Source organism: Nomascus leucogenys, chromosome X (genome assembly GCF_006542625.1).
Source record: "Nomascus leucogenys isolate Asia chromosome X, Asia_NLE_v1, whole genome shotgun sequence".
NCBI lineage: Eukaryota > Metazoa > Chordata > Mammalia > Primates > Hylobatidae > Nomascus > Nomascus leucogenys.
Window position 1 is genome coordinate 45,744,011 of NC_044406.1, and position 144,179 is coordinate 45,888,189.

The following is a 144,179-nucleotide window of genomic DNA, read 5'->3' on the forward strand; positions in this document are numbered from 1 at the left end:
TGAGCATGGGATAGCTTTCCATTTATTTGTGTGCTTTTCAATTTCTTTCATCAGTATTTTAAAGTTTTCATTGTGGAAATATTTAACCTTCTTGGTTAAATTTACTCCTAGGTATTTCATTTTTTTTTGTAGCTATTGTATATGTGCTGCCGAAGCGAGCACTTTTGTAGCTATTGTAAATGGAATTGTTTTCTTGATTTCTTTTTCAGATAGGCTGCTCTCTCTATATATATATTCAGATATATGCTATCTACTAATCTAATATTATGAATGTTGATTTTGTATTCTGCAACTTTATTGAATTCATGTATTAGTTGTAACAGTTTTTTTTGGTGGAGTCTTTAGGGTTTTCTATTTATAAGATCTTGTCATCTGCAAACAGGAATAGTTTCACTTCCTCCTTTCCAACTTGGATGCATTTTATTTCTTTCTCTGGCCTAATTGTTCTGGTTAGGACTTTCAGGACTACGTTGAATAGAAGTGGTGAAAATGGGAGTCCTTATCTTGTTCCAGATCTTGGAGGAAAAGCTTTCAACTTTTTCCAGTTCAATATGATGTTCACTATGGGTTTGTCAAATAAGGTCATTATTATGTTGAGGTATATTTCTTCTTTACCTAATTGGTTGAGAGTTTTTATTATGAAAGGGTGTTGAATTTTGTCAAATGCTTTTTCTGCATCTCTCTAAATGATCATATGGCTTTTGTTGTATGGAACCACAAAACACCCCAAATAGCCAAAGCAGTCTTGAACAAAAGGAACAAAACTGGAGGTATCACACTACCTGACTTCAAAATATACTATAATGCTATAATAACCAAAACAGCTTGGTACTGGCATAAAAAATAGACACATTGACCAAAGGAACCAGAATAGAGAGCCCATGAAAAAATTTACACATTTACAGACAACTGATATTTGACAAAGGTGTCAAGAATACACATTGGGGAAAGGACAGTCTTTTCAATAAATGTGTTGGGAAAACTGGATATTCACATGCGAAACAATGTTATTAGGTCTTTATTTCTCATCATATGCAGAAATCAACTCAAAATGGCTGCATATTATTTCATGGTGTATATGTACCATATTTTCTTTATCTAGTCTACCATTGATGGGCACCTGGGTTGATTCCATGTCTTTGTTATAATGAATAGTACAATAATGAACACATGAGTGCATGTGTCTTTTTGGTAGAACGATTTTTTGGGTGGGCGGTATATACACAGTAATGGGATTGTGGGGTCTATGCAGTCATAAAAAAGAATAAAATCATGTTCATTACAGCAACATGCATAGAATTGCAGGCCATAATCCTAAGCAAATTAATGCAGGAACAGAACACCAAATATTGCATTTTGTCACTTATAAGTGGGAGCTAAACATTGAGTGCACATGGACATAAATGTGGGAACAATAAACACTGTGGACTATTAGAGGGTGGAGGGAGGAGGTGGGTTTAAAAACTATCTATTGGATACTATGCTTACTACCTGGGTGATGGGATCAGTACTCCACACCTCAGCATCACGCAATATTCCCATGTAACAAATCTGCACATGTACCCCCGTATCTAAAATAAAAGTTGAAATAAAAAAGAAAAAAAAGTAAAGAAATAAACACAAAATGGATTAGACTTAACTGCAAAACCTGAAACTATGGAACTACTAAAATAAACAGGGGAAATCCTTCATGACATGGATGTAGACAATGGTTTTTTGGACAAGACCTCAAAAGCACAGGCAACAAAAGCAAAATTGGACAAATGGAACTATATTAAACTAAAAAGCTTCTTCATAACAAAAGAAACAATCAGCAGAGTGAAGATATTACCTACAGAATGGGAAAGAATACTGGCAAACTATACAAACTACGGGGGTTAATGTCCAAAATATGTAAGGAACTCAACTCAAAAGCAAGACAACAAATAACACTATTAAAAATTGGCAAAATATCTGAATAGACACTCTGTAAAGAAGATATACAAGGGGCCAACAGGTATATAAAAAATGCTCAACATTACTAATCATCAGTGAAATGCAAATCAAAACCACAATGAGATATCGCTTTATACCTGTTAGAATGACTATTATCAAAAAGACTATTATCAAAAAGTGTTGGTGTGGATGTGGAGAAAAGGTAACTCTGACACACTGTTGGTGTGAATGTAAATTAGTACAGCCTTGATGAGAAACAGCACTGAGGCTCCTCAAAAAACTAAAAAGAGAACTACCATATGATCCAGCAATCCCACCACTGGGTATATATCTAAAGTAAATAATATCAGTATATCAAAAAGACATCTCCACTCCCATGTTTACCACTATTCACAATAGCCAAGACATGGAATCAACCTAAGTGCCTATCAACAGATAAGTGGATTAAAAAAGTGAAATATGTATATGTACATAGGTACACATACATGCATATATACATATATGTGTATATACATATACCTATATGTATACGTGTCTACATATACATATACCTATATGTATGCGTGTCTACATATACATATACCTATATGTATGCGTGTCTACATATACATATACCTATATGTATGCGTGTCTACATATACATATACCTATATGTATGCGTGTCTACATATACATATACCTATATGTATGCGTGTCTACATATACATATACCTATATGTATACGTGTCTATATATACATATATATACACACACACACAGGCACACATGCCATTTATGACAACATGAATGAAACTGGAAGACATAATGTAAGTAAACTAAGCCAAGCACAGGAAGATAAATGCTGCATGATCTCACTCATATGTGGCATCTAATAAAGCTGATCTCACAGAAGAGGAGAGTAGAATGGTGGTTACCAGGGGCTTGGGTGATTGCTGGGTAGGGGGAATTGTTGGTCAAAGGATATACAATCACAGACAGGAGGAGTAAACAAATTGTACATAATGGACAAATATATAGAAATGGAAACTAGACAAGTGACTGCCTGGGGTTAGGGGTTGGAAGGGAGAGGATAGAAGGGAGTGGAGAGAAATGGGGAATGACTACTAATAGTTATGGAGCTTCTTTATTAGATAATGAAAATGTTCTAAATTTGATTATGGTGATGGTTGCACAGCTCTGTGACCATACTAAAAACCATTGGATTGCACACTTTAAATGAGTGAGTTGTATAATATGTGAATTATATCTTAATAAAGCTGTTGAAAAAGAAAGTAAGAGTGTTTCATCAAGGTATAAATAGCTAAATAGCCTACATTTATTCATAAAATAAAGCAATATGATAAGTGTGACCAATCTATGACTGAATGTTGTCTTTTTTTTAAATTGCCACTTAGAATTTCTGTTTAAATAAAGTATCTTTTTTCCTCTTTGATAGAGATGATAAATCCAGACATTTTTGCCCCAGCAGAGCTTAGTGAGCCATAGCCATTGCGAAAGCAGCTACCAAAGGGGATTTCACCCATGAGCCAAGGAAAGCTGAGCTCTCACACCCTCAATTTTATTCCTTGCTCTGAAATTTCCTTTAGCAAGTTTATGTGTCTTACACATTTGGCAGTAGAGTCAAAGTTAAATGATCAACAGTATTATGAGGTCTTGAGGTATTTAGTCCTTTTTGCAAATTGGATTTTCCTCATTTGAACACTCAGCTCAGATTCAAGGAGTTCAGTCTAAGTCTGTGCTCTCACATTAAGGAATAAGCAAAGTTCATTCCCATGTTGTTCTTTTCTACAGGATGGCTGTTACTAAGTTAATATAATTCTTATTTTTTCTTTTTTTGAGACAGACTCTCACTCTGTCACCCAGGCTAGAGTACAGTGGTGTGATCTCAGCTCACTGCAACCTCCGCCTCCCGGGTTCAAGCAATTCTCCTGCCTCAGCCTCCCGAGGAGCTGGGATTACAGGCGCCTGCCACCACATCCGGCTAATTTATATATATATTTAGTACAGATGAGGTTTCACCTTGTTGGCCAGGCTGGTCTCGAACTCCTGGCCTCATGTGATCCACCCACCTTGGCCTCCCAAAGTGCTGGGATTACAGGTATGAGTCACCACGCCAGGCCAAGTTAATATAATTTTTTTTTTTTTTAACAACTAGTATTACATGTTTTAAGAGACTGAATCAGAAATGTAAGAAAACCCTCTCAAATCCATGTTTTTCAAAATTTTAAAGAGAACAAACCCAGACTCAAATTTCAAGATGACATTTTTTAAAAGACTACACAAACTACATTTTTCTGCTGCTCTATAAGAGGAATTTTGGAACTTCTTAATGCCTGTTATGTGGCTCACATGGCTCTTGGCCAAAGTTACCATTTGGGCTTATACTTCATATCTTGTAGAAATATTCTTACCCGCCTTTTCAGTGCCTGATCCACACATGGCCTATGATTAATCACTATTCACATTTTAATTAGTTCCAAGACTAAACATAGAATTGAAGAAAATGTTTAACCTGTAACATATATATCCCAGTTGATGGTGTGCATTTCCAAAGTTGTATATCATATTAAGAAAAGACCCGAATGAAAAGGCAAAAGTGAATGTTTTTCTCTTTTGAGATGGAGTCTCACTCTGTCGCCCAGGCTGGAATGCAGTGGCGTGATCTCAGCTCATGGCAGCCTCCACCTCCCGGGTTCAAGCGATCCTCCTGCCTCAACTTCCCGAGTAGCTGGGATTACAGGTACCCACCACCATGTCCGGCTAATTTTTAAATTTTTAGTAGAGAAGGGGTTTCACTATGTTGGCCAGGCTGGTCTTGAACTCCTGATCTCAGGTGATCCACCCGCCTCAGCCTCTCAAAGTGCTGAGATTACAGGTGTGAGCCACTGCTCCCGGCCAAAAATGGAATAAAAAAAAATTAAATCCCGATGGCATTTGCTGGAAGATTTATGGCTTTAAAAATTCCCTCTATAGTCATTTGACAAGCAATTTTCTGTCTGGTCTGCATTGCACATGCTTAAGATATGTTTAGAGTCAGGCGGGTGGATCACGAGGTCAGGAGATCGAGAACACGGTGAAACCCCATCTCTACTAAAAATACAAAAAATTAGCCGGGCGTGGTGGCGGGCGCCTGTAGTCCCAGCTACTCGGGAGGCTGAGGCAGGAGAATGGTGTGAACCCAGGAGGCGGAGCTTGCACTGAGCCGAGATTTTGCCACTGCACTCCAGCTTGGGCAACAGAGCGAGACTCCGTCTCAAAAAAAAAAAAAAGATATATTTAGAGTGTTCATGCTCCTTTCCAATATTACAAGGACTCAGTTGTGTTGGTTTGTCTCTTTAAGGTCCTGTTTTCCAAACAGCCTCATAGCTGGGAAGAAGCCAAAAAAATTGAAGTCTTAAACATATTTTATAAGTTTCTTTTAAAGCATACTGCCTTCTCAAACTCTTATAGGTCCAAAGATGCCAGCAATTTATAGTAATAGATAATCTCCCTCATTTTACAGATGAGGGCACTGAATCCCAGCTAGTAAGCCAAGATATGTATCTGCTTTTGGCAAAACAACTTTGAAGGATATAAGCTACAGCATTAATGTATCAAAACAATATGGCAGTGAAGCTCTAATTTTGAATTATTTTTTAGCACACAATAAATATGAAGAAAAAATTATACACTCACACATATATGTATATGCATATGTATATGTATATGTATATGTACATGTATATATATTTGAGTTTCAGAAGAGGCTTAACTAACTGGACTCTGAACATTCCTAGTCTACATTCTTAAGAGTAATACCAACCAATGAATATGAGGTTTGAATACTACCCAAATTTTATAAAGAACTTGCTTTGAGAATTCAATTCTGCAGACATTTATTAATGCCTGCCATGTGCAAGGCACAGTGTCAGATGCTAAGGAGGCGTTGCATTTCCTTTAACAAACAATCCCAAAATCTCAATAACCAAACACTTAGCTCACAGTCCAATGCAGTTAGCAAGTGTTGGCAGGATGACGGGGTGATCCAGGCTTTATCCAGTCTGATGGCTCCATGTGACAGACTAGTTAGATTCTCACCAAACCCAGCCAGTGTTGAAGATGGCAGAGTAAATTAGTTAAGGTAAGTTATACACAATGGTATGCTGAGGCAGGTTTGTACAGGTTCACAAGAGCCACTGATTAGCATCTCTTTCCAAGTTCAGTAAATGTTGAATAAATGATCACTTTGGTAGCTTGAAAACAGCCATGGTGGGAGTATTTACATCACAGAAATCAGCAAACACTACAAATAGGAGTTTTGTGTTTTGTTTTATTTTGTTTCATTTGAACATCCAGTTGGTAAACATTTACCAACACATGAATGGTTATATGATCTGCTGTTACAAACAATCCCCATATGTCAGTGACTTGATATAATAAATTTTTATTTCTCTGTCACATCACTATGTAATGCCAGCTGACAGTGGAGACTCTGCTCCAGGCAATAAGTCAGGCATCAAACTCCTTTCACTGGGGCTCCACTATCTTCACATGGATTCATAGTCATCTGGGGATATCTGCTTACAGAGAGGGCAGGTAGAGAGAACATAGAGAAGGCTCACCACCTCTTAACTGCCTCAAAGTGACACATCAGTTCCACACACTCTAGTAATGAGAACTAACCACAAGGCCTTATCTGGATGTGAGAGAGACAACAAATGTTTGACAATGAAGTGTAGCAAAAGAAGTAACACTGTAAAGGGATTGAAGGGCTGAGAAAATGTTTTTTTTCCTGGATTCAGAAAGACCTGGATTCAGAAAGTACTCATTATGTCGAACAAATCCTGCTCATGGGATGTAAAGTTGACCATTCCATTGATAAAAGAAAGTCATAAGATCAGCCCATATTCAAAGGGAGGGGAAAGAAATGCCACTGCTCGATGGGAGAAGCACATCAAGGAAGGAGCACATTGCAAAAGGGCATGGATACAGGAAGACATGACTCATGGGAAGACATTTTTAATAATCTACCACAACCTCCTATCGGCAGCGGGATCCCACCAACCCGGCCTGCTCTCTGTTCTTCTGCATACACCTCTTGAAGGCATTTTGTGACTTTGGCTATCTGTTACGGTGGCCCTAGTGTCCAATATAAAGTAATTTGCATGTGGCCTGCAGGACTTGAGGAAAACTCAGAATATGCTAACCCAATCTTAGGTCTCTGCTTTTACTGTTTTTTGTTCTAGCCATTTGTCTGCTGGTAATTTCTATTCTAACAGGCTGCTGAAAGCAAGGCCTGGGTCATTCTAACAGGTATAAGGTGATATCTCATTGTGGTTTTGATTTGCATTTCACTGATGTTTAGTAATGTTGAGCATTTTTTATATACCTGTTGGCCCCTTGTATATCTTCTTTACAGAGTGTCTATTCAGGTATTTTGCCCATTTTTAATAGGGTTATTTGTTTCCTTGCTTTTAAGTTGCATTCCTTACATATTTTGGACATTAACCCCTGTAGTTTGTATAGTTTGCCAGTATCCTTTCCCATTTTATAGGTTGTTTGTTCACTCTGCTGATTGTTTCCTTTGCTGTGAAGAAGCTGTTTGGTTTAATATAGTCCCGTTTGTCCAATTTTGCTTTTGTTGCCTGTGCTTTTGAGGTCTTGTCCAAAAAACCATTGTCTATATCCATGTCATTAAGCATTTCCCACTTTTTTTTTTTTGTAGTTCCATAGTTTCAGGCTTTGCAATTAAGGGCTAAGCACAGCTTTTTACATATCAGGCTTCAATAAATGTTGAATAAATTATTCAAATTGAGCATCTCCAGTTTTTACCTACCTTTTCTGTATGATCTTCCCCAATATATAATTATTTCTGATTATTATTTAAGAAAAGAAAGCAAATGAAGCAATATTGAAGTCTCCTAGAGAATTTCTAAAAATTATTCTTTATTTCTAGCCACACTGTTTCTCACAGGCAAATACCATCCTTCATCTGGTATCTATGCCTGTGGTTAGGCTTCTAAGGGCAGCCCAAGGAAGGCCAAATACTTAGTGGGTACTGAAAGAAGGAACAGGAAGAATCAGAATAAACTCTTTCCACAACTGTTTTTTCAAAAAACACAAAGGAATAGAGCCTTGGTATTGTAAAGGGCTGTGAGCCTGGTGTGGAAAAACATCATACGAGAACAATGAATGAAAACATACCCTGCTCTTAGAAGCCAACCACATACACACCTCTTTCTCCCTCCCCCAGCCAGAAGCGACTATAGAATCTGTTGATGCCATTAGGAAAATTGTACTAATTCCCGCTATGTTTCACTTGATTCCAAGTGCTGCCTCATGACCCTGTCAGCCAAAAAATGTTTGTCAATATACTCACCACTAATTCTGATGCAGTCTTTGTCTTTTAGATGTGTTTGTTGACCCTCCTCCACTCTGGTAAGCACCTGCTCATTCCAAGGCAAGGCAGTTTCAGATGAGTCCCAGTACTTCACCCACCCAATTAAATTGGATATTCATGCAGTTTTAATTTCTCCCATTCTCCAACCCCAGTTGTGATTTGGAGAATTAGCCAAGCTTCTCTATATGCTTGTCTGTAAAATTGGGCTAGCCATTTACATAAAAGAGAAAATCTGTGAAATAAGCTGAGATTTTCTTTTCAGAGATTACTTAGCTTGAGTCAGATTTTAGGCCTTGCCCATTCCCACAGGCCGAGAGGAGCTTGTAGAGGAGTAACTCCCCGTACCTTAAGGTTCTTTCTGGGACAGAAACAGCCCAACTTCCATTCTCTTTCCAGATAATTCTTGTCTCACCTCACCGCCTGCAATGGACTGAATGCTTATGTTCCCACAAATACCCCCCAAGGTGATAGCATTAAAAGGCGGGACATTTGGGTAGTAATTAGGTCATGATTTGGATTGATGCCCTTATGAAAGGGATCCCAAAGAGCTCACTTGCCTCTTCCCCATGTGAGGACACAGTGAGAAGGCTCCGTCTACGAGGAATGGGCCCTCACCAGATACTGAATTTGCCAGTGCCTTGGTCTTGCACTTCCCAGACTCCAGAACTGTGAGAAATCATTGTGTATTGTTTATAAGCCACCTAGTTTATGGCATTTAGTTATAGCAACCTTAATAAACTAAGATACTGCCCATGTTTAACTTAGCTATGTGATTTCTTTATTTTTCTTTTTTGTTAGCGCTTTGATATTTTTGTAAATTGTAGTTATTTGCATTTGGATCAAACACTTTTAAAATCAATGAATGGATATTTATCTATGTGAACTATTTATCATGAACCATTGATTCAAAGCAAAACAGAAAAGTATTATTTATAGAAACTCTGTACTATTGCTATATAATCACTGTATTTTTAATACCTTTATTGAGGTGTAATTGCTATAATATATGCCGTATAGATTGAGAATGTACAAGTTGGTAAGTATTCACATGTGTATATATATCTGTGAAGCCATCTTCACAATCAAGATAATGGACAGATCCATCACCTCTAAAAGTTTCTTCCTGCCCTTTTATAATTTCTTTCTCCCAACCCTCATCCCACCTATCCCCAGGCTGGGAGGTACAAGTACTATTAACTATTCCTGGTTCTGTGTGAGCACTGGATATTGTTCCCGCTAAAGCTTTCATGTGGTTCTTTCCCTATGCTTGTATAGTTTCCTCAGATGCGTGTGCTAATTAGTACTCTGCTGAATACTCAAGGGGGACCTCTGCAGCAATCCTGAATTTTTTCTCTTCTCTCTACACTGCCAAGTCTAGTTGCCTTGGTCTCCTTCAGGTTCTCAACCCTATTTCTGCAACTCAAGGAGTCTTCTGGGCCCCCTCTGAGTTCCCCGTCCCTGCACTATGGCCTGGACACTCCCTCCAGGCAGTAAACTGGTGCAATTGTAGGCCTTAACTACTTTGTTTCCTGTTTCTCAGGAATCATTGTCTCTATTGCTTAATGTCGAATATCTTGAAAACTTTTTTTTCATATATTTTGTCCAGTTTTTTAGTTGCTTAAGACGGGAGGATAAATCTTCTCCCTGGTATTCCATCTTGGCTAGAAGAGGAAGTTGCTCATAGTTCTATTGTTTGCTATAAAAATCTTAAGGGGCAATAAAATTTCCACTAAAAAACTGTAGGAAAATGTTTTTATATGTTCAATAAGCAGATTTGGAAGGTAAATTTAACTTCTCAACTTCTTAAATACAGGGCCATGGGAATATTTAGAAGATCAATATTTATTATAACTGTGTTTGAAGGAAAATGAATGAATTGAATAAAAAATTAGAAGTGAATAAATGAGGAGACATGATTTCTGATTTCTTTTCCCTTTTCTCCATGTTCTTACAGTGTCTTCTGTCCAATGTTGGCCCACTCTCCTACATTTAAACTTTACCACTCAACCCATCCATCTATCCATCTACTAGTCCATCTATCAAATGTTACCGAGTGCCAGGGATAAAACGAATTGTAAGACAGGGAACCTCCTACAATGTACTTACATATGGTGGGTGGGAGTTCTGTTATTGTAGATGTCTGAATAAAATGCTGAAGCATTGTGGAGGGCAGAGTCATTAACTTGGGGCAGGGCTGGGGAACAGATTAAGGAAGGCTTCTCTCAGGAGAAAACATTTGAAATGAGTATTGAACAGTGAGTAGCATTTGGCCAGGTTGAGATGGGAAGGAAGAGGTATTTGAGAGGGAGGTAAAGAGCTAGGCCAAGGTGAGTGTGGGGAAAAAGGTCAGTCCTATTTCTGCAGTGGTAAAAAGCTGCCTGTGGCTGGGGTCTAGGGGCTGGAAGGTGGCATGGCAGGAAATTAGGCTACAGAGGTGGTTGGAACCAGCCTAAGAACTCTGAGTGCTAAACCAGTGTCTCCCAAGAGCCTGAAGTTTCATAGCATGGAGATGACGTAATCAGATGTGGGTTTTTGAGCTCTCTAGAGGAGGCAGGTGGCAAGAAGTCTCCACAGGATGCTGCCGAAGTCATCCAAGAAAGGATACTAGTTCCTGAACTCAGACAGGGAGGATGCAGACTAATCCAAGAGACATTTCTGCAAGAGAATTGGAAATGTACAGTGACTGGTTGTATGTTGAGAATGAATGAGAGGGAGACGTAAGGATAAATGCCTCTAGGTTTTTCAATTTGAGAGAACTGGCAGATGTCACGTAATTAACTGAGATGGAAACAGAAGACAGAATAGGTTTGAATTAGCTTTTAGTTCCACAGAGTTTAGGGTTTTTATGGATCACTCATGTGGAGAGATAGAACAGGAAATTGGACCTCAAGAGAGAGGTCTGAGAGTCAATGGCACAATGCCATAGTTAGAATGATCACAATTAGTTTGATCACGGTGCATAGAATGAGCAGAAAATAATATGACATTCTTGTTCTCTGAAAAACTTTAATGAAGAATTTTGTACTTCAAATATCTATCAAGCAAAGATACTCATGCAGGCCAATTTCTGAGTATCCCAGTGCAGGAGATAAAAGTCCGCCGTAATATTCTCTCAGTAGGCAAAGGGATTTAAGGTATTCTCATCAGCTGTCATGAATTCTAGAATTTTACACAGTGTAATAATGTTCTTCAGTCAAAATGAAAAAATCAGAGACAGGCATATATTGTCTACAGACTTTCTAAGCAGTGACCACCGGAACAGATAAGTAAGAAGAGCATCCGAAAGAGAGTCTCAGGAGTCAATGCTGAGCCCTTTTCAAAGAGTTGCTATTTTAAGGCCAGCTCTGATTTAAATATTCCTGGTACTGAATAAGCAGGGGAACTTGGGAAAGCCTGAGTCACCCTCACACCCTTAGCTGGCTTCATAAAGCAAGACACATTCTGACTTGGCCATTTTATGAGCCTGTGAAAGTGAAATCTATTTGAGGAAGAAGTGATTTGCTGTGACCTTTAAGCAGTGGAAAAGAAAACAATTGCCACTTCCGGAGGACTTCCTCAGAGGAAGCGCTGCCTCAGGCAGTAGAACCCCGCTGGCATTTCCCAATCTCCTGAAATGTCAGAAATATTGGCTACAACATTTGTGTTCATAAGGACTACATGTTTGAGAATTATTGGTGGACAACTTTGTTAATGTCAATCTGTCCAAAGCTCTAATTAAGTTCTTTCCTTCCTTGACTAAGATGGTCCAAGGTGAGCAGACAGTGTTATATATTGTGAGGAAGCTCCCTTTCCCCAGGCTACAAGATGTAGGCAGAGAAAATGAAGAGCCCAGTTTTCCTGAATCCTAATTCAGGAAATCCCTCAGACATGGCATGGTTCCATTCCTGTATTCCAGTGTCAGACATTCAGTGGCATGGCCACTTAGTTTTCAGACTGAGACCAGATTTGGTGGTTTTTGTGTCTTTCATAGAAGTAGACAGCATCAAGAAACTTCTTGATCTAGTGCTACCTGGGATGAATGATTCTTAAATACAACACAGATTACAAAATGGTCAGGATTTGCCATCACATCCTTTAAAAGTTTCTTCTTTATATCACTGGAAGTTGTTGATGGCAATACAAATATGCAATAGTAACTCTTCAGTTACTATTCTTCAGAAACTTCTAGACTTGCAAACACAACCCTGAGAGGAGAGACTGTTGTCATCCATCTAAGAATATTTGGAAGGTACTTGATAAGGTAGAAGCTGATCTTCAAAGAGCTTAGCGATTCTTGGCAAGTGGAGCCTGTCCTGGAAGTTGGGGCTTTCTGTCTTCTGGGAAATGAGTGCCTGAAAACAATGGTGGATGGGCAACTACAGGCCACGTCTACAGATGTCCAATGAATCCTTTGACTGAAATGCACAGAATGCTCAATGGAGTAAAAGCCTTGAGTCTTTTGTATCCAAAATTCACTGTGTGGAACAACGAATCACCTTAAGGATGTGGTATGAAGAGTTAGAGAGAAGAAGCTCACACTCAAAAGACCACCACCCTTGTTCCAAACTTCTACTGATCCCTGAACTTCTACTACCAGTCATTCTCTACTTTCCCACTTTTTGGAATTTATGGAAGAAAAACAGGTGCTGCCACCAGGCTGTGAATTAATTGATCATATTGACTCCCTAGTTAATTTCTGGGCCATTGGTTGGGAAAAGAGAACACAAGGAGCCCAAAAAAACTACCTAATCTACAGTTTTGCTTACTTATTATATGGCCTGATGAAACATTACCTTAGAAGTGAGAATGCCTTACAATACACTAGTTTTTGGTGGCCATTTTATTGGATATTTACTATGTGCCAGGTTTTGTACTAAGCATTTCATAAGCACTATCCTTAGAAAAGAACCTGAGGGATGGGCAGTATGACTATTTTACAGATAAGGAAACTAAAAGTCCCTGCGGTTAAGTGACTTAACCAAGGTCACTGAGACCCAAACCTAGGTTTGTGTAACTCCACTGTCCGATTCTGCTTAGACTTTTGTTATATCTTTAACCAGCTGTCTTAGTCAACTTGAGCTGCTATAACAGAATACCACAGACTGGGTGGCTTAAACAACAAACACCTACTTTCTCACACTTCTCAAGGCTGAAAGTCCAATATCAAGGTGCCAGCATGGATGGGTTCTGGTTAGGGCTCTCTTCCTGGGTTGCAGAAGGCTACCTTCTTATTGTATCTTCAGATGGTTAAGAGAGGGATCATCAATCTCATATCTCGTCTTACACGGGCACTAATCCCATTCACAAGGGCTCCACCCCCCAATACCTAATCACCTCCCAAAGACCCCTCTTCCAAATACCATCCCATTGGGGAGTAGGGCTTCAACGTATGATTTTGGTGGGGCCACACTAAGTTCATAGCACCAGTCACAATAATATTTTTCTTCATACTTAAACATGTGGCTTCCCCTCAAATAGCTTTTAGATGATTTTCCACTAGTGTTTATGGGTTTGCATGCATCCATCCTCACTGTTTGACTCAGTCTCCATTGGGGCCAGCTTTTGCCCACATTCACTTGTATATACCTCTTGCTTCATCCAAACTAAAATATTTCATGTTCTCATACATGCCCCATGCTTTTCATTGTGTTTCCTTTTGCAAAAGCAGAAACATAGGGGTGGAGGGTAGAAAGAGCTGCATAGTGTTCATCTTTTGCTCAGTGTTGAGGCAGGCAGAAGCTGAAAACATTGTTTTAAGGAGGGCTGTATCAGACATGAGAAACACGACACAGCCTCAGGTCCATGTGTATGACCATGGAGGGCAAAAGGCCATTCTCCACAATTCTCTGTAGTATCAATAAGGCTTCAATCCCAGAGGTCAGAAGGGACCATGACACCATCATGGTCTCCATTGTAGCAGCTTTGTGGACACAGAGAAAAGCACCTAGGAAGGTACACTGTACTCACAGAGAGGGTGGTGGTCTGCAGAGTGGGTATGACTGAAGTGCTGTCCCTCTCAAGACATTGGATAAAGACCAGAATGGAAGAAAAAGAGAGTACAGTATGGAAACACAGATTAAACTCTCTGTAAGATCCTGGAAGTAACTAGAATGATTTGGGAGGGGGACACTTTTAGTGCTGAGGCCCAACATTATCCAGAGTTGTCAAAGAAATCTGAGTTATCCCCATTCTGTGACCTCACCCTCATTCATACAACCAGCTGGTGGGGATTGGGCAAGATTGAGTTCATTTATTTGGGAAACATGTGTCATATACCTAATACGTGCCAGACACTGCAAAGCTCTGAAGATCCAAAGATAAGACTCAGTCCCTGCCCTCTCAGGACTTACATCAGGGTAACAAGTCTACTTCTTATGTCCACAGAGGTTTTGCACTGTATATCTCTTAGACTTTTATCCCAGGGTTGCTGCCAGTGGCCACACAGATTGTTTTCTACACAGAGATTTTGATATGAATGGCAACCCCTAGAGTTGTATATTGCATAGCCTGCACAACCTGCACAACTGCACATGGTGGCCCTGTTTGCCCAAATAATTTCCCCCTAAAATACCTTCCCCTGCAACTCTGCCTTCCAAATTTTTCCAGATGCATCTCTGATCTGAACTCCTCTTTCCATCCTGGCCTTACCACAACCCCCAAGGCATTCCTTTTTCCTCAGACCTCCTTTGATGTTTTCTGCCTGTAGAGGTAAACTGAAAATTAAACAGGCCCTCCATGGACCTTTTCTTGTTCAGAGTTTTTTAACTATTAGTTCAGCCTTGTGTTTGTTTAGCTTTTTGCCAGCCTGACTCTTATCTCCCTGCATGGTTTTTGGTAGTAAGGGTAAGAACTGTGTCCTATCCATCTTTGTGTCTCCCCACAGGGCTTTGCACATAATTGAAATTCGATAGGACAAAAGAAGAAAGTGGTATTTAAAATGAGAGACCTTTCAAAGAGTGAAAGATGCCAGTTGAAATGGAGTGTTTGTGACAAAAATCTTCAGTCAATACGTTTTTCAAATTCTTTCAGTGTTGACTCTCAAATATTTATGCTAATGACAACCAGGAAAAGCACAGATACTGGAAATGTACCAAACCAAGACTAATTCTGGCCAACTAATTCTTTTCATCAAACCTTCTGTAAGAGTATCTAACAAGAAAAGCTTCAGGCACCACTGACCCCTCACAACTCTCCCTCAAGGGAGTCAAGCTCAATTCATGCCTCAGGTTCAAACCATTCATGGTAGGTCCAAAGCGTGGTGATCTGAGGGTACGAGAGAGGGAGGAAGATGGAGCGAGAAAGTGAAAAGGCAAAGGATCTGAAAATGAAAGAAAACATATAATCAATTGTTTACACAGAGCTTGGATTTAGAACCTTTAGATCAGCTGAGGTCATTTCCAATTAATTACTTAAGTGATTTTATTCTTATAAAGAACAGCTACTTTTTCCACAAAAGGAAAAGAAGGAAGAAAAGAAAGAATGGAAAGGAAGAAAGAAAGGAAGGAAGAAAGAAAGAAAGGAGGGAGAGAGAAAGAAGAAAGAAAGAAAGGAAAAGAAAAAAGAAAGGAAAGAGAGAGAGGGAGAGAGGGAGGGAGAAAGGAGAGAGGAGGTGGAGGGATGGGGGAGAGAGACAGAGAGAGCTTAATCAAAAGGTTAGGGCAAAAGGGAGCTCTCCAAAAAGACCATTATTTGCCTTTTTGGTATTTTATTGAAGTTCAGTATGGTTTAATTGACACAGGAGTCTGGAATGCTCTGAAACTGTGACTAAGGGGACAGCCTCCCTGGGTAATTTAAGCTTCCTTTTTCATTCATAACCTCAACCGCAAGGTTGAACTGGCACCCTGTTCTTTTTGAATTTCATGAGTAAAAAATGCACTGAAAACCATTACTCTAGCCAGAATGAGTGCTGCTTCCTCCTGATCTACTTACTGACAAATAGTACATCCTAAACCAGGTAGCTGACTAAGTCCTTAGTCACAGAAACAGAAGTTCTTCATCCGATCAGCCTTTTCCTCTCTCAGTTGGCCAGGCTGCCCCATCTGCTCTGAGACACTGGAGCCCCTTGAGTAAATTAGAAACCCAACTTCAGGGCAGTGAGTTACAAGGAGAAAAACCCCAGCATCCTGTACACTCTGACAGTAGCACCACACAAGGACATTTAGGAAAGAAAATGCAAATAGCTTGACATAGACTAAGAATTAGCAGCCTCTGTGGTCTGATACTAGGGAGTCTGGGAAGGCCCTAATGTCACCCCCACCATCACCACCACAGGGCTGTGGCCTTCTGGGGTAAAGCTCTTATCCTTCCTCAAAGGTCAAGTGATTAAGGCCTCTACCACTTTATTACTCACATCTTCATGTGAATGCCTAAACTGAAAAGCATGGACAGGGAGAGAGAGAGGAACATTGTGGGTTAGGGGGTACATTTCAAACCCCAAATCAGAAGCCTTGAAGTGCAGGGTACCTTTGGGAAAGTGATTTCATTTCTCTGGGCACCAGCTTCACGCGAAAGTTGATCTAGCTAGATAATTTTTACATCTGTCTCTCTTCCTTCCTGTCTTCCATTCTCTTTCTTTTCCTTTCTTCTTGTCTACAAGTATTTATTGAGCCCCTACTATGAGCTACACTTTGTTCTAGGCATTGTGAATATCACTGTAAACATGTAAGCTTACATTCTAGTAGGGGAAACATAATAAGGAAAGAAATACATAATGCAGATAATTCTCACTTTGCATTGCTTTGATATGCATGAATTTTGATTGCCATGGTTTATTTAACACCAGGTTCCCAACAAAACAGTTCAAATTTTAGTCACCACAGCATATTAATTGTGAGTAACTGCTGCAAATTTCACTGCTAGCTCTCCAGGCCACAAATGGCTATGTAAGTGACAAATGTTCATCATAATCAGTGACCAATCGCATTACTTCTTTCGAAATCATTCAGTGATTTGTCACTGTGCATCTGTTACTCAGTTCACACAAGGAAAGCAAAGCCTGTAGCTGTGTTGCCTCTTTGTCTCCCAGTGGTAGAGAGATACTGTAGGCAAAATAATTGAAATTCTAAAGCACTACTACTGTTGGATAACACGCCAGGTCAACCTGATTCTCTTAAATGGAAATGTGAAAATTTGCTTTTTACACCCAAACACAACTTCATTAATCCATCCAATGGACCATGCAGTTATTTCAAATTCGAAAGCCTATTAGATGTACTTTCAGACGGACTAGGAATGCTCTAACTAGAAATCATGCCATTTCTTTAGCTGAGTTTTGAAAGAAATATGACATAAGGGATGTACTTGAACACATTCAAGCATCATGGTAGGAAGTAACAGCAAGTAGTATGCCCACAGTGTGGAAGGAACTTTTCCTATGCCATGCAAGTAACTTTATGGGCTTCTAATAAAAGGTAAATGGAGTTGTAGAAGAAATAGTTGACCATGGCAATGTGGACACACTGCTGGTCTTTGAGAGGCTCTTGATATGCGGCCAGAGAAACTTAGTGAGGGCAAACTTACGAACACAAATGAAAAAGTGATTGTGATGAAAGAGATGAATATATGCCAGAGGAAGGAACACTTGTGAAAAACTTCACATTAAAAGAGGTCTCAGAGATATTTCATGACATTGAAAATGCAAGGGACAAATATTGGAAGCTGATCCAATAAGCTTAGAAAGGAGGATGGCTATTCACCAAGGAATATTAAAAAATGTTCTCTCTGCACTGTAGGTTTTATGAAGAGAAGAAAGAAGCAAGCACTGCTCAAACTACTCTTTTTGTAGTTTGTACAAATTTATGCCATACATGGAAAATTTTGTTATGTGTATATACTGTGTAATGATCAGTCAGGGTATTTAGGGTGTCCATCTCCTGGGTACAAAAAATTTTTGTTTAACTATAGTCACCTTTCTCTGCTAGCAAACACTGAATTTATTCCTTCTATCTAACTGTATATTTGTACTCATTAACCAACTTTTCTTCATTTCCCCCTCCCCTCCAGTTCCAGTCTCTATTCTCTAACTTTCCACCTTCTACCTCCATGTGATCAGATTTTTTAGCTCCCACATATAAGTGAGAACATGTGATATTTGTCTTTTTGTGCCTTGCTTATTTCACTTAATATAATGACCTCCAGTTCCATCCATGTTGCTGCAAATGATGGGATTTCATTTTTTTTATGGCCAAATAATATTCCATTGTGTATATATACCACATTTCCTTCATCCAGTTTACCACTGAAGGGCATTTAGTTGAATTTCATATTTTTGCTATTGTAAATACTGCTGCAATAAACATGTGAATGCAGGTATTTCTTTGAAAGGTTGATTTTTTTTGGGGGGGTAGGTAGTTATTCCAAGGGTAGGATTGCTGGATAGAATAGTAGTTTTATTTTTAGCTTTTGAGAAATCTCCATACTGTAAAACTACTCTTGATAAGTTTTTTAATTGTGGCAAAACATACATAACATACAATTTACCATTTTAACCATTTGTAAATGTATCATTCAGTGGCATTCACAATGTAAAAGTATATTCACATTGTTGTGCAGCCATCGCTACCATCTATCTCCACAACTTTTTCGTCATCCCAAACAGAAACCCTGTGCCCATTAAACATTAATTCCCTCTTCCCCACTCCTCCCAGCCTCTGGTATTCTCTATTTTACTTTGCCTCTATGAATTTGACTGTGCTCATATGAATATAATCATATGAGAAGTATTTGTCCTTTTGTATCTGGCTTATTTCACTTAGCATAATATCTTTAAACTTCATCCATGTATTAGAATTTCATTTCTTTTTAAGGCTAAACAATATTCCATTGTATGTATATACCACATTTTTGTTTATCCATTTGGGTTGTTCCCACCTTTTGTCTATCGTAAATAATGCTGCTATGAAGGCCATGCACGGTGGCTCAGGCCTGTAATCCCAGCACTTTGGGAGGCCGAGGTGGGCAGATCACTTGAGGTCAGGAGTTCAAGACCAACCTGGCCAACGTGTTGAAAGCCCGTCTCTACCAAAAACATTTAAAAAAAATTAGCTGGGTGTGGTGGTGTGTGCCTCTAGTCCCAGCTACTCAGAAGGCTGAGGCAGGAGAATCGCTTGAACCCAGGAGATGGAGGTTGCAGTGAGCCAAGATCGTACCACTGCACTCCAGCCTGGGCAACAGAGTGAGACTCCATCTCAAAACAAAAACAAAAACAGATAATGCTGCTATGAATATTGGTGTGGAAATATCTGTTCAAGTCCCTGTTTTTAACTTTTTTGGGTAGATACCTAGAAGTAGAATTGTTAGATCATATGATAATTCTGTTTAAATTTTTGGGAAACTGCAACACTGTTTTCCACAGTGGCTCCACCATTTTACATCCCATGGGCAATGTGCACGAGTTCCAATTTCTCCATATAGTCGCAAACATTTGCTATTCTTTTGTTTTTTTTCTGTAGTAGCCATCCTAATGGATTTGAAGTGGTATTTCATTGTGGTTTTGATTTGCATTTCCATAATGATTAGTGATGTTCAGTATCTTTTCACGTGCTTATTGGCCATTTGTATATCTTCTTTTGAGAAATGTCCATTCAGAATGTTGATGTTTTCCACAAAGAAATGAAACCATTTTAATTCCCAATATCTCTAGTGTTTTAAATTACAGTTTAGTAAATAAATATTCATCTTACTTTTTTTCATTTTCCTATACATTTATAGCCAATAGTAAGAGGGTTTTTATTGTTTTGACAAAAAATTTGTAATGGTCATTCATAGAGCAATTATTATTTTCCCCATCGATTATTAGGGATACTTTACATAGTTTCAGCTTGCATGGCCATTTTTACGGTCCCCTACCACCATACAAAGTAAGAACTTCCTATAGAGTGTTGAATTAATGCTAAAGGATATGAAAATAAAGCAAGGCAAAGGGGTAGAGAATGATGGACTCTGATGGGAGAATGGGCTATTTATATGGGCAGTCAGAGAATGCGCCTCTGGAAAGGTGAGATTCGAATAGAGGCCTAAGTGGGGTAAAGAAGCCGGCCATATCCCTGTCTATGGGAAGGAATTTCTAGGCTTGGAGAATAGCAAGAGCAAAGGCCCTCAGATGGGAGCCCGCTTGGTCTGTTTGGGAAATAGCAAGAGTGCCAGTGTGCCTAGAGCACAATGAGGGAGGGAGAGAATGGTAGCAGATGATTAATTTGGACAGGTAGGCAGGGACTGGATCATGTAGAGCCTTGTTGGTTACGGTATGGACTTTGGATTTTATTCTAATATGATGGGAAGCCATTGAAGAGCTGAGAGTGATGTTGTGTTAGTGAACAGAGCATTTGATTGGTTAGGGATGAATTCCTCCAAGGAGATAACAGGGGAGAGTGTGAACAGTAAAGATTAACTTCATCCACTTCATAATTTGTTTAATGGCAGTCTTAGCTTAAATATCAGCCCAGGATAAAACACTTGTGGAGACTAGGACCTGACCTACTCGTGGTTTCATTAAGCATTCCCTCTGTACCAACGAGGCCTCTCAGTTTTTTCAATTTCACTACGAGTTCCTAGAATTTTCCCAAGAGGGGTTTGAGCTGAGACACTTCTCACCCAGGACATGGAGGACCGAGAGTTCCTAGTTAGCAGAACCATCAGCAGACATGAATGTTCCAGAATTACCAGAGAAGCAACGGCCGGATTTCCCCACACACCAAGCTGGGCTTACCAACCCATGAGCCTGCATGTAGGTTGGGCAGGGAATACAAATCAGCGAGGCTGGGCCAGGGAGACTGATGGTCAGCTGTTACTACAAGGGAACGTGGCCCTGGGGACCAGATCCTCAAGAGAAGTGGCAAATCCAGATTTCAGTCCTGGTTTTCGAGTAGTGGCAAGTAATTTAAAATGTTTTTAACACATCATGCAGGTCATATAATTATATGTAGTATATATGTATGTAATATATATACACATATATATATGTATATATATGCACATTATATATACACATGTGCGTGCATGTGTGTGTGTGTGTGTGTGTCTGGTGTCTGTGGCCTGCATCAGCCTGCAGCCCTTAAGTTGTTATTTCTGGCCTTAAAGGGTCTTGTGCCCCCAAACACCCCTCCTCCATTCCCTAAAAATATTTGTGCAGAGATAATCAGCACTGATACCTTTCTCTCACCCATGTGTCTTCCAGAAGGGAATCACACTTCATTGAAAATCTGAGTGTCTTGGAACCTCTTAGTGACCTTTTAGTTCCAGGTTTAATGTACCTTGACCACTTAAAAAGCCTTTAAAAAAAAAGACTCCTAGATTTAGTGAAAACTTCTGGATTGAGCAGATGTTATTTAACATCTAAGTATCCACAATTTTCTCAACATGCTACAAACTCTTAAAGGATATGGGATCTTCATTAAGCAACTTGATACATAAAGGAACATCACCAATATCTTTGATTTACAAGGCAGGAATTCACTAAAAAATTATGCTTGCTGCATTCCAATCGTGGAGAATGAAGAAGAGAAAAGCAAATATGAGAATGTTTTGGTTAAAGGTTAAGTAGATTTCCTTTGTGTTCAGCTTTCTGAAAAAAATTAAAATACTTGTAATACTTAGAAATTGTGTACATGCAGACTTTTTTGCACTTCTAAAAACGCACCATATTTGCACCAACATTTTAGTTTATCTTTCCTGCTTCTGATTTGTTTCAAAGAAAAGAGAAGTTTAAATGGGATTTGTAATTTGAGGTTATAACAAAATACAAGAAGGGAATATATTGTTATAATAATAACAAGAAGGGAAAATTATATTGATCTTTCAAGGTCAGTCTTTTTTTTTTAAAGATTTTTTGATGTATGAAGGCAATTTAGTTAACTATTTAACTTGAAAACCAAAAAGGCTTTATGTCTTAAAAAAATCCCTGTGATTGTTACTGTTTTAAACTCAAAAAAGCTGAAGAAGAACTTTCTTACAGGACATTAAACTGCAGCGCTTGCTACCCAGTGTTAGGTTGGAAAGAAATCCACAGTGTGTAATTCACACAGAATCTTCATTTGATGTAGATAATTACTTTCAAATTATTTAATTATCTCATCTAAGAATATCAACATCTCCTTGGTTTCTTTCTTTCAATCTCTCTCTTTCTTTCTTCTTTCCCCTTCTTTCTTTTGACAGGATCTCATTCTGTCATCCTGGCTGGAGTGAGGTGGCACCATCTAAGAATATCAACCTCTCATTGGTTTCTCTCTCTCTTTCTTTCTTCCTTCCCTTTCTTTCCTTTTTTTTTTGTGTGTGCTCTTTCACCCAGGCCGGACTGCAGTGGCGCTATCTTGGCTCACTGCAAGCTCCGCCTCCTGGGTTCACACCATTCTCCTGCTTCAGCCTCCTGAGTAGCTGGGATTACAGGCACGTGCCACCATGCCCTGCTAATTTTTGCACTGTTTTGTAAAGACGGAGTTTCACTATGTTGCCCAAGCTTGGTTCGAACTCTTGGGTGCAAGCAATTCACCCAACTAGGCCCCCCAAAGTGCTGGGATTACAGGCATGAGCAACTGTACCTGGCTAACTTGGTTGATTTCTATAGCAACTGTAGCTTCAGAGCTTCATTAAATGTTGGCACAGCTCAAGCTGATGGGAAATGGAACTCATGTGTCCAGCCTCAGAAGTTGAGCAGCCCAGCTCTACTCACAGAGATAGACCAAGAAGTCAAGAAGTCTATTCTTCAGTTCTCCAAGGTGGTGTCAGGAGAAGACAGCCTTTCTATATTCATTTACAGACACGATGGAACTTACAGGGATTCAAAGAGGATCTGATTTAACTTAGCAAAGGACTGACCCCTACCATATCCTGTTTCTGAGATGTTTACTCTGATATAAGGTGGAGTAAAGTGATCCCTTTAAGATGCCCCTGCAACTGACCTAGGAGGCTACAGCTCTGCTTTAAAGCCCTCACAGCTCTCATTGTATTTAGCTAATGAACGAGCATTGTGCGATCTGTCAATATATACTGTACATGGCTCTGGAATCCAAAGAAAATTCTGTACTTTCATGGAATGCCATTCAAGAGACACAGAGAAAAGTCACCTTCTTGTGTCACGTCCTTCACAGAACAGATATGGGGCTGATACATGGCACATTTCTCTAAAACTGAACTCAAATAGTCTTGCATACGGATGGATTTTTCTTTTTGATTCAGCTATGTTTTCCCTCTGCAGAACAGTGTCTTATGAGGTAAGAAGTGACAGAAACCTGATGTTGCAGAAGAAATCAGGATAACAGGGGTGAAGGTGTGGGGGAGAATGACTCTTTACAATGTCCGAATGAATCAATGCAGAAATCAATGCACAAATTTAAGGAAACAAGTTGTGAGGCACAAATTTCAAACTTGCTTCCGAGTTTTTGTTATGAGACTTTATGAGAAAACGTTAATACTGGCATTGTCAAAGCTTAGGCCAACTGTGTGAGTTTCCTGTTGCTGCTGTAACAAATTATCACAAACTCAGTGGCCCAAAACAATACAAATTTATTATCCTATAATTTTGGAAGCCAGAATCCAAAATCAGTCTAAGTAGGCAGAAGTCAATGTGCCAGCAGGGATGGTTTTGAGAGGTGAAGCCAGCTGGACTTCCTGGGTCGAGTGGAGACTTAGAGAACTTTTCTGTCTAGCTAAAGGTTTGTAAATGCACCAATCAGCACTCTGTAAAACACCCCAATCAGCACTCTGTGTCTAGCTAAAGGTTTGTAAGTGCACCAATCAGCACTCTGTAAAAATGCACCAATCAGCGCTCTGTGTCTAGCTAAAGGTTTGTAAACGCACCAATCAGCACTCTGTAAAAACAGACCAATCAGCACTCTAAAATGGACCAATCAGTGCTCTGTAAAATGGACCAACCAGCGCTCTGTAAAATGGAGCAATGAGCAGGATGTGGGCAGGGCCAAATAAGGGAATAAAAGCTGGCCACCCAAGCCAGCAGCTGCAACCCTTCCACTCTGTGGAAGCTTTGTTCTCTTGCTCTTTGCAATACATCTTGCTGCTGCTCACTCTTCGGGTCCGCACTGCCTTTATGAGCTGTAACACTCACCACAAAAGTCTGCAGCTTCACTCCTGAAGCCAGCAAGACCATGAACCCACAGGGAGGAACAAACAACTCTGGATGCACTGCCGCCTTTAAGAGCTGTAACACTCACTGTGAAGGTCTGCGGCTTCACTCCTGAAGTCAGCAAGACCACGAACCCACCAGAAGCAAGAAACTCCAGACACGTCTGAACATCTGAAGGAACAAACTCAGGACACACCATCCTTAAGAACTTTAACACTCACCACGAGGGTCCGTGGCTTCATTCTTGAAGTCAGCGAGACCAAGAACCCACCAGAAGGAACCAATTCGAGACACAGTTTCTTCTGGAGGCTGTCAGGGAAGAATCCATTTCCTTGCCTTTCCCAGCTTTTAGAGGCTGCGTATCTTCTTTGGCCTGTGGCATCATTCTCTATCTTCAAAGCCATTAACAGTGGGTTAAGTCCTTCTCACATCATACCACTCTGACACTAACTCTCCTGCTTCCCTCTTGTAAGGACCCATGTGATTACACTGGACGCACATTGATAATCCATGCTAATTTCCCCATCTCAAGATCCCTAATTTAATCACATTTTCAAAGCCCCTTTTGCCATGTAAGATAACACTTTCATAAATAGGTTCCAGGGATTTGGACATGGACATCTTTGGGGACTATTATTCTGCTTACTACAGCAGTCACATCGCAAATTTCAGTGGGGTCTAAGGATGGCAGTTCAACCAGTTAACATGATGAGTTCCTTTAAAGTATCAAGTTTACAGCGTCTCCTGGGGGCTTCTGGGTTACCTCTGCCTACTGTTACATTATTCCAAATAGGAACAATCTTGTTTCATAGGTGTGAAAAAGGAAGCTGAAAAACAGAAATGATTATTTTCAACAACTCTTCAGTGTGATCGAGGCAGGAGTAAGTCCAACTCAAGGGCTCCTGTTGTTCTGTCCAGCATGTTTCTTGCCTTTCTTCAGTGCTTCCAGGGAATGCTTTTAAAGAGATGTCAGAGTCAGTTTGGCACCATATTGGGTGGTGTTGGGTGGTATGGGAGTTGAGTGTGAGCGAAGGAAGGGAAATTGACATTTTGCCCATAGGAAGTAGACGAAGCAGCCACACAGTGGCAGTACTCCCGGCCACCATTCTGCACTCTCACACAGACTTTTAAAGAGTGATATGGTTTGGACCTGTGTTCTCACAACATCTCATGTCAAATTGTAATCCTTAGTGTTGGAGAAGGTGCCTGGTGGGAGGTAATTTGATAATGGGAGTGGATTTCTCATGAATGGCTTAACACCATCCCTTTGGTGCTGTTCTTGTGATAGTGAGTTCTCACGCAATCTAGTTGTTTAAAAGTGTGTAGCACCTTCCCCTATTTCTCTTGCGTCTGCCCTGGCAATGTGAAGTGCTGGCCTCCCCTTCACCTTCCACCATGATTGTAAGTTTCCTGAGGCCTCCCAAGAAGCTGAGCAGATGCCAGCATCATGCTTTCTGTACAGCCTGCAGAGCCATGAGCCAATCAAACCTCTTCTCTTTACAAATTACTCAGTCTCAGGTATTTATAGCAATGTGAGAATGGACTAATACAAAGAGGATCCTTTTCATAGTGCCTTCTAGACCTTATGATGGATGATGATTCTGAGTATGCTTCATTCATGTGTCCCCAAAACGGTTTTTAAGGCCACTTATATTTTTTGATGCAGCAGTAAATTGAGAACGAAAACCAGTTTGGGGTCAGACCACTGTGGGGTCACGTCTCAGCTCTAGCACCTACCATTGATTGTGTGACCACTGGAAATAGCAATAATCTCATGAGGTAGGTGTGAGGAGAAAAGAAGCAAATCCCTAGAAAGTAGTTAGCACTGTCCAAGGATGCCATAAATGTTAGCTGCTCTTATTATTACATCAGCTGGTCCTGCATGAGCTAGCCCCTGCCTACTTCTTCAGCCTTATATTCTACCACCCTCTTTCCTTATCCACTGTGCTCCAGTCATACTGGCTTTCTTTCTGACCCTTAAACAGGCCATTAAGGCCTTTGCATTTGCTGTTCTTTCAAGTCAGAACTCTTCCTTCCAGAATCTACAAGGCTAACCTCTATGTCATTATTCAGGCCCTAGCTCCTACAAAATATTCCTGTGACCATCCTGACTAGAGTACCTCCTTCTATACTCCCCACTCACAACCTGTACTATCTTTCTCTTTTATTTTCTTAGTGGTTGGTCATTATTAAGCTCTGAAAATTCTCTCTCTCCTTCTTTCCTCCCTCCGTTCCCCACTTTCTCTCTCTATACTTAAAGCTCCTTTAGTCCAACAGAGTTATCATGTTCATTGCTATATCTCCAGCATCTGAAACAGAGCCTGGAAAATAATAACAGCTCCATGTTTGCTGGCCAGTTGAGCAACTGATACAGACTACCATCAGAATACAGATCTTAGTTTAATGTATCATTTGAAATTTTTGTTTTCTATAAGCATTGGCCTCTTAGGACCTATTTATTATCCACACCCCTCATTAATTACACCAGCCTTTCTCTGATATCTCTTCAACCCTCCCCAGCTCTTCCTCCTCTTCATCCCATTCCTTCAGGGCCATTGAATGGGCTTCTCCCTCCTTCCGAGTACTTAAAAGAATTTTCTAATAGAGCGCTCTGAAAGTCCAAAAAGCCCAGAAGATTCAAACAGTGAATCATTACTGGTGAAACTTCAAAGGCCATGGTGGGTCTCTACTATGAGTCTCTTTGTCTCCCTAATCAAAACCACAATTGCACAATTACTAGTGGGCTCAGGAAAACCCAACTCTGTTCTATCCGCAGTGTTCAGTACAGTGGTTTAAGCATACATACACCACGCACACATAAATGCATGTGGAATGAATGGGACTTCTCTTACTTACTCATAAAATCATATGAAAGAAACGCAAATTAATAGTGATTAAGGATGAGCATAAGGATCCTGCCATTAGGTCCTGGCAGACCTCCACACCTCTAGCAGATTCAGGCCACGGGCCATCTGATCTGCCAGTGGAGAGGGATCCAGATGGGGTAGGGAAGGTGAATACCCTGTTGCTAGGCCTTATCTCCTAGGACTTGGGCTTGGCAGAGCTGTTGGGGTTCCCAGCTCACAGTCAAGAGCTGTTAAAAGGAATAGGAAATACATCTTGGTGTCTTCTTTGAAAACAGAAAACATCCCATGGAGGTAAAATATCTGGTCATAGAATTTCAAATTGGAAGGGTCTTTGGTAATCATCTGATCCATTCTTCCATTTTCAATTAAATTACTAGCCCATAATAACCCAGTAGCAGAGCTGAGAACAGAACTCAAGACTGATGCCCATAGCTTTGTTGTGAGGAAAGTAAAAGAGATAGAATGTGTAAGGCAATTTTCTCCTTCTCAATCTTCATATTTGAAGACACTCTGAGAGGACAAATGTGAGGCTGTGTGAATATATATGCAAGTCATTCTTCACTTTATATACATTTTATATATATAGCATTTATCAAAATTTTAATTTATTATAGCTGAGAATATAGAAAAATATCCTTAAACTTCTGGTCTCAAAATTCTTATCCTCAGAATAAATCCTTATTTACCATGTGGTAAAATTCATACCGAGTTAATATTCTGGGTCCTTTTTTTCACTCCAGTGAGTAGTGTTTTTAATGAGTACTGGGTTACACATTATAAAATACAGATTGGCACATATTTATATTTGAGGCTGCTATGGTACAGTCTAGAACAGATTTCAGTACCACAAACTATTGCTGTCAATTGCATCCCTTCCTCTCCTTATTCCTCCTTTTCCTCTCCTCTGTTCCCCAACATGGCTTTCCCTCCAAGCATCTCTTCAGAAACACAGGGAATGCAATCTCCCTGGGAAACGGATCAGTGATGCTCAACACTGATTATTAGTTACCTACAAAATCCAAGTTCTTTCAGACCACCTTAACTAATAAAACATGTTAGCTTTGTAAAGTTACTACATATTTTTTTCTTTAGAAAATTGAACATTTAAAAAAATCTTTGGAGCATAAATGGTTAAAAAATCAACTCCCTCTCGTTTCTACAATTCTTAAACAGCGTTTATTTATTTTCCAGGGGTGTGGAGGGTAGGGGTGCTCTGCCTGGTATTAATTTTCAGAATTTTCAGTTTGTCATTCTTTGATGTGTGTGTATGTGTGTGCACGCGCGTGTGTATGTTTCTCCCTTTGAAAAAACAAAAGATGAATTTCTTTGCCCACCATGGAAAAAATGTAACATACGACCCAATCCCTTCCTGAGAGCATGGAGGACCAAGAGCAGACGGCTTAGATCAGGGTGGTGAGGAAGTTTTGTCATTTCCAGAAGGAAGCATGAGTCAGAGTGTGCAACATTTTAGGAGGCCTGAATCAGAGCTGTCGAGGAAGTCAGCTCTTAGACAATTTAACTTCAAATCAGAATGTTATTTAATTGAATGCCTTCTTTCAAAATCATGTCTTTATCCAAGATGGCTGCAGATGGTGATGTTCCAATTATTTCCCTTCAGGAACAGGGAGTAACTTAACAGTTGAAGAAGTTCTTGAATCCACTTTTGAGGCAATGAAGCCCGGAGATTAATATATATCTTTTAGAAAGGAGAAAAGAGAATGAGTAAGAGAAGGAAGGAGAACACTGCTCTAAAAATCTATACATAAATGAAGACTGATCAAGTTAAATTATATTGTTAGAGACATTAAATTATTATGACCAACTAAGCACTTTAATAAGCATGGATTTTCCTCATTGAGGCCAATACATAACTTGAGAAAAATCTTTCCACACACTTAAATTTCTCATTGCTTCAAGATTTGCTTCTCTTTTGCAAAGCTCAATACTCAGAAAGGCTCCAGAATGCTAAAGGGCACTCCATATAATCTTTCAGAAGAATATGGTCAAGGGTGGGGTTCAGGGGATGAGAAGAAATCCTGGTTTGGAGGACTGAGGGGAGGGGGGGTGACACTGGGTTTGGGACATGGCCCACAGCTTCAGGGACCTAAGGATTCTGAAACCTGGTAATATTTAATGATAACATGTTCTGATAATCAAATAGATTTAGAGTGACTTCAGATAGAGAGCTTGGGGTTCTGCTCTGCTCCCAGTCTCCACCATTATCTCCTCAAGGTCTGAGGGCTGTGAAGGGCTTTCTTTGGCATGACAGTTTCCTGAAGTTTGATTCACTCTCAGCTCATCACTTAGAGACAGCCAGCTGCTTTTGACTTGGAAAAAGTTGCTTGGAGCAGTTACAGCCCTTGGGGACTCTAGGAACATGTGTATATATTGGAAAAAGGGAAAGAGGACTGTGTGATTCACAATGGAGAAATTTAAGAGACATACACCCACATGTATGTGCACACACACACACACACATATACACACAATGTGTAGCATGAGGCCCTGATGTCCATTTGGGATAGCAAAGGATGGCCAGAAGTCTAGACTTGATAGTAGCAGAAACCTGTCCTTCTGACCTTTTATATGTAGGTTATGAAGAAACATTATTAATATCAGGACTTATACAACTTCTTTTAAAAGTATCTCTCTGAGTCGAGCTTAAACTGGGCCAGGACCTGCCCCCAGGGTTTTAGGGGTGGACTTTAATTCACACAGTCTTAGCCTCCTCCGATACCCTGGTAATGTCATAGCAGGTATGGAAGACAGAGGGCAAGATGGAGAATCAGAAGATATATAGTCAGAAAGCCTAGTTTCAAGTCTCCAGTTTGCTTTTGCAAGATGTGAGTTGAACAAATCTGAATCTGAGGTGCAATGCCCTGATTCTTAGAAGTGTGGACTAGAACCCCAGGGTTGCAGTGAAGACTTGATTCAATAAGTACCATGCGAAGCCATGTGGAACTGTGCAAAGCCATAGAATTCTGAGCATTGCCACACAATGGCATGGTAACTGTGCATGGTGCTGGGGGCCATTCTCTTTCCAGACTATTCCTCTTTTCTTCTTCCTGGTCCATGAAATAAGGACTTCTCAAGTCTGCTCCCTGTCCTTCTTTCCTCCCACCATTGCCCTGGTTCAGACCTTCTTTCTGTTGCACCTGAGCTATTTTCATTAGGCTCCTTCCTGAACTCCCACCTCCATCCTTTGCTTTTCCTGTTTTCACTTCCTGGCATGCTCTTCCACCCGGTGTCCACATGACTTGCTACTCATGCCTATTCAAATGTCTCTTTAGGGAGCTCTTCCCTCACCACTGTCTATAAAATAAAACCCAGCCCCTCCCTCCACATCCAATCTTCCTTACCCAGTCTTATTTTTTTCCCTAGGGCTTATAATAAATCTCTGTAATTATTTGGTTATTTTAATGTAAATACACCTTTTATTTTAGAATACTTTTAACTTTACAGAAAAGTTGCAAAAATAATAGCGTTTGTGTATGACCCTAAACCAATTTTCCCTATTGTTAACAACTTCGATTGCTATATTATATTTGTCACAACTAAGGAACCAATATTGATACACTGTTATTAACTTAACTCCATACTTTTACTTTATACAGGTTTCGTTAGCTTTCCTTGTCTATTCCAGGATTCCATCCAGGACAGCACATGGCATTCAGTCATATCTCCTTAGCTTCTTCTAATCTGTGGTAGTTTCTCAGGCTTTCCTTGTTTTTGATTACCTTGACAGTTTTGAGAAAAGTTTTGCTCAGGTGTTTTGTAGAAAGTTTTTCTCATGTTTAGACTGGAGGTTTTGGGGAGTATGGACATAAAGGTAAAAAGTCCTTCTCATCATATTATCTCAAGGATGTATACTATTAATCAACGCAATTTGTCATTGTCGATGTTGACTTTGATCTACTATGGTAGTGTTTGTCAGGTTTCACCATTATAAAATTACTTTACCCTCCCTTTTCATACTCTGGAAATAAGTAACTAGGCATGGCCCACGCTCAGAGTGTGGGGGCTTAGATTATACCTCCTTGAGGAGGGAGTCTCTATCTTACTTGGACTTCTGTATAGGAGATATATGTCTTCTCCATTTATTTATTTATTCAATCACTTACTTATATCAGTATGGTCTCACAGATATTTGTTTTATACTCTGGGTTATATTCCAATACTATGTTATATATTTTGTTGCTCAAATTGTTCCAGCCTTGGCCACTGGAGACTCTTTCAGTTGGCTCTTGTGTCCCTTTGACACGCCACCATTGTTTTGTTATTTGAGCACTTTCTTAATTTCTAGCACTTCAAGGCTCTCCAGGCTCATTGTGTATATTTCCTGCCCTAGCCCTAGAATAAGATACATCTCTAAAGAAGTTCCAGTTCCTTTCATTAGAAAATATTATTAGAAACCAGGATCTGGGAGCTAGGCATGCTTGTTGCTACTAGGGTGTCTTTACTTTTAGGCCTTTTCAGAGGACAGAGCTAAGAGATATATGTGTATACACAAACTCATGTATACACTCATCTTTACAACTACTTTTGTATCTATCCATCTGTATCTATATCAAGCCAAATATGAGTTTACCTTGATGTCTCTGACTCTAATCCAGTACCACATGGGTCAGTCCATTCTAATCTCCCCTTGCTTATCTGGAACCTTCCTCACCAACAGTGAGAAGACTGGCTCAACCACTCATTTACTTATTTGCTCATCCTAGTATACATGTACAGCCATGTTAGAATTATTAACCTGTACCCCTATGACAAGCAACCTTATCAACTAGACTATAGTGTTCATATATCATCCCCTTTGTTTTTGGTCTTACAGTGTATGGTGAAACACCATTTTTCAAAGTGACTTAGGTCGGGATATTTTGTCTCCATTCTCTTCCATGAAATTATGGCTTACATTTGTAACACCATTAGATTCTTCTGTCATAGTCTACATCCCATCCTGGGATCCCCTGACCTCCTGGTTGATTTTTTAAAATTTGCATGCATTAAGGTTCACTTTTTGTGCTGTAAATTTCTGTAGGTTTTGACAAATGCATAACAACGTACATATACCACTCAATACAGATTAGTTCCACAAACTAAAAAACTCACTGTGCTTCCCCCAGTGAAACACTATTTCCTATTTTTCTTCTACTTGACTTCATAAGGACATGGATTTTTGTATGTTTGGGTTAATGTTGTATTCCAAGTCCCTAGAAAAGTGCCTGGCACATAGTAGGTGCTCAATAATTTTTTTTCTTGAATGAGTGAAGGTCTTTACTCTTGCCTTCTGAAATCCAACTCCCTCCTTTCCCATAGTAAAGCTTCGATAAGCCCACATAAGGAACATATCAGTCCTTGGTCTGAAAATGTATTATGGCATAGAGAGACCTTTTTTGTACAAATTTAAGGAGCACAAATGTAGTTTTGTTACATAGATATATTACATGGAGGTGCAATCTGCGCTTTTAGTGTATCCATCACCTGAATGAAGAACATTGTATCCATTAAGTAATTTTGCAACCCTCATCCCCCTCCCACCCATCCAGGTCTCCAGTAACTAGTATTCCACACTTTCCCAGAGAGACCTTTATGCATATAGGTCCTGACCACCTTTTCTTTCCCAAGATGGGTTACATGTCCCACACCTGTACGACAAGCATACCATATATACATAACTCTATTATAATATGTTCTACTATGTAATTATTCTATTCACTCATCTGTTTCTTTGTACTAGAGAACCAGGTTACTCTGGCACCACGTTTCTCTCTAATTGATCTTTAACTCTATAGAGATCTTCTCCATTCCACCTCAGGGGAGTTAGGAGAGGAAACTCTGGGTATTTAGAGTTTCCTCAGGCACATTCTTCTTATGTTGTTAATTAGAAGGTAGGATTTTAATTTTGTTCATTCTTTTTCCATTTTGTTTGCTTTTATTTTATGTTCCCCATCATAAAATCAGAAAAACTACAGCATAATGGATATACAGGGATGGATATGTGAGGGTGTGTGCCTGTTTGGGGTTATGTATTTCCCTTTCTTCTTTGTGACTCCTGAGGGCAGAAGCTGAGGCTCCAAAAAATTACTCTAGCAGAAACTCTATGTATATGTGGGAATAGGGAGAGGTAGAAAAGGATAAGACCAGCTTTATTCCTCACTGCTGAAGCCCAACTGTTAAGCCAGAGCTGGTGCATTTGCTGATGTCTTTGATGATAATCTTTATCAGGCAAAATGGCGAGGGTCAGGACTAGCAGCTGACCCAAAAGATTCTGAGACTGCCTGCTTGCTCAGTGAGCCAAGAACTTATGAACATTTTGCTTCCACTGCCTTCCTCTGGCACACCCTTAGACGTGGGTAACCTGGTCCTGCTTCTTAGAGGACCCTGATTTGTTCCTGCAAAGACCCTGCTTTGTTCCTGCAAAGAACCCTTGTTCTTTTTTATGGCTGCATAGTATTCCATGGTGTACATGTACCACATTTTCTTTATCCATTCTATCATTGATGGGCATTTAGGTTGATTCCACGCTTTTGCTATTCTGAATAGTGCTGCAATGAACATATGTGTGCGTGTGCCTTTATAACAGAAACATTTATATTTCTTTGGGTAGATACTCAGTAATGGGATTGCTGGGTCAAAGGGTATTTCTGTTTTTAGGTCTTTGCAGAATTGCCACACCGTCTTCCACAATGCTTGAACTAATTTATGCTCCCACCAACAGTGTATAAGCATTCCTTTTTATCTGCAACCTTGCCAGCATCTGTTATTTTTTTACTTTTTAATAATAGCCATTCTGACTGGTGTGAGATGGTATCTCATTGTGGTTTTGATTTGCATTTCTCCAATGATCAGAGATCTTGAGCTTTTTATCATATGATTGTTGGCTGCATGTATGTCCTCTCTTGAAAAGTGTCTGTTCATGTCCTTTGCCTACCTTTTATGGGGTTGTTTGGTTTTTTTCTTGTAAATTTGTTTTTCCTTATAGATGCTGGATATTAGACCTTTGTTAGATGCATTGTTTGCAAAATTTTTCTCCCATTCTTTAGGTTGTCTGTTTACTCTGTTGATACTCACCTTTGCTGCACAGAAGCTCTTTAGTTTAATTAGTTCCCATTTGTCTATTTTTGCTTTTGTTGCAATTGCTTTTGGCGTCTTTGTCATGAAATTTTTGCCTGTTCCTTTGTCCAGGATGGTATTACCTTGGTTGCCTTCCAGGATTTTTATAGTTTTGGGTTTTACATTTAAGTCTTTAATCCATCTTGAGTTAATTTTTGTATATGGTGTAAAGAAGGGGTCCAGTTTCAATCTTCTGCATATGGCTAGCCACTTATCCCAACACCATTTACTGAATAGGGAATCCTTTTCCCATTGCTTGTTTTTGTCAGGTTTTCTGAAGATCAGAGAGCTGTTAAGTGTGCAGCATTATTTCTGGGTACTCTATTCTGTTCCATTGGTCTATGTGTCTGTTTTTGTACTAGTACCATGCTGTTTTGGTAACTGTTGCCTTGTTTAGTTTGAAGTCGGGTAACATGATGTTTCCTGCTTTGTTCTTTTTGGTTAGGATTGCTTGGGCTATTCAGGCTCTTCTTTGGTTCCATACAAATTTTGAAATAGTTTTTTCTAGTTATGTGAAGAATCTCGATGGCAGTTTCATAAGAATAGCATTGAATCTATAAATTGCTTTGGGCAGTATGGTCATTTTTATGATATTGATTCTTCCTATCCATGAGCATGGGATGTTTTTCCATTTGTTTGTGTCATCTCTGATTTCTTTGAGCAGTGTTTTGTAATTCTTCTTGTAGAGATATTTCATTTCCCTTGTTACCTGTATTCCTAGGTATTTTATTCTTTTTGTGGCAATTGTGAATGAAAGTTTGTTTATGATTTGGCTCTCAGCTTGACTGTTGTTTGTGTATACGAATGCTAGTGATTTTTGCACATTGATTCTGTATCCTGAGACTTTGCTGAAGTTGCTTATCAGCTTAAGAAGCTTTTCGACTGAGATGATGGGGTTTTCTAGATATAGGATTGTGTCATCTGCAAACAGGAATAGTTTGACTTTCTCTCTTCTTATTTGAATGCCTTTATTTTTTTCTCTTGCTGGATTGTCCTGGTTAGACCTTCCAATACTATGTTGAATAGGAGTAGTGAGAGGGAAATCTTTTCTTGTGCTGATTTTCAAGGGGAATGCTTCCAGCTTTTGCCCATTCACTGTGATATTGGCTGTGGGTTTGTTGTAAATGGCTCTTATTATTTTGAGGTATCTTTAGTCTTAAGAGGGTGTATGTGTCCTGTCCAGGAATTTATCCGTTTTTTCTAGATTTCCTATTTTATGTACACCTACAAGCTTAATACCATGTGGAAGCTGCCAAGGCTTACAGCTTGCGCCTTCTGAGGCAGCAGCCTGAGCTGTATCTGGGTCCCTTTAAGCTGAGGCTGGAGCTGGAGCAGACAGGATGAAGGGAGCAGTGTCCTGAGGCTGTGCAGGGCAGCAGGACCCTGGGCCTGGCCCATATAGCCATTCTTTCCTCCTAGGGGTCTGGGACTGTGATGGGAGGAGCTACTGCAGAGGTCTCTGAAATGTCCTCAAGGCCTTTTCCCCATTGTCTTGGCTATTAGTACTTGGCTCCCTTTTATTTATGCAAATTTCTCTAGCAAGTGGTTGCTCCACAACCTGCTTGAATTTCCTCTTCCGAAAAATCTTTTTAGTTCTCTGCCACATGGCCAGGCTGCCAGTAAAATTTTACAAACTTTTACTTTCTGCCTCCTGTTTAAATATAAGTTCCAACTTTAAGTCATTCCTTTGCTCCTGCATATGAGCAAAGCCAGCCCACATTTTGAATGTTTTATTGCTTAGAAATATCTTCTGCCAGATACTCTAGGTCATCACTCTTAAGTTCAATCTTCTGCAGATCCCTAGGGCATGCACAGAATACAGCCAAGCTCTTTGCTAAGACTAACATGCATGACCTTTGCTCCAGTCCCAATAAGTTCCTCATTTCCATCTAAGACCTCATCAGCCTGGATTTTGTTGTCCATATCACTATCATCATTTTGGTCAAAACCATCCAACAAGTCTCTAAGAAGTTCCAAACTTTCCCTCACCTTCCTGTCTTCTTCTGCACCCTCCACACTCTTCCAACCTCTGCCTTACCCAGTTCCAAAGCTGCTTTCACATTTTAAGGTGTCTTTATAACAAGACCCCACTCCTCAGTACCAATTTTCTGTGTTAGTCCATTGTGTAGATATAAATAAATACCTAGGGCTAGGTAATTTATAAACAAAATAATTTTAATTGGCTCACTGTTCTGTAAGCTGTCCATGAAGTGTGACACCTGCATCTGCTCAGGTTCTGGGGAGGACTCAGGGAGTTTTACTCATGTTGGAAGGCTAAGTTGGGGCAGGCACTTCGCATCGCAAAAACAGGAGCAAGAGAGAGAGAGAGGTGGGGGGAGGTGACACACTTTACAACCAGATCTCAAAGAATTCACTCACTACAGTAAGGAAAACACCAAGCCATGAGGTATCTGCCCCCGTGACCAAAACCCCTCCCACTAGACCCTACCTCCAACATTTGGGATTACAATTCAGCATGAGATATGGCCGAGACACAGATCCAAATCATATCATTAACTGCCCCCAGTTATTCAACAGATAAATCATGAGAAAAAGAAACAGATGGAGAAGAAAACCATCAAGTAAGTGACTTCAGTTTTTTTAATGGGCAAGATTAAACTAGAATAAGTAAGCATGCACCCTTTAGAGACAAAACTACAAAGAAAAGCAAGTCAGGATAGTTATTTTCAGGGGAAGGAGGGGGCTAAGATTAGGGACAGGCACAAAAGAATAAAACACCTCAGAATACAGGTAACAAGGGAAGTGAAGGATCTCTTCAAGGAAAATTACAAAACACTACTCAAAGAAATCAGAGATGACACAAACAAATGGAAAAACATCCCATGCTTATGGATAGGAAGAATCAATATCATAAAAATGACCATACTGCCCAAAGCAATTTATAGATTCAATGCTATTCTTATGAAACTGCCATCGAGATTCTTCACATAACTAGAAAAAACTATTTCAAAATTTGTATGGAACCAAAGAAGAGCCTGAATAGCCCAAGCAATCCTAACCAAAAGGAACAAAGCAGGAAACATCATGTTACCCGACTTCAAACTAAACAAGGCAACAGTTACCAAAACAGCATGGTACTAGTACAAAAACAGACACATAGACCAATGGAACAGAATAGAGTACCCAGAAATAATGCTGCACACTTAACAGCTCTCTGATCTTCAGAAAACCTGACAAAAACAAGCAATGGGAAAAGGATTCCCTATTCAGTAAATGGTGTTGGGATAAGTGGCTAGCCATATGCAGAAGATTGAAACTGGACCCCTTCTTTACACCATATACAAAAATTAACTCAAGATGGATTAAAGACTTAAATGTAAAACCCAAAACTATAAAAATCCTGGAAGGCAACCAAGGTAATACCATCCTGGACAAAGGAACAGGCAAAAATTTCATGACAAAGACGCCAAAAGCAATTGCAACAAAAGCAAAAATAGACAAATGGGAACTAATTAAACTAAAGAGCTTCTGCGCAGCAAAGGTGAGTATCAACAGAGTAAACAGACAACCTAAAGAATGGGAGAAAAATTTTGCAAACAATGCATCTAACAAAGGTCTAATATCTAGCATCTATAAGGAACTTAAACAAATTTACAAGAAAAAAACCAAACAACCCCATAAAAGGTAGGCAAAGGACATGAACAGACACTTTTCAAGAGAGGACATACATGCAGCCAACAATCATATGATAAAAAGCTCAAGATCTCTGATCATTAGAGAAATGCAAATCAAAACCACAATGAGATACCATCTCACACCAGTCAGAATGGCTATTATTAAAAAGTAAAAAAATAACAGATGCTGGCAAGGTTGCAGATAAAAAGGAATGCTTATACACTGTTGGTGGGAGCATAAATTAGTTCAAGCATTGTGGAAGACGGTGTGGCAATTCTGCAAAGACCTAAAAACAGAAATACCCTTTGACCCAGCAATCCCATTACTGAGTATCTACCCAAAGAAATATAAATGTTTCTGTTATAAAGGCACACGCACACATATGTTCATTGCAGCACTATTCAGAATAGCAAAGACATGGAATCAACCTAAATGCCCATCAATGATAGAATGGATAAAGAAAATGTGGTACATGTACACCACATTTAAAAAGTACAAGATTACATTCTTTGCAGGAACAGTGATGGAGCTGGAGACCATTATCTTTAGCAAACTAACACAGGAATAGAAAAGAAAATACCGCATATTCTCGCTTATAAGTGGGAGCTGAATGATGAGAACACATAGACACAAAGAGAGGAACAACACACACTGGGGTCAGTTGGAGAGCGGAGGGCCAGAAGAGGAAGAAGATCAGGAAAAATAACTAATGGGCACTAGGCTTAATACCTGGGTGATGAAATAATCTGTACTATAATTCCACATGACTCAAGTTTACCTATATAACAAATGAGCACATGTACCCCTGCACTTAAAATAAAAGTTAAAAAAAGATTGGGGGCGAGGCTAGGCGCGTTGGCTCACGCAGGTAATCCCAGCACTCTGGGGGGCCGAGGCGGGTGGATCACGAGGTCAGGAGTCCTAGATCAGCCTGGCCAAACTGGTGAAACACCATCTCCGCTAAAAATACAAAAATTAGCCAGGTGCGTTGGCGGGCGACTGTAATCCCAGCTACTCGGGAGGCTGAGGCAGAGAATTCCTTGAGCCTGCGAGGTGGAGGTTGCAGTGAGCCGAGATCATGCCACTGCACTCCAGCCTGGGCAACAGAGTGAGACTCCATCTCAAAAAAAAAAAAAAGATTGGGGGCATGGAACATTGAGAGGCTTCCAGGTTGGCTGGCAAAATTTTGTTTCTTGACCTGGGTGATGGTTACAAGGGAACAATCCTACTGCATTGTGGGGTTTTCTGTATCTATGTTTTATTTTATAATAAAAAGGGTTGTAAAACCCAGCCAGCTGGTATTATAGACAAAACAAAATAGTTAACTATTTGGGAATATGTTCCATGTGAAAAGACTCACTTTATGGAAATGAAGATGCCTAAACATATATATATTTTTTGTGGACCTAGGTCTGCCTTTTCCTATGAGGTAGATGGGAGGAAAATAGCATTGAAAATTGTGGAGAGGAGTAAGTGGAAACTACTTAGGCCAGCAGAATCTTCCAGTTTAGTGCACTATGCAAACTACTGACAAGGCTAGATGGAGCAAAGAATCTCAGCTTAGTTTTTTAATTTATGCAACTAGATGATAAATATGAAGACTTCCGAGGATTAGATATAGTAAATCATGAAGGCCAGAAAAACTTTTGGGGTTGTTTTTCACCTTCGAGCAGGAAAATGTTGAACTTTTGGGCTTTTTCTTTAATATATAGAAAGCATGCGTATTTAACAATCCCATCTAACAGCAGCTTAAACAAACTGGAGCCTTAGGAAGGGGACACTGAAGCTGGAGGAGGGAGAGACAGCATGAAGAAGGGCAGTGTGTCAGTCGTTAAAGGCAGTCCGGAAGGGTGTATGTTTTCTTGGTTCCAGTTGTCATATCGTTAGTTAGCGATGAGTATTTTTTGTGGCTCCCCACTCAACACCCACTTTGGGAATGCTGATTTGCCTCTGTGGCATACAAGCTTTGGACATTTATCTGACTTTTTGCGTTGCCCAGCTAGTTCAAGACAGGTGGGTGCCTTGGTCTGATAGGCTCTAAAGGTGTAATGTCCAAAGGCAGAGGGAGACCCTCCCATCTTGCTGGACCCACATTGCTTAGCACAGTCTAGATACATCACAGAACCTAAGAGTCTGTCAGTCTGAAATGGTTGCCCTTCACACTGGCCTCATTTCCACTTTCCAAAGAAGTTGACTTTTCTGGAAATATTGTCTAAATTGTGCTTACAGAATCATGTCATATAATTCATGCCCTAAAATCATCTTGGTTCTGTAGCAAAAGGGTAATAACTAAGTATTTGATAATACAAATAAAAGAAAAAAGGAAATTGCCAATTCCAAATATGATGCACACTTACATGTGTGTATAACAGTTTTTTTTCTGAAAGTACAAGAATAAGTGCTTTCATAATTATAGCTAATGTTTAATGAAAGGCCAATATTTGACCAGGCAATGTGTAGAACATTTTATGTATACTAATCCATTTATTCCTCATCACAGCTTTACGAGAAAGGGACTATTATTTCCCATACTTTACAGGTAAAGAACTGAGACACAGAGAGGATACATCAGAGTCCAAGCTCACACAGACTCCTTTCTTATTCCTTGTTCTTCTTCATAATCTTCTCCTTATGGCAGCCAGAGCAATTTTTCTAAAAACAGAACAAAAACGATCAGTGCCTTCCCACTGGTTTTAGGGTAATGTGCAAATGCCATAAAGACTGAAGACCTTTACATAATCTGAAGTAGGCTTCTGCGTCCCTCTCAACAGCAACTTTCAACCATCCCTGCTACCTTGCTCTCTCTCTCCTCAAGCCACCTCATTCACTTCCTTCAACATGTTATTTCCTACCACACCTCCATGTCTTCTCAAGTGCTGATCTCTCTTTTGGGAACACTTTTTCTGTATCTCTCCCTATCTGACACAACTTTTAAAAAATCCTCTTTATTATCTGCCTACAACCACATGCTCAGTTAGGACTTTGTGGCGTGAGCTCCCCTAACAACCTGTCTTCCTATCACAGCACACCTGCTGCCCTTCAGTTGGTGTGACTGCTTCTTTCATTATGTATGTTTCCTGCTAGGATGTAAGCTCCGTGAGGTCAAAGACCATGACTATCTTAGATCACTGTCCCCCAATACAGAGTCCCGTGATCAGCAAATAGTATATCAGTATTTATATCAGACACTAAATAAATGTGTGTTGTATCAATATTATGCATGCCTGGGATTCAGCTTATTGTTATCAATGAGTTTTTGAAAGTTAATCCAGAGATGTAAGTCTGTGATGCAATCATATAACAAGAGTTTAATTATTTCAAACCTACAGCACAAATTCTGTACATGCAAGGCTAAGATAGACCACCTTGGGAGTCACGGGCTAGGGTGGAAAGAGTTGGGATAGAGATATAAATAAGGAAATATAATACGAAGTAAAATAAAGTAATCACTATAATTTTCTTCTGTGCATGGATGAGGGCAGGTAGGAGTGGGAAATCATGTACATCAGAATAGTGACATAAGAATTGAACATTAAGGATTGGAGAGGATTTGGGAAGTAACAAGGTGGTGAGAATAGCAATCTGGAGAGCAGGAATAGCATAAACTAAGGCTTGGGAACATGAAAAGGCATAACTTGCTCAGGGACAAGTGGAAGTCTTCATAAACTGAAATGCAACAATATTTTGGCTTTTTACTTAGCGCAGCACAAAGCAAGAGTCAAAGATGCAGATGAAGTGTTGTTAAATGTGCACAGGTGCTCATTGTAGATGCCACTTCTAGGTGAACTGTAATAAGTGGGTTCTGGTATTCTCAAAATCAGTCCTCGTTTCAGCAGGGAAAACACCTGTGTTATTATTTCTAGCATCTTTCTCTATAAAAGGGATAACCTGAAAAAGGAACTTGAGCAATTTCTTTGGTGTAATGGATTTCTTTATTCCAAAAGACGTGTGACTGTCAAACAATCTTGGCCCAATACCATGCAATCCTGGACTTGTCAACCTCCTTTGTTTGGAGTTTGTATTTTCCTTTGGCTGTGGTTTGGCCACCAGTGGAGGGCTCCCTGCAGGAGTAGAATATGCTATTCCATGGGATTCAAGAATTACCATCCCTGTGGTTCTGATTTTCAAATGCACATTAATAAATTTCATCTTTGGATACACTGGGTTGATGAGAGGCTGCTCTGTAGAGACAGGTCCACCCTTGATGGACTGCTGAGTTAGGTTTGTGAACTGCCAAGGGTGAGATTCAGTCCTCAGGCATTGCCTGTCATCTAAAGCATTAAGTGGAGGCACACTGGTATCATGGCTATGAGTGCAGGCTCTAGAGCTAGTAGCGCAGCTCCACTGCTATGGTACTAACTTCTCTGTGTCTCAGTTTCCTCATTTATAAAATGGAGATAATAATAGAATCTACCACATAAGTTTGTTGTGATAATTAAATGAGTTAATAAAACTAAAATCCTTAAAAGAGTGCCTGGCACACAGAAAGTACTCAGTGAGTATAAACGATTTGTTTTGTTCAGTTAATAGAGACAATCTGGTTAATAACAACTCTTGTAATTCTCAGAACCATTCTTTAAGGTGATTATGAATAATTCTTGCTACTTATGAATTTTTCTCTACCCAGGATACGGAAAACCAAGGTTCACAGCAAGAAAAGAACAATTATGACCCCTCTTCCTGGGGGCAATTTCACCTGAAGTTTTAAGGCAATAATAAACATTTTGAGATTAACATAAACAGACTGTGTTTAGACAGAAATGCAAATTTTGCACAAATATTTCCTATAAAGCATAAAATTTTAAAGAAATTTCTTGCTTACAGCATACCTCTCCAGGATTCATCTGCCATAACAGAGGGAAAAAGGCAAAGTCAAGTCTGATCCAGTTGGCTGAATATCTGAGGCATTTGAAGATTTGGTCCACTCTGTAATAGGGAGTTTTCTACATAGGAGACAACTCCTGTCAAGTCCCATGTGGTTGATTAAAAATGGCCACAAAGTTTTGACCCTTGTGTTATTGAGAAGTGAGTCTATGTCTCATCTGCTAAATTTGGGATGGATTGTGATTGCTTTGACCAGTAGAATAAGGCAGAAGTGATGCCCTGCCACTTCAGACCTAGACTTTATAAGGATTGGCAGTTTTTGCTTCCTGCCTCCTGAAACCCTGAGCTAGCCTTTCAAAAGTCTGGCTACCCTGAGGTTGCCATGCTGTGAGGAAGCCCAGGCTAGCCACATGGAGAGTTTATGTGACAGAAAAGAGAGAAGCAGACAGAGACACAGCCAGCCTCTAACCATTCTGTCCCCCAGCGGTACAAGTCATCTAAGCTGGGGGCCCAGACCATGTGGAGCAGAGATGAGCTTCCCTTCTTTGCCTTGTCTGGATTTCTGACCCAGCTTGAGAAATACTAATACTAATACTAATACTAATACTAATACTAATACTAATAATAAATTGTTATTTTAGGACTCTAAGTTTGGGGCAGTTTGTTAAGCAGTAGTGTATAATTGGAACAACTAGTGATGATATCTGAGAAATGGAGAGATCCAATGGAAGTGAAGGTGGGGAGAGAAGGACTGAATATTGTTCTTAAGGGGAAGGGACCCTGGTAGTGTGAGCAAGTGGGTGGCGTTTAGAGTTGGTTCCAGAGACTCAAAAACACACCAGCAGAAGTCAGATCACACAGGCCAGGCAACCACATTATGGGGTCAAGGGAAGTTGGCTGACTCTGAGGATAGAGGTGGAGGATGGAGTTGGAGGTGACATGGGCCCCCATAAGTTCCCCTTGGACTTGCTGGAAAGCTGACAGGCAGCACAAACAGATTCCAGCTATCAATGACAACCTTGGTTCTCATTGGCCCATGGACTAAAAGGCAAGTCCCCATTGCCCAAAGTTGGAAGGGTTTGAGTGGATAGACAGAGGGATGTCTATTAGAGTGGGAAATGGTAGGATGGTTTCTTGGGACAAGAGAGGGCTGCGGACATCACTCTGCACTACAGGGAGAAAAGGAAGGAGACTAATGGTTCTAAAGGCAGGCATGAAGAGGGGTGGTTCTCTAGTCTGTTATTTAGGCTGTCTGCAACCTGGCACCCCCCTGCCTTTCCTACATTGTTATCTAGGGCTTTTCTTCATGCATGCTGTGTTCTGTGTATATGACACCCACTTCTTTACTTCAATGTCTTCACTCAAAATGGAATGTTTTTTCCCTGGCATCACATGCCTGGAACTTGGCCTCCTACAAAGTGTCCTTGAAATCCCATGCAAAGATTGTCTCTGATCTCTCAGTGTGGAGGTAACCACAACACTCTGAATACTAGGTGTGTTGTCTTCACACTGCACAGTGATGAAAGTCTTGCTTCATCCTCCCTCATAGCTCAGGAACTTATAAGAAGACCTCTATCTGACTTCTGAGACTGCCCCCCAATGCTATGACCCTCACAGCAACCTAATATTGAATGTGCCCTTAATATATTTCATTGCTTTCAATATATTTCATTGCGTCAATAATTAGAAGTACATCCGAATATTTATAAAGACTCTGATATTACTTAAAATGGAAATATTTTAGAACTCAAGTAGCTTTTACATGGCCATATATCTAGTAAGGATAGTTCCAGGATCCAAACTCAGGGGATGGGGTTCCAGGGCCAGTTGTCTGGAACTCTACCCTGTTCTGCATAGTAATACCTTATTGTCTATCCAGAAAATATCTTACTCTGTGACTGTAGATGATTGAGTTAGTTAAACCAATTAAAATCAGCCATGTAAATTGTAAGCTATATCTAATTAAAATAAATTTTTGTTTGTTTTTCGGGCTGGGTGTGGTTGTTCACACCTGTAATCTCAGCACTTTGGGAGGCCAAGGTGGAGGACTGCTTGAGCTCAGGAGCTCAAGACCAGCCTGGGCAGCATAGAAGGACCTGATCTCTACAAAAACATTTAAAAATTAGCCAAGTGAGGTGGCATGTGCCTGTAGTCCCAGCTACTCAGAAGACTGAAGTGGGAGGACCACTTGATCCCAGGAGTTCTAGGCTCCAGTGTGCCATGGTTGTGTCACTGTACTCCAGCCTGGGCAACAGAGCAAGACTCTGTTTCTAAAAATAAAAATTTAAAAAATAGTTTGTCAACTGTATGCAAGGTTAGTGACATGTCTCTGCCCTCAAAGATAGTATACTGTAATGTGCTTGTAGAATCTCACACTGGATAGCAGTTGTAATGTCATGTGAAACAATTTATCTGATTCAACCTGTTTTACTCCAGCTATTAATAGCTTGTTAGTCACTGAAAGTAGGCTGTATGAGTTTTTTCTCTTTGGGGGCCGTCTATACTACCAGGTTTGAGATGCCTGGGCTGCCTTGAGTCCCTCAACACCATTGTTATTACCGAGGAATAGGGCTGAAAGCAAAAGGACAGATAGAGGCTGTGATCTTCCTACAAAACCCATCTGGGGTAGGAATTCCAAGTCTAGGGGGAAAAGAGGGAGGGGAAGACTGAGGTAGACCGGAGCAAATGCAGGTGAGAAGGCAAAGAAATAGCAGCACAAGGTGTAAGATGATTGAAAAAGAGAATTAAAAGAAGGAGAAAAATTAGAGTGAGAAAAAATGGAAACAGAAGAAAGTCAGGAGAGAAAGGTAGAAACTAAATGGGAAGACTAAAAATAAACCAATGGGCAACAACAACAAAAATTACATTCAATTGTGGTCTTATTTATAGTTGTGTTACCCAAATTGAGCTGTCAACTTATTCAATATCTTGACTTCATTACATAATGTGTTTTCATTTTCCCAAAATGTTTGTATCTGAATGAAAAGATCTTCTCTACAAAATATTTCCATGTCTGAATTCGACTACCATTGATAGGCATTTAAATTGATTCCATGTCTTTGCTATTGTGAATAGTGCTGCAGTGAACATACACATGCATGTGCCTTTATGCCAGAACAATTTATATTCCTTTGGGTATATACCCAATAATGGGATTACTGGGTTGAATGGTAGTTTTCTTTTAAGTTCTTGAGAAATCACTGAAGTGCTTTCTATAATGATTGAACTAACTTACATTCCCAACAGCAATGTATAAGCGTTCCCTTTTCTCTGTAGCCTAACCAACATCTGATATTTTTTGACTTTTGATAATGGCCATTCTGAACAGTGTGAGATGGTATCTCATGGTAGTTTTGATTTGCATTTCTCTAATGGTTAGTGATGTTGAGCATTTTTTTACATGATTGTTGGCTGCATGTATGTCTTCTTTTGAGAAGTGTATGTTCATGGGCTTTGCTCACCTTTTTTTTTTTCTTGAGACAGAGTCTCGCTCTGTTGCCCAGGCTGGAGTGCATGGAGTGCAATGGCACAATCTTGGTTCACTGCAACCTCTGCCTCCCAGGTTCAAGTGATTCTTATGCCCCAGCCTCCCAAATGCTAGGATTATAGTCATGAGCCACTATGCTGGTCTTTCGTTGTTTTATTTTTGAGACAGAGTCTCACTCTGTCACCCATGCTGGAGTACAGTGGCATGATCTTGGCTCACTGCAACCTCTGCCTCACGAGTTCAAGCGATTTTCCTGCCTCAGCCTCTTGAGTAGCTGGGATTACAGGCACACGCCACCACGCCTGGCTAATTTTTTTCTACTTTTAGTAGAGATGGGCTTTCAATGTATTGCCCAGGCTGGTCTCCTATTCCCGGCCTCAAGTAATCTGCCCGCTTCGGCCTCCCAAAGTGCTGGGGTTACAGGCATGAGCCACTGTGCCCGGCCTTTTGCTCACTTTTTAATGGAGTTGCTTTTTGCTTGTTAGTATAAGTTCCTTATAGATACTGGATATTAGACCTTCATCGGTTGCAAATATTTTCTCTCATTCTGTGGGTTGTCTGTTTATTCTGTTGGTAGTTTATTTTGCTGTACAGAAGCTCTTTAGTTTAATTAGATCACATTTGTCAATTTTCGTTTTTGTTGCAATTGCTTTTGGCATCTACTCACGAAATCTTTGCCTAGACCTTTGTCCAGAATGGTATTTCCTAGATTTACTTCCAGGATTTTCATAGTTTTAGGCTTTAAATTTAAGTATTTAATCTATCCTGAGTTGATTTTTGAATATGGTGCAAGGAAAGGGTCCAGTTTCAATCTTCTGCATATGGCTAGCCAGTTATCCCAGCACCATTTATAGAATACGAAGTCCTTTCCCCATTCGTTGTTTTCGTTGACTTTGTTCAAGATCAGATGGTTGTGGGAGTGTGGCTTTATGTTTGGGCTCTCTATTCTGCTCCATTGGTCTATGTGTCTGTTTTTGTGCCAGCACCATGCTGTAACAGTTACTGTAGCCTTGTACTATATTTTGAAGTTGAGTGGCGTGATGCCTTCAGCTTTGTTCTTTTTGCTTAGGATTGCCTTGGCTATTTGGGCTCTTTTTTGGCTCCATATGAATTTTAAAATAGTTTTTTCTAGTTCCGTGAAAAACATTATTGGTAGTTTAATAGGAATAGCATAGAATCTGTAAGTTGCTCTGGGCAGTATGGCCATTTTTTTACAATATTGATTCTTCCTGTCCGTGAGCATGGAATGTTTAGCCATTTGTTTGTGTCATCTTTGATCTCTTTCAGCAGTGTTTTGTAATTCTTATTGTAGAGATGTTTCACCTCTCTGGTTAGTTATATTCCTAGGTATTTTATTCTTTTTGTGGCTATTATGAATGAGATTACATACTTGATCTGGCTCTCAGCTTGGCTGTTGGTGTATAGAAATGCTATGAATTTTGTACATGATTGTTGTATGCTGAAACTTTGCCTAAGTTGTTATCAGATCTAGGAGCTTTTGGGCAGAGACTGTGGGGTGTTCTGGGTATAGAATCATATTAGCTGCATACAGAGATAATTTCACATCCTCTCTACATGGATGCTTTTTATTTCTTCCTCTTACCTGATTGCTCTAGCTAGGAGTTTCTGCATTATATTAAATAGCAGTGGTGAGAGTGAGCATTCTTGTCTTGTTCTGGTCCTCAAGGGGAATGCTTCCAGCTTTTGCTCATTCAGTATGGTATTGGCTGTGGGTTTGTCACAGACAGTTGTTATTATTTTGCGATACATTACTTCAATGCCTAGTTTGTTGTGGGTTTTTAACATGAAGGGATGTTGAATTTTATCAAAGGCCTTTTCTGCATTTATTGAGATGATTATGTGGTTTTAGTTTTTAGTTCTGTTTATGTGATAAATCACATTTATTGATTTGCATATGTTAAACCAACCTTGCATCCCAGGGATGAAGCCTACTTGATTGTGGTGGATTAGCTTTTTGATGTGCTGCTGGATTCAGTTTGCCGGTATTTTGTTGAGGATTTTTACATCTATGTGCAAGGATATTGGCTTGAAGATTTTTTTGTTTGTTTGTTTTGTGTTTTGTTTTGTTGCGTGTGTGTGTGTCTGCCAGGTTTTGGTATTAGAATGAAGCTGGCCTCTTAGAATGAGTTAGGGAGGAGTCCCTCCTCCTCAATTTTATGGAATAGTGTCAATAGGAATGTACCAGCTCTTCCTCATAAATCTGGTAGAATTTGATTGTAAATCCTTCTGGTCCTGAGCTTTTTCTGATTGGTAGGCTTTTTATTACTGATTCTATTTTGGAACTTGATTTTGATCTGTTTAGATATTCAATTTCTTTCTGGCTCAAGTTTGGGAAGGCGTATGTGTCCAGGAGTTTATCCACGTCTTTTAGGTTTCCTGGTTTGTATGTATAGAGATGTTCATAGTCATCTCTGAGGGGTTTCTTTGTGTGTGTATTTCTGTGTGGTTGGTGGTAATGCCCCCTTTGTCATTTCTGAGTGAGTTTATTTGGATCTTCTCTTTTTTTCCTCTGTTAATCTAGCTTGTGATCCATCTATCTTTTTATTATTATTATTTTTAAAAAAGAACAACTCCTGGATTCACTGACTTTTTTTTTTTTTGTATAGTGTTTTGTGTGTCAGTTTCCTTAAGTTCAGCTTTGATTTGGCTATTTCTTGTGTTCTGCTGGCTTTGGGGTTGGTTTACTCTTGTTTCTCTAGTTCCTGTAGGTGTGATCTTAGCGTGTTATTTTGAGATCTTTCTAACTTTTTGATGCAGGTGTTTAATGCTATAAACTTCCCTCTTAGCACTGCTTTAGCTGCATCACAGATATTCTGGTATGTTGTATCTTTGTTCTCATTTGTTTCAAAGAATGTCTTGATTTCTGTGTTAATTTCATTGTTTACCCAAAAGTCATTTAGGATCAGATTGTTTAATTTCCATATAATTGTATGGTTTTAGCAATTTTTAAAGTACCAATTTCTATTTATATTGTGCTGTGGTCTGAAAATGTGTTTAGTATGATTTTGGTGTTTTTGAATTTGCTGAGGATTGTTTTATGGCCAATTCTATGGTCACTTTTAGAGTGCCTGCCATGTGCAGAAGAGAAGAATGTATATTCTGTTATTTCACAGTGGGGAGGTCTGTAGGTGTCTGTTACGTCCATTTGGTCAAATATCAAGTTCCAGTAGTGTATAACTTTGTTAGTTTTCTGCCTCAGTGATCTGTCTAATACTGTCAGTGTGACGTTGAACTCTCCTACTGTTATTGTGTGGTTATCTAAGTATATTCATAGGTGTCTAAAAACTTGTTTTATGAATCTGGGTGCTTTTTTGTTCAGTGCATATATATTTAGAATTATTAGGTATTCTTATTGAATGGAAACTTTCACCATTATATAATGCCCTTCCTTGTCTGTCTTTGATCATTGTTGGTTTGAAGTCTGTTTTGTCTGAAATTAGAATAGCAACCCCTGCTTTTCTTCTACTTTCCATTTGCTTGGTAGATTTTTCTCTATCCCTTTACTTTGATCCTGTGGGTGACATTGCATGTGAGATGGGTCTCTTGAAGACAACGTAGAGTTGGGTCTTGCTTCTTTATCCAACTTACTAGTCTGTGTCTTCTAACTCGTGCATTTAGCATGTTCACATTCATGGTTAACATTATACGTGCTTATTTGATCCTGTCATTGTGTTGTTAGCTGGTTATTATGCAGAATTGATTGTTTGGTTGTTTTATAGTGTCAGTGGTATAAGTACTTAAGTGCGTTTTTGTGGTGGCCAGAAAAAGTCTTTCCTTTTCGTATTTAGAACTCCCTTCAGGACCTCTTGTAAGGACCATATTAGAACTCCCTTCAGGACCTAATGGTAATGAATTCTCTTACATTTGCTTGTCTGAAAAGCATGTTATTTCTTTGCTTATGAAGCTTAGTTTGGCTGAATATAAACTTGGTTGGAATTTCTTTTCTTTAAGAATGCTGAATAAATCCTCATATGTTTTCCAAGTTGCTTGCTTTCTCTGCCTCTCTTTCAGGGACACCAAATGAGTTGTAGATTTGTTCTCTTTACATAATCCCATATTTCTCTGTGGTTGTGTTCCATCTTCTTCTTTTTTTTTTTTAATTTTTCCTGACTGAGTTATTTCAGGGAACTGGTTTTCAAATTCTGAGATTCTTTTATCAGCTTGGTCAATTCTGCTCTTAATACTTGCAATTGTATCGTAAAATTCTTGAGATGTGTTTTTCAGCTCTGTTAGATCAGTTTGGTTCTTTCTTAAAATGGCTACTTGGTCTTTTATTTCCTATATTGTTTTATTGTATTCCTTAGATTCCTTGGATTGGGTTTCAACTTTCTCCTGAATCTTGATGACCTTCATTCCTATCCATGTTTTGAATTTTACTTCTGTCATTTTGGTCATTTCAGCCTGGTTAAGAACAATTGCTGGGGAACTAGTGTGGTCATTCGGAGGTAAGAAGACACTCTGGCTTTTTGAGTTGCCAATGTTCTTGCACTGCTTCTTTTTCATCTGTGGGGTCTAATGTTCCTTCAGTCTTTGAAGTTGCTGTCCTTAAGATAGTTTTTTTTTTTGCTTTCATCTTTGATAAAACCCACCTTATACCACATCTTTGATGCCCTTGAGGGTTTAATTATGGTAAAATGTGGGTTAGTCAACTGGCTTCATTTCTGGAAGATTTTAGGGGGACAGTGCTTAGCTCAGTACTACTGGGCTGCATACTGTAATTCTGGGGGCCTAGTACTGGGCCCCTAGCTTTGTTCTCTAGGCCCTAGAAGTTAGGAACTTGTGGAGGGGCTGAGGTATTCCTGGTCCACTGGCTACAACGATTCAATGAGTGGTACCAGCCAAAGTGCTTCATAGGGGTAGTGGCTCATGAGTGCCAGCAGTTGTGGCAGCACAGCAGGATGCATGCTCGTCAGTTGGGGCAGCGTACTAGTGGGAGTGGGGCTGCTGCATTCCTCTGCATGCTCAAACCCATGGTAGCAGTGGTGGTGGTGGTGGTGTGTTGGTGGGCAGTGGGACCACTGGCATCTATGCACACATTTGCACTGACCATGGCAGTGGCAACATGCGGGGGGTGGCATTGCCAGCATCCCTGGGTGTTTGCACTGGCAGTGGCATGGTGGGGCATGATTGCCAGTATCTATGCATGTGTTTGCTCCAGTGATGATGATGCAGGCAGGTGCTTGTGCATCAGCAGCAAGGTGTGACAGGCAGTGGGTTCACTCACGCTGACATCAGTGGTGTGGCGGGGAGTGCGTGCACACGCACGCTCGCAAGGGAGGGCAGGTGAGGGCCACCTGCCTCTGCATGCTGGCAAAGCAGTAAGGGGACAGTTATTGGCCAGCACAGTGGTTGGGGGAGGCTACGGTGTGTGGAGTGGTGGACATCAATGGAGTTGGACATCTTCTGGAGTTCTCTGATGGTCAGGTGTGGTTTGCCAGCAAAGAAGCTATGATGATGGCCCCCCAGAAGCATCCTGGTTGGGCATCTGCTGCACTGCAAGCAGGCATGGCCAGGCTGGGGCCCCAGGAGAGGTCAGAAGACAGGAGGCACTTAGATTGGACTGGCCCCATTGCATGGGCAAGACCACCCTGCTCTGTCCAGATCTGACAATCACTCTAAGCATAAAGTCTCCTGAAGGAGTGTGGCAAGCCTTGGGGGAGGAGTATCTCTGGCCATGCTCCATCACAGACATTCCAGCACTAAACTCTCTGGGCTCTGAACAGGCTAGAATCCTGCCCCTGTCACCTCTCTAAGGAGCTCTCGCTGCCAGCTCAAGTGTCCATGGGGGTTGTGGGGTCTCCTGCTGCCAGGATTCCAGAGGTTTGTGACAAGAGTGGGCCACTGCTCACCTGTTCAACTCACGCCTTCCCCAGGAGTCACTGTGGGCCAGGAACAAATCCCGGTGCTTGACAGCCCCATGCAGGGTTCCTAGCTTCCTCCCCCTTCAGCCCAGCAACTGAGTTCTCCCTCCAACCACTTTTGATGCCTTCCTTCTGAAGATCTGCTTGGAGTGTGCCAGTGTTCCCAATGTCCCAATCTCTTTGTTGGGGATGTTCTTCCTGGCTGCCTCCAGTCAGCCATCTTGTCTGCCCTTCCAATGTGATGTTTCAATATTTGTATACATTGCAGAATAATTAAACCAAGTTAATTAACATAAGGCCCACCAAATTAGACTTGAGTCCCTACTGAATTTGGCCACTGTTGTGAGAAGGTGTTCTTTATCGGTGTGTATTTTCTGCTGTTGTTGACAGTATTTCTTCAGATTTTGATAGTTTCTTCTAAAATGGGGTGAGCCACTTATAACCTAGACAATTTTTTTGAGGTGAATTTTTATAATTTATCCCTAGACAGCAAATCATAGAATGCTTCTGTTGTGGAGTGAATTGTGTCCTTTCCCACCAAATTCGTACGTTATAATCCTAACCCCCAGTAGACACTGGACTTTCATTTGACCAGAGGTATCAGAAGCGACCAGTGCTTCAGGATTCTCAAACATGAGCTTCAATTAATTCAAGAAAACTCTGAACCTGCACATTCTTATTTTATTTTAATATTCTGTATGGCAAAGTGGAAAGTATGCATAAGGCACTTCTACTGTGTACTCAAGCTCAATCGTTGTCTCAAGGAAAAGTACATGTGCAATTGAGTTTTTTCATGGACGACCATTTTCACTTGAATGAATGACTGACAGATAAATCATGGTTGTTCAGACTTGGGTATTTGGCAGATATTTTCTTGAAAATGAACAAAGTGAGCTTGTTATTTCAAGGAAAACAACTGGAAATATGTGTTGCCAAAGATAAAATTCCAGCTTTCAAGAAAAAGATTGGAATTTTGGAAAGCTTATATCTGCCCTCATGAGCTTGTCAGCTTCCCAATATGTAAAGACATTTTGTGATGAGATTGTTGTTTATATTAACAAATATGATTCAAAAATTTATATAATAAAATGTGTCAACATTTGAAATATCTGCATAACTTGGTGAACCAATATTTTCCAGATGACCAATTCATAGTTTTATAAAATCATTCGTGAGTAAAAAAATACATATTTCAAGTACAAAATAGAACAATGAATTTTAATGTAACAGATGATGAAATGCTCATTGATATGGTCTCAGATCTATGTTGCAAGTAACCTTTATGCAGCTACCACTTGCATTTTGGTATAGCTTCAAAGAATATTCACAATTATCTAAAAAGGCTACTAAAATACCCCCTCTTTATCCAACTACACCTATGTGTAAGCTGGATATTTTTTACATACATACTTCAATCAAGACAACATATTGCAACAGCTAGAATTTAGAGGCAGATATGAGAATCCAGGTGTCTTCTATTTTTATTTATTTATTTTTTGAGACGGAGTCTCACTCTGTTGCCCAGGCTGGAGTGCAGTGGCGCGCTCTCAGCTCACCACAACCTCCGACTCCCAAGTTCAAGCGATTCTCTTGCTTCATCCTCCTGAGTAGCTGGGACTAGAGGCACGCACCACCATGCCCAGCTAATTTTTGTATTTTTAATGGAGACATGGTTTCACGATGTTGGCCAGGCTAGTTTCAAACTCCTGACCTTGTGATCCACCTACCTCGGCCTCCCAAAGTGCTGAGATTACAGGCATGAGCCACTGCACCTGGCCCCAGCTGTCTTTTATTAATCCAGACAGTAAAGAGATTTGAAAATGTAAAATAATGTTATTCTCACTAATTCTTTTGCTTCAGAAAAAATAGCATTTTTTAATAAAATATTTAACTTATATTAACTTATAATAAGCTTATTATTGTTTTCAAAATTAATTTATAGATTAATATTTTTCAAATTTCTGTTTTAATTTTAATATGGCAACTATCAATAAATAAAACCTACATTAACCAAAGCTCGTTAGGATCCTCAATAATTTTTGAAAGTGCAAAAAAATTCTGGGCTCCAAATATTTGAGAACTGCTGATATAAAGGAACAGAGTAGTGTTTCCCAAAGTAAGCTCAGGGAACTCTTTGCATCAGAAACACCCAATTCGCTTGTTACAATATACAGATTTCTGGGCTTTGTGCCAGATTGAATCAGGTTTCTTGAAGGGTCAGCCTGTATTTGTTTTCAATTTTGAAATTTCCAAACAAAACATTACTTGAATTTAATAAAATTAAGGCAGTCCCTTAATAGTGTGGCCAGTTTTATCATCTGAGATTGTAGACAATCAAACTGAATACAACACCTGTTCTATCAGAGATCCAAACCTCAGGAATTATGGCCATGTTTGCACAAATGCAGTGATGAGAGTTCTTGAGACAATATTTTCTGCAAAAATAACTTACATATGGAGAGAAATTGACATATAGATGTGGATTGCGTTTGACATGTCTTCTCCAGTTACCTGTGGAGCAGAGAATATATTCTCAAGGCTTTCATTTTTTCTGCTCCAGCATAAAAGCCAGCCACTGTGGTGGCCATTTGAGATGAGGCAGGGGAGGGGTTGGTGCAGTGAGGCTGGGTTGAACACAGAAGAGTGGATCTTGGCAACTAAGACATACAGAAGCCAAGCTAAGGAATGTGTTTTTCTGAAAAGCCACATCTGGACCCCTGGTTAACATCCTGCCTGATCTTTTGCCTCAGACAAGAGACCAACCACATAAAACACACAGAGTGTGGAGATTTGGCCCATCTTTGATTTGTCAGCTATAGTAATACAAATTCAAAGCACTTTGGCTCTGTGCATAAATATGTATACGCATGCACAGTCACATTTGTGTGTTTTTATGGGGGCGCGGGTGGGAATTTTAGTACTCAACTGGGAACCATGTCTCCCTGTGGTCTGCCTCCTGGATAACATCCAGTCTCCTTCTTTGTGAACTATTAAAACAGACAAGTCTGCAGGCTTCTGTTGCTGGAATAAGCTAAACAATGGCATGGGATAGAAACTAAGATCTGGAAATATGTTTTTGGTACATGGCCCATGATTTCTCATGCCTTTTTATGATATCTTCATTATAGGCACGAGGGCATTTTTACAAAGTCAATCTGCAGATGTGTGATTTTATAACACTCAGTTCACTTGTCATTTTCCTTTGTCTCATTGATGGAGCTTTGTGTCCATCTCCCATCCCTTCCCCAACTCTACAATCCTGTCCTGGCCATATGCATCCCAACATGGTTTCATTCTGAACAAAATTTCTTCTCTATGATGTCTCCTGAGTTATGTGCAGCATAAAACATTAAGAGGTTTTGTTGTTGTTATTTTTTTTCCATAAAGCAAAGGATTTGGCTTACAATTCACTTATGTGTTATAGAAGTAAGAAATACAGGTATGGAATATTGATTTGAGTAAAGAAGTCAAAGAAACAGTATTGAGAGTCTATAGTGGCCAAAAATATTGGAAGGGTGAATTAGACTTGTGTAAGCTTTGAATGCAGGTCAGTATAACAGGCTGCATTCGTGGCTTATTATTGTAATGACTGTTTCTCCCTTAGTACATTATCTCCTTGTACTAGCTGGGCTGCTAGCCAGAGAATGATGATACACTCTGATTGCTCACAGCTCCTTCCTGCCTTCCCACCCTTTTCACCCCTCTTCTAAGAGGTCCTCTGTGACCACACCCCAACTTTACAACTTCCCTGGAGCACCAGAATATCATTCCTTCTTCTTGCCCAGATTAAACTTATATTTAAGGACAGTCTACATGAGGCTGGGCATTCATTATATGTTATTCCACTAGATTATTGCCACAATTCCGTGAAGTAGCAATTATATAGCCCTTTTTCACAATTAAAAAAAGTGAATGCCAAAGAAGTGATTTCCTTGTGGTTACAACAGCTAGTGAGTATAAGAGGAAAGAATTCTGGGTGTTCATATCACTGGACTCCCGACTCCCACCCACCTCTACAACTTCGCCTTTCCTGCATTCCCTAAGTGGATGTGGTGAACTAACATAGTCTAAGCAGCGAATGAGCGATGAGTGCTCAATATGCTCCCCACAAAGGGGATTTTGTGTCTTGAAGGAGAGGCCTTAGACATGGGAAAGACTGCTAAGCTTCTAGAGGAGTAGCAGAAGGTAGGGGACATGTTTGGGGTCAGAAGGAACCTCCCCAGGAACCTGAAATTGTACCACGTAGAGAAGTGTCACAATTTGGCAATCCTTAGTCCACGTCTGACAAAAAGAAATATTTGTTCCTTGGGCTCATGTGGTGTTTTTAAAAACTTGAATATTTGCCAGCAGTTAGAAATTAGGAGATTCAATCTAAAAATCTAGATTTGTAGGTTTTCTCCGCAAATTGGATGATACAACATCACAGGATCTATATTTTTCAATGAAAGGGACTGGCCAGAGCTTCCCTCTAAAGAGGTTCAAGCTCTCATGTCATCACGAGGCTTACAGATCTCCTGGCTTATTTCACTTATTCCTGTGCCACTATAGTCATTTGAGTTTGAGACTTCTGAAGTAGATGAAGGCCTCTCCTGCTCATGAGAGGGGCATCATCCCTAGAGGTGGAGGCTGTGAAGAGGCCTGGAGGCTGAATTTCCATTTTCCTATTTTCCCTCAAGAAAGGAGTCAACAAATACATCAGCCTCCATATCTCAAGGCTGGAAAACATTTGACAAAAGTAAGGCCCCCGTAAAATAAAATGTGCCTTAGCTTTGTGGGCAGGACTCTGCAGTCTGATAAGGCAGTGCTCCTATCAAGATTCAGACCTTTGCCTTGATCACAATTTTTTTTTTTTTTTTTTTAATGAAACAAGGTCTCTACCTAGACTGGAGTTCAGTGGCACAATTATAGTTCACTGCAGCCTCCAACTCCCAGGCTCAAGTGATCTTCCTGCCTCAGCCTCCAAAGTAGCTAGGACTACAGGCATGAGTCACCATGCCTGGCTAATTTGCAAATGTTTTGTAGAGACAGGATCTTGCTTTGTTGCCCATGCAGAGCTCAAACTCCTGACTTCAAGTGATCCTGCCTTGGCCTCCCAAAGCACTGGGATTACAAGCGTGACCCACCACACCTGGCCTGCTTCAATCATAATAAAGGTGGTGAGGGCCAGAGGGAGTTGGCAGCTAGCTACTTTTACCACCACAATTTGCAAAAGGGATTGAAAACTGTTAAGGCCCACAGAAAAGGCAATAGGCCCATAAAATTCACAGGACTTCACCCACTTTTATAAACATCATCCCCTTGTGTCTGGAATTGGTGGGTTCTTGGTCTCACTGACTTCAAGAATGAAGCCGCGGACACTCTTGGTGAGTGTTACAGTTCTTAAAGGTGGCGTGTCTGGAGTTTGTTCCTTCTGATGTCCAGATGTGTTCAGAGTTTCCTCCTTCTGGTGGGTTCGTGGTCTCGCTGGCTCAGTAGTGAAGCTGCAGACCTTCGCAGTGAGTGTTACAGCTCTTAAGGCGGCGCGTCTGGAGTTGTTCCTTCCTCCCTGTGGGCTCGTGGTCTCGCTGGCTTCATGAGTGAAGCTGGAGACCTTCGCGGTGAGTGTTACAGCTCATAAAGGCAGTGTGGACCCAAAGAGTGAGCAGTAGCAAGACTTATTGCAAACAGAGAAAGAACAAAACTTCCACAGTGTGGAAGGTGACCCCAGCAGGTTGCCACTGCTGGCTTGGGCAGCCTGCTTTTATTCTCTTATCTGGCCCCACCCATATCCTACTGATTGGTAGAGCCGAGTGGTCTGTTTTGACAGGGTGCTGATTGGTGCGTTTACAATCCCTGAGCTAGACACAAAGGTTCTCCACGTCCCCACTAGATTAGCTAGATACAGAGTGTGGACACAAAGGTTCTCCAAGTGCCCACCAGAGTAGCTATCTACAGAGTGTCGATTGGTGCATTCACAAACCCTGAGCTAGACACAGGGTGCTGATTGGTGTGTTTACAAACCTTGAGCTAGATACAGAGTACCGATTGGTGTATTTACAATCCCTGAGTGAGACATAAAGGTTCTCCAAGCCCCACCAGAGTAGCTAGATACAGAGTTGTCAATTGGTACATTCACAAACCTTGAGCTAGACACAGTGTGCTGATTGGCGTATTTACAATCCCTTAGCTAGACATAACACGTCCCCACCAGACTCAGGAGCCCAGCTGGCTTCACCCAGTGGATCCTGCACCAGGGCTGCAGGTGGAGCTGCCTGCCAGTCCTGCACCATGTGCCCACACTCCTCAGCCCTTGGGTGGTTGATGGGACTGGGTGCTGTGGAGCAGGGGACGGTGCTCGTCAGGGAGGCTCTGGCCACATAGGAGCCCACAGAGGGGGTGGGAGGCTCAGGCATGGCGGGCTGCATGTCCGGAGCCCTGCCCCGTGGGAAGGCAGCTAAGGCAGCTAAGGCCTGGTGAGAAATTGAGCACAGCACCAGTGGGCCAGCACTGCTGGGGGACCCAGTACACCCTCCGCAGCCGCTGGCCCAGGTGCTAAGCCCCTCACTGCCCGGGGCGGCAGGGCCGGCCGGCTGCTCCGAGTGCAGGGCCTGTCAAGCCCATGCCCACCCAGAACTCCAGCTGGCCCGCAAGTGCCGCACGCAGCCCCGGTTCCTGCTTGTGCCTCTCCCTCCACACCTCCCTACAAGCTGAGGGAGCTGGCTCCGGCCTTGGCCAGCCCAGAAAGGGGCTCCCACAGTGCAGCGATGGGCTGAAGGGCCCCTCAAGTGCTGCCAAAGTGGGAGCCCAGGCAGAGGAGGCGCCAAGAGCGAGCAAGGTCTGTGAGGGCTGCCAGCACGCTGTCACCTCTCACCCTCATCTAACCTGGTCCTCCCAATGCCCACTCATGGGGAAACTGACTCCCTCTGCTGATCCTAACTATTCGTGATGATTCTCTGGTCAAGGCCACATTTGGAAAGCCATCAAAACTAACATTTGCATTGTAAAAATCATACTCACAATCACAATCATAGTTAGCAGTCATTGAACTTTATAACGGGCACTATGCTAAGCTCTTCCAATACGATCTCATTTAATTCCTACAACAATGTTAAAATTTGTTATCATTATTATTCCCTTTCTACAAATGAAGAAACAGAGACCAAAGAGATTAAGTAATTTGCCAAAGATAACACAGCTAAAACATCTTGGAGTCAGATTTCAGGCCCAGATATCAGGGATAGTACCCCTGATACAATGGGCAAAGAAGGCTTTCATCTATACTCTATTAATTTTTGAAATCTTTAACTGAAAATTCACAGTAACTAGATAAGATGTTAAGTCTTGCTAATTCTGCCTGCTTTCTTTTGACAGTAAGTGCATAATATATCTACCCTGCTTTCTATTTTCCCTTGCACGTGGTTGATAATAGAGCAGCTAGAACCCTAGTTATATTTTGGATGGTTCTTTTTGTACTTTTTGACATAAGATTTCAGATACTGTTCCCATTCTTTTGCTTATTACCACGTGTGCTTGATTTGGCTCACTGCTTGATCTCAGTGATCCAGCAATTTGTCCCACTGCAAATACTCTTCATTTCACATGTGCCTTATTGGGAACTCTATTTAATCAGAGTTTGTTTGATATGTGCTGGGAATTTAGCTGTGAGTGGGAAAAGTTGAGCAGATCTTCAGCCTCTGTTGAAGTCCAGGTAGAACTTTCACCTTAACTGGAAATGACTTAAATCTTATATATAGAGAAGTATGGTGCTTGCATGTGTTTCGATGATTTTATATATTATATTCTAACAGCCATAATTCTTCTGTTTTACTTGGGTCTTCATGGGAGGGAGAAGCTTCATTTCCTTATTCTCAGAGGGTTATTGTTTTCTCTAAAGAGAAATGTGGTGCGTGCTGAGTTTTGTTTAGGTGGCAACAGAAAAGAGAGGTGCAATTCCAAGTTTTTAAAAATTTGAAGTTGAGTGGGTGGCTTTGAAATGTCATAGAAATCAACTCAATTAGATGTTTGGCTGGAAAACATCAGGATGCATCAACACTGCTTAGGCTGGCTTCCTATAGTCTGAAACAATGTTACACAAAAAGCATGTTCAGAAGCATTGCTTGTAGGAAAATTGCTACATAAAGCAGGACTGGGCAGGATGGGTTTGGGGAATGGAGAGAAATAACCTTTTTGGATATGGGCCAGAAGTTAAAAGGGAGTTAGTGATAAAACCAAGGCAGTACTTTTGTGTATCAAAGCTCAGACTTCACCTTTGAATTACAAAGCAGGTGCCATGAGCAGGTGGCCTATAGGTTCACCCTCAGTCACTATCCACACCTCCAATACATGAGGGTACTCTGTTGGGCCCTCTAGTTGCTCTGCTTACTGGGACTAGGAAGATCAAATAAGGTAGGAGAATAATGAAGAGGAGAAATAATAGTAAACTAAAGAAAATGAGGGGCCAAACAGGGGTGGGATGTGTCAGGAAAAGTACTGACAACCAGGGAACAAGTCTAGCTAGGGCATGAGAAATCCAGTCTAACTCCAGGCAAGAATAGAAAATGAAGAGAAGTCTTATCTGGAAAGAGTATGGAAATATGGGTGAGGCTTTGTAAGTTCAGGGCAAGAAGTATGACTGCACCTAGCTGGATAGATTCATTTTGTTATCAATATTACCATATTATGAAAAGTGAAGGGCTAAAGCAGTTGAACACCACTCAACCTCTAAAATGAGACCACCAGAGATGAGTTAGACTAACAGACAGCCAGACAGTATAGGCAGACCACTTCTTCCACCTTCTCATAGGCCCAGGCACACAAGCCATCAGGTAAAAGAGGATTCAGTGGGTAGCCTGTCCTTTCTTTGGAGGTATTTCAGAGGGCTTTCCTGGGATTTTATTGAAGCACGGAAATTGTGGTCTTCCATAAAGGCCAAGTACTAAACTGTATTTTTGGGCAAAGAGCAAGATGGGCTCAAGATTATTTGGCACTCAGAGTTGATCACCCGAAGGGGGCTAAATCTGGGGCAATAACAGCTCCTTTCCCTAGAGTAGAAGTCCTCTGATGGTGGCAGATGATGCTGAGCCCCTTTCCTTGACAGTATTGAGAGGTGACAGCGTGCTGGCAGCCCTCGCTTGCTCTCCGTGCCTCCTCTGCCTGGGCTCCCACTTTGGTGGCACTTGAGGAGCCCTTCAGCCCGCCACTGCACCATGGGAGCCCCTTCCTGGGCTGGCCAAGGCCAGAGCCGGCTCCCTCAGCTTATGGGGAGGTGTGGAGGGAGAGGCCCGGGCGGGAACCGGGGCTGCACATGGCGCTTTCGGGCCAGCGCCAGTTCCGGGTGGGCATGGGTTCAGCGGGCCCTGCACTCAGAGCAGCCAGCTGGCCCTGCCTGCCCTGAGCAGTGAGCGGCTTAGCACCTGGGACAGCAGCTGCTGTGCTCCATTTCTCCCTGGGCCTTAGCTGCCTCCCTGTGGGGCAGGGCTCGGGACCTGCAGCCCACCATGCCATGCCTGAGCTTTCCCACTGCCATGGGCTCCTGCGCAGCCGAGCCTCCCTGATGAGCACTGCCCCCTGCTCCACGGCGCCCAGTCCCATCGACCACCCAAGGGCTGAGGAGTGCCGGCACACGGCACGGGACTGGCAGGCAGCTCCACCTGCGGCCCCGGTTCGGGATCCACTGGGTGAAGCCAGCTGGGCTCCTGATTCTGGTGGGGACTTGGAGAACCTTTATGTCTAGCTAAGGGATTGTAAATACACCAGTCAGCACTCTGTATCTAGCTCAAGGTTTGTAAACACACCAATCAGCACCCTGTGTCTAGCTCAGGGTTTGTGAGTGCACCAATTGACACTCTGTATCTAGCTACTCTGGTGGGGACTTGGAGAACCTTTATGTCTAGCTAAGGGATTGTAAATACACCAATCGGCACTCTATCTAGCTCAAGGTTTGTTAATGCACCAATCAGCACCCTGTCAAAATGGACCAATCAGCTCTCTGTAAAACAGACCAATCAGCTCTCTGTAAAATGGACCAATCAGCAGGATGTGGGTGGGGCCAGATAAGAGAATAAAAGCAGGCTGCCTGAGCCAGCAGTGGCAACCCGCTGGGATCCCCTTCCACACTGTGGAAGCTTTGTTTTTTCGCTCTTCGCAATACACCTTGCTGCTGTTCACTGTTTGGGTCCACACTGCCTTTATGAGCTGTAACACTCACCGCGAAGGTCTGCAGCTTCACTCCTGAAGCCAGCGAGACCACAAAGCCACTGGGAGGAATGAACAACTCCAGAAGCACCACCTTAAGAGCTGTAACACTCACTGTGAAGGTCTGCAGCTTCACTCCTGAGCAAGCGAGACCACGAACCCCACCAGAAGGAAGAAACTCCAAACACATCTGAACATCAGAAGGAACAAACTCCGGACACGCCATCTTTAAGAACTGCAACACTCACCGAGAGTGTCTGCGGCTTCATTCTTGAAGTCAGTGAGACCAAGAACCCACCAATTCCGGACACAGTATTGTAGGGCTCCCAGATGAGACGAACAGCCAGAACAGAGTGAGTCAATGATGTGAGAACCAAAAGAGGAGTACCATACACAGAAATCCAGGAATTTAGGGGATGTTCCAGCTCAGGAGATCAAAACAGGCCAGGAGTAATATGTGCAGGTTCCCTCAGAGACCCACAGTGATTGGATATTTAAGAAGGCCTTGGCACCGGATGATAGAGAGTGACCACAGAGCTCTTCATTGATAAGGCTTGGCTGAGAGTCAGAAGTCTGGATGCTATTTTAGCCACTATTTATTAAGGACATATTTAGGAAATTGGAGTTCAGAGCATTTAAGGCATTTGCCTGACATCTCATATCTGAGGAGTGACAGAACCAAGATTTGAACACAGGTCAGCTTGACTCCAGAATGCTGCTTCTCCATGACCCTTTTCTTGCCATGCTCTTTAGTAGGTGACGAAAGATAAATCAAGACACAGTAAGGGCTGACGTGAGCAATGTGACTCTGACATGTGGCTTCCTGTGGATCCTAATACCCTCTCTACCTCAGTAGTGAGCATTTGTCAACAGATCTAGAGGCACAAATAAAAGCAAGTTATTCTGCTTGGTTGGAGGGATGTTAAATGGTGGCTGCAGATGGGTACTCATTAGAGGGCTAAGGTTGGGAGGTTGCTAATATTGTTAATATATAAGGACCACAGCATTCCTCTAACAAAATCTTACTTTCCTCCCAACTTTTAAATCCCTTCCAGGATTGATTGTCCAACTAACAGGGTTTAGTGAAACCTGTAAAGGATGCCAGTTGAAAGCCCTATGTTGAATTTCAGGCTTCCAAGGGTGAGACCAGACTAGATGAGGCTTTAACATTGGGTGGTCAAAGGCAACATCAACTGAGGGCAAGTACAGAATAAAGAGAAGCTGGTTGGGGTGTGTGGTGAGAGATGGATTATGGAATGTGGTTCAAGATGAAGACTGAATACTATGAGGTCTTTGGTTCCTGCTTTTATGTGGTGCTGGCTGGATGGGACAAAAAGAGGCCTCACATCTTAGGCACCAAGTAGAATACACATGAGTATATCTTGTTTCTTTGTTCTCTGAGAGCCCAAATTCCCCCAGAGAGTTCTTAGGAAGAATTATTTCTATATTGAAAATAAACTTGGAATAGCTCATGATTTAAATTTTTATCAGTACTTATATGAAATTTGCTGAAACTTGAATTAAGGCACTTTCCCCATTTATTTTTATACCTGGCTAAAAACAGAAGCAGCTGACTTGTGGGCTCTGGCCATGATTGGTAAATAGAATGCTTTTGTGAATTCTACCATCTCTGCAGAAAATGAATATCCATAACAATTTTTCCCTGACATTAGTGGCCACCAGTCACAGTAATGGTAAGAACTCACTGAACCATAAGCCGCATCTGTGCAGATCCCAACTTAATTCATTTTATGTCATTCGTCATATTCATCTCATATTTTATGTCATAAATATCAAAACAGCATATATCTTCATAGAGTTACAAATATACTTCAGCTTGGCAATAGCTTTAAAGTAATCCAAAGTGAAGTTACTATCATGAAAGTCTGTCACTCTAGACATATGTCTATCTTATTCTGTCTGAATGTGTTTCCTTAACATCTTTTTTATGCCCATTTGTTCTCTTCATCTATTAACATACTTGATTTCATCATCTTTATTAAGTATAGGTTTATATCATTTTCTTTAAAAAGTTTAGCTCATTCAACTAAGACATTACCAGAGGATGACTTGATTTGGAGAGGTGTCTTCCATAAAAGTGACAAACTTGGTAGGAAATGAATGCTAAAATCCACAGCGCTGCTAGGTTGGGGTTTTGCTTGGGGCATGCAGTGAACAAGCCAAAAATTTGATAGGAGGATATACTGAAAATGAGAGAACTATAGAAGGCCGAGTGTATTCTCTGTGTATCAAGAGCTGACTGGGAAACGATGGGCATTTACAGGGAGACTCAAGAGGGCCCAGCAGAAAGTAAAAGAAAAGGTGGACTTGAAACCTCCCTGAACTATACTATAGGTGAAGTGGTACCCTGTCACCTGAAGATATACTATGATAAGAAAAAGACATACTCGGTAAACTCTAAAGCAATCAATAAAATCAAACAACAAAGAGTTGTTAGCTAATAAGCCAACAAAGAAAAGAAGAAAGGTCTGAAATCAATGGCCTCAGCTTCCACCTTAAGAAACCAGAAAAGAATAAAAAAATTAAGTCCAAAATAAGTAGAAGAAATAAAATAATGAAGATCAGAGTGGAAATCAGTAAAATAATAGAGAAAACCAATGAAACCAAAAGCCTGTTCTTTGAGAAGATCCACAAAATTGATAAATCTCTAGCTGGACTTACTAGAAAAAATAGAGAGCAGATACGAATTACCAACATCAGAAATGAGAGACGTTTTATGCCTATAGATGATTCAGATAGTAAAATGGATAATAAGGGAATATAATGAGTACCTTAAGCCAATAAAATTGGCAACAGATAAAATGGAAAAAATTCCTGGAATAACACAAATTGCCGAAGCTCACCCAGGAAGGAATAGATAAGGAGAATAGTCTCCTATATCTATTAATACATTTGAATCTGTACTTAAAAACCTTCCCCAAAGAAAATCCTAGGCCCGGGTGGCTTCCCGGGTGAATTCTATCACATACTTAAGGCATAAATAATACTAATTCTACACAAACTCTTCCAGAATATTGAAAAGAAGAGGATATTTCCCAAATTGTTCAGTGAGGCCACAATTACCCTGATACCACGATCAGACAAAGACATTTTAAGAAAAGTGTACAACAGTATACCTCATGCACAGTGATGTAAAAATTCTAACAAAATTTTTAGCAAATCAAATTCAACAACATGCAAAAAAAAAAAAGACATACACAATGACAAAATCAGGTTTATCCCAAAAAGGTGAAATTGATTTAATATTTTAAAACTCAGTCAGTAATAGTTAACCATCATTAACAAACTAAGAAAACACCCATATTATAATCCGAATAGCTATAGAGAAAGCATTTAACAAAATTCAACACCCATTTCTGATAAAATTCTCACTAAACTAGAAACCGAAAGTGTATTAGTCCGTTCTCACACTACTATAAAGAAATAACTGAGACTGGGTAATTTATAAAGAAAAGAGGCTTGATTGGCTCATGGTTCCACAGGCTGTAGAGGAAGCATGGCAGTATCTGCTTCTGTGGAGGCCTCAGGAAGCTTTTTCTCATAGCAGAAGGCAAAGCAGAAGCAGGCATCTTACATGGCAGGAGCAGGACTGAGAGGGAAGGGGGAAGTGCCACACACCTAATTTTTTTAAAATTTTCAATAGGTGTTTGGTTACATGCATAAGTTCTTTAGTGATGATTTCTTAGATTTAGGCGCACTCATCACCTGAACAGTGTACATTGTACCTGATGTGTAGTATTTTATCCCCCAACACCCTCCCACCCTTTCCCCCAAGTCCCCAAAGTTCATTGTATCATTCTTATGCCTTTGCGTCCTCATAGCTTAGCTCCCACTTATGAGTGAGAATATATGATGTTTGGTTTCCCATTCCTGAGTTACTTCACTTAGATTAATGGTCTGTAATTCCATCCAGATTGCTGCACATGCCATTATTTAATTCCTTTTTATGGTTAAGTAGTATTCCATGGTGTATATATATATATATATATATACTGCATTTTCTTTATCCACTTGTTGGTTGATGGGTGTTTGGGCTGGTTCCACATTTTTGCAATTGTGAATCGTGCTGCTATAAACATGTGTGTGCAAGTATCTTTTTGTATAATGACTTATTTTCCTCTGCATAGATACCCAGTAGTAGGATTGCTGGATTAAATGGTAGATCTACTTTTAGTTCTTTAAAGAATATCCACATTGTTTTCCATAGTGGTTACACTAGTTTACATTCCCACCAACAGTGTAAAAGTGTTCCCTTTTCACCACATCCATGCCAACATTTATGATTTTTTTTTGATATTTTGATTATGACCATTCTTGCAGGAGTAAGGTGGTATCACATTGTGGTTCTGATTTGCATTTCCCTGATAATTAGTGATGTTGAGTATATTAGTCAGTTTTCACACTGCTAATAAAGACACACCTGAGACTGAGTAATTTATAAAGAAAAACAGGTTTAATGGACTCACAGTTCCACATGGTCAGGGAGGCCTCACAATTATGGCAGAAGGCAAAAGGCATATTTTACATGGCAGCAGGTAAGAGAGAACTTGTGCAGGGGAATGCCCATTTATAAAACAATCAGATCTTGTGAGACTTATTCACTACCACAAGAACAGTATAGGGGAAACTGCCCCCATGATTCAATTATCTCCACTGGTCCCACCTTTGGCATGTGGAGATTGTTACAATTCAAGCTGAGATTTGTGTGGGGACATAGCCAAACCATATCATTCCATACCTGGCCCCTCCCAAATCTCATGTCCTCACATTTCAAAACCAGTCATGCCTTCCCTACAATTCCCCCAAATCTTAATTCATTTCAGCATTAACTCAAAAGTCCACAGTCCATAGTCTTAGCTGAGACAAGGTAAGTCCTTTCTGCCTATGAGCCTGTAAAATCAAAAGCAAGTTAGTTATGTTCTAGATACAATGGAAGTACAGGCATTGGGTAAATATACCCACTCCAAATAAGAGAAATTGACCAAAAAGAAGGGGCTTCAGGCCTCATGCATGATTCAATGTGGCAGTCAAATCTTAAAGCTCCAAAATGATCTTTGACTACATGTCTCACATCCAGGTCATGCTGACACAAGAGGTAAGCTCCCACATCCTTGGGAAGCTCTGCCCTTGTGGCTTTGCAGGGTATAGCCCCCCTCCAGGCTGCTTTCACAGACTGGTGCTGAGTGTCTGCAGCTTTTCCAGGTGCACAGTGCAAGCTGTCGGTGGTTCTACCATTCTGGGGTCTGGAAGACGGTGGCCCTCTTCTCACAGCTCCACTAAGTAGTGCCCCAATGGGGACTCTGTGTGGGGGCTCCAACCCTATGTTTCCCCTTTGCACCACCATAGCAGAAGTGCTCCATGAGGGCTCTGCCCCTGTAGCATATCTCTGCCTTGATATCCAGGCATTTCCATGCATCCTCTGAAACATAGGCTGAGGTTCCCAAACCTCATTTCTTGACTTCTGTGCACCCACAGGCTCAACACCACATGGAAGCTGCCAAGGCTTGGGGCTTGCACCTTCTGAAGCCATGGCCTGAGTTGTACCATGACCCCTTTTAGCTATGGCTAGAGTGGCTAGGATGCAGGGCACCAAAACCCTAGGCTGCACACAGCAGGGGGGCCATAGGCCCAGCCTATAAAACCATTTTTTCCTCCTAGGCCTTTGGGCCTGTGATGGGAGGGGCTGCCACAAAGGTCTGTGACATGCCCTGGAGACATTTTCCCCATTGTCTTGGCAATTAACATTTTGCTCCTCATTACTTATACAAATTTCTGCAGCTGGCTTGAATTTCTCCTCGGAAAACAGGTTTTCTTTTCTATCATAGCATCAGGCTGCAAATTTTCTGAACTTTTATGCTGTTTTTCTTTTAAAACCCAATGCTTTTAACAGCACCCAAGTTATCTCTTGAATGCTTTGCTGTTTAGAAATTGCTTCTGCCAGGTACTCTAAATCATCTCCCTCAAGTTCAAAGTTCCACAAGTCTCTAGGGCAAGGGCAAAATGCCACCAGTCTCTTTGCTAAAACATAGCAAGAGTCACCTTTACTCCAATTCTCAACAAGTTCCTCATCTCCATCTGAGACCACCTCAGCCTGGATTTTGTTGTCCATATCATTATCAGCCTTTTGGTTAAAGCCATTCAACAAGTCTCTAGGAAGCTCCAAACTTTTCCACATCTTTCCATCTTCTTTTCGGCTCTCCAAATTGTTCCAACCTCTACCTGTTACCCAGTTCCAAAGTTGCTACTACATTTTTGGGTATCTTTACAGCAGCGCCCCACTCTACTGGTGCCAATTTACTGTATTAGTTCATTTTCACACTGCTGATAAAGACATACCCAAGACTGGGCAATTTAGAAAGAAATAGAGGTTTCGTGGGCTCACAGTTCCACACAGCTGGGGAGGCCTCACAATCATGGCAGAAGGCAAAAGGCATATTTTACCCAGTCTCAGGTAGTATCTTATAGCAGTGTGAAAATGGACTAATACAACTGGATAGAACAAAAGGGTGACCATAGTGAAAAATAATTTAATTGTACATATTGAAATAACTAAAAGAGTATGACTGGATTGTTTGTAACGCAATAGATAAATTTTTGATGGATGGACACCCCATTTTCCATGATATGATTTTTATACATCTCATGTACCCCATATTTACGCCTACTATGTACTCACAAAAATAAAAAATTAAAAAAAATTATTCTCCTGCTCTTTGAAGGACACTGTTAAGAAGAGGAAAAGATACTCCACAGACTGAGAGAAAATATTTGCCAATCATATATCTAACAAAGCACTGGTATCTGGAATATATAAATAACTCTCCAAACTCAACAATGAGAAAACAAACATCCCAATTAAAAACGGGTAAAAGATTTGAACAAAAGCTTCACCAAAGAAGAAAGATGGATCACAAGTAAGCATACAAAAAGATGCTCACCATCATTAGGGAAATGCAAGTTAAAACCACAATGAGATACCCCTACACACCTTTTAAAATGGTTAAAATAAAATAGACTTACTATACCAAGTGTTGGTGAAGTTGTAGAGGAACTGGGTTCTCAGTACTGTTAATTGGAACATAAAATGGTGTATCCACTTTGGAAAACAATTTGGCAGTTTTATAAAATGTTAAACATACACCTACCACAAGACCCAGCCATTCTACCCATAAGTATTTACCCAAAGAAGATGAAATATGTCAATACAAAGACTTGTATATGAAGACTTGTATACAAAGACTTGTATATGAAATATGTCAATACAAAGACTTGTATATTTTATGTCAATACAAAGACTTGTATATGAATGTTATCGCAGCTTTATATGTAATAGCCAAAAGGTGGAAAAAACCCAAATATTCAATGACAGGTAAATGGGTAAACAAATGTTATTCAGCTTCATATGCAATGGCACACATAGGCTCAAAATAAAGGGGTGGAGAAAAATCTGCCAAGCAAATGGAACACAGGAAAAAGCAAGGGTTGCCGTCCTAGTTTCTGACAAAACAGACTTTAAACCAACAAAGATTAAAAAAGACAAAGAAGACCACTACATACAGTAAAGGGTTCCATTCAACAAGAAGATCTAACTCTCATAAATATATATGCATCCAACACAAGAGCGCCCAGATTCACAAAGCAAGTTCTCAGAGACCTTTAAAGAGACTTAGACTTCCACACAAAAATAGTGGGAGACTTTGACACTCCACTGACAATATTAGACAGATCATTGAGACAGAAAATTAATGAAAGTATTCAGGTCCTGAATTCAGCACTGGATCAAATGGGCCTGATAGATATCTACATAACTTTCTACCCAAAACCAGTAGAATCTACATTCTCCTCATTGCCACATGGCACATACTCAAGAATGGATCACATAATTGGAAGTAAAACACTTCTCAGCAAATGCAAAAAACACTGCAATCATAACAAACAATTTCTCGGACCACAGCACAATCAAATTAGAAATGAAAACTAAGAAATTCACTCAAAACCATACAATTACATGGAAATTGAATAACCTACTCATGAATGACTTTTGGGTAAATAATGAAATTAGGGCATAAATCAAGAAGTTCTTTGAAACTAATGAGAACAAAGATACAACATACCAGAATCTCTGGGACACAGTTAAGGCAGTGTTAAGAGGGAAATTTATAGCACTAAAATGCCCACATCAAAAAGTCAGAAGGATCTCAAGTTAACAAAGTAACATCACAACTAAAAGAAGTAGAGAACCAAAAGCAGACAAATCCCAAAGCTAGCAGAAGACAAGAAAGAACCAAAATCAGAGCTGAACTGAAGGAGATATAGACACAAAACACCATACAAAAGACCAACTAATTCAGGAGCAGGTTTTTTGAAAAAATTACTAAAATGGACCGCTAGCTAGACTAATAAAGAAGAAAAGAGAAAATTCAAATATACAAAATCAGAAACGAAAGGGGGTATTACCACTGATTCCACAGAAATACAACCATTAGAGAGTATTATGAACACCTCTGTGCACATAAACTAGAAAATCTAGAAGAAACTGATAAATTCCCGGACACATACACCCACCCAAGACTGAACCAGGAAGAAGCTGAATCCCTGAACAGACCACTAACTCTAAAATTTAGTCAGTAATAAATAACCTACCAACCAGGACCAGATGGATTTACAGCTACATTTTACCAGATGTGCAAGTAAGAGCTGGTACCATTCCTTCTGAAACTATTCCAAAAAGTTGAGGAGGAGGGACTCCTCCCTGACACATTCTATAAGGCCAGCATCATCCTGATACCCAAACCTGACAGAGATACCACAAGAAAAAGAAAACTTCAGGCCAATATCATTGCTGAATACTGATTCAAAAATTTTCAACAAAATACTGGGAAACAGAATCTAGCAAGACAACTGTAAGCTCATCATCCACCATGATCAAGTAGGCTTTGTCCTTGGGATTCAAGCTTGGTTCAACATATGCAAATCAATAAATGTGATTCATCACATAAACATAACCAAAGACAAAAACGACATGATTATCTCAATAAATGCAGAAAAGGCTTTTAATAAAATTCAACAGCCCTTCGTGTTAAAAACTCTCAATAAACTAGGTATTGAAGGAACATGCCTCAAAATAATAAGTGCCGTCCACTATAAGCCAATAGCCAGCATTATACTGAATGGGCAAAAGCAGGAAGCATTCCCCCTGAAAATCAGCACAAGGCAAGAATGCTGTCTCTCACCACTCCTATTCAACATAGTATTGGGAATCCTGGCCAGGGTAAGAGGCAAGAGAAAGAAATAAAAGGCATCCAAATAGGAAGAGAGAAAGTCAAACTATCCCTGTTTGCAGATAACATGAGCCTATATCTAGAAAACCCCACTAGTTACAGCCCAAAAGCTTCTTAAACTGATAAACTTCAGCAAGGTCTCAGAATACAAAATCAATGTGCAAAAATCAGTAACATTCCTATACAACAACATCAGTCAAACCAATAGCCAAATCAGGAATGAACTCCCATTCACAACTGCAACAAAAAGATAAAATACCTAGGGATATAGCTAACTAGGGCGGTGAAAGATCGCTACAAGAAGAACAACAAAACACTGCTCAAAGAAATCAGAGATGACATAAACAAATGGAAAAACATTCAATGCTCATGGATGGGAAGAATCAATATTGTAAAAATGGCCATACTGTCTAAAGCAATTTATAGATTCAATGCTATTCCCATTAAACTATCACTGACATTCTTCATAGAACTAGAAAAAACTATTTTGAAATTCATATGGAGCCAAGAAAGAGCACCAATAGTCAAGGCAATCCTAAGCAAAAAGAGCAAAGCTGGAGGTACCACACTACTGAACTTCAAACTATACTACAGGGCTCCAGTAAGCAAAACAGCATGGTACTAGTACAAAAACAGACACATGGACCAATGGAACACAATAGAGAACCCAGAAATAAGGCTGTAAACCTAAAACTATCTGATCTTCAATAAACCTGACAAAAACAAGCAGTGCAGAAAGAATTTCCTATTCAATAAATGGTGCTGGGATAACTGGCTGAGCATATGCAGAAGATTGAAACAAATATTAGCTCAAGATGGTTTAAAGACTTAAATGTAAAACCCAAAAGGGTTCTGCAAAGACCTAAAGACAGAAATACCATTCCAGGCAGCAATCCCATTACTAAGTATATACCCAAAGGAATATAAATTATTCTACCATAAGGACACATGCAAATGTATGTTAATTGCAGCACTATTAACAATAGCAAAGACATGGAGTCAGCCTAAATGCCCATCAATGATGGACTGAATAAAGAAAATGTGGTACATATACATACACCATGGAATACTACATAGCCATAAAAAAGAATGAGATAATGTCCTTTGCAGGGACATGGATGGAGTTGGAGTCCATTATCCTTAGCAAACAGTAAACCAAATACTGCATGTTCTCACTTATAAGTGAGAGCTAAATGATAAGAACACATGGACACACAGAGGGGAACAACAGACACTGGAGCCTATTGGAGGGTGGAGAGTGGGAGGAGGGAGAGGATCAAGAAAATCAACGAATGGGTACTAGGCTTAATACCTGGGTGATGAAATAATCGGTATAACAAACCTCCATGACACAAGGTTACCTACATAACAAACCTCCCTTTGTACCCTCAATTTAAAAGTTAAAAAATGGAAAATAATAAAATGAATGTTATTGAGTAATAAAAACTGAACAATTGATACATGCAACAACTTCAATGAATGCCAAAACAATTTTTCTGAGTGAAAGAGGCAAGACATTAAAAGTGTACATACTGTATGGTTTCATTTATATAAATCTCTAGATGATGTAAAGAAATCTATAGTGAAAGAACACAGATCAGTGATGTTCTGGAGAATGCCTAGGGAAAGGGTCAGGAAGGGTTACATGTAACAGCTTTTGTGGATGACAGATATATTCATTATCTTGATTGTGCCAATGAGTTCATGAGTATACACATGTCAAAACTTATCAAATTGTACCCTTTAAATATGTATGGCTTATTGTATGTCAGTCATTTATCAGTAAAGCTTTTTTTGACAAAAAAACCCTTAAACCTCTACTTACCACACAACCCTGAAATTCCACATCTAGATAATCTATGCTAAAGAAATGAAAATGCATTCATACAAAGATTTGTAAACAAATGTTTATAACAGCATTATTTATAACACTCAAAATCTAGAAACAATTCAAATGTTCATCAACAAGTAAATGGATAAACAAAATGTGGTAAATCCACACAATGGAATTCTATTTAACAATAAAAAGCAAAAATCTACTGATACATACCACAACATGTGTGAACCTCAAAAACATTGTGCTAAGTGAAAGAAGCCTGGTGCAAAATGCTGCATATCATGATTCCACTTCTATAAAATTTCTAGAAAAGGCATATCCATAGGGACAGAAAGTAGTTCCCTAAGGTTGGTGATGAAGACCTTGTAACAGGCATGGGGAACTTTCTCGGGTGATGGAAATGTTCCTAAACTGGTTTATGTTGATGATTGCACAATTCTATATAAAATTACCACATTTTCTCAATTTTATGGTGTGAAAATTATACCTCAATGGAGTGTTGTTCCAAAAACAAAAGAACCAGAGGGAGCAGTCAGGTATTGGTGATTTTAATGGTGATTCAGGTAGGAAGCAGCTCAGAAGCATCCCAGCAAATGCTTCTCTGACTGACCCAGAGGGTCTGTGTTGGATACTGTCTTGAATACTGGCTTCAAGTAGGGGATTCTTTTTTTTTTTTTTTTTGAGTTGGAGTCTGGCTCTGTTGCCCAGGCTGGAGTTCAGTGGTGTGATCTTGGATCACTGCAAGCTCTGCCTCCTGGGTTCACGCCATTCTCCTGCCTCAGCCTCCCAAGTAGCTGGGACTACAGGCACCCTACGCCCGGCTAATTTTTTGTATTTTTAGTAGAGACGGGGTTTCACTGTGTTAGCCAGGATGGTCTTGATCTCCTGACTCGTGATCCGCCTGCCTTGGCCTCCCAAAGTGCTAGGATTACAGGCGTGAGCCACCACGCCTGGCCCAAGTAGGGGATTCTTAAAGGTTCAGTCAGCAGGATAACTCAGGGAGACTTGAGTCTCAAATCTGGTTCTACCTTTTACTAGCTATGTGATCTCGGGAATTTTTTATTCTGAATCTCAGTCTTCTGATCTTTCAAATGTGTTTCATAATACCTATTTCACGGTATTAAATGAGATAATGTATATAGAACTGCCTGTAGAGTGTGGATCTACATTTTCTTGTGTGTATGGGGCCCTTGTCTATGTAAGCAATCTGATTTTAAAAGTGTATTACAAAATTCATTGGTCCATATGAAGTATAATGATTTATCAAAGAATATTTAGAATACTTCTTAGAGAAATAGTACTTACCTATTTGTTTAATATTCAATTGATGCATATGAAGATTCTTTGCAGTGTCCAGGCACTATCTCTTCTGGTTCAGGTCCAGAAATCTCCACTTTATGCTCATTGTTTCTGTTCTTTGTCAAATGTGCCATTCCTGGTTTACGTCCTATCTCCTACCATAAATCAGTAGCAATACTGTTATTATTCACAATGTCGTGGCTCTTTGGAACCTATTTATATTAAAACGATATAGATCGTCTTGCTTCTATATGCTCCTAACACCATTTATTTAATGCTGTTTCATATCATTACTTGTGACACTTTATCATTCAGAGGGCGTCCCTTGAATATTGCCTTCCAATGGCTCTGTCAGACATTCTTATGCTGTTTTGTTGTTTATGGTGCCACAAGTCTTACCCAGAGTGTGCAGAAAAATGTGAGAATAGCATAAATGTAAACCAATGCATTTTCCAACAGTGTTTACTTTTGAACTCTTCAGGTTTTAATTACTCCATTCCTACAATACGATATCTTTCAGTCTTGACTGTACCCTGGCCTTCCATGTACTGCCACCAGAGAGAAGGACAGGCAAGAATCTTGTGGACTGAGTAACAAGAGTGATTCTGTTCATGCAAGGAATATCCATCACTCATCCTGCATTACTTAAGACCTACCAAGAAGAGCACAATGTCACTACATCATTTGAAGGAAAGAGAGGACATTGATCAGGAAGGCCCAATGGCGTTGTAGAGCAAAAGTCTCAGAAGCTCTCGGATGAGATAGGACGACTGTTTTACATATAGCACAAAGTTTGCAGAAAGGATTGAGATGGCTGCTCTGGATATCAGAATTGGGAATATGCACAGGCTAAATCATGCCTGCCATCACCCCTGATGACTTCAGGTATCATAAATGGGAGGTGACACTGTTGTCAGAATGTGGATGGGTGATAGCCAATGCACAGGCTCACACACAGCTCAAGCCCAAGGGTCTAGGGTGGCATTGAAAACATACTAAGTGTTTAACAGAATGCCTGGAAAATTATAAATGCTCAATCTATCTTAGCTAACTTTTTCTTATTAATAGTTTAATACGATAGTTTAAAGTGATAATTAATGACCTTTTATAATAAAATAAGAATTTATAATAAAGATTGTTGACACTAAAGAAAACAAGGCAGAGATTTAGAAAGGGATGCTGGCTACTCAAGTAGAGCACCATAGAATATCATTCCATCAGTAGGGTACCATGGTCTAGGGTCTCAATTTGGTCAGTGCTCTCAGAGTTGATCTGATTCTCTAGGTTTTATCCAGACTAGCTGTATTGTTTCCTGTGGCTGCTGTAACAAATTACCCCAAAAGTGCTGGCTTAAAACACAGTTCTGGAGGCCAAAAGTTTGAATTCATTCCTTGTCTCTTGCAGATTTGAGTGGCTGTCAGTATTCCCTAGCTTGTGGATGCCTCACTACAAACTTCAAAGCTCTCTCTGTTCCATCTTCATATTGTCTTCTCCTTTATTTGTATCAATACTTCTGTCTTTCCCTTATACGGACACTTGTGATTGCATTTAGGGCTCACCTGGATAATCCAGGATGATACCTCTATGTCAAGATCCTTCACTTAGTTATATCTGCAAAGATCCTTTTTCCAAACAAGGTCACATTTATAAGTTTCATGGATGAGAACCTGATATCTTTTGGGGGGTCATTATTCAGTCTATTACACTATGTAAACTCACAGAAGTTTAATATATATAAGCTAGAATGCCAATGTATAATTTTGTAAGAGAACTAATACTATCACATAGACTCAGACTTGTGTCGTCTTATTGGCACATTCTCTTTCCTATAGGAAACTTCATGGGAAACCAAATAACTCTCAAAGAACTGTTGCTTGATGAACCTGTAATTAGAGCAATTGGTGGGAATGGTCTGTCTTCTTGAATGACACTAGCTGGAGCCCTGGTGCAGTTATCTTCAGTGTGGGGTGAAAATATTGAAGTATCCCAGATTTTGGGGGTCATCAGTCAGGATCTCTTTACTGAAGAAAGGGCTGGAAACATATAGATAGGCATCTGTGCAATCTACTGAACATGCACATGGAGATTTTCAATAGTAAGATTTCCCAGGTGCTGCTGCTTCCAGCACTCAGAAAATGTTTAATGGTATGGTGTAGGAGATGTTATGAACGTGCACAATATGTGTATGGCAAGGAGGGGTAAGTATTTTCAATTCTGGCTTTCCTGTCGGGGATACATAATGCTCCATCTTTGACAATAGAATATGGCTCATAGACAAAAAAGATGTAGGTGCAGGATAGATCATGGAGGGGAGACATAGAGAAACAGAGAAGTGAGTGACAAATAAATGAATGAATGAACAAACACAGGAGTTTCAGGATCAATTGCTTTCCCTGGGTTAATTAGCAAAATTAAACCCCCAAATTTTGTAAGGCTTATTGGTAGGAGGGCTCCTTTATGGGAATTTTGTGCAAACACATTAAGAGTTAGGTGGGTTTTATTTATTTACTTATTTTTAATTTATTAATTTATTTTTTTTTTACAGAGTCTTGCTCTGTCACCCAGGCTGGAGTACAGTGGCGCAATTTTGGCTCAATTTTGCCTCCCAGGTTCAAGCAATTCTCCTGCCTTAGCCTTCCAAGTAGCTGGGACTACAGGTGCACACCACCACACCTGGCTAAATTTTGTATTTTTAGTAGAGACAGTTTTCACTATGTTGGCCAGGCTGGTCTCGAACTCCTGACCTCGTGATCTGCCCACCTCGGCCTCCCAAAATGCTGGGATTACAGGCGTGAGCCACTGCGTCCAGCCAAGAGTTACAGTTTTGAAGCAAGAAATGGACATCTCTGGGCAGAGAGCATAGGCTGAGGGTGTACTTCTGGGATCACCTTCCAAACTGACCACTTTTGCCCAAGTCTTTGTTTCATAGCCTGCATGTGGAGAAGTCCAAACTGAGACAGAGGCCCATCTCACTTGAGTCAACTAAATTGAAGGGACGTGGTGTTTCCAAGTAAAAACAGGAAATGCATTCTGAGCAAACCTAGATAGCTGACTTTACTGCAGGAATTTTGCCAACTTCATTGTTTTTATCCTACAGAGAATATTAGCATCAGTATCCTTCACTTCTAGCCCTGGCCATTCTCCTTACCATAGAGATCCCCCGGTAACTAGAGAGTCCAAGTTAGAGTATGGAATGGATTGAAGAAAGCCCATTCTTTCACCTCAAAAAAACAAAAGACAAACACTTGTCTTAGTCTATTTGGGCTGCTATAACACAATGTTTTAGACTGGGTGACTTGTAGAAACAACGAAAATGTATTTCTCACAATTCTGGAAGCTGAGAAGTCCAATATCAAGTCAATGGCAACTTTGGTGTCTGATGAAGGATACCTCTCTGCTTCGTAGATGGCACCCTCTTGCTTGCATGGTTGAAGGGGCTAGCTAGCTAGCTCTCTGGAGTCCTTTATATAAGGGCACTAATTCCATTCATGAGGACAGAGACATCATGACATAATCACCTTCCAAAGACCCCAGCTTCTAATACTATCACATTGGGGATTGGGCTTCAACATACTAATTTTGGCGGGGTGGGGGGGGGGACACAGACATTCAAATGTCAAAATAACATTTGACACAGACACAACAGTAGTCAAAATACAGTTTTAGTGGACAGTGGCTCAGTGGTGTCATTTCCCGATCCCTAAAGATCAACTTTACAATCAGGCAACTCTCTGTAGTTAATGGAAAATTTAACAAAGTATGAAAAAAAGTCACTTTGCAGACATATGGGATAGCTTACTTTGATGTCAATAGCAAGATTCAGACAATACGTTCTTGTTTCTTTCCTTTTATAAAATAGTCCTGAGAGATCTAGAACTCAATACTCAGAATACTATGTTGTTAACTACTAAGCATACTATGGCAGAGATGATATCCATTCCCACCTTCTTAATTACCAGAACCTTGTATTAATGGGAGAACAATGTGCCTGGCTAAAAACTACCCTCTCTTACAGAGAGGGGCAGCCAATAAGATGTAAATAGAATTGTGTGGCATTCCATGGAAAGCTCCTTAAATGGTGCTGATTCAATTGGGAAATGTACTTTTTCTTCTCCTTCTCCATTTCCTCCTTTCTGATGCCTAGATTATTGGAACTCTAGAAGCCATCTTGGACAATTAGGCAGTTTGAAAATGGAAGCTGTTCTCCATGGAAGAGCAGAGAGTAAAGGGGCTTCAGTCTCTGACAACTGTAGACTTGCCATACCAGCTTTAAACAACTTATCATCACACTTCTATTGTATGAAAAAGAAATTTGTATTGTGTTTAAAACATTGTTGCTTGGGTTTTATGTTGCATTCAACCAAATCTGCCCCTAGCTGATACACACATACACGTAACATCAGAAAACAACAGTTGAAAACTTGCTCAAATTTATTGAGGGGGAAAGCAATGTATATGCTTGCACAATGCAAGTATACTTCCATGGTAAACATAATTACGGCCTGCATGAACACATCTGGAAACATAACCACAGTTTAATAATACTGTGTGTTTGAGAGTGTGGTAGAATTCAACAATAGAAAACTCAGAAAGGGAATTTTCATGAATTGAATGATTTTTTTTTCTTCCAAAACTCATATTTTGAAGCCCTAATCCCCAATGTGATGGTATTAAGAGGTGGAGCCCTTGGAAAGTAATCAGGTTTTGGTGAGGTCATGAAGGTGGGGTCCTCATGATAGGATTAGTGCTCTTATAAGAAGAGATCAGAGAGCTAGTTCTCTCTCTCTCTCTGCTATGTGAGGACATAACATTAAGGCAGCCATCTACAAGCCAGAAAGAGGGTACTCACTAGAACCTGACTATGTTGGCACCCTGATCCTGATCAGACTTCCCAGCCTCTAGAACTGTGAGAAATAAATGCCTGCTGTGTAAGTCCCCCAGTCTATAGTGTATTTTGTTACAGTAGCCTGAGCTAAGACAGAAACATACCAGGTTTTAACTTTTTTCTCTCCCTTGAGTATCCTAGACTCATAGATATTATATAGTTTGAAGGAAACTTATTAAGCATCTATTTTAATTTTCTCACTTTAGAAATGAGGCAACCCAAGTTGTTTTCTATGGTAACTGTTGTTTTCTATGGTAACTGTCATCAAGTCCCTCCCCTCCCCTCCCCTCCCCTCTCCTCTCCTTTCTTTTCCTTTCTTTTTCTGAGACAGAGTCTCACTCTGTCGCCCAGACTGGAGTGCAGTGGCATGATCTTGGCTCTCTGCAACCTCCGCCTCCTGGGTTCAAGCAATTCTCCTGCTTCAGCCTCCCGAGTAGCTGGGATTACAGGCACCCGCCACTGGGCCTGACTAATTTTTGTATTTTTAGTAGAGACAGGGCTTCGCCATGTTGGCCAGGCTGGTCTCGAACTCCTGACCTCAAGTGATCTGCCCACCTCAGCCTCCCAAAGTGCTGGTATTACAGGCATGAGCCACCATGCCCGGCCACTGTCATCAAGTTCTGCAAATCTTTCTTGGCAATATGACAGATCTATCTCCTCTTCTTTATGTCCACTCCTGACACATCATAACAGCTTTCACCACCTTATTTGTGAACTCCAATCACTTCTCCACTAGATCTCACTGTGTAAAATCCTATACAGCTCCACTTTGAGAATAAACCCCACAAAATACTACTTTTTCCCATTGGCTTCCCTTTTAGGACACTTTCAGTGGGACCCAGTGGTCTCATCAATCAATTGCAGTCAGTCACGCTTTTCCTTAGCTCTAAATTTTACCCTTCCATGTTTGACAGTGCCCAGAGAAAGCACTTACATCAAACTTTACTACCCTAATTGGCTCAATCATCTCAACAATGGATCCATCAGATTTAGCTGTCCTTTTGTACACTCAAGCAACATTTCAATTTGCTGATGCCAAAATGATATCTAGTTGTAAAAGATGATCACAACTGTTGAGAAGCCTTCTTAATGGAAGAGAATGTACTTGAGTTGTCTCTGGGTGACTGAGAACCAAGTGGTGGATGAACACAGCTGCCAGACAGGGCTTCAGTGAGCCATGAAGGGGCAAATAAGCAGGAGAAGGTTGAGACAGGAAGAAAAGGGCATAAAACAGTGGAAGTGTATGTAAGAGCTGCCATTTCCAGAGGGAAACAGGATTCACTACACTTGCCTTTGATTATGCTTTGTCTACCAGGTGCTTGTTTCTCTCCTCTGCCAATTCAAATTATGTGACATCTACCAAGAAGAAAGTCAAGTCCTACTCTTCTCTCCATTGCAGCTTCAGGTATTTAGCTCTTCTATTTTCTTCCATTCCATAGTATATTTTGACTATAGGAAACATTTGACTTGGGGTTTTATTCAATTTACTATTTTGCTATACAGACTTTTTTGGCAGCATTATTGTTTGAGATATGCAAAGCCCATTTATTTCAAACAAAATTGAAGTTTATGAAGTCTGGTGGTGTGTCATATTTTTTTTGGTATCACAACATGGTTTGACATATAGAAAGTGCCAAAGGGATAGGCTGAGATTATCTAAATGTACTTGAGATTATCTCAATATAGACAATATATATTTAACATATATAAATATATACAGGTATAAAAATTCCCTTCAGTGTAAAATTCTCTTCAATATAATAAATTTAATATGTGAAGTATTTTATTAATAAAATTTAGCATTGTATAGGTGTTAAAAATATAAACACCCAAATCCTTTTAAAAAGCAGAAATTATATTTAACATTATTTTCACTAATAGGTGGGCAAGGACTTAGGGACTCTGGTCACACAAGATTTCTTTTCCATGAAAACTTATTGTATATATATATCACCAAAGCGGTTTCAAATTAGGTGGTCAGTCAAATCATGAAAGTAGCCTTGTTATGTAATTTTAACAGTTTGATGGTACTCCTTAAAATGAGATTCTGCCTGTAATATTACACTTTATAATGTCTTCTTTGCATTGTTAACTACAACATCTGTGGAAGCATATTCTATGAATTGATGTTAATGAGTCTTACATTTAAAAAGGAATTTCTTAGTCAAACATGTTTGGGAAAGTTAAACAGACATCTCAGTGCCTTTTATATATTCATGTGCATTTTGATTCCCCAAGAAGAAACATGTTACGTTCCTCAAACTACTTCAAATCATGGCTTACTGTGATGGAGCCTAAGCTAGTCATGGGGACAGGCTACATGCAGAGACAGAGATACCTAGAGAAATCCAGCTGTTCTAGCTATCCAAGCACTGACACCAGACATGTAAGTAATGAAATCATCTTAGACATTCTAACTCCAGCTGAAGTGATATGAAGAGGAATCAAGTAGTCCAACCAATAATTAGAGCTACATTCCCAGAATTATGGCCCCAGAACAGCCATGCCACCCTTCCTCAGCCATTTAAGCCACTTCAGCGGAGACCATGGACCAAGAATTTGTGGAAACCAGAGAAAATAGTTTTCAAGATGGTACTATTCACGTTTTTCTTCTTTGATTCTTATCCAGGACAACATGAACAAAAAGCACTTTTTAAAAATCTGTCTCTGTGCCATCTACTTAGCCTACCCTGTATGGCCAGTGAAAAGGGAATATTTTGGAGGCCCCTGAATGAAGGAATTTCAAAGGAGGGTAGATAGATACTTAAGGTCCATCAAATCTAGACTCTTGAATGCTTATCTCTCTCTTTTTTTTTTTTTTTTGAGACGGAGTCTCGCTCTGTCGCCCAGGCTGGAGTGCAGTGGCACAATCTCGGCTCACTGCAAGCTCCGCCTCCCGGGTTCACGCCATTCTCCTGCCTCAGCCTCTCCGAGTAGCTGGGACTACAGGCGCCCGCCACCACGCCCGGCTAATTTTTTTGTATTTTTTAGTAGAGACGGGGTTTCACCGTGGTCTTGATCTCCTGACCTCGTGATCCCCCTGCCTCGGCCTCCCAAAGTGCTGGGATTATAAGCGTGAGCCACCGCACCCGGCCGAATGCTTATCTCTTTAATTATGTTTCTTTTCTTCTTCTTTTTAGTTATTCAGTTAAATATCTAAGGCTATATTTCTCTCAAGACTAATATATATAAAAATTTTTCCAAGATTGGTGATAAAAAAGCAAAAATACAAAAAAAAGGATGATAAAGAATGCAGATATTAGGAAAATTATTGTTTTGAAAAACTTTGCCAATACATTTCAAAATTTAGGTAAAATATTTACATTCCTAGAAAGTTGTCTTAGTTCATTTTGTGCTGTGATAACAGGATACCCGAGACTGAGTAATTTATGATGAACAGAAATTTATTGTCTCACAGCTCTGAAGGCTGGGAAGTCCAAGACTGAGGGGCCGACATCTGGCAACGGCCTTCTTGTCACATCATCCCAGGGAGGAAGGGCAGTGAGAAGTGAGAAAGAGCAAGAGGTGGAACTCGCAACCTCAAGCCCTCTTTATAGTGACATTAACCCATTCTTGAGGGTGGAGCCCTCATGACCTAATCATCTCTTAAGTTCTTACCCCCCAACACTGTTGCATTGGTAAGTTTCTGACACATGCTTTTTGGGGGACACCTTTAAACCACAGCAGAAGATATAATCACTAAAATTGACTCAAGACATAAAATGCCTAAATTTGTAGTTACAAAACTCTTCTCACAAAGAAGACACAAGGACAACACAGTTTTATAGGTTATTTCAATAAACTACAAATAACAAATATACTTATATAACCAGTTCTGGGGGAAATTTTCCAATTTTTTTATGAGACTAGTATAAGCTTGATATCAAAACCTTACCCTGATAACATGAGAAAGGAGAGTTATAGTGCTATCTCATTGATTAATGCAGATATAAAATCATAAACAAAACATTATTAAATAGAACACTATAATATGTAATAAAGATTATACAGCATGACCAAAGTTGGCTTATTCCAGTACTGTAAGGTTGGTTTAAATCTAATAAAACGTTCATATTAACAGATTAAATAAAAAGTTTTTTAATCCTCTGAATATATGTGAAAAATTGTTTAATGTAATTCAAAAACCATTCCTGACATAAAAAATTACTAAAGTGGAAACATAAGATAAGGCCACTAATCCCATAAAGGGCATTAAAGAAAACTGAGAGCAAACTTTATGCTTAATGTAAGAATGTTGAAAGCATATTCTTAAACAGTGGGAACAAGATAAAGGCCTCCGTTATCACCACTTCTGTATTTAGAATTATTCCAACCAGCACAGTAAAAAAAGGAATTAAATATGTAAAGACTCAAATAGAAAAGAAAGAAAACCATTATTTCTCTGAGATGAGATTATTGTCTTTATTGAAAACCTAATTTATTAGAATTTATAAATAATTTAGCAAGATGCCAAAATCTAAAATTAGTACTCAAGAATAAATTGCCATTATACGAATGTATTCAAGATGAATAATAGACTTAAATGTAAAGCATAAAACTATAACACATTTAGAAGAAAACATCAAAGAAAATATGCATGACATTAGGTTTGGCAATGAGTTTTTAGATATGCTATCAAAAGCATGACCCATAAAATAAAAAATTGATAAATTAGACCTTTCCAAAATTAAAAACATCTGCTCTGTGAAAAACATAGTTAAGAGAATGAAAAGAAAAGCCACAGAAAGGGAAAATATTTGCAAATCACATATCCAATAAAGAAATTTTACCTGTAATATACTTAAAACACTCAAAATTTGACCATAAGCAAACAAACAACTGAATTTTAAAAAAATGGACAAAAGGGCCTGGCACAGTGGTTCATGCCTGTAATCTTAGCACTATGGGAGGCCAAGGAGGGTGGATCACCTGAGGTCAGGAGCTCAAGACCAGCCTGGCCAACACGGTGAAACCCCATCTCTACTAAAAATACAAAAATTAGCCAGGTGTGGTGGCACATGCCTGTAATCCCAGCTACCCGGGAGGCTGAGGCAGGAGGATCGCTGGAGCCTGGGAGACAGAGGCTGCAGTGAGCTGAGATCATGACACTGCACTCCAGCCTGGGCAACAGAGTGAGACTCCATCTCAAAAGAAAAAAAAAAAGGGCAAAAGATTTGATCATACACTTCACGAAAGAAAATATGTGGATGGCAAATAAAAACATGGAAAGATGCTAACAATATTAGTCATTAGGAAAATGAAAATGAAAATGACAATGGAATACCACTGTACACCCATAAGATTGTCTAAAGTAAATAAGTGGCAATACCAAATGCTGATGAGGATGCAGAGCCACCTGAAAACTCATTCATTGCTGGTGAGAATGCAAAATAGTGTAGCAATTTTGGAAAACAGTTCGGCACTTTGTTAAAACATTAAACATAAACTTACTGCTAGAAAGAGTAATTCCACTCTTAGGTATTTAGCCAAGTGAGTTGAAAACTATGTTCACACAAAAACCTGTACATGAATATTTATAGGAGCTTAATTCATAATAGCCAAAAACTGGAAACAACCCAGATATCCTTCAATAGATTCCTGGATAAACAAATGGTGGTATGTCATACAATGAATACTACTCAGCAATAAAAAGGAATAACTACAAATTTATGCCACAACGTGGATGAACCTCAGAGGCATTTTGCTAAATTAAAGAAACCAGATCCAAAAGGTTACATATGTAGGATTTCTTCTATATGACATTTTGGCAGGAGCAAAACTACAGATATGAAAGACAGTTCGGTGGTTTATAGGAATTAGAGGAGGGGACATGGATTGAATATAAAGGGGCTGCAGAAGAGAATTTTATGGAGTGATGGAACTATTCTATATGGTACCATGTTGGTGAGTATATGACTGAATTTGTCAAAACTCACACGACTGTACATCACTAAAAGTGAAGTTTACTGTATGAAAATTTTAAGAATCATTTGGGATGTCTGGAGAACACAGGATGGAATGAATGCAGACTGACAAATCTAACTGTATAAACTATTATTTTATTTCTTTTTCTAATTCAATTTTTAATTTTAGATTCAGGGGTACATGGGCAAGCTTTTTACGTGGGTATATTGCATGATGCTGAGGTTTGGAGTGTGATTGAACCCCTCACCCAGGAAGTAAGCATAGTACCCAACAGTTAGTTTTTTAACCCTTACCCCGTCCCGTCTTCACCCCTCTAGTAGTCCTTAGTGTCTATTATTCCCATCTTTATGTCCATGAGTACCCACTTGTTAAGTGAGTACATGTAGAATCTGATTTTCCATTCCTGCATTAATTCACTTAGGATAATGGCATCCAGCTGCACCCATGTTGCTGCAAAGGATATAATTTTGTTCATTTCTGTGGCTGTGTAGTATTCTATGGTGTATATATATCACATTTTCTTTATCCAATCCACCATCGTTGGGCACCATGGTTGATTCCATGTCTTTGCTATTGTGAACAGTGCTGTGATGAACATATGAGTGCATGTATCTTTTTGAAAGAATTATTTATTTTCCTTTGGGTATGTACCCAGTGATGAGATTCCTGGGTCGAATGGTAGTTCCATTTTAGTTCTTTAGGAAATCTCCAAACTGCTTTCCACAGTGGCTGAACTAATTTACATTCCCACCAGCAGTGTACAAGTGTTCCCTTTTCTCCATAACAAAAAATCTGTTATTTTTTGACTTTTTAGTAATAGTCATTCTAGTTTGAGGTGATAGTTCATTGTGGTTTTGATTTGCACTTCTCTAATGATTAGTAAATTTGGGCATTTTTTCATCTTTCTTGGCTGTGTGTATGTCTACTTTTGAGAAATGTCTGTTCAGGTCCTTTGTCCACTTTTTAAAAATTATTATACTTTAAGTTCTAGAGTACATGTGCACAACGTGCAGGTTTGTTACATAGGTGTACATGTGCCATGTTGGTTTGCTGCACCCATTAACTCTTCATTTACATTAGGTATTTCTTCTAACGCTATGCCTCCCCCAGCCCCCCACTGCATGACAGACCCCAGTGTGTGATGTTCCCCACCTTGTGTCCAAGTGTTCTCATTGTTCAATTCCCACTTATGAGTGAAAATATACGGTGTTTGGTTTTCTGTCCTTGTGATAGTTTGCTGAGAATGATGGTTTCCAGCTGCATCCATGTCCCTGCAAAGGACATGGAACCCATCCTTTTTTATGGCTGCATAGTTTTCCACGGTGTATATGTGCCACATTTTCTTAATCCAGTCTATCATTGATGGACATTTGCGTTGGGGTTGTCTTTTGCTTGTTTATTTGCTTGAGTTCTTTATATATTCTGGATGTTAGACCTTTGTCAGATGCATAGTTTGTGGATATTTTCCCCCATTCTGTAAGTTGTGTGTTTATTCTGTTGATAGTTTCTTTTGCTGTGCAGAAGCTCTGCAGCTTAAATAGGTCCCACTTGTCAATTTTTGTTTTTGTTGCAATTGCTTTTGAGAACTTGGTCATAAACTATTTGCCAAAGCTTATGTCCAGAAGGGTACTTCCTAGGTTTTCTTCTAGGATTCTTACAGTTAAGGTCTTACATTTAAGTTTTTAATCCATCTTGAGTTAATTTTTGTATATGGCGATAGGTGGGGGTCCAGTTTCATTCTTCTGCATATACTTAGTTATCTCAGCACCATTTACGGAATAGGGAGTTCTTTCATCACTGCTTATTTTTGTTGACTTTGTCAAAGATCAGTTGGTGGTAGGTGTGATTCTTTATTTCTGGGTTCTCTATTCTATTCCATTGGTCTATACGTATGTTTTTGTGCCCGTACCACTCTGCTTTGGTTACTGTAGGCTTTGATATTGGGTAATGTGATGCCTCTAGATTTGTTCTTCTTGATTAGGATTGCTTTAGTTATTTGGGCTCTTTTTTGGTTGCAAGTGAGTTTTAAAACAGTTTTTTCTAATTTTGTGAAAAATGATGTTGGTAATTTGATAGGAATAGCATTGAATCTGTAGGTTGCTTTGGGCAGTATAGACATTTTAATGATATTGATTCTTCCTATTCATGAGCATAGGATGTTTTCCCATTTGTTTGTGTTATCTCTAATTTATTTGATCAGTGTTTTGTAATTCTCATTGTAGACATCTTTCTCCTCTCTAGTTAGCTGTATTCCTAGATATTTTATTCTTTTTGTGGCTACTGTGAATGAGATTGCATTCTTGATTTGGTTCTCAACTTGGACATCGTTGGTGTATAGAAATGCTACTAGTTTTGTACATTAATTTTGTATCCTGAAACTACTGGAATTGTTTATCAAATCTAGGAGCTTTTTGGCAGAGACTGTGGGGTCTTCTAGGTATAGAATCAGATTGTCTGTAAACAGAGGTAGTCTGACTTCTTCTCTTTCTATTTGGATGACTTTATTTATTTCTCTTGCCTGATTGCTCTGGCTAGGACATCCAGTACTATGTTGAATAGCAGTGGTGAGAATGGGCATTCTTGTCTTGTTCTGGTTCTCAGGGGGAGTGTTTCCAGCTTTTGCCCATTCAGTTTGATGTTGGCTGTGGGTTTGTCATAGACGGTTCTTATTATTTTGAAGTATGTTCCTTCGATGCCTAGTCTGTTGAGGGTTTTTATCACGAAGGGATGTTAAATTTTATTGAAAACTTTTTCTGCATCTATTGAGATGATTATGTGGTATTTGTTTTTTATTCTGCTTGTGTGGTGAATCACATTTATTGATTTGCATATGCTGAACCAAACTTACATCTTAGAAATAAAGCCTACTTGATTATGATGGATTAAAGTTTGATGTACTGCTGGATTTGGATTTCTAGTAATTTGCTGGGGAATTTTGTATCTATGTTCGTCAGGGATATTGGCCTGTAGTTTTCTTTTTTCATTGTGTTTTTGCCAGATTTTGGTATCAGGGTGTTGATGGTTTCATAGAATTAGTTAGGGAATAATCCCTCCTCCCTGATTTTTTGGAATAGTGGTGTAAGTTGTCACTAAGATTGGCACCAACTCTTCTTTATACATCTGGTCGAATTTGTCTGTGAATTCACCTGGTCCTGGGCTTCTTTTGGTTGGTAGGGGTTTTTTTATTATTACTGACTCAATTTCAGAACTTGTTATTTGTCTGTTCAGGATTTTAATTTCTTCCAGATTCAGTCTTGGGAAGTTGTGTGTTTCCACAAATTTATCCACTTTCTCTAGATTTTCTTGTTTGTGTGCACAGAGGTGTTCAGAGGTACTCACATCTCTGAGTAACTTCTGTGTTTCTACAGAATTGGTTTTAATGTTTCTTTGTCATTTATGATTGCGCTTATTTGGATCTTCTCCTTTGTTTCTTTGTTAGTCTAGCTAGTGTTCTATTAACCTTGTTTACCCTTTCAAAGAACCAATTTTTGCTTTCATTGATCATTTGCATGGATGTGGGTGTCTCAATTGCATTCAGTTCTGTTCTGGTTTTAGTTATTTCTTTTCTTCTGCTAACTTTGGGGTTCGTTTTTCTTTTTTTGAGCTCCTCTAGGTATGATGTTAGATTGTTAGTTTGAGGTCTTTCTAACTTCTTGATGTAGGTGTTTAGCACTATAAACTTTCCTTTTAGCATTACTTTTGCTGCATGCCAGAGATTTTTGTATGTTGTGTCCTGGAAAATAGTAAAATGATTTTTGACTGGAAATTTTATATCTAAAGACAAAAACAACTATAAATAAACATTGTATTCTGGTTGGGAAATTTTTTCCCATAGGGATAAGGGTTAGCATTTCTGAAACTACTTTATATGCATACTAGGATTGATCAAATAAGTAACTATATTAAAGTTAACGAGCCCCCTTCACCTGGAGGTGGACCCCAACATCCTGGCTGTGCACACCCAGGAGAAGAAGCAGATCAAGACCCTCAACAAGTTTGCTTCCTTCATCGACAAGGTACAGTTCCTGGAGCAGCAGACCAAGATGCTGGAGACCAAGTGGAGCCTCCTGCAGCAGCAGAAGATGGCTCAGGGCAACATGGGCAACATGTTCGAGAGCTACATCAACAACCTTAGGCGGCAGCTGCAGACTCTAGGCCAGGAGAAGCTGAAGCCTGAGGTGGAGCTTGGCAACATGCAGGCATGCAGGGGCTGGTGGAGGACTTCAAGAACAAGTATGAGGATGAGATCAATAAGTGTACAGAGATGGAGAATGAATTTGTCCTCATCAAGGATGTGGATGAAGCTTACATGAACAAGGTAGAGCTGGAGTCTCGCCTGGAAGGGCTCACTGACCAGCTCAACTTCCTCAGGCAGTTGTATGAAGAGAGGATCGGGGAGCTACAGTCCCAGATCTCGAACACGTCTGTGGTGCTGTCCATGGACAACTGCTGCTCCCTGGACATGGACAGCATCATAGCTGAGATCAAGGCGCAGTACGAGGAGATTGCCAACAGCAGCCAGGCTGAGGCTGAGAGCATGTGCCAGACCAAGTATGAGGAACTGCAGACTCTGGCTGAAAAGCATGGGGATGACCTGGGTCATACAAAGACTGAGATCTCCGAGATAAACATCAGCCGGAACATCAGCCGGTTCCAGGCTGAGATGGAGGGCAGGCTTCCCTGGAGGCCGCCATCGCAGATGCCAAGCAGCGTGGGGAGCTGGCCGTTGAGGATGCCAATGCCAAGTTGTCCGAGCTGGAGGCCGCCCTGCAGCGGGCCAAGCAGGACATGGCGCGGCCTCTGAGTGAATACCAGGAGCTGATGAATGTCAAGCTGGCCCTAGACATAGAGATCGCCACCTACAGGAAGCTGCTGGAGGGCGAAGAGAGCCGGCTGGAGTCTGGGATGCAGAACATGAGCACCCATAGGAAGACCACCAGCGGCTATGCAGGTGGTCTGAGCTCCGCCTATGGGGGCCTCACAAGCCCCGACCTCAGCTACGGCCTGGGTTCCAGCTTTAGCTCTGGTGCGGGCTCCAGCTCCTTCAGCCGCACCAGCTCCACCAGGGCCGTGGTTGTGAAGAAGATCGAGACCCGCCATGGGAAGCTGGTGTTCCAGTCCTCTGACATCCTGCCCAAGGGAACAGCTGCTGCAGCCCCTCCCAGCCTGCCCCTCCTGCGGCTGCCCCAGAGCCCGGGAGGGAGGCTGCTGTGCAGGGGAAAACAGGGAACGGAAGGGAGGCTCACCTGAGGCTCAGCGCTAGCCCTCAGCCCATTCGCAGGGGAGTTTACTGCCTGAGGACCCCTATTTGTTTTTTTTTTTTTGTCCAAAATAAAACCTCAGCTAGCTCTGCCAAAAAAAAAAAAGATATAGCAGTCAAGAATAACAAAATTAATACAAATGAGTTAATTGACATGTACACAAAACTGTGGCCAACAATAGAATACACATTTTTATCAGTGAACTTGGACTATACCAAAATTGACCATATTCTGGGTTTTAAAGTCCCAACAAATATTAAAGAATTGAAATAATTCAGAATGTGTTCTCTGACCCTAGTTAAGATAGAAATCAATAATAAAAGATAACCATAAAAATCTTAAGTTTGGAAATAAAATAATATACTTGTTTATGAGTCATGATACCAAAATAACAAAAGAAATTAGAAAGTTTTAAAAAGTTGACTTATAATGAAAACATGACAAATAAAAATTTGTGAGATGCAGCTATAGAGTTTAGAGGAAAAGTTATAGTTTTATTTACATATATTAAAAAAGAATAAAAGCCAAAAATTCATGATCTAAGCTTTTATCTCAAAAAGCTAGAAAAAGACCATCAAATAAAATCCAAGGGAAACAGAAGGAAGTAAAAATAAAGACACTAGGAAAATGTTGTGAAATAAAAAATTAATATAGAATAGAAAACATCAAAATAGCCAAAAGTGATGTCTGAAAAGATTAACAAAATTAATAACATGCCAGTAAAACTGTTCGAGGGGAAACACATTACTAATATTAAAAATAAAGAAGTAAACATTAACTATAGATCTTACTAATGCTAAAAGAAAACTTAATACTAAGTATTTGATACTTCAGTGAATAATAAATTCCTTAAAATACACAATGTACCCAAACTAACACTAAAAATATAAGAAAATTTGAGTAGTCTTATATTTGTTAAAACAATTGACTCCACTAGTGAAAGACTTCCCATAAAGAAAACTCTAGACCCAAGTGGCTTCACTGGTGGATTGTGCCAAATATGTAAAGAATTAATTATACCAATTGTAACCAAACTCAAAGAACAGAAAAAGAAAAACTGCTTCCCAATTCATTCTGTTGTTGAAAGTCAGACATAATATAAGTAGCCCTTTAGTGTAAGCTTTTATATTAATCTGGCTGGGAGTTGGGATGTCTTTAATGTTTATGGTGGCTGTAGGTGCCAAAGGCTTTAACGTCCTTGTTTCTGTCTCCTTTGTTGACTGTGGGTTTCCCTAAGTACTCCTGCTCAGAGAGAGTCTGTATCTTATAGCTCTTTCTGCTATAGTGTATTTTTTCCCATTATATGTTTTTTATTTTGGTATAATTTAGGTAAAATAAAATGCACAGATTTAAGATGACAGTTCTATGTGTTTTGATGGATTTATACAGCCGGAATATCATCACCCTAATTAAGACATGAGACATTTCCATTACCTCAATAAATTTGTTTTGTGCTTCTCTATATTCAATTCTTGTCCATATAATCTACTTTCATTATACGGGAGCATATTAGTATACAGAATGAAAGTATTCTATAATCTTATGATGAAATCTCAGCCTTTTGGTGGGCCTGTGTTCCTGGACACTGTCCTTCACAAGTGTGTCTTCACTTTTTCCTCCCTGTCAGGTGAGACAGGAAGACTAGAGGAAAGTAGAGGGGGATCAATGCCCTTTTCCCAGGTGGCATAAGGCTCTGGAAAAGCCTGTTTGTCCCTAGAGATGCCTTTGCTATGGAGCATACATTGGGTTTATTTCATAAAGATTTATTTTCTCCCCCCTGTTCTACCCCACCAGAGCCAGCAGGGGAGAAACTAATGAGGTTTTTGGAAATAGAATCCATGAAAATATGAGGGCCCTACTAAGACGGTGGCCCTGGAAATTTCTCAGTCTCATGCTAGTTCACATTCAGCCTCTAGCAATTTATCAAAATTACCATCAAAATTGCCATTTAAATGTTCCTAACAGTTTATGGCTCCAAGTGGCTTCTGCTCCAGATATGCAAATATTAGCTGTACTTCTCTGGATTTGCCTGTCTCTCCCAATTTCAGAGTGGTGGTCTACCTTGCAACTTCAGCTCTCTGATGGGTCCAAGAAAAATCATTGATTTTCAGTTTGTTCAGGCTTTTCTTATTATAAGGATGGAAGTGACAACTTCTAAGCTCTTTACATGTTGGAGCTGAAACCAGAAGTTCCCAATTCATTTTATGATATGAATATAACCATGATACAAAAAACCTGCAAAAGACTTTACAAGAAATGAAAATTAATGTCAGTCCATCTCCATGAACATGAATGCCAACATTCTAAACAAAATATTAGCAAATAAAATCCAGATATATGTATAAAAGTTAACACGCCATGACCAAATAAGACTTATTCCAAGAAAACAAGAGTTTAACATTTAAAAACCAATGTAATTCAACATATTAACAAATAACTGAGAAAGTAAAATGATCACTAATCCTTAAAAACCTAAGTTCTTGAAGCCTTTCCCAGCTTCAGGTGGTGTTATTTCATACCTTCTCAGAGGACGTTGGCTTCTCTTTTCTCCACTGAGATTGGTTGCTTTTGGCTGGGGCGCCAATCCAGTTAGTGATGGTCAGGATGAAAAGTTTGGTTACCATTGGCACACATGGTGTGGACCAGAGCTATATGATGTGGAAAGAAATACTTGAGGAAGTTACAACCTAAATACCTGTAGGGGTTGGGGTGGAGGAGGTCCTAGTGAAAAGTGAGCTTATTTGCACCCCAGAGTCCCTGAGAAGCTCAGCACTTTCATTGTTGTATGGCATCCCATATAACAGTAAAATGTTTCCAACAAAATAACAGCTAAATGTTTATAACAGACTCTTGGAAAAATCCACATAGACTTCATGCCAGGGTCTCAAGCAAAACATGCTCAAAACTGTCTGCACCTCTCCTCAAATAGATCCTACCATCTGACTTCTCTCTTCCTCCTGTGTCTGGAATTGGTGGGTTCTTGGTCTCACTGACTTTAAGAATGAAGCCACGGACCCTCGTGGTGAGTGTTACAGTTCTTAAAGGCAGCATGTCCGGAGTTTTTTCCTTCTGATGTGTTCAGAGTTTCTTCCTTCTGGTGGGTTCGTGGTCTCGCTGGCTCAGGAGTGAAGCTGCAGACCTTCACAGTGAGTGTTACAGCTCTTAAGGCGGCACGTCTGGAGCTGTTCGTTCCTCCTGGTGGGCTTGTGGTCTCGCTGGCTTCAGGAGTGAAGCTGCAGACCTTCGCGGTGAGTGTTACAGCTCATAAAAGCAGTGTGGACCCAAAGAGTGAGCAGTAGCAAGATTTATTGCAAAGAGCGAAAGAACAAAGCTTCCACAGTGTGGAAGGGGACCCAAGTGGGTTGCCACTGCTGGCTAGGGCAGCCTGCTTTTATTCTCTTATCTGGCCCCACCCACGTCCTGCTGATTGGTAGAGCCGAGTGGTCTGTTTTGACAGGGCGCTGATTGGTGCATTTACAATCCCTGAGCTAGACATAAAGGTTCTCCACGTCCCCATCAGATCAGTTATATACAGAGTATCGACACAAAGGTTCTCCAAGGCCCCACCAGAGCAGCTAGATACAGAGTGTCGATTGGTGCACTCACAAACACTGAGCTAGATGCAGGGTGTTGATTGGTGTGTTTACAAACCTTGAGCTAGATACAGAATGCTGATTGGTGTATTTACAATTCCTGAACTAGACATAAAGGTTCTCCATGCCTCCACCAGACTCAGGAGCCCAGCTGGCTTCACCCAGTGGATCCCGCACCGGGGCTGCAGGTGGAGCTGCCTGCCAGTCCTGCGCTGTGCGCTCGCACTCCTCAGCCCTTGGGTGATCGAGGGGACTGGGTGCCATGGAGCAGGGGGCGGCACTCATCTGGGAGGCTCGGGCTGCACAGGAGCACATGGAGGCAGGGGAAGGCTCAGGCATGGCGGGCTGCAGTCCCGATGCCTGCCACGTGGGAAGGCAGCTAAGGCCCATGAGAAATCAAGCGCAGCGCCAGTGGGCTGGCACTGCTGGGGGACCCAGTACACCCTCCGTAGCCGCTGGCCCGGGTGCTAAGTCCCTCATTGACCGGGGCCAGCAGGGCCGGCCGGCTGCTCCGAGTGTGGGCCCGCCAAGCCCACGCCCACCCAGAACTCCAGCTGACCCACAAGTGCTGCATGCAGCCCCGGTTCTCGCTCACGCCTCTCCCTCCACACCTCCCTGCAAGCTGAGGAAGCCAGCTCCCACCTTGGCCAGCCCAGAAAGGGGCTCCCACAGTGCAGCGGTGGGCTGAAGGGCTCCTCAAGTGCCGCCAAAGTGGGAGCCCAGGCAGAGGAGGCGACGAGAGCGAGCGAGGGCTGTGAGGGCTGCCAGCATGCTGTCACCTCTCAATCCCCCCTCTAAACAGGACACCCCAACTGCTGTTGGGAATTTGGCCGATGACCACTCTAGCTACTTCCTGCTGGATAGGGGCGAAGAAGGGGCCCTGCAGTTGTAGTGTCCTTCAGAGGGGAACTCTCTAGGCCAGGCAAAGTGCCAGCGGGTTGGTCCAGGGGTCCTCGGTAGAAGTTGTTAGTTGAACTCATTTGGGGTTCCATTTGTAAGACCATCTGTAGCTTGATGGCCTCGATTCTAGAGGAAACAAATTTGACAAGAAGGTTAAAAATACAGGGCCTAAAGGCGAGTAACAGCAAGATGGCTGCCACGGGACCTAGAAAGGGGAGAAGCCATGTTGCCTAACTCCAGAGGTTGGTATAAGAATTTGAAAGGCTTTGTCTGATTTCAGAAGCCTTTTCCTGTAAACGCTGGGCAGCATCTCATACTATCCCCAACTGGTTAGCGTAAAAACAACACTCTTCCCCTAAGAAGGTGCAGAGTCCTCCTTTCTCAGCAGTGAGGAGGTCTAGGCCTCGGTGGTTTTGGAGAGTCACTGCTGCCAAAGAGTCTGTTTGGGATTGTAAAGTAAGGATAGATTTTGTTATTTCTTGCAAACTGTTTGAGAAGCAGATATGGGTTGAAGATCCACATAAGTAGAATATGCCCTGGCTGGGTAGATAGAAATTTACCCTGGCTTTTAGAGGAATAGGGTACACTGTTTTTTTCTTTACTATTTCCATCTCTCTCTTTCTCTCTTCGACTTCTTCTTTGTCTCTTCCTCTCTTTTGAACTCTCTCTTTGATTTTCTGTGTCTGTCCCTCTTTCTCTCTGACTTCCTCTTTGTCTCTTCCTCTCTGTCTCTTTCTTTCCTTTCTGCTGCCTCTGCCAGCTGCTTATGCTGCTGTTCTCCCCTCTCCTTCCCATTTTGATGGCTTTGTCAGTGTAAGACTCCCACTCACCCAGGACTGCAGACTTGACATCTTCTACATCATCTCCCTCCTACCCTACATACAATTATTTGCCCTCAAAACTTCTACATTCATCAGCTTTTTTAGCCTCAATGCTGGTATCTTCATTTAGTTTCCTATATGATTAAGTGGACTCATTCCTAAAGTTATATGTTTAGAATGTAACCAAATCAAGTGTACTCAGGTTAATTTGTTTCCATACATTTGTAATAGGTTAAGAATCATTGTGGAAAAATTATTGTGGCAGAAGCAATATAGCAAGTTAGGATCTGTCAAATCAGTTGGGAATCACTGGTTGGACTGAAAAAAAAAGGGCAATCCTCACCGTGTAAAGAAACAGTAACCTCTTGCTCCTTAACAATTCCCTAGGTCATCCCCAGGCTATCCCCCGAAAAAGTGACTCAACCCTAGTCCTAATCTCCACATCTCTTGCCACCAAACCCTAGATAAATCCATATCAAAACCCACAACTACAAATCACATCTGAGGACACCACATTCTGACGAACCTATGAGACAAAGCAGGGACGCCTCTTTGGAGCCTGCCATACACTCCCACCCCACCCCCCAAGCACGGAAATAAAGGAAAATCTTGAGTTTCTTCAAGGGAAATTCTGGAAATTCTACCTAGCTAGCCCTGAGAATTAAATGAGCAACTTGTTAGGCAAAAAGGTAATAGTAGCTTAAAACAATATCCAAGGAAGTTAGAGTATTGAGATGTTTGTTTCCCTATAGAAACTAAAGGTAATATCTTAATATAAGTCCCTAAGTTGTTTTTCAGAAACCTAGACCCCCACAGACCCCCATCAAACAGATCTGTTGGCAGGCAGACCTCAGATAAGGGGGAACTAAGGACTGAACCCTGATCACCATTCTATGTTCTGAAGTCCTTCCTGAGGGTCTGAGTCCTCGTGGGTGAGGAAGTTACACCCACGAGTCAGAGCTAACATTCCTTTCTGGTGATCCCAAATTTTTAAACAAAGCTTCTCTTCCTTAACCAATTGTGAATCAGAAAATCTTTGAATCTGCCTATGACCTGTAAACCCCTGCTTAAGATATCCCCCCTTTAAGGCCAAACCAATGTATAGTTTCCATGTACCACTTTACAAATTTGCCTTTAACTTCTGCTTTCCTGAAAATTTCCCCTGCCTTTAAAAACCCTTGCTTACAAGCCACTGAGGAGGTTGGTTCTTAAGCATGAGCTGCCCAATTCTTGCTTGATGTCCTGCAAATAAACACCCTCCTTTTCCTGCTGCAAACCTCAGTGTGGATGTTCGGCCTTACTGTGCTGGATGAGCAGGCCCCAGTTCAATTCAGTTCAGTAACACCTGTAACTTTTACACCTTGGAATTATTGCAACCGACTACTCCCTTGATTAATAGTACCACTTTTATCTCTATTAAAGATCAAGCTTTTAAAAAGTTTCCACCTTGTACATTTTCCGCATTCAGGCACTTCTTTTAATCCTGACATTATTACATTTTAGCTAACTAATTATTGATACTCTCTTTTCCTGACATTGTTCACCTCTGGTTTTCCTCTTATCTCTGTAGGAGGTGGATTCTCCTCTATAGGCCCATTGATAGAGTTTCTCAAAGCTTACTCTGTCTGAGGCCCTTCTCTCTTCTCTCTGTATAACTTTGCCTATGAGGCAAACTCACCCACTTCCATGACTGAATATTAAAAGTGGTATAACTCCACCCCAAATCTCTCTTCTGAGGTTCAAATCAGCATATCCAACATCCTACTTAACAAACATCTTCCAAGTTTCAAAAACACCTCAAATTCCACAGGTCCAAGTGTGATCTTTCTCTCCATATCTGACCCTCTTTTAGTGTTTTTTATTTTTTAGTTAGTAGTTCCACCAAATTGGACATGATAGAAACCCAGGAATAATCTCTGGCACCTCCATCTGTGTTACTCTCCATGGTCAACCCATCAGCAAGCTGTGTGAATTTTCCCTCCTGTACTCATCCACTTCCATGTGTCTCCTCTGCTCCCACACTAGACCAAGCTATAATCATTTCTTGCCTGGACTAATAGAGTAGTCTCTTGAAAAGTCTCCTTGAAGAGCTACAAACCACTGTTCAAAGAAATCGAGACAATACAAACAAATGGAAAAACATTTAATGTTCATGGATAGGAAGAATCAATATCATTAAAATGGCCATACTCTCCAAAGCAATTTATAGATTCAATGCTATTTCCATTAAACTACCATGACATTTTTCACAGAACTAGAAAAAACTATTTTAAGATTCATATGAAACCAAAAAAGAACCCCAATAGTCAACACAATCCTAAGCAAAAAGCAAGGCTGGAGGCATCATGCTACCCAACTTCAAACTATTCTACAGGGCAACAGTAACCAAAAAAGCATGGTACTGGTACAAGAACAGACACATAGACCAATGGAACAGAGAAGATAACCCAGAAATAAGACTGCACACCTACAACTATCTGGTCTGACAAAAACAAGCAATGGGGGAAGGATTTCCTATTCAATAAATGGTGCTGGGATAACTGGCTAGCCATATGCAGAAGACTGAAACTGGACCACTTCCTTAAACCGTATAGAAAAGTTAGTTCAAGATGGATTAAAGACTTAAATATAAAACTCAAAACTACAAAATTAAAAACAACAACAACCCTGGAAGACAACCTAAGCAATACCATTCAGGACATAAGCACAGGCAAAGATTTCATGACAAAGACACCAAAAGCAATCACAACAAAAGCAGACATTGACAAATGGGATGTAATTAAACTAAAGAACTTCTGCACAGCGAAAGAAACTGTCAGCAGAGTAAAAAGACAACCTGGGAAAATGGGAGAAAATTTTTGCAAGCTATGTATCCAACAAAGATCTAATATCCAGCATCTATAAGGAACTTAAACAAATTTACAAGAAAAAATCAAACAACCCCATTAAAGAGTGGTCAAAGGACATGAATAGACATGTCTCAAAAGAAGACATACATGTGGCCAACAATCATATGAAAAAAAAACAACATCTATATACCCAAAGGATTATAAATCATGCTACTATAAAGACACATGCACATGTATGTTAATTGCGGCACTATTCACAATAGCAAAGACTTGGAACCAACCCAAATATCCATCAATGATAGATAGACTGGATTAAGAAAATGTGGCACATATATGCTATGGAATACTATGCAGCCATAAAAATGGATGAGTTCATATCCTTTGCAGGGACATGGATGAAGCCGGAAACCATCATTCTCAGTAAACTATCACAAAGACAGAAAACCAAACACCGCATGTTCTCACTCACAGGTGCGAATTGAACAATGAGAACACTTGGACACAGGGCGGGGAACATCACACACCGGGGTCTGTTGTGGGGAGGGGGGCTGGGGGAGGGATAGCATTAGGAGAAATACCTAATGTAAATGATGAGTTGATGGGTGCAGCAAACCAACATGGCACATGTATACCTATGTATCAAACCTGCACGTTGTGCACTTGTAGCCTAGAACTTAAAGTATAATTTAAAAAAAAAAAAACAACATCATTGATCATCAGAGAAATGCAAATCAAAACCACAATGAGATACCATCTCACACCAGTCAGAAAGGCTATTTTTAAACTCAAAAAATAACGGATGCTGGTGAGGTTGTGGAGAAAAAGGAACACTTACAGGCTGTTGGTGGAAGTGTAAATTAGTTCAGCCATTGTGGAGGATGGTGGCTATTCCTCTAAGACCTAAAGACAGAATTACCATTCCAGCCAGCAATCCCATTACTGGATATATATCCAAAGGAATATAAATCATTCTATTAAAAAGACACACGGATGTGTATGTTCATTGCAGCACTATTCACAATAGCAAAGACACATGATCAATCTAAATGCCCATTAATGATAGACTGGATAAAGAAAATGTGGTAGATATACACCATGGAATACTACATAGCCATAAAAGAGAAGGAGATCATGTTCTTTGCAGGCACTTGGATGGAGCTGGAGGCCATTATCCTTAGCAAACTAATGCAGGAACAGAAAACCAAATACTGCCTGTTCTCACGTATAAGTGGGAGCTAAATGATGAGAACACATGGACACAAAGAAGGGAATAACACACATTGGGGCTTTTCAGAGGGTGGAGAGTGGGAGGAGGGAGAGGATCAGGAAAAACAACTAATGGGTACTGGACTTAATACCTGGGTGATGAAATAATCAGTACAACAAACCCCCATGACACAAGTTTACCTATGTAACAAACCTGCAGTTGTAGCTCTGAAATTAAAAGTTAAAAAGAAAAATAAAAAGAAAAAAAGAAAGGTCTCCTTGAATCTAGTCTCTCCCCCTTTAATTTATTCACCACAATTCATAAAGACCAATCACTAAATGAGAATTTGGGCATGTAGTGTCTCCCCAAATAACCTTCACTAGCTACTCATCGTTCTGCATATAAGGCTATACAAATGAAAGTGACATGGTTTTCAAGGCCCTGATGATCTGACACTTTAGTTACCCTTCCAGCCACTTTCCCCCTCACTTCTTGTAGTCTAGCCACACTAACCTTATTTCTGTGCCTTGAATGTGCCATAATATGTCTGCCACAGAGCCTTTGCACAGCGTTTGCTTTGTCTGATACGTTATTTCTTTCTTCCACATACTTCAGAGCTCAAGCCAAATTTGACTTCCTAAGGGAAACCAGGTAGAAATGCTTTTCACATCAGAATACAAGCCAGAAGAGGGCTACAGAGCAGGGAAGGGGGCATTTGTAGGCTCTTTGTTGTCTTCTTCTCTACATATCTTTTATAAGTTGGCAGCTCCATAGCTCTACTTTCCAAAACCCTCTGTGTCTCCTCATATCCATATTTGAGAAACATAAGTCTGCAGTTCTGCATCATTGCCAAGCTCTGGTTGACAACCGACTTGAGTTTGAGATATAAAGAAAGACAATGAATTATGAATTCCTTCATTGTTCCTATTGATCCTGGGATCAAGGAGTTTTTATTCTTTTTTTTTTTTTTTTTTTTTTTTTAGACGGAGTCTTGCACTGTCACCCAGGCTGGAGTGCAGTGGCGCCATCTCAGCTCGCTGCAAGCTCCGCCTCTCGGGTTCACACCATTCTCCTGCCTCAGCCTCCCAAATAGCTGGGACTACAGGCACCCGCCACCATGCCTGGCTAAGTTTTTTTGTATTTTTTTTAGTAGAAACGGGGTTTCACCGTGTTAGCCAGGATGGTCTTGATCTCCTGACCTCGTGATCCGCCTGCCTCGGCCTCCCAAAATGCTGGGATTACAGGCGTGAGCCACCACTCCCGGCCGAGTTTTTATTCTTACAGGCTCTAGGAGTGAAAACCAAGAAGTTTCCTTTTTCAGCCCTTGTGGACACAGAACTCCAACAGTTCAAAGTTTTATGGACACAGAACTCCAACAGTTCAACGTTGGTTCTAAATTTAGAATTGCTGAAGTTAGAGTGCTTTGTTAGTCTGACAAATACAATATTCTCCTGAGTCTAACATTTAGAGCTTACATATTTTTTCCCATTCACAAAATGCTATAGGCAATGACTGCTATTTGGCTTGGGAATTTTAGTAGTGGCTTTTTAAAAACTCTCAAGTCATTCTGACTTTGACCCTCTCCAGCCAAAGGCATGACCAATGCATTTTAGTTCACCAGAACTTACCATTTTCCCCGTGCTGTTCTGTGTTAGATTTCATTTGGATTCTCTCCAGAGTTTAGTGTTTAAACTGCCATTTATGGGAACACATTTTGCTAATTGTGCTCTTATTTGGATAAGTCACATGAGCCACATTGCTAAGTTGTGACTACAACCTCAGCTGCTGCTGAACTGCCCAAGGCAGGAAAATAAATTGCACCAATCTGCTCCAGAAATGAGAGAATGGGGGAAAATCCTTAGATTTGATTAGATGTTAGCTTTCAGCCATTTATGTGGGGTTTTTTCCTTCTTAATGAAAACATCCTGTTAGTAAAAATTTAACCATCTCAAGAGCTTTGACAGAGTATGAACAAAGTGAAAGTTTTAGTGTCCTCCTAATGTAGGCTCCTAGAATATCCATCCATCATTCTATGCATGCCAGTAACACCCACATTTGTTGCTTGATTTACTGATTCAATGGTTCCTTAAGCATTCTATCTATATCTATCCATCTATCCATCTATCTATATCTATCTATCTCTATTATATCTCTTTGCTATATCCCTCTCCATTCTTTTTCTTTTGAAGTAATTGGTAGGTCAACATATACATCTGTGAGTACCTATAATATCAATTCATTGTGAGAAAGATGAAATGTAGTGGCTGCAAGTAATAAAACTTTTGGGGGTACAATTGATGAATGAGACTCATTCATGACACATGGACTTTATTAAAATAATGGTGCATGTGTCATCCTCTGATGGAAGAGCTGGACTGGGATGAACTGTGAGCTTGCTTGTTTGCAGATGCTGAAGCACATAGGCCAGATTCCTCATTTCTCACAAGCCCACATAGGTATGCCTGCAGCATGGCATCTACAAAACATCCTGCCCTAAGCAAAAAAGTGGATTATCTGCTTCTTTTGGTTGATGGCAGTTATTTCAGGGAGGGAGTATGAACAAGTTTCTACTTGCTACAATCTAGGGCTTGAATCCATAGGCCATACTCACTTGGCCTGAAAAGACATAACCAGACTGGAATAAAGAACCTTGCCTTAATTAAAATGTTAAAATCTCAAGAGTCTGGCATAAGGGAGGAGGAAATAATGGACAGAGTATTCTCAAAACTGGCTTTCTGCTTGCTAAGTAAGCATACACACGTAAAGGTAATGTAAATATATTTTCTCTAAAGGTGAATTACTGTTACCGATGCCAGGGTGGAAAACAAGACTGAAGTTGTTGAAGAAAATAAAGAACTATAGGTAATAATAGTGCCACTAAAACTAGAGATGATGGCAAGCTGCAGGTTATAAGTATGACTTCACATGAAGCCGGAAAGCATGTATCATTACTTCACATTCAAGTTCTGAGTAGTTTTTAGAAAATGGAAATGACATCCTTTACAGATTTAAATTTCAACGTTGCTTTTGTTTTTCATGCTGATTCACCCAGAACTTGCCAAAGAAAGTCCCAGTAAAAATGTTCATGAAGGTTTTAGTAAAGTAAAAGACAAAAAAGACTTGTTTCTGAGGCTTTCCTGAGTGATTTCTCTAAATTCTTCTTGAATCATCATTCTTTGGAAAACGAGTTTGTACTCCTGCAGGCTCTGAAGGTCAGGATAGACCAGCTATGACTTTTCTAGGAAGTGAGTAATAGTAAGACCACGGGACTAATTTCTGGAGGCCTGGAGGAACTTTTCATTTCAGAAGCTGTAGGTGTGGTTTTCCCCTCCAAATGGCTTTAGGGAGTTCCAGAGGCGTGTGTACACTTGAAATGGGAATAGCCAACCTGAAGTAAACTTGCCCTGGAGGTTCTGCCAACCTCTGTCAGCTCTTACCCTGGGTTTCCCCACCCATAGTGGCTGGTCCTTTATATTCCTTCTCACTCCTTTCTTCTCTATCACCCATTCCTCCAACCATTCCTCCCCACCAACTCCAAATCTTCATACCCACGCAAAAACCTGAGAATTCTTTGAATACGTATCACTTAGAATTCCTTCTTCCTGGAAAATATGGAAGGACACTGCTGCCAAATGCTGTTTGTAAGACTCACACCCAAGCTATAGCCATGGAAAATTCATAAGAATCATTGTTGGGAGGGGGACACGTTCATAATTCTTTAAAAATTCATATTCTTTTTGGAGAAAAATTTACAATTTTAGTGTTAAAATGCAGGTAAGTGGCTTCATTTTCTTCATTCACTCAATAAAAATTTACTGTGCACCTACTATATGCCAGATGTGGTGTTAGACGATACTGTGATAGAAGACACAGTCACTGCCCACAAAGATTTTATGAGTTGGTGAAGAAGAGAAGAAAAATAATAATTACAATATAGTGCTACAAAGACTATGAGAGATGTTGTAGTCAGTATGCCATGGGCAGTTAAGAATGGTTAAAGTCCTCAATGATGAGTAGGAAGGAGACTGTTTGTATGTGTATATATATATGTGTGTGTGTGTGTGTGTGTGTGTACTGGACTTGGGGAAATTGCTGGTGTTGTCCAGCTTTAGACGGTCTAAAGTTACCACCAAAAGCCACTTTCTAAAGCTTATTACACACTAATAAGGCAGAAGAGGAAAGCGGACCAAGCTTTCTTCAGTATTCTCTTTCCTCTCCATGGTGTTCCCAATTTCTCCTCTCCTTTTCCCCATATGCTTGCTTCCAACTTTCAGGAAATAATTAATAGACTCAATTCTTCATGGTTAAGTTTCATTGCTTGTTTCCCACAGGAGCATAAGCATTTCAGTAAATGTCAGTGCCTTCATTCAAAAATCTGAATCTGTAATGGAATGTGTTTGGAACTTAGGGAGGAGATGGAAGGCTCACGGCAAACACCTATTCTACTCATCCTACCCATTTCTGCAAGAAATGATCCTGGCATTTATGACACTAAGGAGTAAAGCAGAAATCTACACCATCAACTATAGCTCAAATTCCATTAAGGTGAATTTCAAGAGCTGCCCATATTCTTTAGCTCTACTGGAATGTGGTTTTATTTACTGGCAGGTGAACTGGGCAAACTCGACACTAGTTTGGAAATAGTTAATGTAATACAACAGATGATCTTTGAAGTCCCCAATTCTAAACTGCTGTGAATTCTATGCATTAGATTCCTATTAAATTCTGCCTGTGACCAGGGGAAATGGTTAACAAAGTGGCAGAAGCTTAGCTTTACTTGCTGGCTTTCAACTATTCTTTTTTGTTAAAGTAATGCATTACATGTTATAAAATCCATTATATAATGAATATATAAAATATGAAGTAAGTCTCCCTGCCAACCCTAGATTCTCTTTCCAGAGTCAACACTGTTACTATTTTCTTATAGATCTTCCCAGATATTTTCCCTTCACATATAAAATCTTGGTCTTTTTAAGATAATACATTTTTCATAATATGTTACTGCTAGAAAGACACAATAAGCACTATATTTTATATTTTGATGTATTTAACTTATCTCTAGTATCTCTTGTTAAAAATTTGTTTTAAAAATGTTTTTCTCAAAACATACATAAAAGCAACACAATATTGTTGGGTTATTTAAATAAACTTGAGTATTTTTGAAATATTTGATTTTTATTGGTAGTTAAGCTCTTTTTAAAACACAGTTACATTAGTCAAAGATACATTTACACTAAATTAAAAGTGAACAAATTAATGACAAGAATGTATTTGTAACCTGTCCTCAGACAGGGGCACACATATCAAGTGGTTTGTCTTTCATGCTGTTTCATTAATGGAGTTCATATTATTTTATACAATACATAGTTTCAAAAAATCCTTCAGTATGGTTGATGTGCCTCCTTGAAGCTGTGACTATTTGAGATATTAGTAAGTTCCTGACACAATGCTTTCTGGAAGAACCACCTCCAGCTCTATTCTGTGTCTTGCAAATGACAAATTGGATAATAGTGGGAAGACATTACAGCATAGTTAATAGCAATGGTCAAATAAGAAGATATGTGAGATTTTAGCTTTGTTGATTTTTGAAGAGAAGAATCCCAGGGAAGTGACTATTTAACTTCCTGAAATGTCTCTTGACAAACTATTTTTAGCCTTGCAGAAAACCTAGACTCCAAGCTCTTCATTGTTGCTAAATGCTAAGCTCTGTAAGTCAGCCAGACCTCCTGCTGTCTAAATTGATCATGTTAACCAGATAGTTGCTAGGTTTCCACTTCAACCTGAAATAATTCTTCCAGAGACCAGATGGAACATATTGAGATGAAAAATCCAACTCTTGCATAAAGTTATTATATCAGTAGTGGATTATGTCCCTAAAAACTGTGTAAAACAGCTTGTTCTGATGAATAGTGCTTCACCTTTGTTGCACATGGAACATTCTCCAGCATAGATCCATATGCTAGGCTGTAAAACAAGCCTTCATAAATTCAAAAGTATTAAAGTCATATAAAGTATGTTGTCTGACCAAAACGGAGTGAAATTAGAAATCAATAGCAAAAAAAGTGGAGATACTCACAAATGAAATTAGAAAATACTTTGAGATGAACAAAAGTGAATACATAATATACAAAATTTTATAGGATGCAGTTAAAGCAGTAGAGATAAATTTGTAGCTTTAAACACCTATATTGAAAAAATCTCAAATCAATAACCAAATTTTCTACCTCTAGAAACTAGAAAAAAAGAAATTAAATCCAAAGAAAGCAGATGAAAGAATAAAGATTATAATAGAAACTAATAAAATAGAGAATAAAATACCAATGGAGAAAATCAACAAAAGCAAAAGTTGGGTCTTAGAAAAGATTAACAAAATGGACAAGCCTTTAGCTAGACTGACCAAGATAAAAAGAGAGAAGACTCAAATTACTAAACAGGATGAAAGAGGTGATATTACTGTCAACTTTATAGAAATAAAAAGGATTATAAGGAAATACTATGAGCAACTGTATGCCAACAAATCAGATAGCATGGATGAAATGGAAAAATTCCTAGAAAGACCCAAATTATCAACACTGATTCAAGAATAAATAGAAAATCTGAATAGATGTATAAGAAGAGATTGAATTAGTAATCTAAAAACTTCCCACAAAGAAAAGGTCATTCCCAGATAGCTTTACGAATTTATTCCACCAAACATGTAAAGACAATTTAATACTATTTTTTCACAGTCTTCCAAAATACAGAAGAGGAGGGCCACTGGCTAACTTATTCCATGAGGCCAGTATCACTCTGATACCAAAATGAGACAAAATATCGTAATAAAAGAAAACTACAGGCCACTATTCCTTACAAATTACATTAATCTGTTCTCACACTGCTATAAAGGACTACATGAGAGTGGGTCATTTATGAAGAAAAGAGGTTTAGTTGACTCACAGTTCCACAAGATTTACAAGCAGCATGACCGAGGAGGACTTAGGACTAACTTACAATCATGGCAGAAAATGAAGGGGAAGCAAGGACATCTTCACTTGGCCAGCAGGAGAGAGGGTGAGTGAAGGGGGAGGTGCTATACACCTTCAAACAACCAGACCTCATGAGAACTCTATCATGAGACAGCACTAGGGGACGGTGCTAAACCATTAGAATCCGCCCTCGTGATTCAATCACCTCCCACCAGGCCCTACCTCCAACACTCAGGATCACAATTCAACATGAAATTTGGGTGGGGACATAGAGCCAAACCATATCATAAATATAGATCCTCAACAAAATGCTCACAACGTATAAAAAGGATTATGTTGTGACCAAGTGGGACTCATCTCAGGAATTCAAGGTTAATTTAACATCAATCAATCAATGTATTACCACATCTTGACAGAATAATGGACAAAAACCACATGATCATGTCAATAGATGCAGAAAAAGCATCTGATAAAATCCTACAACTCTTCATGATAAAAAAGAACCTCTCAACAAACTAGGAATATAAGGAAACTTCATCATTCTGATAATGGGCATCTACAAAACACTGATAGCTAACATCATACTTAATAATGACAACTTCTCCCCAGTATCAGAAACAAAAGGAAGATGCCCACACTAACTACTTTTATCCAATATTGTGCTGGAGTTTATAGCCAGGATAACTAAACAAGAAAAAGAAATAAAAGGCATCTAGATTAGAATAGTAGAAGTAAAACAACTTCTATTTTTAGATGATCTGATCTTGTATATTGAAAATCCTAAAGAATACACCAAAAAATCTATTGGAACTAATTTTAAAAATTTAGTAAGGTTTCGGGGTACAAGATCAATATATATAAATTGGATTTCTATACATTAACAATAAACCATCTGAAAATAAAATTTAAGGAAATAATTTCGTTTTTAATAGCATCAAAAAGAAGAAAATACTTCTGAATAAATTTAACAAAATAAGTGCAAAATGTATACTCTGAAAACTATAAAAGATTGTTAAAATAAATGAAAGAAAACCTAGATAAATGGAATGTCATTCCATGCTCATGATTTGAAAGACTTACTGTTATTAACATTGCAATACTCCAGTTGATCTACAGATTTAATACAATCCCTATGAAAATCCTAGCTAGCTTTGCAGAAATAGGCAAGTTAGTTCTAAAATTCATATGAAAATTCAAGGTTCTCAGAATGGCAAAACAATCTTGAAAAAGATCAGAATTAGAGAACCCACCAGTTCCAATCTCAAAACTTACTATACAGATACAGTAATTACAACAGCATGGTACTGGCATAAAAGTAGACGTACAGATCAATAGAATAGAATTGAGAGTCTCAAGAAAACCCCACATTTATAGCCAATTGACTCTTGACAAGGATGTCAATTCAATTCAATAGGGAAAGTACAGTCTTTTTAACAAACGGGACTGGGACAATTGGATATCCATATGCAAAAAAACTGAAGTTAGACCTCTCCCTCAAACCACATACAAAAATGAATTCAGAAGGGATCGCAGACCTAAATGTTAAAGCTAAACCTATAAAACACTTAGAGGAAAATAAGGAGTAAATCTTCATGACCTTGGATTAGGGAAAGCCTTCTTAGATATGAAATCACAAGCATAAGCCAACAAAAGAATAAATAAATTGGATTTCATCAAAATTAAAAGCTTTTGTGCTCCAAAGGACACTATAAAAACAGTGAAAACACAACCCACTGAATGGTAGAAAGTACTTGCAAATCATATATCTAATAAGGAACTTGTATCTAAAAAGTATGAATAACTCTTAAAACTCAACAACAAAAACACAAATAACTCAGTTAAAATATGGTAAACAGATTTGAATAAACATTTCTCCGAGATGATATACAAATGTCCAATAAGCACATGAAGAATGCTCAATATCATTAGCTTTCAGGGAAATGCAAATCAAAACCACTATAAGATAGCACTTCACACCCACTAGGATGGCTACAATGGAAAAGATGAATAAGAATGAGTGTAGATGAAGATGTGGAAAAACTGGAACCCTGATACTACTACTGGTGGAAATGTAAAATGGTACAACTGCTTTGAAAAAAAAGGTTTGGCAGTTTCTCAAAACGTTAAACATAGAATTACCATACGTACTAGTGTGTCCAGAATTGGTGGGTTCTTGGTCTCTCTGACTTCAAGAGTGAAGCCTCGCACCGTCGCCATGAGTGTTACAGTTCTTAAAGATGGTGTGTCCGGAGTTTGTTCCTTCTGACGTTTGGACGTGTCTGAAGTTTCCTCCCAGTGGGTTCATGGTCTGGCTGGCTTCAAGAGTGAAGCTGCAGACCTCCACGGTGAGTGTTATAGCTCATAACTGCCGCGCGGACCCAAAGAGCAAACAGCAGCAACATTTATCACAAAGAGCGAAAGAACAAAGCTATCACAGCCTGGAAGGGGACCTCAGTGGGTTGCAGCTGCTCGCTGGGGTGGCCAGCTTTTATTCCCTTACTTGGCCCCACCCACATCCTGCTGATGGGTCCATTTTATGGAGAGCTGATTGGTCCATTTTACAGAGAGCTGATTGGTCCATTTTACAGAGTGCTGATTGGTCTGTTTTTACAGAGTGCTGATTGGTGTGCTTACAAACCTTTAGCTAGACACAGAGCACTGATTGGTGCATTTACAATCCTTGCTAGACAGAGTTCTCCAAGTCCCCACCCAACTCAGAAGCCCAGCTGGCTTCACCTCTCACTAGTAACTCCACTTCATTTTTTCTCATTTATTTTAAAATAAATATTTTTATTTTTTATTTATATATTATTTATATATAATATAAATATTTTTATTTTAAAATCTTTGTGAGGAAAGAGATAGTGTGATTGAAAAAGAGGCACAAAGAACCTTCTGGGAGAAGTAAGCAGAGATAATATGGTATGTTCGCTTTTGTGATAATTTTCTTAGAATTTGTGCAGGCATCTTTCTGTAAATATGATTTACTTCAATTGAAAAAAAGAAAAGAATATGTATGGAACACCAGATACTCTTCCATGTACCTCATAAATGTTGGCATTTTTCACAACCTTCTAAGTTAGGTACTATCATCCTCCCTATATTACACATGAGAAAATAGAGACACAGGGGAGTTAAGGGACTTGCCATAACTGATGAATCATAAGGAGAGTTTTAAAACCTGGCACCTGACTCAAGAGACCATACTTTAAACCATGAACTACACTGCCTCCCATACGAAAATGAAATATTCAAAACATTTTAATAACAATTAGTCTTCCTTCAAGAACAATTAGTCTTTCTTCAGAAAGGATGTCCCTTTCAACACTGCTTTTCTTTTATTAGTTTTATTAATTAATTACTTAATTTAAAAAATATTTTTATTAATTAATAAGTTTTTTCTCACTTTTAGTGAGGTACAATTTATAAATAAAATTGTACATATTTACAGTATACAATGTGATGTTTTCTTATACACCATGAAATGATTACCACAATAAAGCTAATTAACATGTCCATCACCTCATATATTTACAGCATTTTTTAATGGTAAGAATACTAAAGAATGACTCTTTTAGCAAATTTCAAGTATATAATAAAATATTATTAATTATAGTCATTATGCTGTACATTAGGTTTACAGAACTTACTTATCCAGCACAACAAAAATTTTGTACCCTTTGACCAACATCTCTGCATTTCCCTTAACCCCGGACCCCTGGCAACAACCATTCTACTGTCTGCTTCTATGAGTTCAACTTTTCAGATTTCACATGTAAATGAGATCATGTAGTATTGGTCTTTCTGTTCTTGGCTTATTTTACTTATCATAATGTCCTCTAAGTTCATCCATCTTGTTGCAAATGACAAGATTTCTTTCTTTATAAAGGCTGAAAAATATTCCAGTTTGTGTGTGTCACATTTTCTTTATCCAGTCATGTGTTAATGAACATGTAGGTTGATTTTATATCTTGCATATTGTGAATAACGCTGCAAAGAATATGGGTGTGCAAATAGCTACATAAGATACTGATTTTATTTTCATGGCTATACAGACAGTCCCCAACTTACGGTTCAACTTAGGATTTTTCAGCTTTATGATGGTGTGAAAGTGATGTCTATGCAGTACACTCCTCTATTTATGATGGGGTTACATTCCACAGGTGTAACTTCGCAGATGTAACACCATCATAAGTCGAGGATCATCTGTGTACCCAGAAGTGAGATTACTGAAACACATGGTAGTTCTATTTGTAATTTTTCGAGAAACCTCCCTATTGTTTTCTAGGATGGCTGTAACAATTTACATTTCCACCAACGGTGTATAGGGTTTTATTCTCCACATCCTTGCCAAAACTTGTTATCATTTGTCTGTTTGATAATAGCCATTCTAACAGGTGTGAGGTAATATCTCATTGTGGCTTTGATTTGTATTTTTCTGATGATTAGTGTTGTTGAGCACTTTTTCATATTACCTGTTGGCCATCCGTATGTCTTCTTTTGAGAAATAACTATTCAGGTCCTTTGCCCATTTTTAAATTGGGTTATTTGTTTTCTTTCTATTATTTGAGGTCCTTATATATTTTGGAAATTAACTCTTTATCAGATGTATGGTTTGAAAATATTTTCTCCCATTCCATAGGTTGTATCTTAGCCCTGTTGGTTGTTTCCTTTGCTGTGCAGAAGCTTTATAGTTTGATGTAATCTCAATTGTCTGTTTTTGCTTTTGTTTCCTGTGCTTTTTGTGTCATATTCAAAACATCACGACCAATACCAATGTCAAGAAGTTTTTCCCTTATGTTTCCTTGTAGGAGTTTTACGGTTCACGTCTTACGTTTAAGTCTTCAATGTATTGTAAGTTGATTTTTGTGTATGATGTGAGATAAGGGTCCAATTTCATTCTCTTGTGTGTGAATATAGTTTTCCCACCACCATTTATTGAAGACACAATTCTTTCCCATTGTATGTTCTTGGCAACTTTGATAAAGATCAACTGACTATAAATGTGTGGACTTATTTCTGGCCTCTCTATTCTGTCCCATTGGTTTATATGTGTGTTTTTGTACCAGTATCATACTTCTTTGATTATTACAGCCTTGTAGTATATTTTGAGATTAGTGTGGTGCCTTTAGCTTTGTTCTTCTTGCTCAAGATTGCTTTGGCTATTCAGATTATTTATGGTTCTATTAATATATGAATTCTAGGATAGCTTTTTCTACTTCTGTGAAAAACGTCATTGCAATTTTGACAGAAATTGCATGGAAGTCTGGGGATTTGGGGACTGGTCTGGCTTTGGGGTAAGCCTAGAACTTGGGTTTGTAGGCACCAGCTTGAGCCTGGAGCTGTGGAGACAGTCTGGCACTATGGTGGGCCTGAAGCCTGAGTCTGCAGGGGATGGCCTGGACCATGTGCTCATAAGTACTGGTCTGGCGGCTGGAGCAGCAGGGGCTGGCCTGGTGCTGGTGTGGGCCTGGAGCTTGGGTCCATGGGGGCTGGACTGGTATTTGGATGGGCCTGGGGGTTGGGTCTGTGGAAGCCTGCCTAGAGCCTGAAGTGTCTCAAGATAGTGTCTTATTTTCCTTTGAGTTCTTTCTTGCTCCATTGGTTGTTCAGAAGTGTGTTGTTTAATTTGCATGTATTTGTAAATTTTCTAATTATTGATTTCCAGTTTAATGCCACTGTGGTCCAAAAAACATACTTGATAGTGATTTCAATCTTCTTAAATGTGTTAAGATTTGTTTTGTGGCCTTATATATTATCTACCCTAGAGAATGTTCCATGTGCTTGAAAGAATGGGTATGCTGCTGCTGTTGGAATTACCACTGCTTTTCAATATCATACTGGAAATCCTAGCTAATGCAATAAGACAAGAAAAAAATAAAAGGTATACAGATTGGGAAGGAGGAAATCAGACTGTCTGTGTTCACTGATGAGATAATCCTCTATGTAGAAAATCCAAAAGAATCAACAAAAATCTCCTGTAACTAATGAGCAAATATAGCAAGATTTCAAGATATGAGGTTAATATATAAAAGTTAATCACTGTCTTATATACCAGCAATGAACAAGTAGAAGCTGAAATTAAAAACACTTTGTCATTTATATTAACAGCTCCAAAAATGAAATACATAGGTATAAACTTTAAAAATGTATAATATCCATATGAGGCATACTACAAAGCTCTGGTAAAAGAAATCAAAGAAGAAAATAGATATCCTGTGTCAATGGATAAGAATATTCAATATTGTCAAGATATCAGTTCTTCCCAACTTCATCTATCCATTAAATACAATCCCAATAAAAATACCAGAAAGTTATTTTGTGGATATCAACATAACTATTTTAAAATTTATACAGAGAGGCAAAAGACCTAAAATAGCCAACTCAATATTGAAAGAGAAGAATCAAGCAAGAGGACTGACATTACCCAATCTCAAGACTTAATATAAGCCTACAGTAATCAAGACAGTGTGGTGTTGGTGAAAGAACAGAGAAATAGATAAATAGAACAGAATAGGGAACCTAGAAATAGATTCATATAAATATAGTCAATGGATATTTGATAATATAGCAAAGGCAATACAACAGAACAGAGATAGCCTCTTCAAAAAATGGTGCTGGAACAACTGGACATTCACATGCAAGAAAATGAATTTACACACAGACTTTAACATCCTTCAAAAAAGTTGATTCAAAAAGGATCAGAGACCTAAATGTAAAAAGAAAAACTACAAAATTCCAAAAGATAACAGGAGAATTCCTAATCGAACTTGGATATGGCAATAAGTTTTTGAATCGAACATCAAAAGCATGTTCCATGAAAGAAAGAATTGATAAGTTGGATTTCATTAAAATTAAAAATTTCTGCTCTGTGAAAGACAGTGTCAAGTGAATGAGAATACAAACCACAGATTGGAAGAAAATATTTGCAAAAAATACATCTGACAAAAGACTGCTATCCAAAATATACAAAAAACTCTTAAAGCTCAACAATAAGAAAATAGGAGATGTTGGGCTGAAGAAGGAGGATGCTAGGAGCACTGCATGGGGCAGCCGAGCACAGGGACTCTGGCCCCCAGAGACTCCTGGGGAAGAGGTGAGTGGAATAGGTGAGGAGCAGCCTGCTCCTGACACAAACCTCTGGAATCCAGGCAGTAGGAAACCCCATGACCTCCATGGACCCTTGAGCTAGCAAAGACAGCTGCTTAGAGAGGTGGTAGTAGCAGGACTCCAGCCTGTGTGGAGCCCAGAGGGCTTGGTACTGGAATGTCTGCAGTGGAGCACAGCCAGGGACACCCATTCCCTCAGGCTTACCATGCTCCTCTAGGAGAATTTGGCCATAGGATGACTGCTAGAACTGAACAAAGCAAGGTGGTCTTGCCCCTGACACAGGACCAGTCCAATATCAGCTCCCCACTGTCTGCTGGCCTTTCCTAGAGTCACAGCCGGTTGTGCTCACTGGCAGGGCAGCATCAGATGCCCAACCAGGGTGCTTCCTAGGGGCCCACATCATACCTCCTTCACCAGCAGACAGCGCCTGACAATTGGAGAGATCCAGCAGAGCAGCTCCCACTGATGTGCACCAGCCCACCCACACCCTCCTTCCCCTGTGCCACTTTGCCAGCATGCACTCTCTACCACTTTGATTGTGTGCACACATAAGCGGACTTAGCTTCCCCTCCCTGAGTGGTGTGCATGTGCCCATGCACCCCACCACTGGTGCTGGCAAGAGGGCAACTTGTTGATTACCCCCCACTAATGTGAGGGCACTTAGCTGAGCCACTGTAGCCAGCATGAACATGCACACAGATGCTGGCAACTTCGTGCCCCCCAAGAGTCACTTTGTATGTGAACATATGCATGGATGCTGGCAACCCCACCCACTGCCATGCTGCCAGTGCTAATGGTGCAAATGGATGCACAGAGGCCAGCAGCCCTGTGCATCCCAGCACCACACCCCTGCCACTGCCAGTGCAAGTCTGAACATGGACACTGGCAACCCCACTCCCACCTGTGCCTTGTGGCCAGAACGAGCATACACAGAAATGAGCCAACTTCACTTCCACCAGTAACCTACCCAAGCTGATGCATGTGCACCCTGCTGCACTGCTGCTGCTGCTACTGACACAAGTGAATGAGCATAGATCCCATTGCCACCACCCTGACAAAGTGCTTTGATTGGTACTACCCATCAGAGTGTTACTGTCAGTGAACTTGGAACAGTTCAGTCCCTCCAATGCAGCAGGTTCCTAACCTCAAGGGGCCAGAGAATGAATCTGGGGGTCTGGTACCAGCCCTCCAGAGTTAAACCACACACGGAGTGCCAACCTGAGCCTTGGCACCCTAAAATCTTCCAGAAATGAAGCCAGTCAACTGAAACCATCTTACACCATGATCAAACAAATCTCCAAGGGCAACAAAGCTTAGTTATAAGTGAAGGAGAAATAAGATCCTTTTCAGACAAGGAAATGTTAAAGGAATTTATTACCAACAGACTTGCCTTACAAGAGGTCCTGAATGGAACGCTAAATATGGACAGGAAAGAGCATTTCTGGCAATTACAAAAACACACTTAAGTACATAGACCATTGACACTATAAAGCAATCACATAATCAAGCCTGCATAGTAACCAGTTAACAACATGACAACAAGATCAAATCTGCAAATATCAATATTAGCCTTGAAGGTAAATGGGCTAAATGCCCAAATTAAAAGGTACAGAGTGGCAAGTTAGATAAAGAAGCAAGACCCAACTGTATGCTGTCTTCAAGAGATTCATCTCACATGCAATGACACCCAAAGTAAAGGGATGAAGAAAAATCTACCAAGCAAACAGAAAACAGAAAAAAAGCAGAAGTTCCTATTCTAATTTCATACAAAACACACTTTAAACCAACAATGATACAGAAAGACAAGGAATAATGCATTAAATAATGGCAAAGGTTTCAGTTCAACAAGAAGGCCTAATTATACTAAGTATATATACACCCAACACAGGAGCACCCACATTCGTAAAGCAAGTTCTTAGAGACCTGTGAAGAGACTTAGATAATCGCACAATAATAGTGGGAGACTTCAACACTCCACTTGACAGTATTAGATAGATCATCGAGGCAGAAAACTAATAAAAATATTTGGTACCTGAACTTGACACTTGACATGGGCTTAATAGACATCTGCAGAGCTCTCCACACCCCCAAAACAGAATATGTATTCTTCTCATCTGCATAAGGCACATACTCTAAAATTGACCATACAATTTTCCATAAAACAATCTTCAGCAAATTCAACAAAGCCAAAATCATACTAAACACACTCTCAGACCACAGCCCAATAAAAATAGAAATCAATAGTAAGAAAATCACTCAAAACCATACAATTATATGGAAATTGAAGAACCTGTTCCTGAATGACTTTTGGGTAAACAATGAAATTAAAGCAGAAATCATGAAATTATTTGAAACTAATGAGAACAAAGATAGAACATGCCAGATTATCTGGGACACAACTAAAGCAGTGTTAAGAGGAAAGTTTATAGGGCTAAACACCCACATCAAAAGTTGGAAATATCTCAAATTAACAACCTAACATCACACCTCAAAGAACTAGAGAAACAAGAGCAAACCAATCCCAAAGCTAGCAGAAGACAACAAACAACCAAAATCAGAGCTGAACTGAAGGAAACTGAGACACAAAAGACATACAAAAGATCAATGAATGCACCAATTTATTCTTTGAAACAATATTTAAGATAGACCACTAGCTAGACTAATAATGAAAAAAGAGAGAAGATTCAAATAAACAGAATCAGAAATGACAAAGGGGACATTATTACCAACCCCACAGAAATACAAAACCCCTCAGAGACTACTACAACTACCTCCATGCACACAAACTAGGAAACCTATAAGAAATGGATAAATTCCTGGAAATTTGCAACCTCCCAAAATTGAATCAGGAAGAAACTGAATCTCTAAACATACCAATAATGAGTTCTGAAATTGAATCACTAATAAAAAGTCTACCAACCAGCAAAAGCTCAAGACCAGATGGATTCACAGCTGAGTTTTACCAGATGTATAAAGAGGAGCTGGTACCATTTCTTCTGAAACTATTCCCAAAAATTGAGGAGGAAAGACCCCTCCTTAACTCATTTTATGATGCCAGCATCATCCTGATACCAAAACCTGGCAGAGGCAGAACAAAAAAAAGAAAATTTCTGGCCAATATCATTGATGAACATAGATGCAAAAATTCTTAACAAAATACTAGGAACCCAAATCCAGCAGCACATCAAAAAGCGAATCCACCTCAATCAAAAAGGCATCTTCCATGGGATGCAAGGTTGGTTCAACATATTCAAATCAATAAACATAATCCACCATATAAAAAGAATTAAAAACAAAAACAACATGGTCATCCCAACAGATGCAGAAAAAGCTTTTGATAAAATTAAACATCCCTTCATGTTAGAAACCCTCAACAAACTAGGCATTGAAGGAATGTACCTCAAAATAATAAGAGCTATCTATGACAAACCCACAGCCAATATCATCCTGAATGGGCAAAAGCTGGAAACATTCCCCTTGAGAACCAGAACAAGACAAGGATGTCCACTCTTGCCATTGCTATTCAACATAGTAATGGAAGTCCTAACCAGAGCAATCAAGCAAGAAAAAGAAATAAAAGAAATCCAGATTGGAAGAGGGGAAGTGAAACTATCTTTGTGTGCAGATGATATGATTTTATACCTAGAAAACCCCATAGTCTCTGCCCAAAACCTCCTATATCTGATAAACAACTTTGGCAAAGTTTCGGGATACAAAATTGGTGTACAAAAATAGTAGCATTTCTATACACCAACAACATCCAAGCTGAGAGCCAAATCAAGAATGGAATCCCATTCCCAGTAGCCATGCATTGAATAAAATGCCTAGGAATATAGCTAACCAGGGAGATGAAAGATCTCTACAATGAGAATTACAGAACACCACTGAAGGAAATCAGAGATGACACAAACAAATGAAAAAACATTCCATGCTTATAGATAGGAAGAATCAATATTATTAAAATGGCTATACTGCCCAAAGCAATCTACAGATTCAATGCTATCCCACAGAATTAGAAAAATCTGTTCTAAAATGTATATGGAAGAAAAAAAGAGTCCAAATAGCCAAGGCAATCCTAAGCAAAAAGAACAAAGATGGAGGCATCACATTACCCAATTTCAAATTATACTACAAGGTTATAGTAACCAAAACAGCATGGTACTGGTACAAAAACAGATACATAGACCAATGGAATAGAATGCAAAGCCTAGCAATAATGCCATACACTGACAACCATCTGATTTTCTACAAGGTCAACAAAACAAGAAATGAGAGAAGGACTTCCTATTTCATAAATGGTGCTGGGATAACTGGCTAGCCATACGCAGAATATTGAAACTGGATTGCTTCCTTACACCATATACAAAAATAAACTATAAAGATGGATTAAAGACATACATATAAAATGTAAAACTATAAAAACCTTGGAAGATAACCTAGGAAATACCATTCTGGGCATAGGACCTGGCAAAGATTTCATGATGAAGGTGCCAAAAGCAATTGCAACAACAACAACAAAATGACAAATGGGACCTAACTAAATAAGGAGCTTCTGTACAGCAAAAGAAACTATCAACAGAATCACAGACAATCTACAGAATGAGAGAAAATATTGGCAAACTATCCATCTGACAAAGGTCTAATATCCAACATCTATAAGGAATGTAAACAAATCAACATGTGCAAAACAAACCACCCAATTAAAAAGTGGGCCAAGGACATAAATAGACATTTTTCAAAAGAAGGCATACTCACAGTGAACAAGCATACGAAAAATGCTCAACATCATTAATTATTAGAGAAATGTAAATAAAAACCACAATGAGATACCATCTCACACAATCAGAATGTCTATTATTAAAAAGTCAAAAAATAACAGATGTTGGCAAAGTTGCAGAGAAAAGAGAACGCTTATACACTGCTGGTGGGAATATAAGTTAGTTGAGCCACTGTGGACAGCAATATGGCAATTTCTCAAAGAAGTCAAAACAGAAATACCATTTGACCCAAGAATCCCATTATTAGGTGTATACCCAAAGGAATACCAATCATTCTACCGTAAGGACACATATGCACATATATGTTCATCACAGCATTATTCACAGTAGTAAAGATATGGAATCAACCTAAGTGTCCATCAATGGTGGACTGGAAAAAGAAAATGTGGTACATATACAAAGGAATATAAATAATTCTATTATAAAGATACATGCACACGTATGTTCATTGCAGCACTATTCACAATAGTAAAGACATGGAATCAACCCAAATGCCCATAAATGATAGACTGGATAAAGAAAATGTGGTACATATACATCACGGAATACTATGCAGCCATAAGAGAGAATGAGATCATGTCCTTTGCAGGGACATGGATGAAGCTGGAAGCCATTATCCTCAGCAAACTAACACAAGAACAGCAAACCAAACACAACATGTTCTCACTTATAAGTGGGAGTTGAACAATGAGAACACATAGACACAGTGAGGGGAACAATACTTACCGAGGCCTGTTGGTGGAGGGCGGCGGGGAGAGCACTAGGGAAAAAAGCTGATGCATGCTAGGTTTAATACCTAGGTGATGGGTTGATAGGTGCAGCAAACCACGATGGCACATGTTTACCTATATAACAAACCTGCACATCCTGTACATGTACCCCGAAATTTAAAAAAATTAATTAATTAAAAAAGAAAATGTGGTACATATACACCATGGAATACTATGCAGCCATAAACAGAAACAAGATAATGTTTTTTCAGGAGCATGGATGGAGCTCACCTTCAGTCAAATAGACAATTCGTTTACATGTAGACTAAAATGTTCTTAAAATTAGTAAGTTATGCAATTGAAAAGCTTTTTTTAGTTAGAATTGAAATAATACAGTGACAAGAACTTCGGTTTAGGCATCAGGAGACATGGTGGTCCAACCCTACTCTGCCTGATCTGTGAATATGGACATTACATTTCATTCCTCTGAGCCAGTATTAATTGCTCCATCCACAATTCTGCCAATAAATTTTTTTTTCACGAGAAGAGCTTAAAAAATAGCAAAAGTAACATCTCTCCTCTCCACTTATAAAAAAGTAAGAAAAATCTTTCTTAAGCTATTTTCTTTCCCTGGATTCATTTCTCTAACTTTCCCAACCTAAGCCATTGATTACCATTATTATATTTTTTACAAGGTACTCATGAAGCTTTTGGTGTTTCTCCTTCCCTCCTATCCCCCCTCTCTTAAATCCTGTTAGCATTCTTCTTTCCATGCATTTTTTTTTTTTTGAGACGGAGTCTGACTCTGTCACCCAGGCTGGAGTGCAGTGGCACGATCTCGGCTCACTGCAACCTCCGCCTCCTGGGTTCAAGCAATTTCCCTGCCTTAGCCTCCTGAATAGCTGCGATTACAGGCACCTGCCACTATGCCCGGCTAATTTTTTGTACTTTTAGTAGAAACGGGGTTTCATTGTATTAGCCAGGATGGTCTCGATCTGACCTTGTGATCTGCCCGCCTCAGCCTCCCAAAGTGCTGGAATTACAGGCGTGAGCCACCGTGCCCGGCCCTTTCCTTGCTTTTTACTTGAGGAAACTTTTCATGTTGTCTCTTAGGTTTATCTCGTATTTATATATGCCAACCTCCCTCAACATACACATTTTACAATAAAACAATAAGAGGTGAGAGAGAGAGAGCAAGAGAGAGAGAGTTAGGGAGTGAGCGAGTGAGGGAGGAAAGAGGAAGGGGAAGAAAAAAGAAAGAAAAGAAGAAAAAAGGAAATAAATTTCCCTAACTACTATTCTGCAAGCTGTACAAGAAGCATGCCACCAGTATCTATTTTGGTGAGAAACTCAGGAAGAGGGAGAGAGAAAGGGAGAAAGAGAGAGAGGAGAGGGAGAGAGAGAGAGAGACACACACAGAGAGAGAGAGAGAGAGAGAGCAAGAAGGGGAGGAGGTGTGCCAGGCTCTCTTTAACAATCAGACCTGGAGGACCTTTTGCTGTTCCTGAGAGATCCGTCCCCATGTCCCTAACACCTTCCCCCACCTCCAACATTGGGGATCACATTTCCACATGAGGATTGGGGAGTCAAACATCCAAACTAGAGCACATGGCAAAGATGAAAAAGGTATGTCTTGTTGGTATCCAAGTTTTCTAAATCTTTGAGTTTATTCCTCTGGAGAATTCAGCATTTGTTATACTTGAGAAAATTACAAAAGACAATTAAGGGCAAAACCCTAGATACTGCCTCCTTTTTCTCTCCATTCATGTGTAAATGTCCCAAGAAGCTCTTGTATCAATTAAAGTTTGACACATATATTTTGGCAATTAATAACAGACAAGGAAACTTTTTTTCTCCTAATTTTTGCTAGAGGCAAACAGTAGTTTCTAGACCTGTGGGAGTTCCCTAGACTGGCAGTTGCTATGTGCTAGGGTTTCCAGTCCTGGTAGTATTTTCATATTTTTTAAATTCATGGGGCTGTTATTTCCTGCTCTTGTTTAGGAGAGAAGTTAGGTCTTTAAAAAGGAAACATTCCTCCCCACCCACAACCCCAGGCAGATCCCTTTGCACCATTTCATCATTTGCCAGACCCCCTACATAATGCTGCAAACATTTGGACCATGCTGAGAAATCTTTAGTTAGAGCCACACTTCCACACTGTGAAGGCATTTCACATCAAACCAATGCATCTCCAAGACTTCTGTAGGCTTCAACAGGTACCTTTGCTAGTTTTACACCAGAAGAAAGGAGAATAAGTGTGTCATGAGGTGATGACAGCGATAAAGAGAAGAGGTAAAATGTGTGTGTGTGTGTGTGTGTGTGTGTATGCTTGTATAGTGGGGATAGTAGGTGCTCAGTGAGTGTCAGCTCTTTTTCTTCTATTATTACTGTCTTTATTTTTATTATTTTATTAGCCACATGTGAAACAATGGCTTCTTTCTGAAAAAAATATAATAAAGCCGAAAGCCTTGGGTCACATCAAAGTTGATATTGGCCCCAAGCTACAGTGATTAATAGGTTACCTCCTTAATTCACCTCTTTCCTCTATGTTAACAACTGAAAGTGTCTGCCAGTATAATAGGGAAAAAATGCAAGCAAATATGGTAAGTATTCTCCATGACAGCTGAGGACATCTGGGTGTTCCATCAAATTCGACCTCAAACTCTTGGAGTTTGACCTGCAAAGAGAAAAATGCAAAGTTTAGATTAGATGAATAATTGTATACTTGTTTTTAAAAAGTCCCAGGCTTAACAAACAACTGTTGCAAACACAGTCTGATCATTGGATTCTATTTTATTTGTTCCTCATACAAGAGAAGGATGTTTTAAGCAACAGCTTCTTGAAAGCTGTTGAAAATTGTTCTCTTTGAAAAATGTTCTCTCTGAAAAATATTCTCTCATCACAAAAGAACACTTAGAAACTACTTATTCATTATCTTTCAACCTTCAGTGAAATAACAGCTGAGGGTGGAAAATAAAAGCTAACTTTCTCTTCTCTTTAATTAAAATGAGATGAAAAATAGTTAAGTGATGAATACAAAACTGATTTATTTTTTAAATCTTTCCCCTTCATTTTTATAGCTAATTCATGCTAATTAATCCCTATTTTAACCCCTAGTTAAATAACATAAATTTTTAGTCATAATATACATAGGTAAAATGAAACAAATAAGTTATTCACCTTTCCAAGGTCAACTCCATTACCAGATTAGAGTGGGTTTTTAAAATATGTGTATTAATACTTGAATTATAATAATGACGATCATAATAATAATACTAGGAAATGTAATCCCTCCTATAGTGTGAATCAAAAAGAGGCCAAAGAGGATTTCACTTGTTCTAGTCATCCACATCGCACACAGTGGCTGTGGTGGTTCTTTTAAAACGTATAATAATTAAATTCCATCCTCAAGTTAGCTGAGCTTTACCCTTGCATTCCATGAATACTCTTGGGTATGAAAAGAAGTGAGGCCTGTTAAATATAGAAGTCTAGCATGGAGATAAAAATGATATTCTTAAACTCCCATTTATTTTAAGAGCTTGGATTGTGCTGGGCTGGGCTATATCAGATTACAAAAATTGTCTTTATTTCACTGTCTTCCCTTACTTACTTATTTAAAGTCATTATGCTTATCCTCTCAGTGACAGTGCAGTGTGGAGCTGCACCTACCTCCTGAATCTCCCTGAGCTGCCCACCGGCTCCCCCTCTTCCCCCAGCAAATCTTTTTGCACCGTTTCTTCCCTTGCTGGTCCTTCTTTTTGAAATGCAAATGACGCCTTGCACAATGCTGCAAGCATTTAAACCAAATTGAGGACTCTTAGTTACAGCTACATTTCCATACCCGTGAGGGTATTTCACTTCAAACTAATGCATTTCCAAGACTTCCATAGGCTTCAATAGGCCCCATTGCCAGTTTTTCACCAAGAGAGAGGATATGACATAATAAGAAATACATATTTGGTCTCTGCTCCCAGTCCCAGACACAGAACTCCTAAAGCTCTTGTAATTTCCTTGGTGATAGGAGCATTTTTTGTTATAATATTTGGTCTTAGTCCCTGGTTCCTGACACAAAAATTTCTAGAATCTCTGCAGTGATGAGTGTCTCTTGTATACTAATGAGATGACTGTTGGCTGGGGACCCCTAGATAGCTTCAGGATGAGGTATAATTGGAGGGTTGGGACTTGCAGTGCCACCCTCTGACCTCTAGTGAGGGGAATAGTGTTGAAGGTTGAGCTGGTCACCAGTGGCCAATTATTTAATCAATCATGCCTACATAATGAAGCCTCCATGAAAACCCTAAACAATAGGATTTGGAGAACTTCTGAGTTGGTGAGCACATCAAAGTGCTGAGAGGATGGTGCACCCAGAGAGGGCATGAAAGCTCTGCACCCCTTCTTATATATTTCACCCTATTCACCTTTCTGTCTGGCTGTTCATTTGTATCCGTTGTAAAATACTTCATAATAAGCCAGTAAATATTTCCCTGAGTTTTGTGAGGCATTATAGCAAATTATCAAAGATGAAGAAGCAGTTGTAGGAAACCCCAATTTATAGCCAGTTGGTCCGACATACAGGTGACAATCTGGGATTTAATGACTGGCATGTGAAGTCTTGTGGGACTAAACCCTTTGCCTGTGGGGTCAGATTTGAATTGTAGAACATGCTGCTAGTATCTGGAGAGTTAGATAATTGGTTGATTGGACGTTTGGTGTCCAAACCCCCAGGCGTTTGGTGTCAGAAGTGTTGTAAGTATTAAAAAAAAGTTTTTCCTTTTAGGGAAGAATGGGTGTTTGATGAGGTGATAACAGCTATAGTGGAGAAAAGAGGCAGAATTGTGTTTGTGTGTGTGTGTGTGTGTGTGTATGTGTGTGTGTGCGTGCTTGTGTAGTTAAGGTAGTAGATTTTTGGCTGTCAGAAACCCCTCTCCCTGTTGTTTCAGTACCTAGCACAGCCCTAAATAGCACAGCACCTCTTACAGGTGCTGCAGTGTCCTTGCCTGTCATGCCATGGAAAGAGGCAGCAGAAAGTTGAACTCAGTTTGAAGGACTAAGTTATTGCTAACTTACCCAGTGAGGTGTTCTCTAAAGTGCAATCCTTACTTATCTGCGGCAGAATCACCCTGGGGCTCTGGTTAAAAGGGCAGATTCCCACTCCAGACTTACCAGATCTGTCGTGCCAACTTTGGAGCCCAGGCATCTGCATTTTAACCAAATCTTCAGGAGATTTTTAATGCACACAAACATTTGAGTATTGCTAGCTAAAAGGTTGGCATGGTGCTCATATTCAATTATCAATAGCACATGTTATCCTAAGGAGTATGTCTTTAGTATTTCAAACTTAATATGTAGTGACATTATTCCTTGAGAACTAACTACATACTCTAAAAAAGGATAATGAATTAATATGTTGAGTCTTTTAGACAAACAATGCAAAAGTATGTAAGTTAATATAAAGCTAATATATTTTAGTCTTTTAAACAAACAATACAAAATATGTTACATCTTGCTACAGACTGAAAAGTCTCCCCCATATTCACATGTTAAAACCTTAACCTTCAGTGTGATGAAATTAGGAGATGGGGCCTTTGAGAGGCGATTAGGTTTTGATGAAGTTGTGAGGGTGGACACCGGGAGCTTGCTTTCTCTCTTTCTCTCTCTCTCCGTCATATGAGCATACAGCAAGATGGCAGCCATCTACAAAAGGGCCCTTTACCAGAACCCAATCATGTTGCCACTTCGATCTTAGACTTCTAGCCTCTAGAACTGTGAGAAAATAAATTTGTATTATTTAAGTCACCCAGTCTACGGTATTTTGTTACAACAGCCTGAGCTGGCTAAGACACGTTTTCAAATACATGTTTGACATTCCCTGACTTCTGACTCTTTCACTGTGTTTTCCACTCCCTGAACCCCTTGCTTAAGGAGATTGCAGCATACAATACACTCTGAATCGTTCTCTAAATGTCTATGACTATTTACCATTCAGTAGTCCCCTCTTATCCACGGTTTCATTCCCTGTGGTTTCAGTTACCCAAGGTCAATCAGTCTGAAGATATTAAATGGAAAATTCCAGAAACAACCAGGTCATAAGTTTCAAATTGCACACCATTCTGAGCAGTGTAATGAAATCTTACACTGTTCATCTCTTTTACTACCACTTAGCCTGGGGCCCAGCCTGTGGGGAAGGATTAAAAATTCTTACTAAATTATCCAAAAATGAATAAATAACAGAATTAATGGATAAGTTGAAATATAATAAACCTAGATTTGTTGGACAAAACTTCAGAGTACAGTAGTATCCCCTTATTTGTGGAGGATACATTCCAAGACCCTCAGTGGATGCCCAAAACCAAGGACAGTACTGAACTTGATATCCATTCAGCCCTGGATATGAATCTTCCCTTTGTCCAGCCCATCTACACTGTCTTCACTCTCTGCCCATCAGTCTCTTAGTAAGCCATCTCCGTTATCAGATGGACTGTCTCAGTACCACAGTGCTTGTGTTCAAGTAACCCTTATTTGACTTAATAATCGCCCCAAAGTGCAAGAGTAATGATGCTGGTAATTCAGATATGTCACAGAGAAGCTGTAAAATGCTTCCTTTAAGTGAAAAGGTGTAAGTTCCTAACTTAATATGAAAACAAAAACAAACTGTATGCTGAGGTTGCTGAGATCTATGGTAAGAATGAAACTTCTCTCCATAAAATTGTGAAGAAAGAGAAAAATTATTTTGATGTCGCACTTTAAAGTGCAAAAGTTGTGGCCGTGGTGTGTAATAAGTGCTTAGTTAAGATGAAAAAAGCATTATATTTGAGGGTGGAAGACATGAGCGGAAGTGTGTTCTGATTGATGACAATCAGGTTCAGTACTGTCCTTGGTTTTGGGCATCCAGTGGGGGTCTTGGAACGTATCCTCCACAAATAAGGGGATACTACTGTACTCTGAAGTTTTGTCCAACAAATCTAGGTTTATTATATTTCAGCTTATCCATTAATTCTGTTATTTATTCATTTTTGGATAATTTAGTAAGAATTTTTAATCCTTCCCCACAGCCTGGGCCCCAGGCTAAGTGGTAGTAAAAGAGATGAGTTGATTTATATGCTTCCTGCCTTTATGGAACTCTCGGCTTCATAGGGAGCCAGCAAAACAATAACAGATATGTAATCATAAATCGTGAAGTAAAGAGAAAGAAATCAGGATGGTCTCACCATGGTGCTGATATTTTAGCTGATTTCTGAAGGATAAAGATGAGTTACCTATGCAAATGCCAAGGGAAAGTATACCAGATAGAAATACAAGTACATGAAATTTTCTAAAGGGAAAAAATCTTAAACTGAAAGTGTGTTGGAATACTGTGATGTGCCACCTAGATACCCCTTTGTTGAATAACTTATTGTCCCAGCTGCTGGGAGTGCTAAGGGCAGGCAGCCTTCAGTGTTACCAACTTCAGGGGCTCCCTCAGCTGCAGAGAGCCATGTTACCAAGGTTACCTCTTTCTCAAGATGGACCACATCCAGTGATGGATTTACGTGGGAGTATAAGGCTTGGCCATCTCATTTCAAAGGAAGATAACCCCAAAAGGCTATTTCTAGCCACACTGCTCCATATAGGATCAGCTAAGTCTATTACTGGGCCAGTCCTGCAGCTCTGTTTCTCCCTGTGCCCACTCCCTTTTCTTCTCCTCCCTTGACACAGGTTGCTCCCAAGGGCACTTCCTAATAAACACCCTGCAAGTTAAATGCTATCTCAGAGTCTACTTCTTGGGAAATTCAAACTACAGCACCTGCTGTGGCCATATCAGAGTGCATTAAGGTAAATTATGAGCTAAAATTAAGTATCAGATGATGCCAGACTTGGACATGATGTTTGATTTTATTCTTATTGAACTGGAAGCCATAGAAAGTTTTAAAATAAGGGCATATCACAATGCTTCATCGCAATCATGAGAAAATATTAGAAAAACCTAAACTGAGGGACTTTTAACAAAATAACTAATATTCTTGAAATGTGTCAAGGTCATGAAAGATAAGGAAAGAATGAAGAACTTTTATAGATTGGAGGAGACTAAGTAGAAAAACAATCAAATGCAATATGAGATCCTGGATAGGATTCAGAACAGAAAAAGGATGGTGGAAAAAATAAGACTTGTAGTTTAGTTAACAGTATTGTACCAATGTGAATTTCCCAGTTTTGATAAGTGTACTATGGTTATGTAAAATGCTAACATTAGAAAAATCTGAGTGAGGAGTATAAGGGAATTCTCTTGAACTATCTCTGCAACTTTTTTGTAAGTCCAAAATTAGTTTGAAATAAAATAAACAAAGTTTATTCAGGTTGCTATATAGAGTAAAGGTTGTGGTGAGAGCAAAAGTGAAAGGAGATAGACCAGAGTAGAGTATTGCAATAGTACTGTGACAGCTGATGATGGTGGATTGGAGTATAGCAGCTAGTAGAGGGAGATTAGAGAAGGTAAAAAAAGAAGTCAACCATACTTCATCTTTTTTACGGCAGTCTTTGTCTAAAGGAGGCATAAACTAGAAAAGAAATACAGTTTAATGCTAACTCAAGTTTGACGTTTTGACTATTAAGCAAGACTGGACAACCTAATTTCTGAATGGAGACTGCCACCTAAAGTATCTTGAGGACTGTCCAGTCATGGTTAAGAGGTTTGAACTGCTGAAACTCTTTTTGCCTAGCAACTATGAATCAGACCTTTAAGACAACTACATAAAATTTTACATGAAATACATATATATATATGTACATTTAAAGCACATATATAGTTAGATAATAATTTCAAACAAATGTCTATTTAGAAACAACCCAGCTCAAGAACTAGAACAGTGGTTCTTAAAACTTGGTTTTATCAGAATCAACTGAAGGGCTTATAGAGGCTTACATTCCTGGAAGTAGAACTCAGGTTTTTAAATTTTTATCAAATTTCCTACCTGATTCTGACACAGATGAGTTTGAGAACTGCTGAACTAGAACATTTGTGTTACCTTTGAAGGCTTCTGTATACCTCTCTCCAATCATACTCAACTCTTTCTTCCAGAGTCAACTATTCAATTTTGTTAATAATTCCCTTATTATTCTTTATACTTTTTCATTTGCACCTGTTAAAGTATCCCTAAAAAATACTTTGCTAAGTTTTGCCTGTTTTCAAGCTTTATATGTTTAGAAACACAATATGTGTTTTCTCCTGTGGCTTCCTTTTTATTTGCCACATTATGTTCTTGAGATTCATCCATGTTGATGCATGTAACAATTATTCATTCATGGTCATTGGTGCTTGGCATTCAATTGCATGACTATGCCACAATTAATTGTCCACTGTCTTATTGTTGAATATTTAAGGTGTCTCAAGTAACTACATATAAAGAACTTCACTGGTTGCTTGGGAAGCATTAGGATCTAGCGAAGGGTAGCATCTCTGCCTTCAGTTGCTCCCCTGTTGGCCTCTCCTCACCTGCATTCCTGGCCCCCCACCCTAGCCCAGGAAGAACAAGAAGACCCTTCTACCCAGGGGTCAATGGGGAATGAATGGAGAATGTGTAATTCCACCCTCATCCAACTGTAGTGAGGTGGCACCCTTTTATCCATGGGAGTGTTATCAGAGAAAGCCTGCTAAAACACAAGATTTAAATAAGATCCAAAGTCTTGTAACATAATATCCAAAATGTTCAATTTTCAGTTAAAAATCACTTGTCATACCAGGAAGCAGAAAAATCTCAAGCTAAATTTAAAAAAGCAATCAACAGATGCCAACACAGAAATGGCACAGATGTTAGAATTATCTGACAAAGATATTAGAGGGCCATCACAGCAATGTTTCAATGAGCAATCATGAGAAATTATGAACATGCTTGAAACAAATGAAAAAATAGTTTTAGCAAATAAATAGAAAGTCTCAACAAAGAGACGTTCATATAGAAGACATTAAGAAGAACTAAATGGACAATTTAGAACTGAAAATACAATAACTGAAATAAAAATCTCAGTGGATGGACACAGTAGCGGAATGGGCAGGAGAACAAAAGAAATAATTAGTAAACATGAAGATAGAACAATGTAAATTATCTAATCTGAGCAACAAATTGATTGAACAAAATGAAAACAGTTTCAGAGATATGTGGAACTATAACAAAAGATTTAATATTTATGTCATTAGAGTCCTTAAAAAAGAAGAGAAAGAGGGTTGGGCTGAAACAGCATTAAAAGAAATAATGGCTGAAAATTTCCGAAAGTTGGCAAAAACACATAAACCTAAATGTTTAAGAACCTAATCAAACCCCAAACAGGTGAAACTCAAAACCATCTATGCTCACACATGTCATAGTCACATGTCTGAAAAAAAAAGACAAATTTAAAATCTCGAAAGCAGCCAGAGAGAAATGGCACATTACCCATAAGAAAAAAAAAATCAACAACAACAAATTTGAATGACAGTAGATATCTCATCAAAAGCCATGAAGACCAGAAGGAAATGGCACAATATTTTTTAAGAAAATGCTGAAAGAAAAGGTCAACCCAGACTTTTATATTTAGTGAAAATATCCTTCAGAGATGATGGAAAAATGAAGACATTTTCAAATGATAGAAAACTAGGAAAATTTTCTGCCAGCAGACATACCCTAAAAGAATGGTAAAGAAGTTCTCTAAACAGAAGAATACGGTGGTAGAAGGAATACTGGAACATCAAGAAGGAAGGAAGAACATGGAAAAAAAAATTGGTAAATAAAATAGACTTCCCTTCTCTTCCTGAGTTTTCTAAATTATGTTTGACAGCTGAATAAAAGTTACAAGAATCTCTAATGTGGTTCTCTGTGTAGAGGAAATATCTAAGAAATATTATAAATGTGGGAAATATTATAAATATGGGAGAGTAAAAGGATATAAAAAGAGGTAATATTTGTATACTTCTCTCAAGCTGGTAAAAAGTTGAAACCGGTAGACTGTAATACGTTATTTATATATGACATAAAGACTACAGCAACCACAAAAAAAAGCTATACAAAGAGATTAGCACAAAAATACTATTGATAAATAAAAATGGAATTCTAAAATATGTTCACGTTAAGCACAGGAAGGCAGGAATGAGAAAGTAAAAATAGGAATACGACAGAAAACAAAATACAAAACGGCAGACTTAAGCCTTAATACACCAATAATTACATTAAATCACATTGTCTAAATACACCAATTCAAAGAAGGATATTTGCAAAGTGAATGAATAAGACATGAACTAACTACAAGAAACACTTCAAATAAAATGATATGCATAGGGTGAAAGTAAAATGATGGGAAAAGACATACCATGCAAACAGTAGCCAAAAGAAAGCAGGAGTAGTGATAGTCACATCAGACAAAGTAAACTTCAGAGCAAAGAAAATTACCAGAGACACAGAGGACATTGCATAACGATAAAAGAGTCCATCCACTCCTTTATGTGAACTGTGTATGCCCCAAAGAGCAGAGCTGCAAAATATAAAAAGCAAAAACTGAAAGAAGAAATAGGCAAACCCACAATTATAAACGTATTACAGTCTACTGGTTTCAATAAATCCACAATTTGTTTGGAGTCAGACTCCAAACAAACAAACAAACCAAAAGCGTAGAGCTAACATTATGCTGAATGGTGAAAAGCTGAATACTTTCTTCTCTAATATTGGGAATAAGGCAACGATGATGACTTTTCTCACTGGTCTTCAACATAGTACCGGAAGATCTAGTCAGCAAAATAAGGCAAGAGAAGGAAACTGAAAAAACAAGCAGATCAGAGAGGAAGAAATAAAATTGTCCATTCTTCTTTTCTTGCATATGACATGATGGATTATATTGAAAAATCCAAGGAATCTACTGAAAACAAAAGCAAACACAACACAAAACTCCTAGAAATAATAACTGAGTTCAGCAACTTTGCAGAATGCAGACTAACGTGTAAAAATCATTTTTATTACATATACTATCAATGAATTTGTGAAACCCAAAATTAAAAATACAATACTGTCCAGTAACAATGGCTGGCACCTGTAATCCCAGCACTTTGGGCAGCAAGGCAGGAGGATCAGGAGTTTGAGACCAGCCTGGGCAACATAGCAAGATCTCATATCTATTAAACATTCTAAAAACATAGCCAGGTGTGGTGGTGTGTTCCTGTAGTCCCAACTCCTTGGGAGGCTGAGGCAGAAGGAACACTTGAGCCCAGAAGGTTGAAGCTGCAGTGAGCCATCATCATGCCACTGTACTCTAGCCAGGGCAACAGAGTGATACTCTGTCTCAAAAAAAGAAGAGAGGGGTGCAGCAAGATGGCAGAATAGAAGACTCCACAAACTGTCCTCCCTGCACAGACACCAATTTCACAACTATCTGCACATAAAAAAGCACTTTAGTAAGAACCAAAAATTGAGTGAGCACTCACAGTAACTGGTTTTAACTTCATATTGCTGAAAGAGGCACTAAAGAAGTAGGAAAAAGTCTTGAATTGCCAATGTCACTCCTCCTCCATCCACCAGCAGCCACCGTGCGGCACCAAGACAATCTATGTGCTTGGGAGAGGGAGAATGCAGCAATTTTGAGACATTGCGTTGAACTCAGTGCTGCTCTGTTATAGCAGAAAGCAAAACCAGAACAAACTCAGCTGACAGCCGCCCACAGAGAGAATATTTAAGCCAGTTCTAGCCAGCATTGCCTATCCTAGTGGTCAGAAATTGAGTTCTGGCAAGGCTCACTATCTCAGGCTGGAGTGCCCTGGGGCCCCGATTAAGCTTGAAAGGCAGTCTATGCCCCAAGGACTGTAACTACTAGGCGAGTCCTAGTGCTGAACTGGGCTAAGAGCCAGTGGACTCAGGGGGATGGTGGGGTGGGGAATGTAACATACTAAGACACCAACCAGGGTTGCTAGGGGAGTGTTGGTGCCACACTTCCCTAACACCGGGCTGCACAGATATCAGCTCTAAAAGAGACTTCTTCCTTCCACTTGAGGAGAGGAGAGGGAAGAGTGGGGAGGACTTTTTCTCGCATCTTGGATATCAGCTCAGCCACAGTAGGATAGGACACTGGTCAGAGGTCTTCATTCCAGGCCCTAGCTCCCAGAAGACATATCTAGACACACCCTGCGACAGGAGAGAATCTGCTGCTTTGAAAGGAAGGACACAGTCCTGGTAGGCTTCATCACCTGCTAACTGAAGAGTCCTTGGGCCCTGAATAACAAGCAGCAATACTCAGGTATTATGTCGAGGTCCTTGGGTGACACTGAGACTTGTTGGCTTCAGGTGAGACTCAGTACATTCCCAGCTGTGGTGGCCATGGAAAGAGATCCCTCCTGCCTGAGAAAAGTGGAGGGAAAAGTAATGGGGTCTTTGTCTTGCACCGTAAGTACTAGCTCTGCCACAGGGGGTAGAGCACAAAGCAGGCTTTTGGGGTCCCTGATTCCGTGCCTTGGCTCTTGGATGGCATTTCTGGACCTGCCTTGGGACAGAGGGGAGCCCACTGCCTTGAAGGGAGAGTCCCAGGCCAGGAAACATTCACTAAAAGGTAACTGAAGAGTCCTTGGGGCTTAAAGGAACATCAGTGGTAGCCTGGCAGTAATCCCCATGGACCTGTGATGATGGTGGCCAGGGGATGAGGCTCCTCCACTTTTGTAAATACACTGCACCTATAAAGGCACACATAGAGTAAAAAAAACAACTGGAAAAAGATATTCCATGCCAAAGATAAAGGGGTCAATTCAGCAAGAGGATATAACAATTTGTTTTATTTTATTTTATTTTTTATTTTTATTTATTTTTATTTTTTATTATTATACTTTAGGTTCTAGGGTACATGTGCACAATGTGCAGGTTTGTTACATATGTATCCATGTGCCATGTTGTTTTGCTGCGCCCATTAACTCGTCATTTAGCATTAGGTATACCTCCTAATGCTGTCCCTCCCCACTCCCCCCACCCCACAACAGTCCCCGGAGTGTGATATTCCCCTTCCTGTGTCCATGAGTTCTCATTGTTCAATTCCCACCTATGAGTGAGAACATACGGTGTTTGGTTTTTTGTCCTTGCGATAGTTTACTGAGAATGATGTTTTCCAGTTTCATCCATGTCCCTACAAAGGACATGAACTCATCATTTTTTATGGCTGCATAGTATTCCATGGTGTATATGTGCCACATTTTCTTATATATGCACCCAACACTGGAGCACCCAGATATATAAAGCAAATATTATTAGAGCTAAAGAGAGAGATAGACATCAATACAGTAATAGCTGGAGACCTTAACATCCCACTTTCAGCATTGGACAAATAATCCAAACACAAAATCAACAAAGAAACATCAGACTTAATCTGCCCTATAAACCAAATGGGCCTAATAGATATTTACAGAACATTTCATCCAACACCAGAAGAATACACATTCTTTTCTTAAACACAAGGATCAATCTTAAAGATAGACTATATGTTAAGTCACAAGTCTTAAAACATTTAAAAAATTAAAATAATAGCAAGCACCTTCTCTGACTACAATGGAATAAAATTACATATCAATAACAAGAGTAATTTTGGAAATTATACAAAGACATGGAAATTAAACCATATGCTCCTGAATGACCAGTGGGTTCATGAAGAAATTAAGATGAAAATTGAAAAATTTCTTGAAACAAATGATAATGGAAACACAATATACCAAAACCTATGGGGTACAGCAAAAGCAGTATAAGAAAAGAAGTAATAAAGATGAGAGCAGAAGTAAATGAAAGTGAAGTGAAGAAAACAATACAAAAGACCAATGAAACAAAAAAGTTGTTTTTTTGAAAACTTAAACATAACTGACAAACCTATAGCCAGACTTGTAAAAAAAGGGGGTAGGGGAGAGGACCCAGATAAATAAAATCAGAGATGAAAAAAAGAGATATTACAACTGACATTGCAGAAATTCACAGGATCATTAGTGGCTACTGTGAACAAGTATATGCCGATAAATTTAAAAATCTAGAAGAAATGGACAAATTCCTAGATACATACAATCTACCAAGATTAAACCAGGAAGAAATCCAAAACCTGAACAGATCAGTAACAAGTAATGAGATCAAAGCTATAATAAAAACTCTCTCAGCAGAGTAAAGCCTGTGACCCAATGGCTTCATTGCTGAATTCCACTAAACATTTAAAGAAAAACGAATACCAATCCTATTCGAACTATTCCAAAAAATAAAGGAGGGAATACTTTCAAACTCATTCTATGAGGTCAGTATTACCCTGATACCAAAGCCAGACAAAGCCACATCAAAAAAACAAAATACAAAAAACAAACAAACAAAAACAAAAAACAAAAACCCTACAGGCCAATATCTCTGATGAATACTGATCAAAAATCCTCAACAAAATTCTAGCAAACCAAATTTAAAAATATATTAGAATGATCATTCATCATGACCAGGTGGGATTTATCCCTGGGATGCAAGGATGGTTCAACATGCACAAATCAATCACTGCGATACATCATATCAACATAATAAAGGATAAAAACCATATAATCATTTCAATTGGTGCTGAAAAAGCATTTCATAAAATTCAACACCCCATTCATGATAAAAACTATCAAAAAACTGGGTATTGAAGGAACATGCCTGAACATAATAAAAGCCATATACAACAGACTGAGAGCTAGTGTTTTTTTTTTTGAGACAGAGTCTCACTTCTTCGCCCAGGCTGGAATGCAATGGTGCAATCTTGGCTCACTGCAACCTCCACCTCCTGGATTCAAGCAATTCTCCTGCCTCAGCCTCCCAAATAGCTGGGATTATAGGCACATGCCAGCATGCCCGGCTAATTTTTGTTTTTTTAGTAGAGATGGGGTTTCACCATGTTGGCCAGGCTAGTCTCAAACTCCTGATCTCAAGTGATCCTCCTGCCTCGGCCTGCCAAAGTGCTGGGATTACAGGCATGAGCCACCGCGCCTGGCCGAGAGCTAGTACTATACTGAATGGGAAAAAACTGAAAGCCTTTTCTCTAAGATCTGGAACATCATGAGGATACTCATTTTACAACTGTTATTCAACACAGTACTGGAAGTCCTAGCTAGAGCAATCAGACAGGAGAAATAAAGGGCATCCCAATTGGAAAGGAAGAAGTCAAATTATCCTTGTTTGCAGATAATATGATCTTATATTTGGAAAAGCCTAAACACTCCACAAAAAAGTATTGGAACAGATAAACACATTCAGTAAAGTTGCAGGATATAAAATCGACATACAAAAATCAGTAGCATGTCTATATGTCAACAATGAAGAATCTGGAAAAGAAATCAAGAAAGTAATCACATTTATAATAGCTACAAATAAAATAAAATACCTAGGAATTAACCAAAAAAGAAAAAGATCTCTACAATGAAAATTCTAAAACATTGATGCAAGAAATTGAAGAGGACATACATACACACACACACACACACACACATACATGCACACACACAGATTCCATGTTCATAGAAGAATCAGCACTGTTCTAATGTTCATACTACCCAAAGAAATATACAGATTTAATGCAATTTCTATCAAAATACCAATTATGTTCTCCTCAGAAATAGAAAAAATTATTTTCAAATGTATATGGAACCACAAACGACCCAGAATAGCCAAAGCTACACTAAGCAGAAAGAAGAAGACTGGAGGGATTGCATTACCTGACTTTGAGTTATACTACAGAGCTATCGTAATCAAAATGGCATGGTACTGGCATGAAAATGAACAAATAATTAATGGAACAGAATAGAGAACCCAGAAATACATCCATACATCTACAGTGAACTCATTTTTGACAAGTTTCCAAGAACATACATTTGAGAAAGGACTGTCTCTTCAATAAATGGTGCTGGGAAAACTGGATATCCATATGTAGAAGAATGAAACTGGAGCCCTACCTCTCAGTGTATACAAAAATTGAATCAAAATAGATTGAAGACTTAAATCTAAGACCTCAAACTATGAAACTTCTACAAGAAAACATTGGGTAAAATCTCCAGAACATTGGATTGGGCAATGTCTTCTTGAGCAATACCCCACAAGCACAGGCAACCTAAACAAAAATGAACAAATGGGATCACATCAAGTTAAAAAGCTTCTGCACAGCAAAGGACACAATCATCAAAGTGAAGAGAGAACCCACAGGCTGGGAGAAGATATTTGCAAACTACCCATCTGAAAAGGATTAATGATTAGTATATATTAGGAGCTCAAACAACTCTACAGAAAAAAATCTAATAATCTGATTTTAAAATGGGCAAAAGATTTGAACAGACATTTCTCAAAAGAAGACATACAAATGGCAAACAGTTATATAAAAACATGTTCAATGTCATTGATCATCAGAGAAATGCAAATCAAAACTACAATGAGATATCATCTCACCCCTGGGAAAATGGCTTATATCCCCAAAACAGGCAATAACAAATGCTGGCAAGGTTGCAGAGAAAAGGGAAGCCGCATTCACTCTTGGTAAGGGTGTATATTAGCAGTACCACCACGATGGAAAACAATTTGTAAGTTCCTCAAAAAACTAAAAATAGAGCTACCATAAAATCCAGCAATTGCACTCCTAAGTGTATACCTAAAAGAAAGGAAATCACTATATTGAAAAGATAACTGCACTGTCATGTTTATTGTAGCACTATTCACAATAACCAAGATTTGGAAGCAATGTAAGTATTCATCAACAGACAAATGAATAAGGAAAATGTGGTACAGATACGCAATGGAGTTCTATTCAGCCATAAAAAAGAATGAGATCCTGTCATTTGCAACAACATGGGTGGAACTGGAGGTCACTATGTTAAGTAAAATAAGCCAGGCACAGAAAGACAAACATCACATGTTCTCACTTATCTGTAGGAGCTAAAAACTAAAACAATTAAATTCATTGCAATAGCAAGTAGAAGGATGGTTACCAGAGGCTGGGAAGGGTAGTTGGGGAGGATGACGGGAAAAAGGAGGATGGTTCATGGGAACAACAACAAAAAATAGAAATAATAAATAAGACAGTGTTTACTAACCTAATAGGGTAACTATAGTAAAAATAATTTAGTTGTTCATTTAGAAATAACTAAAATGTTATAATTGGGTTGTTTGAAACTCAAAGGATGAATGCTTTAGGTGATGGATATCCTATTTACCCTGATGTGATCATTATGCATTGCATGCTCATATAAAAATAACACATGTAACCCATAAATATATACACCTACCATGTACCCACAAGAATTAACAATAAAAATTTTTAGAAAATACCATCAGCAGTAATTCAAAAAAGACCTTGAGGTACTTACATGTAAATCTAACAAAACATATACAGACTTGTATTCTGAAAACTACAAAATGCTGACAAAATAAATCAAAGGTTTAACTAAATGAAGAGATATACCATATTCATAACTTGGAAGACTCAGCATAGTAAAAGTTGTTTAGAGTAAAGGTTTGCTCTATGACTCTCTTCAAATTGATATACAGTTTAATGAACTCCTATTAACATCCCAGCAAGATTTTGTGGACATAAACAAGATTATTCTAAAATTTTTATCAAAAGGCAAAATAACTAGAATAGCTGAAACAATTTTGGAAAAGAAGAATAAAGTGAAAAGAATCACTCTACTTGATACTAAAGCTTTCTATATAGCTACAGTAATGAAGACTTTGTATTGGCAGAGAGACTGACACATAGATCAATAAAAAGGAATAGAAAACTCAGAAATAGTCCCACACAAGTAAGGCGAGTTGCAAAAGCAAATTAATGGAGAAAGGATAAACTTTTTAACAAATGATGCTGGAGAAATTGTATATCCATTGGCAAAAAAAAGAACCTTGTACAAAAACTAACTCCACATTGATTACAGATGTATATATAAAATGCAAAACTATAAACTTTATACATAATAAGAAAGAAGAGAATCTTCAGGGTGTAGGTCTAGGCAGAGTTCTTAGACTAGACACCAATAGCATGATGAAGACAAATCAAATTTGTAAATCTCATCCAAGATTAAAAACCTTTGCTCTATGACAGACTTCATTAAGAGGATGCAACAACAAGCTACAGATTGGAAGAAAATAGTTACCATATGTATTTGACAATGGTTTGGTATCTAGAATATATAAAGGACCCTTTAAATTTAACACTAGCAAAAAAGAACAGTCTAATTGGAAAATGGGTGAAAGATGTGAAGAGACATTTTACCAAATTGGATATATGGATAGCAAATAAACACATGAAAAGATGTTCAACATCACTGGAAATGTAATTAGGAACACAATGAGATATCAGTGCACATCTAATAGAAGAGCTAAAATTAAAAAACAGCGAAAAGTTCAAATGCTGAAAAAGATGTAGAGAAGCTAGATCTCTTAAACTGCTGGAGATAATGTAAAATGGTACAGCTATTCTGGAAAATAGTTTGGAAGTTTCTTCATGAGACATAAACTTACTATATAATCCAGCAAATGACACAAATTTATATACACACATTGTACAAGTGTTTTATTCCTGGTTTTGACGTTGTACTAAAATTATGTCAGATAATCATGGGGAGAAACTAGTTGAAGGGTTCATGGGATCTTTCTGTGCTATCTTTGCAATTTCCTTTAAATCAACAATTACTTCAAAATAAAAATTTAAAAAAATTTCATGAATTGTCTTGCTTTAGGAAGTATAGAAAATCAAATAATCTTTCCCTAATTTTAATTGTGTGTTATAGTGCCTTTCTGAAATTATTCCATATGTTGGCTTTTATTGCTCAAAATGATAGAAATAAAAAATATATGGAAACAAAGGATTTGACAGAGTCAAGTACTAACCTAGGACTATAACCAGTGGTGTGCTGGTAAATGTTATACAACCATCTTTCTTAGAGGAATAAGCCCTGATTTGTAGTGTTTGCCTATTTCTGTAGTGTAAATATTGCACCATGGCCAATTTCGAGTTACTAACATGAACTTCAACTAGCATATAACATTCCTAAAACTTTAATAATCAGCTCTGGTGAGTTGGGGTGAACTTGCTCCAGCATGCTACTGAAACTTTGTTGGAATGTATTTGTATGTTTGTGTGTATGTGTGTGTGTGTACGTGTGTTTAAATGACTAATTATTAGTTTTCTTAGCATTTATCCCTTTTCTTTAAAACCTAAGCATAGTCAAAAGAATGAACCTGAGATATCAGTTCCTGGTAATTGCATTTGGATTAAGACAATGAAGTATTCATATAGCAGAGTCTCATAGAATCTGCAATTTTAGAAAATCTAAATAAAAAGTTTGCTTTTACCAGGTGCTCAAATAACTGTGTGAAATGAAGAGCATCAAAGTGAAGTTCATTACTGGAGCTGTTGGAACCTGCCCATGCATTGACTGGGCACCATTCAGTGCCAGAGATCTGTTATATTGAGGGATAATTTCAGAAGAGGGATTTTCTATACCCCTTTCATTATCATCAGGAGGCTTTCACTTAGACAAAAGGTTTTTGTAATGTTCCTGGCCAATTAGAGTCCATACTGTTATAATGAGTTAAAATCAGATTTATCTAAAATTCTAAAGATGAAACAATGTTGTCCCAGCATGGAACTTTATTTTTCAAAGGGATTATACAGGCTTATTCCCTTACCACTTAATTGGCAAGTTGGTGTTTCCCCTGGTTATAATTGCATGGTCTTAGCCTTCCCTCGAGTGACCAAGGCAGATTATGTGTGTTGGTGCCTAAATCACAGATGAATGCCAGGTTAAAGTCTGGGCCTAGGGAACTAGGTCCTAGGTCCTATTGTCAACTTCCAACGGTCATTACTTCAGTTTACAGAAGTTCCAAGGGGAACTTCTCCATTTTCATGGGCTTTAAACAGCAGTGGACTAGGAAAGCTTGCATGCCAATCCTAGCTTCACCATTTTCCACCAGGCAAGTTGCACTCAGACCTGCATTTTCTTCATTTGTAAATGAAGCAACTCTGAGGCCTGCACTCCTGCCCACCTCAAGGGGCTGTTGCAAGGGTCAAGTAAGAATATATGTGAAAACTTGTGTCACCTGAAATTTGCCATATAAATGTAATTACAAACATCTCACAATATAGGTCTCTATAAATGTCATCTCTAAAAAGAAACCTTGCCTGGCCACTCTATCTAAAATAGTCCTCCCACAATCAATCACTCCACTTTATTATCTTAACTTAGCTGTTCCTGAACACTAGAATGAAAGATCTATGAAAGTAGAGCTTTATATTGTGCATCACTGAATTCTTAAATCCTACAACTTGCCTTGGAGAAAGTAACCTTCCATCCATATTTATTCAATGAATGAATAAATGAATGGATAAGGTAGTATTTGATTTTTGTTGAATGTTCATAAGCCACTCATTATGCATACAATATTATCTCACAATTCTTTAAATGCAAATGTAATCAATTTATGGAATTGGCTGGATTTGGTACAACACAAAATAAAGCAAGCAGCTTTATTCTGTGCCCACCAGTGGCTCCTTTAAGGAAGGAATGCATAAAAGAGAGCTTAGAGTTGATATTGTTCATGTTTCTCTTGACTGTTGAATACCCTCTCTCTTGTTAGGCATTTGAACCCTAAGTCTGTCATGAGATGCATTGGTGAAAACTATCACACTATACCTTTATTCCGATGTGGGCAATAAACTTTCTGGCAGACCTCTTTTATAATATGCCCTCATCTCTTGCTTCCAGGGAACTGCTCACAGCCTCTTTTCCTATGGGGTCTCTTTGCCACAGCAGATAGTCTTTTTGGGTGGGGTTATTTCAAGAATATTTTCCATGGCAAAGACTTAACCTTGCTTCCCAAATGGTGGCAGTGTGGTTTGACCCAATACTGATCCTTCCTTCCATGGTATGCCATCATGAGCTACTTTACTAACATTAATCCTCACATGCATCCCAAACTTCTGGGGACACATGTGAGGCATCAGTTATCTATTGCTGTGTACAAATTTTGTAGGTTTAAACACTCCAAAACTTACTAGGTTAAAACAACCACTATTTATTTGCTCAAAATTCTGTGGGTTAGCAATTTGGGATGGGCCCGGAAGCATAGATTTTTGCTGCTCTTACCTATGACTACATAGCTATCATCATCTGGTGGCTTGACTGGGGCTGGATGGTCTCACAAAAGCTCACTCACATGTCTGGCAAGTTCGTGTTGGATGTTGGCTGGGCCTCATATCTCCAAGTGATCTCATCTTCCAGCAGACTATCCTAGGTTTCTTCACATGATGTAACATTTCAAGATGGGAAGTTTTAAAGCACAAACCCTTTCTAAGCTTCTACTTGTGTCTTGCTTCTGATTTCTCATGTCTGAAAGCAAGTCATATAATTAAGCCCAGAGTCAGTGTGAGAGGAGTCTAGAAAAGGGCATAGATTCAGGGAAGTATGATTCATTGGGGGGTGGGGGCGTGCATTACTGTAACAACATGGGGTTTACCTAAAATTAGTGGTGTTCTAGAGCTGAGAGCTAATTGTACACATATGTTCCCAATTTTAAATCAGTGACTTCAGGCTTGTAGCTCGAAATTGGACATAATGGGAATAATTACAGCACAGAAATTAAAACATGTTACAAGTTATTCCCCCACGGAAACTTCTGGAAAGCAACTTGTTAAACACTTATTAGCAGACCATTGCTTAAACCACTCTGGGAACAGCATTAGGCATGTCTTTGAGAGTCTGTGGTTCCTCTTGTAGAAAGCAGTACCTCACCAAGTGCTTCTCTTGAGATTCCAAATTTAAACGGTCAGGAGGAAACCCCTATTTTTTCCCACAGGAGGGGGAAATGCTAGATTTCTCTTCTTTTCTGTAACTTCCCTTCAATGATCACACTAAAGACTTTCTAGTTTTTTTGGATGTATTCTGAAGACTGTAATACCATGGCTAACTGAAAGACCACTTAGTCTATGTCTTAGCAAATCTTGAGAGGCTGTTCCTTGTGGAGGTCTTGTCCTCAGCTTTGAGGCATTCACGAAAACTCTGTGCCAATGGATCTATCTTATTCCATATCCTCTCACCTATCCTGTTACACAAATTTTTCCTGAGCTACACACATGTCCGATTTTTCTATATATTAATATAAACAATCCATACTGAAGGATGTGTAGTCCATCCATCCTAGCAACACTAAATCTTATCTTTGAAACAAGCCAATGCTTCAGAGAGCAATAAATCTAAACTTTGGCATTATGCCATCACCCTATATGGATGCATACCTTATTTAAAAGAAAAACAGCTAAACATTTACTACTCTATTTCTTCTCAGAGCATGGTGAAGGATGTTGCTCACTGTTTCACCTGGGGCTTCCTGCATGGTTACCTGCAGGAAATGATGCCCCTGATGGCTCAGTGCCACTTGCTTCTGCTGAGAACTGAGTGGGTTTCATCTGAAGGACACCATGAGAGTTGTAACAAATCAAGTTTTTCATTTAGTTCTGGTCATTGAAAAGCACAGAGAGAAGAAGGAGTGGATCAAGATGGCAGAATAGGTCTTTCCAACAATCATCCCTGCAAAGAAACATCAATTTAAATAATTATCCATGCATGAAAAGGGCTTCACAGGGGCTCCAGAAACCAAGTGAGAGATCCCAGTACCTGGTTGTAGCATAATAACAGAAAAAATACTTTTTAGAGAGTAGGAAGGACAGTTTTTCATTACCCTCATTATCCCTCTCCCAATCCCAGAAAGCACAGCACTGAGCTATTTTCCACTTGGGAGAAAGAGAGGGGAGTGAGCATAGGACTTTGCCTGGGACCCCAAAACTGGTCTAGCCACTGTAAAACCCAGCACTAGGCAGACACAGCCCCATTACTCCAGGCCATTACTCATAAACCATTTTCAGACCTGCCCTGATACCTCACAGCCCCAGGCTTCGGGCTTGTGTGGCAGAACTCTGTCTCTGGCCTACACGACTGCTGGGCGAACTTCAGTGGCCCTGAGCTCTGAAGAGCCTTCAGTGGGAGGCAGGTCTCAGTGGCTCTGGGCTCCAGGTGTGCTCCAGCACTGCATTAGCTACAGTGCCCTTGGGCTTTGAGTATGCCTCAGTGCCATGCCAGACACAGCTGTCCTGGGCTTCAGACCTGCCATAGTGAACTGCTGCTGCAGCAACCCCAGGCTTCTGGTGCATTCCAGTGCTACAATGGCCACAGCTGCCACTTCTGGTGGGCCAAAGGGCTGTTCCCCCTGCAATGATCTGGACTTTAGGATCATGCCAGATAGCCTGTCCACAATCTCTAGATGGGATGAGTATTGAAGGGCTTTCCCAGCAAAGCCAGTCCTTGTAGACTGAAATAATTACCTACTTCTTAAAATACACAGATATCAACACATGACCACGTGATCAAGAACAATCAGGAAACAG

At 39.6% G+C, this 144,179-nt stretch overlaps 1 pseudogene; it reads left to right on the forward strand.

The window, feature by feature from the left end:
* Nucleotides 1-20,891: 20,891 nt before the first annotated feature.
* On the forward strand, nucleotides 20,892-90,848 carry LOC100591889 (annotated as a pseudogene).
* Nucleotides 90,849-144,179: the final 53,331 nt, after the last annotated feature.